The sequence below is a fragment of the Callospermophilus lateralis genome, chromosome 2 (genome assembly GCF_048772815.1).
Source record: "Callospermophilus lateralis isolate mCalLat2 chromosome 2, mCalLat2.hap1, whole genome shotgun sequence".
Classification (NCBI taxonomy): Eukaryota; Metazoa; Chordata; class Mammalia; order Rodentia; family Sciuridae; genus Callospermophilus; species Callospermophilus lateralis.
Genome location: NC_135306.1, coordinates 138,607,506 through 138,734,127, shown reverse-complemented (window position 1 = coordinate 138,734,127; position 126,622 = coordinate 138,607,506). Strand labels below are relative to the sequence as shown.

At 36.0% G+C, this 126,622-nt stretch overlaps 2 protein-coding genes and 1 pseudogene across 4 annotated transcripts; all 3 read left to right on the top strand.

The window, feature by feature from the left end:
- Positions 1-9,548: 9,548 nt before the first annotated feature.
- Hikeshi (heat shock protein nuclear import factor hikeshi) lies at positions 9,549-36,038 on the top strand. 2 transcript variants are annotated; one of them, XM_076846553.2, is made up of 6 exons: positions 9,549-9,756; positions 12,398-12,443; positions 13,665-13,902; positions 28,680-28,831; positions 34,897-35,015; positions 35,959-36,038. In XM_076846553.2, exons 3-6 carry the CDS (start codon positions 13,752-13,754, stop codon positions 36,011-36,013), a joined length of 477 nt encoding a protein of 158 aa, XP_076702668.1. In that variant the 5' UTR covers positions 9,549-9,756; positions 12,398-12,443; positions 13,665-13,751; the 3' UTR covers positions 36,014-36,038. The 2 variants fall into 2 exon arrangements, with proteins under 2 accessions (XP_076702668.1, XP_076702667.1); XM_076846552.1 differs by lacking the exon at positions 12,398-12,443.
- A 30,892-nt stretch (positions 36,039-66,930) lies between these two features.
- Ccdc81 (coiled-coil domain containing 81) lies at positions 66,931-113,603 on the top strand. 2 transcript variants are annotated; one of them, XM_076843902.2, is made up of 15 exons: positions 66,931-67,009; positions 73,485-73,546; positions 74,923-75,076; positions 78,862-79,118; positions 81,416-81,495; positions 83,616-83,734; positions 85,078-85,195; positions 99,983-100,076; positions 100,477-100,623; positions 101,296-101,400; positions 104,071-104,243; positions 105,419-105,497; positions 105,710-105,930; positions 111,017-111,142; positions 113,462-113,603. In XM_076843902.2, exons 1-15 carry the CDS (start codon positions 66,931-66,933, stop codon positions 113,601-113,603), a joined length of 1,956 nt encoding a protein of 651 aa, XP_076700017.2. The 2 variants fall into 2 exon arrangements, with proteins under 2 accessions (XP_076700017.2, XP_076700018.2); XM_076843903.2 differs by lacking the exon at positions 78,862-79,118 and having other exon boundaries at positions 74,923-75,063.
- Positions 113,604-122,120: 8,517 nt separating this feature from the next.
- LOC143391255 (protein tyrosine phosphatase type IVA 1 pseudogene) lies at positions 122,121-123,048 on the top strand (annotated as a pseudogene).
- The last annotated feature ends 3,574 nt before the right edge of the window (positions 123,049-126,622 follow it).

Genomic DNA, 126,622 nt, shown 5'->3' with positions numbered 1-126,622 from the left:
AAGGAATTGTCAACTTGTCCCAGGAACTGCTGAGTTATTTCTTGCAGCTGACACTATCATATTATGAAAATATCCTGGCCTTGAGGCTCCATCTGGACCTTATGATAGGTGAAGAACTTTGGGTGCTTGGGCTGCTCTAGCTAAGGAAATAACACAAGCGATCAGTAGAAGAAAGCACATACTGTGCAAAGTAGAATTTGATCCCAAATTAAGGTAACAAAGGGGACAAATATAATGAAGACAGAGCTGCCACACTTTGGATCTCATCAAACTCATCCATCAATATCTGCAAGTTCAAGTAAAAAGTCAGTGTTTTCAGCAAAAGTAGCCCTCAAATCCCTGAAAAGAAAGCTAGTCCACCCTTACTATCATAACCCACATGTCAGGGGCATTATTTACAGTAAAGCTAGTGGGAGGCTAATAATATCCAGTTGTGTGACTTCCAAAATTAGTGAGTTTTAAGTTGACTAAGAACAAGTAAAGCTAGAGATTTTGTTTTTTTCACCAGTAATGATTTTATTTTGTGCAATTCTGTTTCTGTGATTTTATCTAGTTCTTATGACAGGTCCTGTTGAAAAGAGCACAAGGGTAGCAAAGCAACATGACAACATTACAAGAGTAATAGTTTATTGTGCCCAGGAGTTTTTTTCCCCTCTATTGTCCCAACCTTTTATTCCATTATGCTAGTTCTTGTCTCAATAGTAGAAACTTTCCATATAGTCGGATTGCTTGCTTGAATGACATTCATGGGACTTAGTTAATAAATACATGTTTGTCCTCTGGAAAGGGCTCTGTTTTTCTGAATTATTGTCTTTCTTTTATTTTCCATTAAGCCATATCCCTGATTGAACTTGCTCATTTTAGCATATCACTGAAATGGATGTACCTTGTGGTTTCCTGTGCTCTAAAATCAGTGCAGACAGCTCTAGAAACAGGTACCTTTCCTTAGTTTTTGAATCCCCAATGCTTAGCATACATGGTAGGCATTCAAGGAAATGTTAGATGAATGAAAAATGACTAAGAAATCTTTGTTTAAAGAGATTTCTAATGAGTTTCAGGCAGTATGGAATAGAATCTAGAGAGGTGAAGGCATGCTAGAACACAGCTAGACCTATTCTCTTATGAAAAGGTATCATGGGAAAAGGGAGGATTCATGCCATATTGGCTCCAAAATATTCTTAGCCCTAGCAACAGAGCCTTGCTTCTTATATTTTGTTTAGCAATGTTTTTCAAATTTTAGCATGCATTAGAATCACCTGTTGAATTACAGATTGTTCTGTCCTGTTTCAGAGTTTTTGATTGAATAAGTTGGGGTGGAGCCAGCAATTTTCATTTTAAATAACTTCCTACATCTATTGATGCTGCTGGCCAGGGACCACACTGTGAGGACTACTGTATTTTCAAAGGAAAATATACGCAAAGAATAGGCTGAAGGAAGGTTAGATGAGAGGAGGCAGGAAAAGGGTCCAAGAGACCAGAACATTTGATTTTGGGCACCCTCTACTGGAGAGATGGCAAAATTCTGTGACACAGGACATTTAGTTAAATGTGTAGAGAAGTTTTACTGTATAACAGGCAAAGTTGAAGTCCTGTTCTTAAAGGGCTTACAGTCAAGAGTAGTCAGGCTGTCTAGTTATATTTTTATGCTGTCTGGTCACATATCAATGGCAGATGTATTTGAAATGATTGCAAATGGGATAATTCATTCCGTAAATAACCATTAAATGCTTACTAGGGGGTAGATGCTGGAGATACAGTGGTAAACAAAATGACACATTCTCTGCTCCCTTGGGGGTTGTGTTTATTATAACATCATTTGGAAGTAGCAACAAACCAACTAAAATCCCCCTAAGCAATAAAAAATATATTATTTCACATAATCATTAGTACAGAGGTAGGATAAGCTCTAGGGCTGATTGAATCAACTGCACAAGGCATTAATAAGACCAAGTTATTTTCATCTTCTTTCTCTGCCTTCCTGATTGTACTGGCTTTCTTCTCAGGGTGTTCCCTTTGACGTTTCAAGATGGTTGCTACAACTTCATTTGTCACCTCCAGGTATTGATAAGTATGGAAGGAGAAAATGATCATCTCTCCTCTCTTTTTGGGGAGGGAAAGTGCTGACATTTGAACCCAGGACCTAATACAAGCTAGGCAAGTACTCCACCATTAAGCTACACCTCTGGCTCTTCCATGTGACTTTTTTCAGAACAAGAAAATTTCAAGAAACTCTCAGCTAGCTTCCTCTCAGGTTATGGGACTGATCTCAAACTAATCACTGCAAAAGGATAGAAAACTGCTAATTAAACAGGGTCTTCCCCTGGGGCTCCCTGTCACATAGAGGAGGAGTGGTTTCCTGATCAAAATTTGGCTTCTGTTAAAAAACAAGAATGGGGCTGGGGATGTGGCTCAAGTGGTAGCGCGCTCGCCTGGCATGTGTGCGGCCCGGATTTGATCCTCAGCACCACATACCACAAAGATGTTGTATCCGCCGATAACTAAAAAATAAATATTAAAAATTCTCTCTCTCTCTCTCTCTCTCTCTCTCTCTCTCCTCTCTCACTCTCTCTTTAAAAAAAAAACAAGAATGGAGAAATGGATGCCAAATAGATGATTATCAGTATTTGGTATAGGGGAGAAAAATTAATAAAATTACAAATTGTGAAGGAACTATGTAGAAGTTAGCTCTTTCGCTTAACAAAACACATCAAAACTTAATACAACTATTTAACTCGTGATTCTATTTGGGCTGAGCTCAGTTAGGTGGCTCTTCTGGTCTTGATTGGGCTCACTCAGGTGTCTATGATTAGCTGCAAGTCAGATCTCAGATTTGACTGGTTGTTGGCTGAGGAATGGGACCAGCTGTCTTCCATTTTCCAGCAGGCTCTCCTTGTCTTATTATTATAGTAGACTGGTAAAGTTCCAAAAATTAGAGCAGAAGCTTGCCAACAGTTTTCAGGCTGAAGCTTGGAGCTGGTACAGCATCACTTCTGGTTAAATCAAACAAAGCCAAGAGGCTGATGAAATAGAATCTGTCTTTTGATGTGAGCTACTAAGTCACATTGTATGGGCAAGGATGTGAGGAAGAATTTATGACATTTTTGCAATCTACTACTGGTGGCAAGATACAGGAACAGAAGTAGCCACTTGGATCTGCTTTCAAAAGAGAACTGGCATTTTAAAGTTTCAAATCTACCCAGTGTGACTAAACTGAAATTTGTTTACTAGTATGCTTGTTATTATTTCATGACATGCTTATTCTAGGCAGAAAAAGTTCAGAAGTTGTAATTCTATGATTTAAAACAATAATATTAAAGAAACATAAATATGGAATATTTATTGCAGGGAAATATAGTCAAATACTGTAAGAAATGTAGTCAAATTTCTTCATTTTCAAACTTTTATAAAATTAAAATTTATTATTAACACAGTTACAGAGTTTAAAAAGCCAAATAGTGCAAAACAAACAAACAAACAAAAAGAAAGGAGTTTTCTGTTCATGTTGTATTCCTTGGAAGCAACTTTTAAGAATTTTAGTTATCTCTTTTGTTTACCTCATAATTCTAAGTACTTCACAAGTAACATATAATTGCTGCTCTTTTTTTTTTTGCTGCTCTTTTTAATTCATTAGTTTCAACACATATTGACTATGTTCAAAGATTTTAACTATTTACACCTCCTCTTATTCTATCTTTTTAAAAAATATTTATTTTTTAGTTTTAGGTGGACACAACATCTTTATTATATTTTTATATGGTGCTGAGAATCGAACCCAATGCCTCACGCATGTTAGGCAAGCGCGCTACCACTTGAGTCACATCCTCAGCCCCTTACTCTATCTTCTTAAAGTAGCTAAATAATAATTTTTACTTATTTCACATTTGAAATTTTTTTAAATGGCCATTCTATTTTTTAAATATATATATATATATATATATTAGTTGTAGTTGGACACAATACCTTTATTTTATTTATTCATTTTTATGTGGTCCCAAGGATCGAACTGAGCACCCCACATGTGCCAGGCAAGTGCTCTACCACTGAGCCCCAGACTGAGCCCTGACATTTGGAATTTTTATTAAGATTGTTGTGGTAAACTGAATAATGGCTCCCCCTGCCCTGTAAATGGTCATGTGCTAATCTTCGTAACCTTTGAATATTACTTTACATGGCAAAGAGAATGTGCAGATGTGATTAAGGACCTCAAGATTGTTTTTATTCAGAATTATCTTAATTTTTTTTAAATGGATAAAATACCTTTATTTTATTTATTTTTATGTGATGCTGAGGATCAAACCCAATGCCTCATACATGTTAGGCAAGTGCTCTACCGCTGAGCCACAACCCCAACCCATTCTGGATTTCTTGATGGTGCCTAAATGCAATTACAAATATCTTTATAAGAGAATGGCAGAAGCTAGGCATAGTGTTGGACACCTGCAATCTCCGCTACTCTGGAAGCTGAGGCAGGAGGATCACAAATTTGAGGTCAACCTGGACAGGTTAGCTAGATCCTGTCTCAAAATAAAATGTTGAGAGCCACAGCCGAAGGGGCCCCAGCAAACTTTCAGACTGCCAGCTGATGATTGGCTCACAGCGGCCCCAGCAACATCTAGCTGATTGGCTCCTCTGAGGTGATGCTCATTGGGCTGTTTCCCTGCCCTTTCAGGCCACGGAGCTGCTCATTGGGGGACTTTTTGGCTCCGCCCACGTGACCCAGCCAATCGGCCTCAAGAGCAGGAGGATTGTGGGAGGTGGAGAGGCTGGTGGTGGGGAGAGTGGCTTGTGGGAAGCCGGTGGTGGCAGTTGGGCTCTGAGGGTTTTTCCTGAGGAGCTGTTTTGTTTGGCGTGTGTGATTCTAAAAATAAAGTTAGTTTCTTTTGACAAGTGGCTCCTGAATTGTGCCCAGCCAGACTGCGGCAATAAAAAATAAAAAGACCTGGGGATGTAACTCAGTCATAGAATATCCTATGGTTCAATTCCTAGTACCAGGAGAAAAAAAAAAAAAGCAAGGTGGGGGGAGGCAGAGGGATGTTTGAAAAAGAAAAGGAGGCATTGTGAGGACTGAAGCAAGATGCTACACCATTGACTATGAAGATGGTAGAAAGGGCCATTTATAGGATACCATGTGATGTTTCAATACATGAATATGTTGTGTAATGTTCAGGTCAGGGTAAACTTATCTGTTTCTTCAAACATTTACCCTTCATGGTAAAAACATTCAAAATTATTTCTTCTAGCTTTTATTTTTATTTTTAACATTCAGCACATCATAATTATCTGTAGTCATCCTTCTGTGCAACAGAACATCAGAACTTATCTCTCTTATTTAATGATAGCTTAATTCCCATTGTCCAACCTTTCCCCATCTTAAGTTAAACTTTACATATAGTCTGAGGTAAGGGTCCAAGTTCATTCTTTTGCTTGTGACTATCCAGCTGTCTCAACATCATTTCTAGAAGAGAATATTTTTTATTCTTTTCTGCATTGAATGATCTTGGCACTCTTGTTAGAAATCAGTTGACCATAGAAACATGATTTTATTCCTGGACTCTCAATTCTATTCCATTTATTTATATGTCTACACTTATGCTAATACCATACTGGCATGATTACTGTTGCTTTCTTTGTTTTGAAATTGGGAAGTGTGAAACTTACTTTTTTTTTTTTTCAAAATGGTTTTGACTATTCTTTCAATTGCTTATAAATTTTAGAATCAGGTTTTCAATTTGTTCCTTCCTTCCTTTTTTTTTTTTTCTTTTCTTGCAGTATTGGGGATTAAGCCCAGAGCAAATGCTCTACCATTGAACTACAGCCCTTTTTATTTTATTTTGAGACAAGGTCTTGGTAAATTTCCCTTACTGATCTTGAACTTGCAATCCTCCTGCTTCACCCTCCTGAGAAGCTGAGATGACAGGTGAATACCACTGTTACCCCTGTCCTTGCTTCCCCGAATGCTGAAGTATAACACCAGAGAAGCACACGGAGGCTAGTGGAGAGTGGAAAGTGGAAGGCTTTATTAAAGGACAGCAGAAAAGACTTCTCCCGGAGGAAGAAGGGGACCCGAAAGGCGGAATCCGTGAAAGGGGGAGTGTAATGCCAGATTCCAGACCTCCAGGAGCCGAATTCGATGCAATCACACAATAGTCTTTATTGCAAGCTGGACCTGGACTCACAACCATTTCCGATGTGGCAGTCCTGAGGAGTGAGTCCCGGTCCTTTTTTCAGTGAGATTTTATAATTTTTTTTTTTTTTTTTTTGGATACAACAACTCTTAACATTGATTAGCACATTCACTGGCGGGAACAAGTTGGGTGGGAGTGGGTGGTTAGTACAAGAGGGGGGTTCCTTTGAACTGATTGGTTTAAGTCACGAGGGATGTATGTGCTAAACTGCATGGTTTCCCAACTTGTTATCAACCACCCTAAACTACTGGAGGGGGTTGTCTGGCATCCCAGGTATTTTCCCTGTCTCATGCTGATTGGTGGTTTGCTAGGGGGTTGCTATGGGTCCTCACCTAGCCTAACGGAGTCAGGGACACCTGGCACCGCAGATCTCTCCCGTTACTTGCAGACAAACAACTCAGGAGGGTGGGTATGTGCCTAGGAGTGCTCTGTGGATTTCTCCAAGGACAAAGGTTACCCCCCTTCCTTGGACAGGCTTTGCTCTCAGGTAGAGGCTGGTTTCTCAAAAATGGAGTCACATCAGTTTCTCTGGAGGTCTTCCCTTTTTTATAGCTAAGGTCTTCTTTTAGTCTTCCCACATTCCTGTCCTTTGTTTCCCTTTACCCTGCAGTGATAGAATGCAGATGGGAAGGCCAAAAGGTGAGAGATAGGTGGACTGAAGGAGTAATCTGGGCTGGAAGGGCCTGGGGTGGTTGATTAATACTTCATTGTTTCCTGGGAGCTGTTTCATTAACAGTTCCTTAGGAAGGGTTCTGGCCTTGGGGACATTAACATTTCAATTTCCCCAAGCTCTGGCTTCCTGGACTCCATTCTCATAATGGTCTCCATTTTCTTTATCATACTTAAATCTGGCTTCACCACCACAAAATCTGGCAGTTTGTAAATTTCTATAAAGAAGTATTGTAGGAAAACAAAAGAAGTTAGGTGGGATTCTGATAGAGATTGCATTGAATCTGTAAACCAATAGAGAGAGTATTGCCATCTTAATATTGTCTCCTGCTCATGAACATGAGGTGTTTTCCCATTTATTTAGATCTTTTATAATTTCTTATGTGGGCGGGGGGCAGGGGGAGGCAGAGAAAGAGAAAGATAGAAACAACTGATTGGGGTTTAAACCCAGGTTTAAACAATTTTTTTGTAGTTTTCAGAGTATGTATTTTACACTTTTTTGTTGCTGTTGTTGTAAAATTTAGTCTTAACTTTATGATAACTACCATAAGTGGAATCATTTTCATTATTTTTTTCAGGAGGGGGGGTACTCCATTTTTGAGAGACCAGCTTCTACCTCAAGACCTGTCCAGAGGGAGGGGGAGTGACCCTTGTCCTTGGAAAAACCCACAGAGCACTCCTAAGCACACACCCACCCTGCTGAGTTGTTTGTAAATAACAGGAGAAATTTGCAGGGCTTGGTGTTCCTGACTCACTTATGCTAGGTGAGCAACCCCCTAGCAACCACCAATCAGCATGACACAGGGATAATATCTGAAATGCCAAGTGACCCTCCCAGTAGTTTCCGTGATTGATAACAGTTAGGAAACCTAGTAGCTTAGCGCTTACACCCCTGGCAGCCTAATTTATCCACCTCTTGAACTCACCAATTACCCTTACTCAACTTGTTCCTGCTGACTAATGTGCTAATCAATGTTAAGAGCTGTTGTTTGAATTTCCTGAGGTGTGAAATGATTTGCTGTGTGATGTTGTGATGCATAGAGTACCCCCCCCCCCAAACTTATAAATCCTCACTGAACTAAGAGCCAGGACTCACTCCTCGGGACCTCTGCCTCTGAAGTGGTTATGAGTCCAGGTTCGAGTTTACATTGGATTCGGCTCCTGGAGGTCTATTGGGGTCCCACGAATCTGGAATTACAAACCCAGGGCTACGTTACTACTGCGATACACTGCAGCCCTTTTCATTTTGAGACAAGTTTTTACTAAGTTGCTTAGGGTCTACCTAAGTTGCTGAGGCTGACCTCAAACTTGTGATCCTTCTGCCTCATCCTTCAGAATCACTGGGATTACTGATATATGCCACTGCACCAGCATGGAATGGTTTTCTTAATTTCATTTTTTGATCATTTATACAAGTCCATAAAAATATTAGACTTTTGTATACTGATCTCATATTCTGAAACTTTGCTGAAATTACTAGTTTTTCTTGCCTAATTACCTTGGTTAGAACTTTCAATACAGTATTTAGTAGCAGTGACTGGAGAAGATATTTTTGTCTTCTTCCTGATCTTGGGAAGAAAGAATCCCATCGTTCATGCTTAAGTGTATGGTAACTGTAGGTTTCTGTGGATGCCATTTATTAGGTTGAAGAAGTTCTTATTGATCTTCTTTTCCTTATTTATTTATTACATCACTGGGGATTGAGACCCAGGCCGTGCATTTGCAGGGTGAACATTCTAGTACTAAGCTACATCCCCAGCCACTGCTGACAATTTTTATTATGAAAGGGTACCAGATTTTCACATTAATCCTTAAAAAATGATCCTTCTTCTCTATAGATGAAGGATGTAAACAGATCTCTTCATGGATGATATAGAAAAAGGTATCCCCAGGCTGGAGTTGTGGCTCAGTTGAAGAGTGTTCGCCTAGAAAGCATGAGGCACTGGGTTTCATCCTCAGCACCACATAAAAATATTGTGTCCACCTAAAACTAAAACATAAATATTAAAAAAAAAAGAAAAAAAAAAGGTATCCCCATGTTCCAGTCGGATATTTTACAATAAAACAAAGTACTGCAAGGATCTATTTTAAGTATTTTGTATATATTAATCAATCCTCACAGCAACCCCAGGAGAAAGATACAATCATTTTGCGACTGGACCATTGAACTTATATGACTTGCCCAGTTTTACAAGTATTAGTGGGAATTTGAAAAGATCTAAAATAAAATTGTAAATAAGCACAAACAACTTCTTAAAAATTATTTCCGAACTCCGTGTAGCTGTAAGAATTCCTGATTTAGATCAGAACTCCAGTTCAGGCTCCAATATTTACTGCTGTGTAAATACTTGGGGCTGGCCACTTTGAACCTCTTCCTCATGAGTTAGTGATACTTATAGAACTTAGCTAAGAATGTAGTGAAGCGATTATTGTAGAACCACACTGTTCGCTCTAAACTGTTACAAAAACGTTTTAAACGTTTCCTCCCGGGACCTTACTTTGGAAAGTTGGATCCAGAGTGCGTGAGGACCCAAAATGCGACCAACCCCAACCTTCCAGTCTACCTGGCTCTCTGTTCCCGGAAGCGGCTCACGGCCCTATGGGACTTGTAGTTTTAGACTGACGCTGGCACGCCCTTCTCTTTTAGTAGCAGGAAGTGGACACAAGACCCGGAAGTGCTTTTCGCGCTGGAAAGTAGGGTCAAAGGTCGTGGGGACAGAAGGCGTTCTTGCCGCTGGTCCTGCAGCTATGTAGTGGAGGGACAAGTTCCCTTCCGTAAAGTCTGGAAGGTTCTTGGGCTCCTCTAGGGCGCTAGCCACAGGACTGCTAGTCGCCAGCTTCGGGTCCCTGCTGGCTGAGCGGAGCCGCCGCCATGTTTGGCTGCTTGGTGGCGGGGAGGCTGGTGAGGATGGGGCCGGGTGGTATCAGGAAGGGATCTGGATGCAGAAAGCGAACCTGTCTGAGCAGGGTGGGACCTCCGTGCTGGAGACGCTGTGAAACCGCCTCTATAAAATTTTTGGCTGGATGTGTGGGTTGGGGATTGGGACGCTGGGGTGCTCTCTGTTCAGGTTTACTTGTAGGTTAGTCACAATATTAGCTGTCATTTATTGAGGGTGCAATTTGTACCAAGTATTGGGCCTAGTGCTATGCACCCTTTTTGTCAGTTTCTTTTTGCGTAACGTTTATTTGGTATTTCAGATTTAACCTTCATAATCCGTAAAATGGTCATTACTCCCATTTTGCAGTTGAGAAACTTAAGCTCTGTTGGCAGTATAAATGCTTGCCTAAACTCATAAATTTGAGATTTTAATTCAGCTTGTCACCGGACTGTCAGAGATTAAGGCATTGTATAGCTGTTAGGTCTCTTTGGAAGGTCCCTAGTAAAAATGTGTTTATTGGAAATTGGCTGATAAAAACGCCTGAAATTTATGTGTGAGCCATATCTTAGATAATCAGAGAAAGATGCGAACAAAATGTTTCCTTTATTGGTCAGAAGAAACTGCTTTGCCAGATCATAAAATTTAATGAGATCGGCGTCTAGAATTGTTTAAGAATAATTTGGAGAATGAATTTTGTTTGCTTCTGTAGAAACCATCCATATATCCTTTTCAGATGGACACATTTTACTTAGAGTTCTTTTTCTTTTTTTCTTTCTTTTAACCCCCCTCCTTCCCTGCCTTGTTAAATATTGCAGCCCCTTTGATTTTTAAGTCAACTCTTGGTGTTACATTTGTATTCTATGCGTTATTCTAAGAAACTACGAAGACTACTGGCCTCAGAAAGTTTGTCCCTCCAATGACTTGGAGTCCCTGTGGGATGGTGGTAGTTGGTCATCCTGGTGAGATAATTTTGGTTTTACCCTGCTCTTGATAGGGAAATTGGTTCAGTTTGGGAGGAGTGTGGCACTCAGATGAGTGAGTTTCATTAACGAATGACATTTAAAATGTGTTTTTAAAGAATAAAAGAGCTATACGGAATCCCACGTATCATGTTGTCAACTAATTTGGAAGGAAATTAATTATAGTAATATTTGTGTCTATTTACCCAATACCTAATCTCTATTGTGGATATTCAGTAGGGATTTCTTCACAACCACTGGGGGCTTTTTTGGGGGGTAGGGTGGGGAGGTGGATGGGTACTGAGGATTGAATCCAGGGGTGTTTTACCTCTGAGCTACATCCCCAGTCCTTTTTGGTTTTTGTTTAGGGTCTTGCTAAGTTGCTGAGAACAAACTGGAACTTGCCATCCTCCTGCCCGATCTTCCAGGAGTTCCTGGGATGACAGGCATGCACCACCACTCCTGGTCAAGACAAGATTTTTTTTTGGTGGGAGAGGGGTGTTTGGGAGTGGATGTTTGGCTTTTAAATTCTATATTATATTGAATGTAATTATATAATATATAATAGAATATATATGTAGACTATATATTCTAAATATATGTATTAAAATATATAAGTAAAATGAAGGTCATACAGACCTTGCAACAAACCAAAATTTACCTATATTATTCTATTACCAGAAAAAGGAAACCACTCATCTCAAGTTATGAACCTAATTTTCATTCCTTGAATGTTTTTTCTTGGAAGAGAGGTACCTTTTTTCTTAAAGTCAGTGATTTAGAGTGTCAGTGCAAATTTCTAGAATGTCTGGTGTCTTGTACAGGGTTGACACTTAAAAAGTATTTATTTTTCCTGATAGTTATTCAAGACTAAAACCACAGTTTTCCATGCTCCCTAATGTTATATGTATGCTATAAATCGGTGAAACTGAATTTAATACTCATGCTGGCAGTTTGGTTTATATTTTTGTTCTTCCTTTGTTTCTTTCTTTATGTTTAAAGTAGAGAATTTAAATTGAGTCAGAAAATTTCAGAAGAGTGAATCAGAATTTGAGTTTAAAAACACAGCTTTGTGGGGGAGGTGGGGGCTGGGATTGTGGCTCAGTGGTAGAATGCTTTCCTCAGGTGTGAGGCACTGGGTTTTATCTTCAGCACCACATAAAAAATAACAAATGAAATAAAGTCATTGTATCCATCTATAGCTAAAAAAAAGTAATTAAAGAAACACAGCTTTGACATCTTGGGAATTTAATTTTAGAGCAATTTATATTACTTTGTAACTAATAGATGATTTTATATAGCAATATATTTTTGATTCTTTTTTGTTATTAGATAGGATACTATAGAGGGGGAAATATTTTGGTAACAATTAGCAAATACTGTTAACAGAAAATAAATTGTATATAGTTAAATAATAATTGACCATTTAGTCTTCAGAGGTAATAGTAATAATTCAGATTTGGTGTTTTGGTATATAATAATTGTCAAGCAAAAACCAGACAAACTGTATTTAAATTCTTGACAGCCTGTCTATCTTGAGTGCTCTCAAAATTAATGTTTCTCTTTGCTAATGGATATAAAATAGCATTATCAGTACTTTTATTCTAAAAGTATAACATTTTTTTTTTCTCTCACAGTGCTGTCTTTCACTGGATAATCATTGCAGATCTTATGCCAGTTTTTTTTTTTTTTTTCCAAAATATAGGGTTGTGACCACTGTGTGAAGCATTTTCCTTTTCAAATTTGTGCAGGTATTACTTAAAAATCATTTATTACTAAACTGTCTTTGCTGCAAGATTAGGATTCACTGAATTGTGAACATAAATGCGGTGGCAATGATTATGTAGTGAAATATGAATAGATTTCTCAAATTTTAATATATTAGTTTATAAATTAATGTTCAGTTCTAAAACAATTAGATTATGAATTGACTGAAGAGGAAACTTTTATAAGTTCCCACATACTGAATTTAAGGAAGAATTTTTATATTTTGTATACAAGTCTGCATGACCATTGAAATGAAAAAATACTGGATTCTTGCTCCTAGTGGAACTATAGGGGTACATTCCTGAGAGCCTCTAGTTTCAGCCTTTATTATCAACTATCACAATTTTTTTGTTTCTTTTTATAAACATCAAAAAGACATTTAATATGCATTGCTGATTCATTAATATTCAATTCATGGTCTAACAGCATAACTCATGCCTGAATAAAACTTAATCTAACACATGGGTTTTCTCCGTAAGATATTTCGTAGTTCTGATATAGTTAGAAACACTAACCAGCACTTTATAAATCTTGGCCATTTAAAATAGCAAAATCACTGACAAAAAGTACAAAAATGCAAACAAACATGGCACCAAATAGACTATGAAAAATATTTGTTTACAGTATGCAGGCTGAAATGTGGTACTGCATAGCCTAGTTTTACCTCAGCTGGGAATATGTAAGTCAGGCAACTCAAATTTTTGTTTTACCGATGACAGTGTCCATGAATGACTGCAGAAGTAATAGTAAGCAATGATTTTTGGGTTATATCTGAGTTTGCAAATACAGAATCTTCAAATAATTGCTACTTCTAGATTGCTTAACCACTTTATGATTTGAAGTTCTATACTCTCAAGTTGGGTGATATGAACTTGATAATGTTACTTGAAGAACCTTTCATTTTTACAACATTGTGAAGTTGTAGTTATTAAAATCCTTTCAGGGAACTTCTGAAAGAATATAGTTGTATTTTGAAAAGATTACATACATATTAAGGCTAAATATGTATTTTTGGACTCTATTATATAATAAAGTTAACACTTTCTGGCATATTTGTAGTTTCATAATTAAGAGTACCAGATTAGTCAAACACACTTCATATAATCATGATAATTGACTATGCTGATGTCATAATTTATAGCGATAGCATAAGTATCACAGAAACTCATCAAACATTGAACTAAGAGGAGTTTCTTATTTTCTAGGTACAGACAGCTGCACAGCAAGTGGCAGAGGATAAATTTGTTTTTGACTTGCCTGATTATGAAAATATCAACCATGTTGTGGTTTTTATGCTCGGAACGATTCCATTTCCTGAGGGAATGGGAGGATCTGTCTACTTTTCCTATCCTGATTCAAATGGAATGCCAGTATGGCAACTCCTAGGATTTGTCACGAATGGTAAACCAAGTGCCATCTTCAAAATTTCAGGTCTTAAATCTGGTAAGAATAATATTAAAATAGTTCTGTAATTAAACTTTTTCTTAACTATTCTAACATGAGATGATAGCTTTTTAAACTGTTACTTTTTTTTTCCTTTTGGTTGCTAGTAATATGTACCATTTTTTTTTTTTTAAAGCAGATGATACAGAAACATTTGAAATAAGTAAAAGCCTTTCTTGATCCTTACTCCTATTCTCTGCCCCTTGAGAGAACTACTGAAAGTAACTCTCTTTGGATTTTTCTGTGTGGGTGTTTTATTAAGGAGAGGGGTCTTAGGATTTGTAATAAACTAAGATTATAGGAAATAGAATGGGAGTGTCTCTTTTCTTCCATTAAGATTTTTGAACTCTTAGATTTGATTTCCAAATTGTTCTTATTTTGGTTCTTTTGATAGTGCAAGGAAGTAATCCTCACTTTTACACTTTGAGGTATTTTGTGAAGAAATTTGAGACTGGAACTAGATTAGCTATCACTTCCATTGAATCTTGGGTTCCCTTAAGTCTGGATGAACATATTTGAAAACTCTTAAAATATAAGTATAAACTTTTGTACACACTGTCAATGGAGTCCAAGGAAAAACTATATTTAGGGAACGTGTAGATAACACGTTTATATGTTTAACAAAAACCTTTGAGTATCTACCGTAGGAATTAAAATATAGTGATTATGTTTTTGCCTGAAATATATTCTTATAGAAGACATTTCTATAGTCCAGTAATTGGAAGAATGAAAACTAATAGTGCTGAGGAAGAATAGAGAAGGAAGTGTGCAGTTAACTCAAATAGGTTTGGGCAGGTTTCTTGGAGGAAGTGATACTGGAGCTTTTAAACAAGTAGGAATTTTTCAGACCTGTGAGAGATTTATTGGGCATTGTTTTCTAGCTGTGGGTAATAATCAGCATGACAAAAGTTGGAAAGCACGGTGTGCTCAGAATGGTACAAGGTAGAGTCTGCCTGGGAAAAATTGGTATGAATTATGAAAAGTTGTGTGTTACACGAACTGATTTGAAATTACATGGGTCAGCAATTTTTTATATGCCTAGGTCACAGACCTGTTTGAATGCTATAATGTAAAAACTTGAAGTTACCAAAAAAAAAAAAAAAGAGACATAGTATCAATAAAGAAATTTAAAGTGGTAATTAAATCTTTATATCTATGTACAGAAAGTAGTTACAAAGTAAATTTAACTGAGAAGTTTAAAAAACTTCATTGTAGAAAATTCAAGCATATGCAGAATCAGATCAAACAGAATATTATATCCATCACTTGGCTTCAGAAATGACCAACTCATGGATAATGTTATTTCATATTGTTTGGAAGCAGATTCTTAAATCACAGCACGCAACCTATAAATAAATTATGTGTATTTAAGAGATTAAAGTCTTAAAAAACTGTCATACATTGGTATTACAGTTAATATTAAACAATAATTCTTTAATATCAAATTAAATATCTGTGATCAGTGTTCAGGTTTCCAATGGTCTCAAAAGTTTTATGAGTATATAAAGTTTTAAAATAATTTCAATTAACATCCGTGAAAGATCCTCATAGTTCATTTGATTGTTAAGTCTCAAAAATCTTTTATGAAAATTAAAGGTTTAATGTGTTCTTTTGTCTTTGTTTCCAGTAAACTAGTTGGATTTAGAGGTTTTACCATATTTCATTTGAATTGATTTTTAACGTTTTTTGACAGAATTATTATTGGTGGTTACATGTTCTTTCATCGAATGTGGTCTATAGTCCACATTGGGTGTTTTTGAGTTTTGAGACAGGGTCTCACTAAATTACTTAGGGTCTCGCTTATTTTTTTTTTAGACTGGCTTTGAACTTGCTATGCTCTTACGTCAGCCTCACAAATTGCTGGGATTATAGCCATGAGCCACCATTCCTGGCTTTAGTTTTCTTTTTCAGCAGAGACTAATATCTCATGGCTTTTAATCTTTCATAAGAGATCTTCCAAAGAACAAAAAAAAGTTTGCCTTGTTAACAGATTTTAATAGGTTTATTGAGATTAGTTGATATACAATAAATTTCACATATTTAACGTATACAGTTTGATAACTTTTGACATATCATAATGCCCATGAAACTCTCATCACAGTCAAGATAATGAACTTATTACCTGCTGTAGGCAACTCCTGACCTATTTTCTGCCATTATAAAATAGTTTGTATTTTCTATAGTTTTATATAAATGAAATTATACAGTATATACTTTTTTTTACCTGACTTCTTTTATTCATTGTAATTATTTTCAGAGTGTCTTATGTTGCAAGGTGTATCAATAGCTCATTCTTCTTTATTGCTAGTAGTCTGCCATTGTATGTATATTGATACATTTGTTTATTCACTCACCTGTTAACAAGCATTTGGATTATTTCTAGATTTTGGCTCATAAAAATAAGTCACTTTGAATGTTTGTATAAAGATCTTTGCATGGAAATATGCCCTTGGGTTACTGAACAGTGGCTAGATCATATAGTACTTGGATATTTTGCTTTTTAGGAAACTATCAAACTATTTTCCAGTATAATTGTTCTGTTTTATGTTTTACCTAGCAGTGTATAAAACTGCCTGTTCCTCTACATTGTTGTTACAGCTTAAGCTGTTCTAGTGTTATTTTACTGTAGTGGTGTCTGATTGTGGTTTTAATCTCTAATGATAGTGACTATTTTTATGTGTTCTTTTTGCTGTCTATATATCTTTCTTGATGAATGTCTGTTCAAATTTTTTACCTCTTTTTAAAAATTGGGTGTTTTTGAGTTTTGAGATTATGTATATATGTATGTGTGTGTGTGTGTGTGTGTGTGTATAATATATATATATATATATATATATATATATATATATATATATATATATATAAAGTTCTTGATAAAAGTTCTTTATCAGATGTGTAATTTTGAAAATATTATTTTCCCAGTCATTGGCTGGTCTTTTCTCCTTATTGTGTCTTTTATAGAACAGAAATTTTTAAATTTTGAGATAGTCCAAGTTTTTAATTTGTTATTTTCTGGATTGTGCTCTTGCTATTGTGACTTAGGAAATCTTTGAGGAAATTTTATTGTAGATTTTGCTTTTATATCTGGGATTCAGTTTGAATTGAATTTTATATTTAGTGCAAGATATCTATTGAAATTCTTTTTCTCCCCTTGCCAAATGTATATACAGTGAGTCTAGATTGTTTGTTTAAAAGAAAGTCATGAATAATTTTTTGTGTATTCATCATTGAAAATTTCATTTGATGCTCACTTGAGTGCTCCCAAACTTCTTTTTAAAAAAGTGACATATAATATTTCTGAATATTTATGTATTGATTTAAAAAGGAAAGAAATAAACAGAAATAGATACTTTTCTAATTTTTTTAATAATAAAATACCAGTTAGGAAATGGTAGAAATATTGCATGGATACTGGTATATATTATAGTAATAAGCAGTACAGAAGAAGGAGCAACTAATTAGGAAAGAGAGAGAGACTGTTTGGTTTGACAAGCTTTTGAGACCTGATTATAGTGCCTTAAATATAAAATGATAGGTTTTGTTTGTATAACAATTGAAAGTAGAGAATTTTAGTGGTTTATTTAATCATATGCATTGATTAAGTTGAATTTGGAATCTTAGTCACTGGCTAGTAGACCAGGGCATATGATTGTTTTTAGAGACATACTTACTAACTTATTCATTTAACTGTCCAAACCTATTTTCTCTCCTCTTTCCCAAAGCTTTGTCAACATTTTGAGTTTGGAAGGGGGCCACAACATTCCTTTTTCATTTGTGATCAATATTCCCTGCAGGAGATGCTTTTTCATGCCATTTTTTTGCATTGCCTTTGGCTGCCTTTCTCTTGTTTCCCTTAGGAGGTTGGAGAGGCACTCTAGTGTCATATGAATCCTAACATTTCCTTATTGTGTTATCTCATTCAATCTGGAGAAAATTTTGGAGTAAAAAATAAATTAATCCTGCCAGGCATGGTGGCACATGTCTGTAATCCCAGCAATTCAGGAAGCTAAGGCAGGAGGATCACAAGTTCAAAGCCAGCCTCAGCAATTTAGTGAGGCCCTAAGTGACATTGGGAGACCCTGTCTCAAAAATAAAAATAAAAAGGGATGGGGATGTGTTTCAGTGGTTAAGCACCCCTGGGTTCAGTCCCTGGTACCAATAAGTGAATAAGTAAATAAATAAATAAATAAATTTAACCTAATTAATATTACTGAAATTTTAGGAATAATATCAAAGAGAGATTTGTGTGTGTGTATGTGTGTGTGTGTGTGTGTAGTTACATAACACAGTCTAAAACCCAATCTCAGAGTAATTCTTGATCCTTGATCCATTATGAGAAAATGGGTTTACATGATAATGATATATATTTATTTATTTTATGGTCCTGGGGATTAAACCCAAAGCTTCTGACAAGTTCTTTTATTCTGATTTTAAAAAAATAGTTTCATTTTATTTTAAAAAATCATTTCCATTAGAAAATGGCTATTGATAGTTTATGAAAATAACTTTTTTTTTTTTTTGACACTGGGACTTGAACCTAGGAGTGCTTTACTACTGACCCACATCCCCAATCTTTTTTTTTTTTTTTTTTTTAACTTTGTTTATTTATTTACTATGTGGTGCTAAGCATCCAGTCCAGTGCCTCACAAATGGGAGGCGCTCTACCACGGAGCTACAACCCCAGTCCCCCACTTCCTTTGTCCTTTTTAAAATTCTAATTAGTTATACATGATGGCAGAATGCATTTTGATTCATTGTACACAAATGGAGCACAACTTTCATTTCCCTGATTGTACACAATGTAGAGTCGCACCAATCATGCAATCATAGACGTACTTAGGGTAATGATGTCCATCCATCACCAATTCCTTTTTGAGACAGGTCTTGGTAAGTTGTTCAAGGTATTGCTGAGTTGCTGAGGCCATCCTGGAGCTTGAGATTCTCTTGCCTCATCCTCCTTAGTTGCAGTTTTTAGAGGTGTGTGCCACTGTTTCTTAATGAAAAAAATTTTCAAGCAATATTTATCATGCTAAAGCACAGTGTTTTATAGAGAATATTAAATCAGCATAAATTAGAGACTCAGTACACATCAACATTAAATGGTAAAATGCTGTTAAAGAAAAAGTTTTTTTCACTTAGCATTATCTTCTCTAACTCCATCCATTTACCTGAAAATACCATGATTTTATTCTCTCTTTTGCTGAGTAATATTCCATTGTGTATATATGCCACATTTTTTTAATCCATTCATCTACTGAGGGCATCTAGGTTTGTTCCATAGTTTAGCTATTGTGAATTGTGCTGCTATAAACATCGATGTGGCTGTGTCCCTGTAGTATGCTGTTTTTAAGTCCTTTGGGTATAGGCCCAGGAGTGGGATAAATGGTGGTTCCCTTCCAAGTTTTTGGGTCAAATGGTGATTCCCTTCCAAGTTTTTCAAGAAATCTCCATACTGCTTTCCATATTGGCTGCACCAATTTGCAATCCCACCAGCAGTGTATGAGTGTACCTTTTCCCCCATGTCCTCGCCAACACTTATTGTTGTTTGACTTCATAATAGCTGCCATTCTGACTAGAGTGAGATGAAATCTTAGAGCGGTTAAAAAAACTTTTTTTGTGTGATCCTCCTACCTGGGTTAAAAAAAAAAAACCCAATAAGTTGTTCTGAAAAGAGCCTTTTGAATGTTGAAAGTATGAGAATTCTTAATTTATATATATAAAATTAAAGTATTCTTACTAGGAAAAGGTATTTTTAAAATAACAAAATTAGATGAACTTGTAATAGATTCCTCAACTTTTGAGGTACCCTTTCAAGCCTGGGGGTTTGAGTATTTTGAGTAAACCTAGCTAACTAGCACATCAGGGTAGGGAAGAGTCTTGCTGAAATAGCTTCAGGCAATTGTGATTGAACCAATTCTTATAACCCCCATTTTTCAAAAGAGGTATTTAGTCCATCATCCCCATCCAGTACTGGAGATTGAACCCAGGGCCTTACACATGCTGGGCATGTACTCCACATTCAGCTGTAAACCAAACCCAGCTTTGGTTAACATTTTTATTTTGCTGTTTATTTTCTTTCTTTTTTCCTCTTCCCCTTTTTTGGGCATTCATTTGGATTGTGTGTTTTTTCTTTTTTTTAGGATTGTGTATTTTTTATTCTATATAGCTTCTAATTTTTAGCTATATTCCTTTGTGTTAGTATTTTTGTGTGTGTGTGTGTGTGTGTGTGTGTGTGTGTCTGTCTGTGTGTGTGTGTAAAGGCACACATGCGCTGCGCCAGGGATTGAATACAGGAGCACTTAACCACTGAGCCACATCTCCAGCCCTTTTTCTATTTTTTTTTTTTTTTTTTTTAATTTTGAAATAGTGTCTTGCTAAGTTGCTTAGGTCCTTGCTGAGTTGCTGAGGCTGGCCTCGGACTTGTGATCCTCCTGCCTCAGCTTCCTGAGCTGCTAGGCTTATAGGTGATGCCACCACAGCTGACTGCCTTAGTTTTTTTAAATGTTCCTCTAGAGATTGTAATATTCATTGTTAACTTTTTACAGTGTTCCATGAGTTAATGTTACAGAAGTAATGTAATAATAATAATAATAATAATAATAGAATAATAAATAATAGAAATAAATAATCTATAATAAGTAATCTGTATTTTCAACAATGAAACTGAATTTGGTTTATTTTTATAGGGTCTTACCTTCAGTTTTCCTTGCTTATTGGTTCATGTAGTGAAATTCTGAATATAATGACAAAAATTTTTATATTTTATTTTGAGACAGGGTCTTGTCAAGTTGCATAGGGCCTTGCTAGGTTTCTGAGGCTAGCTTTGAGTTGTAATCCTTTTGCCTCAGCTTCCCAAGCCTCTGGTGTTACAGGTGTGTGCCATTGTACCGGCTTCACTTTTGTTTTGATTTCATTAGGTCCACAGAAACACGTAAACATGTGCAGGTTGTCCTGAGAATTTACTCAATAGATACATCTTTAATTTTCTCAATGAAATATGCCTGGTGATAGCCTGCATATCTCAACTTATGTAAAGGGTACCCTTAATTAGAATTAGAAATTCATTTTCTGCATATACGTAAATATTTTTGTCTAGTTTTATACTGAGATTGTTCCAGTGCTTTTTGAAGTTTTTCCTTAAAATGTCTTACCTGTATACTGAAAGTGGTATCTAGCCTTAGTAACATTAAATTATAAAAATCTTAAGAAAGCTTAACATTGTTTTCAGCACTCAGATACAGGATCTACTAATTTCTGGTTATTATAACTTATACATCTGTTAAAAGCTGTAACTTTTAAGAATAAGAAAATGCCATGTAATGTTAACTTTAAGAAGTTTTGGTTCGTGATATATCAGGAACACGAGTACAGTGTCTGTTAAATTGTGGTTTAAAACTTTGATCTGAATTTGAAAGGAGAAAATAGTTTCTCTTACCGAAAACAAGTAACTGAAAATACTTATATTATGTATCTTTATGCATATTTATATGCATTTGTTTGTCAAAGATAAATATTTGTTGAGTTCATATACTATTTGAAGAGTTTATTTAAGCCCCATGCACATACATCATACACACAAAGTTCAACTTAAAACCTTCCTTTTCTCTGTAGGTTAACTATTTGTAAAGTGTTTCAAGAGACAAGGAGGATATGGCTCAATGCCTCAGTCAGGGAGAATTCCAGTGACATCTACAGTGGAGAATTATATGGAGAATGGGAAACAGAAGAGTCCAAGATTGGAAGAGCAGGTGGGGGAGTAGGACATTAGGTCAGATATAAAAACACTTATGTAGAGCTTTACAAATATATTTTATTATGTCTGTAGCACTTTAATATGTAATTATACTTAGCAGAATAAGAAGAAATAGTTTCTCAATTCACCTGTGGTATAAGAAAGAGAGAATTATGTGTGTTTATATGAATGAGTACTGTTAGAGTTTTGTAGAATATTCTTATTATGAGAAAAGGCTAATGTTTTATGTTTTAGGCCTTTAGAGTAAATTGGGCACCATATAGTGAGTTTTACCTTATTTTATTTTGGTTACATCCCTATTGTGAGGTACTGTTAATTTGGTATCAAAATTTAAAAATATCAATTCTGGTCTTTTTTTTTTGCATTGGGGATTAAAGAAAACTTTATTTTGAAAAATTTTAAATTAGAGGAGAATTTTAAGTATTGCACAAAGAATTTTTTACACTTTCTTCACATATGTTTTTGCTGTATTTTATTTATCTTTGTATTTATGTATTTTTTCTTCTGAAACTTTGGCAAATATGTCTTAGACATCATTTCCCTTTTTCTAAGTATATTTATAGATATTTCCTAGATCAACAGTGTTCTCTTTCTTATATAAGCATAGTATAGTGATTACATTCAGAAAATTTAATGTGAATTATACTACTATTATCTAATATACAGTTCACTTTAAAGGCTTGCAGTTGTCCCAATAATATCTTTTAGTAAATCACTCTACCCTGCACTTCCATCTAGGATCCAGTCAAGAACATGCAGTTGCTCTTGTTACACCTTAATCTTTGATCTGGCATAATTGCTTAGCTTTGTTTTTCGTAACAGTGACATTAAAAAGAAGATTTTTTTTTTTTTGCAAATGTTAAAATTAGAGTTGTAAGTCATTGTCTGAATTTCTTCTTCATGATTCTTCTCTTTTTGGTCTTGATGCCATATTTTAATGTCATTGCTTTTAGCTTTCTCTACATTAGGCATTTATGATCTTTCACTTCTTCAGCTCAGTTACTAGAAAGAAACAGTTAAGCTAATTCAGTTTTTGTTTTAAAATAGAGTTGAGGTTGTCAAGGGGATTAGAAAGAACAACAAAAGCTCCAAGATGCTTTAATGTATTTATATGAAGTGGAATTAGTGAGTCAGAGTGGGAACCTCTTACTTTGTGACATTTCTTGACTGGCTTCATTGTAAAGTAAATAATGAATAAAAATTCAGACTTTAGAATTTAATATAAAAAGAATAATGAACTGAACTATTAATAAATAATAATAAAATAATATTTAATAAGTTTTGACTCTGGAGTTTGACAAATCTGTTTTGAACCTTGGAGATACTCATTATTGGTGGTATACTCTTTTTTTCTTTTTCTTCTTTTTGAGATGGTGTTTTCCTTTGTTTCCAGGTTGGTCTTAAATTCCTAGCTCAATTGATCCTTCTGCCTTAGCCTCCCAGAGTAGCTGGTACTATTAAGTGTGTACCACCACACCCAGTTAGGGGTGTGTACTTGACCAAGATCTTTAACCTTAAAGGAAAATTCAGTAAAATGTAGTTAATAAAAGTATTTATGTATGCAGAATGAAAAATAGTGCTTGGCACACAGTTGATGTTTAATAGGTGTTTTTTAAAAAAATATTTTTAGTTGTAGATGGACACAATACCTTTGTTTTTAAATTTATTTTATGTGGTGCTAAGCATTGAACCCAGTGCCTTCATGTGCTAGGCAAGCACTCTACCACTGAGCTACAACCCCAGCCCTGATAATAAGTGGTTCTTTTTATGTTTATAAAAAATCATATAATGTCAGTGCTCTTAGAAATCATCCAGATAACAAAACCAGTTCAGAACAATTAAGTGACTCTTACTCCTTCTTGTTAGAGTGTAAGCTCCTTGAAAATAGGTATTGTTTATGGCTTTGACTTTGTGCTCTGTATGATACAGTGATGGATGCTCCTTTAATAACACTTCAGACATCCAAAATGGACAAATTTTTTTTATCCATTTTTTTATCTGACTGAGATATTTATTGGTAACAAAGTTTTGAGAGTCACACAGTGCTTAGAATATGCATTAGTGAAAAATGAATTTCAGTCTTGTCAAGCTGTCAATAAAAATGAAGCCAAGAGATTTTAGAAATATATGATTTCTAGATTTTTACATTCAGTACACTGTTAAGCAGACATAATTAAGATGTTTTTATATTACTTATAGCATATGTCAATCATATTGAAATGCTACTGTTTATTAAATTACCTTCCTTTGCCATAACTGTCTTTAGCCTTTATTTTTTTGCTGTTACTTTATCTCTTTTATCTCTGCCAGTGAATTTTTAGTTCCTCTTTGGAGCACTTTAACCATCAGAAGGATTGTTATTTCTTGAATTTTATTCTTTTGTAGAGTTCTTCCAAAGAATACAGAGAACATTAATTTATATTTTTTTAATAGGAAAAAACCTCATTTTATCTTGCAGTTACTCTGTAGGTCCACTGGATCATTTTATAAACCTAAGATGCAATTGGAAATATTAGTGATCTTATTTCTTCTTTATCTTGAAGTACTTTGTTTCAACCAGGAAATTATTTCATCATTACTCACCAATTCTCAACTATACTAAAAGGAAAAGGGCTAAAATTAAAAAAAAAAAAAAAATGGAAGAATGATGGAACTGTCTTAGAGCAGAGGTTGTCAGACTTTTTTGTAAAGAATCAGATAGTAAGCATTTTAGGTTTTACAGCCCCTGAATTATCTCAGTGGCTTATGATTCCACTTTAAACAACTCTTTAAAAATTTAAGAACCACTCTTAGCTTCAAGGTCATTCACAAAAATTGGTTGTGGGCCAGATTTGGTCTGTGCATCTTTATTATTCATTTCATTAACTATAATTTCATATTGCATTGGTCAAAAGATTATGTTAACATTAAAGAAATGTAAAATGAGACAAGGCCATCATTATGGTCAGGTTTTAACTTTTATTAAATAGAATATGAAGTTAATACTGTTTGTATTTCATTCACAATGGCAAAGAGAAAAAACTGACAGAATACATTTTACATTTATTAGACAAATTAGAAAACAAATCCAAAGAGCTAAATGCAGTCTAGACTAATGATGGTAAAGTTATTCATATATACAAAATTTCAGATTATGAATCTTCAGAGAATGATCTCATCTGAATTTACTCAAATAATTCATTATTGAACAAAGGACCAAAAGAAAAGATGGGTACTTAGGCATTTAAGAGGAAGAAATTATCATGCAGTATTTTCTAACAATATCTTGAACATGTATTAAAAGATGTATGTTGATATTCTTTCATCTTGTATATTTGTCTTATAAATTTGACTGGATAGGGTTTGTAAGTAGAAAAATGCTAAAAGTGGGTGTATATACAAAGGTGATTGAAAGGAAATAATGTTTATAAACTAAAAATAAGAGTATTTTGTAAATTATGATCAGAGATTGGTCGTCCTTACTTGAACAAATTATGAGCCATTACAGTTTTAAAAATTTCAGTCTTTTAAGTATTTCATTTTGACAGTGTATAGGCCATACAATGAACAAGATGTAACCATAAGTTAGAACTTATTAGAGGTCTAACTTATAAGATGGATATTTCATGTTCATTTCTGATGGCCAATGAGTACTAGTATTTAGAAGACATGCCCATTTCACCTATATAAATTAAAAATAAGGAAAAAAATGAAATGGATATCTAGTTTTGCTGTATTTAAATACTTAATAAAATTCAAATAAAGTTTTTTTCCAACATGTATTCTGAACATTATTTTTTTGTGGGGGAGGGGTGGTTGGGGATTGAACCCAAGAGTCCTTGCTTTACCACTGATTTATACACTTACTCTCTTTCTAACCATTCTTTGTTAAAAGGTTCCATTAGACCCAAATAGCAAATGATGATGACTACTTTTCTTTGTATACTGAGATTAAAAAACTAGCTTTCTGTAAGATTTCTTCTCTTGCATTATGTTTTGCATTAGGCTGTTACAAGAAGGAGGGATACCCTGAGAAACAGTCTTTAAAAATTAGCTGCTGCAGCTGGGTGTGATAGCACTTGCCTGTAATCCCTGCAGCTTGATACACTGAAGCAAAAGGATCACAAGTTCATAGCCAGTCCTGGTAACTCTATGAGTCCCCAAGCAACTTAGTGAGACCCTGTTTCAAAATAAAAAATAAAAAGGGCCCGGGACATGGCACAATGATTATGTGCCCCTGGGTTCAATCGCCAACACAAAAAAAGAAGAAAGCTGCTGCATTTACTCTTAGAATGTTGTTGAGAACTTGATATAATGTGTGTTTTATTTTCTAACAATATGCTGAATGTTTTACTTGCTCTGCTGTTTTTATTGTTGTTGTTCTTATCCTCTTTTTTTTTGGCGGGGGTGCGGGGGTTCTGGGGATTTAACCCAGGGATACTTAACTACTGAGCAATATTGTAGTCCTTTTTATTTTTATTTTTGAGACAGGGTCTTGCTGAGTTGCTTAGGGCCTGGCTAAATTGCTGAAGCTGGCCTTGAACTTGTGATCTTCCTACTGTAGTCTCCCAAGTTGCTTAGGTTTAATTTTTTGACAGTAATTCTTAATGTAATTTATCGTCTTTGCTCTGGCTATTCTGGTTTAAGATCCAGTTGTAAGTTGGATGATACTAACTGAAAGTCTGTAAATTGTTTCATAATATTTCTTCCTAGTATTTTACTTCATAATTTGTAAATAGGGACCTTTCTGCTTGGAGTGTATTAACTACTGTGTCAAGCCCATTTAAGAGTAAGATTGACTAAGGAATAATTTTATCACATAGTGGATATCTTTGAAAATGTAGATTAAAGATCATCAAAGATCTTTGAGTGTAGTAGGTATCTTTGAAAATGTAAAGATCATTGAAGACCCTTGAGTCTTTTTTCCTCTGTAAGTGGTTCTAGTGCCAGAAAGCTTTAAAGAGGAAGAAAAAGGATGTTTCCTTAATCCCATCTCTATAATGGGTCTTGGCCCTTTTTACTTGTGTGTGATAAAAGATGCAGTCACAGATGACACACCTTTCTGCCTAGCGGGTCACTTCCTACATGGTGATAATGAAGGCAACAGAAGTTTGCGTTGAACTTCTTTGATTAATTGGGATCATTGGAGTCTGTTAGATAGATAAATAGGAGTTTTCTGTACTTAACATAATTCTAGGTTTAAAGCAAAGAAGTGGGAGAGTAAGGGATCCAAAATCCTTCCATAAAATCAACAGAATAACTGCTAAAATCTGTGAGAATTGGCTTTTTCAGAATTCTAGCAATTAACCAAAAGCTTGTAGCAATAAGGGGTGCTGAAGTTAAAGTAAAACAACTTGCAGTTGAAACAGTGACTTTTAACTTTTTGGCATTTTAACTTACCCTGGTTCCATACCCTGGTCCTCAACTTATGGGTAACCTTAAAAATAAGCCTCCATTTTTGGTATGGGTACAGGGAGCAAATGGACCTCATTTACAAAGAATTGTAATCAATTTTTTTTTTTTTTTTTGTATCTGGTGGTTCTCTGCCTTTAACTTACCTAGGAGGAATTTTTCCAGTGCTAAGGTGACCATCCTGGGATGTTTGCCAAAAAACATTTACAGACATAAATCAATCACTGCTGCTCGAGGCATGGGACAGGAGTTGGAGTAAGCTTGGGATGAAAGCCAGAATGAGAAGCAATTGGAGAATAAGGGCTTTGAAATTTTTTGATACACGCTTGGGAATCTGGAAGGGCACATACATGCCCTGACCTATATACATACTCCATACAAAACCGGAAGATTCAAAGCTTGCACCTCAGCCTGGTTTTTAGGCTCTGCACAGCTGGAAGTGGAGACTAGGGCAGAGTTGTAGACTGCTTGGATGAGTATTGAGTCTTGATGAAAATCACACGAAGACACAATTAAACCATTATAGTAAAGAGAGAATCTTGAAAGTAGTAACTCATCACATACAAGGATCCTTTTAGCTGTTTTGAGGTGATAAATAAAGTCTAGACAGTAATAAAATGACAAAATTTTGAAAGGAAAAGAGTTGTCAACCATGAATTCTGTGTCCAGCAAAACTATCAGAAATGTAAGGAGAGCTGGGCACGGTGGCACACACCTGTAATCCCAGTGGCTTTGGAGGCTGAGGCAGGAGAATTGTGAGTTCAAAGCCAGCCTTAGACTTAGTGAGGCATTTAGCAACTCAGAAAGACCCTGTCTCTAAATAAAATATAAAAAAAAGGGCTGGGGGATATGGCTCAGTGGTTGAGCACCCCTGTATTCAGTCCTCAGTACCAAAAAAAAAAAAAAAAAAAAAAAATGTAAGGAGAAATGGAGACATTCCCAGATAAACAAAAACTGAGTAGTTGCTTGCATACCAGCCATATAAAAATGGTTTTAAGTTCTTAAAGCTGAAATGAGAGGACATAAGATAGTAATATAAAATCACTTAAAGAGATTGGCTGGCACTTGGAGATGGTGTCTTAGGTGTATACTTAATGATATAGTTTTGAACAAAGGGGAAAAGTTATTAAATATTTTTCATGAGTAAACTGCAAATTTCACTATTGTCTATTTGATAGCAGCATCAGCTTTTGAATGAGTAGATCCATGGCAGTTAGTAAAACATGCTATATTATTTATTGGTGGTTAATGGCAATCCAAAGATCTTTCTGTAATAGAATAATCAGAATGCTAAAATTAGTTCTAAAGATGTTTAAAAGCATACTTTCTACATAATTATACAGAATTGAGTCTTTAATCCTCATTTTTCTCATTCTGTTATTGTGTGTAGCTGTAATAGTTTGGGCAAGTTTTAGAAAAGAAATATTTTTCTGGGGCAAAACTTTTATCTTTTATACTTTATTAGTATGCTAAAAAAAAATTAAGTAGCCCTTGGCATTTATAGTAAAAGAGACAAACTTGGATATAAGAGAACTTTTTGCTTTGTACAGACCAGAGATTTTTCAAATTATTTCCAGAGGAATTTGAATATAAGTTAAATTTGGAATATGTGGCACACATTAATTTCTTTCAGGAGAAGGAAGCCAACATCCGTTTGGAGCCATGAATATTGTCCGAACTCCAACTGTTGCTCAGATAGGAATTTCAGTGGAATCACTGGACAGTATGGCTCAGCAGACTCCTGTAGGCAATGCTGCTGTATCGTCAGTTGACTCTTTCACTCAGGTAATACACATTTCATCCTTTTCCCCACTTTATTAAGGTTATAATTGACATTAAGGTTATATGATGTACAAGATGATGTTTTGATGTATGTTTACATTGTAAAATGATTAAATCTAGCTAGGTTAATCTGCCTAGTTAACATGTCTATTAGCCCACATACTTACCAAGTTTTTTTGTGGTGACATTTAAGATCTAACCACTTAATAATTTTCAAGTATAGAGTACATTATTAAGTATAGTCTCTGTGCTGTACATAAACTTTGTACCCTTTGAACAATGTATCCCTGTTTCCCTTCCTCTACAACTTAACTCCTGACAACCATCATTCTACTCTCTGCTTCCACAATTTCAGTTATTTTAGATTTCACATATAAGTGGGATCATACAGTAGTTCTTTCAGTGTGCCTGGTTTATTTCAGCTTAATGTCTAGAGGGGAAAATCTGAGATTTAGGAGAGAGTGGAGAATTGCAAAGAGTGGAGTATCTTTTTTTTTTTTTTTTTCTGGTAGAGTTGCTTGGGATGGAACCAGGGTCTTGTGCATGCTAGGCAAGCACTTTACAACTAAGGTGCATTCCCAGCCCATGAAGTTCTTACTTGAGTAGAAAAAGGAGCACAGGTGGAGGTGTTCACCTTAGCAAGGGAAATGGATTATGGGAACAGGTGCAGGAGATTGGTGGATGTGGTGATGATAACTTGTGCAGGTTCTCTCCTGATTCCTTCTCTTTTCCTCAGTGATATAAGAAGGAAGATCACTAGCTAAAATTGAGAGAAAGGAAGAGATACTGGAAATTTAAATTAAAAGGGCTTTAAGTCCTTTAGGAAAGAAAGAGGATGAATGGACTAGGGAAAGTTTTAGGGTCTATTGTATAGAACCAAAGGCACATTTTTGACAATTGTGGTCATCATGAATTTAAAGGCAAATTTGTCACATAATCTTTTGAGAATGGACTGAATTAAGAATGACAGAATCTTTGTCTCAAAAGAACTTTTTTTTTTTTTTTAAAGGAGCCAGCAGTATAGCTTAGTGTCAAAGTGTCTGCTTAGAATGCGTGAGGTCCTAGGTTCAATCTTCACGAAAATAATTTTTTCTAGTAAATTATTTAAAAAATAAACTACCATGCCAAAGAAAGCAAGCTCTAAAACAATACTTATAGTATCCCACATAGATGGTATTTAGAAAAACGTCTGAAAAATACACCCCCAAAGTGTTAAGTTTCCCTGGAGAAAAGTAAACTTTTTGCTGTATTTAAATTATTTAAGCTTTTTTATAAAGCATATTTATTTCTGGTAAACATTTTATTATGAAGAATTTTAAATACACAAAGTACAGAGAACAACTTACGTGTTCCACCAATATTTATTGTGTACTGGCACTGTGTGCCAGGCATTTTCTGAAAGAGTTACAAAGAGATAGATGAAATAAAGTAGCCCCTGTTTTTATAGATTCTTTTTATAGTGGATTGTATTTTCCCCTTAAATTTAACTTACATTCTGTCATTCTTACTACTGATTTTTTTTTAAATGCTGGAAATTGAACCCAGAGCTTTGTGCATGCTAAGCAGGCATTGTGTTATTCAGTCATACCTCCAGTACCTGCTACTCATTTTTTAAAAATTGGTTCTTTTTAGTTATACATGACAGTAGAATTCATTTTGATATAATTGTACAAGCATGGAATGTATCTTATTCTAGTGAGGACCCCATGCTTAATGGATTTACATGATGGTGGGATTCACTGTGTATATTCTTGTAAGTACATAGGAAAATTATTTTTGATTATTCCACTGTCTTTCCTTCTATTCATCCCCTTCTCTTCATTCCCCCTTGTCTAATCTACTGAATATCTATTCTTCCCATGTGCTGCCCCCTCGTGGTGGATTAGCTTTTACGTATCAGCAAAAACCTTCAATGTCTGGTTTTTTGGGGACTGGCTTATTTCACTTCGCATGATAGTCTCCAGATTCATCCATTTACTTGCAAATGTCATAAAGTCATTTTTCATTATGGCTGAATAATACTCTATTGTGTATATATACCATAATTTCCTTTTCCATTCATCTCTTGAAGGGCATCTAGGTTGGCTGTCTAGCTTAGCTATTATTGTGTATTGAGCTGCTATAAACATTGATGTGGCTGCATTTTAAATCCTTTGGGTATAAACTGAGGAGTGGGATAACTGGGTCAAATGGTGGTTCTATTCCAAGTTTTTTAAGGAATTTCCATAGTGGTTGTACCAGTTTGCAGTTCCACCAGCAATATATGAGTGAACCTTTTCCCCTACTTCCTTGCCACCATTTATTGTTACTTGTATTCTTGGTAATTGCCATTCTGACTGGAGAGAGACGGAATCTCAGTGCACCTTTAAAATTTGCATTTCTCTCACTGCTAGAGATGTTGAACATTTTTTCATATATTTGTTGGCCATTTTTATTTCTTCTGTGAAGTGTTTGTTCAGTTCCTTTGCCCATTTATTGATTGGGTTATTTGATTTTTTTTGGTGCTGAGTTTTTTGAGTTGTTTATATATCCTGGAAATTAATGATCTGTCTGAGGTGCAGGTAACAATGTTTTTCTCCCATTTGTAGGCTTTCTCTTCACATTATTGATTATTTCCTTTCCTGTGAAGAAGCTTTTTTAGTTTGATGTCATCCCATTTATTGATTATTGATTTTACTTCTTGTGCTTTAGGAGTCTTGTTAAGGAACTAAGTTTCTGAGCCAATATGATAGAGTGTTAGGCCTACATTTCCTTCTAGTATGTGCAGAGTTTCTGGTCTAATTTCTTGGTCTTTGATCCACTTTGGGATGAGTTTTTTTGCAGGGATAAGGATTAAATTTCATCCTACTACATATGGATTTTCAGTTTTCCCACCTGCTACTAATTTTTTTTTTTTAAAAAGAAATAAAGCATTTAAAGGTGCAGCCCCTACTCCCTGATTCTCTTCTTTCAACCTTCCAGGTATCTCTCTATTCTTCTAACCTCGTAGTTATCCATTTTTTAGTACCTGTATAGTACCATTTAAGTGTGTGCTTAAATATGTTCCTAGTTTAATTACTTTTACTCTCATTTCATTTAAATTTTTATTAGAGTGGCACTGTATTTGGTTTGGAAAGTCAATAGTTTTATATGAAAAACAGCTGTTCTTTATATCTTCTATTCTGTTCCTCAGAAGCAATCACTTTCAACACCCTCCTTTTTTATCTATCTCTTCTGGTGTTTATTACTTCCATTTATCAGATTAAACTTGCTAATCTGTTATTGATTAATTTTTTTTGTTACAGATATTTTTCCATTGCCTTACCAGTATGAAACATGTTTATTTTACTTTCCTCACTTTTGTGCCTCTGTATGCAAATATGAGTGTGCATGCGTATAAAGACAGACACACACACACACACACACTTTCATCCTACCTTCCCAGTATAGATTTTTGTTAAAGTTCAAAGTTTTCAGTATTATAACAGGTAAATATTTTTCAGAACTAAACCATGTGTAGAATGATAATTACATTTGTTTTCTTACATGATTTTTAATTTTTCTTTTTTTTAAAATCTTTTTTTTATTGATTTTATGTTTTTAAATATACGACAACGGAATGCATTACAATTGATTTTTCATTTTTCTATATTGTCAGATACCTCTTTTTCTTTTGCATAGATTTCTGTGTTCCTAGTTCTAACTAGGAACACTTTATATATATATATTTAAGCATATCAGTTTCAAATTTGTCTTGGAATCATCCATCTTAGAATGTTCCCCCTTTTTTGTTTACTTGTTTTTATTGTATGGATTGATTGTTTTTTGGGGGCCTGTTGTAGAGTTGTATTTAGTATTATCTTCTTTCACCATTACTATAGAAATTATAGAGTATTGTACTCTACCATTTGCTTTTGCTTACCTAAAATTATTTTTAGCGTTTGTTTATGTTGATGCCTGGAATAGATCTAATTTAATTGTTGTATAGTATACTGTTGTATGACTGAACCATTTAAAAAAAATTTCCATATTGATTAATGTTTATACATTTTCACTAATACTTATCAAACTTCCAAAATTTGATAAGTGGGTGAAAATATTAAATCATATTTGTATTTGATAAGTTGTTGGGAATAAGATGTGCATTGCTGTATCCAGCTGCTTTTGGTACTTTTTAATTTTGTTTTTTGGAATAAGACTTTTATGTGTACATACATTTTATGTGAACATACATTGCAATTTTTTTCCTAGCATGTTACTTGTATTTTACTATTGCTCATGGTATCTTTTGCATACAGATATATTTTCATGTAGAAAAGTTTAGTAGTTATTTTCTTTATGAATTATGGGGTTTTCTCCCTATTCTGATATGTGAAGATATCTTTTAATAGTTTAAAGCTTTAGGTTTTACTTTTTGAATTGTGTTTATCTATGTGTTTATCTATTGGAGGGATTAAGTTCATTTTTTTGTCCTATGGAGAACTAATTAGCCCAGCCACCACCACCCTCCACCCCCAGTGAATAATAATAGCACCTTAATATATTCATGTTGTCATGTTTGTTTAGGTTTTTTTCTGGGCTTTCTCTTCTATTATTCCAGTTTGATTATTTGCCAGTAAGTCTTAATATCTGGTAGGCCAAGTTCTTCCTCCTACTCCTCAAAATAAGATTAGGTATTCTATGTAATAATTCAAAAAGCTTTGAGTTCATCAAATAGTATCACCTTGTCAAGTTCCATGAAAAACCTTGTTGGAATTATTGTTGAATGATTGGTTTGATTTGGGGAGAATTGGCTACCTTTCTTTACACATTAACTCTTCCCATCTGTGACATATGGTGTATCTTTCCATTGAACATAGTACATAAGTTCTTTTGTTTTCTTTTCTGCCTTATATTATAGTCTCATATTTTCCACAAAGGTTTACCAGCTTTACTATTTTTTGTAGATATTGGACAGACTTTGTTTATATTCTAAAGTGAATCTTTTAAAATTACATTTTAAAATCTTTGTCACTGGTGTGGTGGTGTGCTGTTTTTTTTTTTTTTTTTTCCTGATAGTGACCTTTTCACTAGAGCTTACTGAACTCTAATATTAATTCAAGTACCTTAATAGTAGAGTCCTTAGTATTACCTTCATATTCAACAAATTTTAAAGCCCTAGTAAGACAATTCTTGTGTAGAGAAGAGATAGAAGCAGGAGCTCTCATAGCTGGTTTTGTGTATTTGAGAAAGTGATGCAGGGAAGATTATTTTGGAGTGAATAGAAAGTGGTACTATTTTTAGTTCTTTACTGTTAGGTTTAGTGCTTAAGCCCATTTGATTCTCAGAAAATATGAATGAATTTACTTCTATCTTTTACTAAGGAGTCTTGGAGATATTAGTAGATTTGGCCATTTAGGGGACAGTTAAAAAAACAAGGGAAGCTGGGCACAGTGGCACATGGCTTTAATCCCAGAAGCTTGGGAGGCTGAGGCAGGAGGATCATGAGTTCAAAACCAGCCTCAGCAACTTAGGCCCTAAGCAACTCAGTGAGACCCTGTCTGTAAAGAAAATATTAAAAACGGCTGGGGATATGGCTCAGTGGTTCAGAGCCTCTGAGTTCAGTCTCTGGTATCTGCCCCTCTGCCTGCCCCACCCCCCCAAAAAAAAACCCCAGGGGAAATAGAATAATGCTACCACTCTTTTCTTTATGATAATGGTAACCTGTAGCTCCTTTATTAATATTTAAGTTCTTTCTGTCAAAAAAAAAAAAAGAACTTCTTAAGAGATGGTTAGTATTTTATGAGAAATAAATGTAGCTACCTGACTTTGAGCACATTTTTGATTTAGGAGAATAATGTTTGGGGAACAGGATGCAGTTGTGGAGATAAGAAATTTTGAAGGAAAAATTTTTCCTTTTTTCTTTCAAAATGAATAACATATGCCCCGGGGTGTCATTTTGTGACTACATATAATTTTCAGCATTTGACTGTCTTAAAACTTGCAGTTTTTAAAGGCAAGTTAATATAGAAATATTTTAATTTAAATTCTTGAGGGCTGAATAGAATATTTAATATAACCCATTAATCTATTAATGATTAACTTTTCAGTTCACACAAAAGATGTTGGACAACTTCTACAATTTTGCTTCATCATTTGCTGTCTCTCAGGCCCAGATGACACCGAGTCCATCTGAAATGTTCATTCCAGCAAATGTGGTTCTGAAATGGTATGAGGCATTTTGATCCCTAATATTAAAGCTTTGGTAACTATATATTGTTTGCCTGTGAGTGTATTTGTTCTTTAATATTTTAAAAGTGCTTTCTCTTGTGGACATCAACATACATTAATGTTTTTGTATGCTAATAATGTATGTACTGTAGCATTCAGATCAGGATGGTCTGTACCCTCAATATTCTGTTGTATATTGGCCATTAGGAATTTGTAAAGGTAAGAAGATATAATTGCCTATGTTTTAGGGAGGTCCTAAAACATACATATATATATTTGTGTATTTTGCATTTGCATTTGAATTTTGAATTTAAAGTACCCTATACGAGGTTTGAAATATCAATCAAAACTTTTTCCCCTTTGTTTAGAAAGTCTTCATGTGTAGGGCATCAGGGTAGTTTATTGCATTCTGAGTATGAATGACTAATAAATCTGTTTCCCCCTTTTCCCCATGTTTTTGTTTTGTAGGTATTTCTTTTCACTTTTAATATCCGAATAGTGGGGGGATGTTTAGGAAGTTTTTTGTTGAGAAGTGGTACCTGGTGTGGCATGGAGAGCACTGGAATATACTAGGTTTGAGTTTTGTCACAATGTAGCTATGTGACTCTGAGCACATTATTCTCATCTGTTCTTGAAATGAGGGAGGAGTTGTCTTGATTTATTTTTTTCCTTAGGTGCTTTCTAGCACTTGAATTTGTAGAAGATGAATAGTTATTAAATCTATATGATTTGGGCTCTGATAAAAGCTAATCATAACTGTTCTTATTCTTTAATCATTGCTTGCTCTCTCTTTGCAAGAATAATAAATTTCTAGATTAGCTTATTTCTTAGCTTTTTAGAAATGACATAAAATTGTTTCTGATAAGTTATTTTGTAGATTATGAAAGATCCTAGTTCAGTTTTTTTTTAATTATAAAAATATTATATTTTTTCTTTTCTAGGTATGAAAACTTTCAAAGACGACTAGCACAGAACCCTCTCTTTTGGAAAACATAATTTGAATAAAATGATTTTTAATGGATTTTGAAATTTGTCATGATTTGAAGATACACAACAATAGACAATTTAAAAGCATGAAGTCAAAAGGATCATGGAGCCTAAGTTTAAAAACTGCTTAGTAACTGTGAATCTAATTAAAATCTTCATAAAAAAATTTAAAACAATGAAAAATGGAAATGTTTATTATTAGTGACTTTCTCCCTTTTAAAAGCATAAAATACTACTCAGGCAAACATTTTGTTTTGGCTATTATTCATTTTTTTTCCTTAAAGCCTATTCACAATAGTAGTGTGCCAGATGATATTGCATGTGTAATCTTTCATTTGTTTTCACAGTGGTTTGCTAGAGTAATTAACTTTAAATTAACTATCTCAAAATTGGGGAACTTTTGAAAACAGCAGATATATGCATTTTTAGATATGGAAAATTATTTTCAGGCAGTATTTCTATGATTAACAAAATTTTTCAAGTAAGGTTGGCTGTCAGTTTTTATATATGCAGATTCACACAATGTTATTTGCTTAATAAAATTGCCATGATTAATACTGATTAATATTGGTAATGTTACTAGGCAATGTGTATAGAATATAGGATTCGTTACATATGAATGTAGAGCTTTTGTGTCTAGAATATAGGATTCATTATCTTTGCATATGAATGCAGAGCTTTTGTGTCTTGTTTAGAAAGGAACCCTCTGGCCAAAGACCACCAAGATCTCACCTATAATCAAAATTAGATTTATTAGCTTGCTGTACCTTGAGAGTATGTATACTAGAGGAACCCTGGGGTATTCCAGAAGTGGGAAACATAGAGGAGTTTGGAGCCTGGAGTTAGCAAGTAATGCTGAAAATTTGGAAACTAGGGAGTTGCTGGTACAATGTTTTTAGAATGTGTCAGTCTGCATAGCTATTTGTTAAAAATCTGTTGATCTGACATTAAGAGTTTGAGCTTGGATACTTTCCTGCGTTGTCAAAGTTTGGTAGACTTACGTGTTTTCCAGGTTGTACTTTTTTTTTTTTTTTTTTTTTTTAAGTTGTTCTCAGTTCTCCTTTTACAAGCCAGAATTGAAGGTTAGACCATTATCTTCTGAAGTTTTGATCAATTGTGTATTGCTATTTACTGAGTTATAATTGTGTATCAGGTTTTTCAATGGTAGTGAATACCCTCAGATCTTCTTGTTAATGAGTGATCATTGTTGAATCATGTGACTTGACTCTGCACAGAAGGCATCAGCCAATTACAATACAATTAGAAGAAGCAAAATGATTATTGTCCTATAAGCTTGGATTATAAAACTTAAGCTACAAAAACATCCCAAGTGCACCTAGGCCTATTCCAGAGTCAGGTAGAGATCAGGATGGTAGAGATCAGCCACTTATTTTAACTTAGTCAAAATCTAGGTATTTGCTGTCCAGTGATTTTTATAGAGGTACAACAGGAAGCATTAATTAAACACAACTGTAACTTGACTGGCTCAGAGTAAATTAAAGACTATGTGATTATTCATGACAATTTAGGGTAGTGAATTTAAACCAGTTTGTTGATCTTCTAGAGAAGATGATGAGGGTGAAATATTTGATCACCTTTTGTAGTTGTATTATTTTTCCTCTTAGAGTAGTATTTTGCACAGAATAAATAAGAGGTACTACTTCTGGAAGCTCTTTTAAGTAGTATATATACTTGCCTTATTTTGGAAATGTCTGGTTATCTTTCTGAAGGAAACATGGTATACTGGAGAGAAGGAAGTTTTAAATATGTGAAAATCCTCTTAACAAGTATTCTATATATACAAGATAGGTTTTTGTATAGGATGTAAGTGAAAGCCTGGTGTTAAGATAAGTAATTCCTAGTGGGTTACAGGAAATATAAATATTGTTTATCTTTGGTACTCTAATCCATGTACTTTGATAGTAGCCCAAACTGATTAAGGTAATAGGAGAAATGCAAACAATCATACAAAAACTGGTACATGAATGTTAATAGCATTATTCATAGTAGCCCACAAGTGGAAACAGTTCAGGAGACCATCAATTTGGTATGTAAATAAACTGGTATATTTGCATAATATTAATAGCATGACAAGGAATAGAATACTAAACATACTGTGACATGGGAGAATCTTGAAAACATGCAAAGTGAAGGAAGCCGGTTGTGAGAAACCACTAACACTGATTCTGTTTATAAAATATCCAGAAAAGGCAAATCTAGAGACAAGATTAGTGATTGCTTTAGGGATGTTGAGGTTTTGGATAGGGAATTAACTACTAATGAGTACAGTGCAGCTTATACGAGGGATGAAGATGTTCTAAAATTAGATTGTGAGTGTGTACTTTAAATGGGTGAATTGTATGTGAATTATCTTAAAGCTTTTTTAAAAGTTAAAAGCAAATGCCGAAAGCAGGTATGTATAAGTGATGGGCAAATATAGAAGATGCAGAAATTGATTATTTGTGGTTATAAATCTAAAATGAAAATGCTTTATAACTAAGGATATAAGAAGATAGCTCTACTCTCTTCAACAAAATTCTGTGTGGTCAGTCTTCAATTCCTAATGTATTGCATTTTGATGGTGCTAGTATGAGATAAACCAGTAAATAATGATAAAGTAGAATCTATTAGAGATGTTGAAATCTAGAACCAGCATTTCCAAGATTTATATTATTATGGTTTGCATCTTAACTGTCTCCTAAGGGCCCATGTGCTGAATGAAGGCTTGGTCACCAGCTTGCAGCACTGTTGGAAGAAAGAAGGTGGAGAGATAGGGCCTAGTGAAAGGAAGTTGAGTCATTGAGATCATTTTCCTGAGGAGGTGTTTGGACTCTGGCCCATTCTTCTCTTTTCTTTCCAGCCACCAAGAGGTGAACATACTTCCTCTGCCACTTGTTCCACTAAAATGTACTGCACCATGATGGGCTGAAACCTCTGAAACTGTTAGCTTAAATATGCTTTTCCTTCTTTAAAGCTGATTACTTCAGGTATTTTGTCCCAGTAACAAGGTAACTAACAGATATGTTCTAGGTTCTGTATGATAGTTGATGAGTAGTTACAATAAGACATTGTCAGCCAGGTGCAGTGGCACATGCATGTGATTTCAATGACTAAGGAGGCTGAGTCATGGAGAATCAAAAGTTCAGGGCCTGCCTCAGTAACTTAGCCCGTGTCTCCAAAAACAAAAAGGGTGTGTGTGGGGGGGGGGCGGTGCTGAGGCTATAACTCCATAGAGCTTCTGCCTTGCACGTGGGAGGCACTGGGTTTGATCCTCAGCACCACATAAAAATAGATATTGTGTCCATCTACAACTAAAAACATTAAAAAAAAAAAAGAAGAAGAAAAGAAATGCCAATGTTGGGTACATACATCATCAAAGCTGTGAAATATCTGATTCTCGTTACTTAAAATTGCTAATAAAATTTCTTAATTCACTTTATTTCTTCAGCAAATGATTTAAAAGGTGGCTTAGAACCATTTAAAAATGGATATATTGGACATAGATGGTAAATGGATAGTGATTATGTTTTCTCAGATAGTGAATGCAGATATATTCTGTTTCTTACCTTTGGATATTTTTACTTATGTTCATGTTTTCTCAGACAGTTCTTTATAAATTTGCCTTTCCCAGATATAATAAAACTGTAAAGATGTCTTAACTGTGTGAACTTTCAGATTTCTTTCATTTATGGAAAAAAGAAAAGATAATAGGAAAAAAACAAGGTTTTTTGGCATTCTTTAGATTTTAGGCATCTAAACAATTTTAAGAGGGTTTTTTGTTTTTAATCCAACCTTAAAGGAAGAAATCTGGTTAATCAAAGTTCAGCCTTCTTAGGGTAAATTATACATAAGTAAAATTTTAATAAAAATATTTTAGTGACTACATTTCAGGAAAAAAAGAAACATACTCGTGTTCATCCAAAGAATGGCACAGTAACTGTAAGAAGATAAACTTTATGGGAATAAATTACAGGCCTAGCAAATGTCACTGTCCATAAGTTGTACTCAATCAGTGACTAAGGTTTTTTTGTTTTGTTTTTTTAAAGCTGTGGATTTAACCCAGGGGTACTTTACCACTGAGCCACATCCCCAGCCTTTTTTATGTTTTATTTTGAAACAGGTCTTGCTAAGTTGTGTAGGGCCTTGCTATGTTGCTGAGGCTGGCTTTGAACTTGCAATCCTCCTGCCTCAGCCTCCCAAGTATTATTATAGGCATGCACCACTGTGCCTAGCTAGTGACTAAATTCTTATATTCTGTTGTACATCCGTAGTGGATTCTGCTTTGCTGCAAAAACATTATTGTCTATAAAATCCTCAATCATCATTATGTTTAGTCTTCTGGATGAGACATCAGAGAAAAACTGCCCTCTATGAAAATCAGTTTAGCAGATAATGTTCAACAACTAGTATGGTAATAAAGTTCCAAGATGATGATTAGTAGACTTAAAACTAATAATTCTTAGGAATCTTCCAGAAGGCAGCTTCTTTGGAAGAAGACTAATTAAGACCCTCAAATTAAACAAATGGCAGCAAAAAGTGGACAGCTTCTTCCATCTTTAAAAAGTGCAAAACATTTTGAGCCATTTTCTCAGAACATAGCTGCTTTCTGAATCTTCCAAATTCCATTGCCAAAAACAAAACAAAACCTTAATGGCTGTTAAATTCATGGGGAAGTCAGTTTCCTTCCATTAATCCCTTTTGATATTTGATTTTTCTTTTCATTAACCTCAATTTTCATTTCATTCTTATAAAAACAATCTTTCATCCAACAAAATAGTTCTGCTACAATCATTATAGCACTCTTAGCAGAACCAAGATCACCAGGGAAGGGGAAAATGTTGGAGTTAAGTCTCACTGCAGTAGTCATCTTTCTTCAAAGATATACCAGACTTATCTGCAGAAACTTTAATATTTAATATTCTCCCCTGAGTATATGCCCATATCAAGGAAATATTGACTCACTCCAGCTGTGACAAATGATTTTTATATTTCTCATCTTTTCTGTAATGCACTAGGGATTACATTTATTCTGAAATTTCTTGGATTCTATTTTTAAATTTATGTGAGTATTTAACATAAACCAATTAGCACTAGAACTGTAGGGTTTTTTAATGTTTATTTTTTAGTTGTAGTTGGACACAAAACCTTTATTTCACTTATTTATTTTTATGTGGTGCTGAGGCCTTAACCCAGGGTCTCAACACGTGCGAGGCAAGCGCTGTACCACTGAGCCACAACCCCAGCCCCAAGAACTGTAGGTTTTAAGAACCCTTATCTGACTAATTTTGACTTAAGGTATCTTTAGGACAATTTTGTTCATGTCCCAGGTTTCCTTAATGGTCACTTATAATTCCAGGTTACTTTTGGTAAAGGGAAAGGTAATGCTAGGATGAGAAAACAAGTCAGAGTCCCGTCTTAAGATAGCCCAAGTTCATTTGCAGGTGAACTCATGAGAGAAACAGGCTGGCTCAGCACCACATACAAATAAAGATGTCTGCCGAAAACTAAAAAATAAATATTAAAAATTCTCTCTCTCTCTCTCTTTGAAAAAAAAAAAGGAAAATATTGCTTGTGTGAATCTGATCATGAATTTGCAGATTCCTGGCATGTGGATATAAAGACTACTATTTCTCACAGATAAGACAGGGAAATTTTTATATGGTCTCAAAAAAAGGTGGCGGAAAGCAAAGTGCCCAAATCAGATTGTGAGACTTTCTGTGAACTTGTTAATTCTTAGCAACTTGGAGGACAGATTCAATAGGTCTATAACTATCTTCTGTCCTATAAACTTTTTTCTGCATGCAGCAGTACCATAGGCATGGGGCAGGATTGCTAATGGTAAATCAAATATTTGGCAGACTCTTTACCAAGGAAAATGAGTAGCTGTCTGGTCAGATACCGAAACTCCCAGGGATCTTTATTCCTAGGACAAAAAAATAAGCCCAATCCTGAAGGACATGTTGAAATAATTGGCTTTGAGCAGATGAAAACTAAAGGAATTACACATATGCACACAATTATTGAGTTGAGGGTCCATACTGGGGTAGCAAGGATCTAGCTAAATCTAGCAGACCTAAACCTTTTAAGGTCTGCGATATAAGACCTCCAGGAACACCTCCATTCAAAGTTAGCTTTATTGGAGTGCTGCAACAAGTGAGAATGCACACTAAGGACTTGTCATATGGGAGGAGTTGGGGAGAGGTTTAGGGGGCTGGAGTTAGTCTTGGATCATTTTAGCAGGGGTTAGGATGTGTAAACAATGATTGTTGAAACATCTTTGGAACACATGTACCTCGGTACACTTCACTTTTTACCAGTTTGGGGGTCTATATATGGGTCTGTTATTAGTTGGTGTTCAACCTTTGAACTTAGATGGTTCTTCTTGATGTTAAGGTGGTACGCTTTGTGTCTTTTTTGAGTTTTGTATGTGTATTTTGCAAGTTAGAACTTGTTTCATTCCTCAGTACTTTAATGTCAACTATTCTACCATCTCTGTCTCTCTTCTAGGACTTGTTTACCCATGGAATGTTGTCCAAGTTCTTCTATATGTTTCTCACTATGTACTTCCAAAACAGTACTTTCTAATATAAATAGAATGTGAGCCATGCAGGTGAACTCACGGGAGAAACAGGTTGGCTGTATGTTAAAAGGGAAAGTATTGCTTGTGTGAATCTGGACAATGTTTAGCAAGGATCTCAGCTAAATCTCAGCAGACCTAAACCTTTTAAGGTCTGCAACATAAGACTCTGGGAAAACACCTCCATTCAAAGTTAGCTTTATTGGGGTGCTACAACAAGGGAGAATGCACACTAAGGGAGAAGTAGGACTTATCATAAGGGAGAAGTTGGGGAGAGGTTTAGGGGGCTGTGATATGGGTCTCAGTACATAGTTAATGTACTGTTTAGAAGTACATAGTTAATGTAAATTAACATTCTCTAGTGGCTGTATTAAAAAAGTAAAATAGGTGAAGTTAATTTTAATAATGTATTTCAATCTAACATGTAAAATATTATTGCAACAAGTAATCAATAAAAAATTAATGAAACATACTTTTGCATAAAAAGTCTTCAAAATCTGGTGTATATTTTATAGTGTATCTCAAATTTAGATGCCAGGTTTTCAAAAGTTAAAGTAATGTAGTACTACCAAGACAAGTTGTGCTTATTGGGAAAATAAATTAGTTAAAATGAAATAAAACAAGAAATTCCACTCTTTAGTCTTACTAGTCCTATTCATGTGCTCAATAGTCACATGAGAACAGAGGCTTCCATACTGGGAAGTGCAGTTCTAGAGTGCTGTAATCTATCCTTGCATTTTGAGGACTCCAGATTCTTCTTGCATTCTCCTTGCATTCTTTACTCCAGAATCTCATTTCTGTTTCCTGAAATGCCTCATAATCTATAGGAACTTCAAAATCAATATGTACAAAGTGGAACTCATCTCTGAAATCTGCATTCCTGTTACCTATCTTCCTTATCTTAGGAAATTGCACTAATTTCTGTCAGGTTAGTATCCAAAATTTGAATACTGTTATTGATTTTTCCTTCCTTCTCAGCCTTACCCAATCAATGATTATGCTAAGTACTATCAGATCTTCAAATATTTAAAAATCCATTCACTTCTTTATTTCTGCATTTACTATGAAGTTGAGGCTAATGTTTCTCAAACTCTGATGTAGTAATATATCCTCTGGGGACCTTGTAAATAAAGATTCTGATTCAGTTGGTCTGGAGAGGAGCCTAAGTCTGCATTTCCAACAAGCTTCTAGGTGCTGCTGCTGTTCTGTCAACCACACTTGGAATAGAAAGGAATTAGGTCCATCCTTACCAAGGTCTCTTAAAGGGCCTCTCTGCTATTTTACCCCTTCCTCTAATCCATTTGTTACACTGCAACAAGAGTGATTTTTATAATACATTAATTGGATCATCTCAATATCTTGCTTAATATCCTTTGGTAATTTCTCAAGTGAGAATGAAGCAGGAAATCATTACAGATTCTTCTTTGCTCTCAAACTTTTATCTCCTACACTCATTTCCCCTACCTCAACTTGTTCATATTCTACCATGTGTGTATGACTTGAAGGGCTTTTGTATATATTTTTCTGCTGAACTCAGCATCATCTTCCATTTCCTTGACTTTGTTAATTCTCTTTTATGTCTCAGCTTAGATTTCACTTCCTGTGCAGAGTTTATTCAGATTCCCCCGCAAAAGGATAGTCTCCTGGTCCTGCCTCTCATCCTGAAGCATTGTGCAGCACTCAATCAACTGTATATTATTGCCTTTTTATTTGTCTGCTTTTCCCCTGAGATTAGGAGCTCTCTTTTTAATTGTGGCAAATAGTGGATGTGCAAAAGATATTTTTGAAAAACTGAACAAGATGTGAGAATACAATGCTTTACCAAGAAGTCAGTGCTTTCCTGATTAAAATGCCTAATATCACTGTTTGCTTTCAATATGTGACTTTCAGAAGGATCTACGAAAGAATAAGTTGAAGTAGAGAGGTGTTTGAGGTTTTGTTTTTCATTAGGGAATCATATTTTCTAGGACTCCTTTTATTTTCAATTTCTCAAATATCAATGTATATCCATAAAATACATAGTATATTTTTTGAAACATATTTTATAAAACATTAGTTCTGCTAGACATTTTGTGAAGAAATCTTCCATGTTATTTAAGAAACAGCACAATATTCTTTTTACTAAAATTTATGTTTCAAATCTATACAATATTCTTGCAAACTCAAGATAGCAAAATCCTCAGTAATATCTTTAAGCATGTTTAACTTGTTATCCTAGCTTATTTGACTTTAGAACTCATTTTAATTTCCCTTTTTTAAAATTTTTATTGTTGGTTGTTCAAAACATTACATAGTTCTTGATATATCATATTTCACACTTTGACTCAAGTGGGTTATGAACTCCCATTTTTACCCCGTATACAGATTGCACAATCACATCGGTTACACATCCATTGATTTACCTATTGCCATACTAGTGTCTGTTGTATTCTGCTGCCTTTCCTATCCTCTACTATCCCCCCTCCCCTCCCCTCCCCTCCCTTCTTCTCTCTCTACCCCATCTACTGTAATTCATTTCTGCCCCTTGTTTTTTTTTCCCCCTTTTCCCCTCACTTCCTCTTGTATGTAATTTTGTAAAACCCTGAGGGTCTCCTTCCATTTCCATGCAATTTCCCTTCTCTCTCCCTTTCCCTCCCACCTCTCATCCCTGTTTAATGTTAATCTTCTTCTCATGCTCTTCGTCCCTACTCTGTTCTTAGTTACTCTCCTTATATCAAAGAAGACATTTGGCATTTGTTTTTTAGGGATTGACTAGCTTCACTTAGCATAATCTGCTCTAATGCCATCCATTTCCCTGCAAACTCTATGATTTTGTCATTTTTTAATGCAGAGTAATACTCCATTGTGTATAAATGCCACATTTTTTTTTATCCATTCATCTATTGAAGGGCATCTAGGTTGGTTCCATAGTCATGCTATTGTGAATTGTGCTGCTATGAACATCTATGTAGCAGTGTCCTTGTAGTATGCTCTTTTTAGGTCTTTAGGGAAGAGACCGAGAAGGGGAATAGCTGGGTCAAATGGTGGTTCCATTCCCAGCTTTCCAAGAAATCTCCATACTGCTTTCCAAATTGGCCGCACCAATTTGCAGTCCCACCAGCAATGTACAAGTGTACCCTTTTCCCCATATCCTCGCCAGCACTTGTTGTTGTTTGACTTCCTAATGGCTGCCAATCTTACTGGAGTGAGATGGTATCTTAGGGTGCTTTTGATTTGCATTTCTCTGACTGCTAGAGATGGGGAGCATTTTTTCATGTACTTGTTGATTGATTGTATGTCCTCTTCTGAGAAGTGTCTGTTCAGGTCCATGGCCAATTTGTTGATTGGGTTATTTGTTTTCTTATTGTTTAATTTTTTGAGTTCTTTGTATACTCTGGATATTAGGGCTCTATCTGAAGTGTGAGGAGTAAAGATTTGTTCCCAGGATGTAGGCTCCCTATTTACCTCTCTTATTGTTTCTTTTGCTGAGAAAAAACTTTTTAGTTTGAGTAAGTCCCATTTGTTGATTCCAGTTATTAACTCTTGTGCTATGGGTGTCCTATTGAGGAATTTGGAGCCCGACCCCACAGTATGTAGATCGTAGCCAACTTTTTATTCTATCAGACGCCATGTCTCTGATTTGATATCAAGCTCCTTGATCCATTTTGAGTTAACTTTTGTGCATGGCGAGAGAAAGGGATTCAGTTTCATTTTGTTGCATATGGATTTCCAGTTTTCCCAGCACCATTTGTTGAAGATGCTATCCTTCCTCCATTGCATGCTTTTAGCCCCTTTATCAAATATAAGAAAGTTGTAATTTTGTGGATTGGTTTCTGTGTCCTCTATTCTGTACCATTGGTCCACCCGCCTGTTTTGGTATCAGTACCATGCTGTTTTTGTTACTATTGCTCTGTAGTATAGTTTGAAGTCTGGTATCGCTATACTGCCTGATTCACACTTCCTGCTTAGAGTTGTTTTTGCTATTCTGGGTCTTTTACTTTTCCATATGAATTTCATGATTGCTTTGTCTATTTCTACAAGAAATGCCGTTGGGATTTTGATTGGCATTGCATTAAACCTATAGAAAACTTTTGGTAATATCGCCATTTTGATGAAGTTAGTTTTGCCTATCCATGAACAGGGTATATTTTTCCATCTTCTAAGATCTTCTATTTCTCTCTTTAGGGTTCTGTAGTTTTCATTGTATAAGTCTTTCACCTCTTTTGTTAGGTTGATTCCCAAGTTTTTTTTTTTTTTTTTTTAAGGATATTGTGAATGGAGTGGTTGTCCTCATTTCCATTTCAGAGGATTTGTCGCTGATATACAGGAATGCCTTTGATTTATGCGTGTTGATTTTATATCCTGCCACTTTGCTGAATTCATTTATTAGCTCTAATAGTTTCTTTGTAGACCCTTTTGGGTCTGCTAGGTAGAGAATCATGTCATCTTCAAATAGTGATAATTTAAGTTCTTCTTTTCCTATTTTTATGCCTTTAATTTCTTTCGTCTGTCTAATTGCTCTGGCCAGTGTTTCGAGAACTACGTTGAAAAGAAGTGGTGAGAGAGGGCATCCCTGTCTTCTTCCAGATTTTAGAGGGAATGCCTTCAATTTTTCTCCGTTCAGAGTGATGCTAGCCTGAGGCTTAGCATATATAGCTTTTACAATATTGAGGTATGTTCCTGTTATCCCTAGTTTTTCTAGAGTTTTGAACATAAAGGGATGCTGTACTTTGTTGAATATTTTTTCTGCTTCTATCAAGATGATCATATGGTTCTTATCTTTAAGTCTATTGATGTGGTGAATAACATTTATTGATTTCCGTATATTGAACCAGCCTTGCATCCCAGGGATGAATCCTACTTGATCGTGGTGCACAATTTTTTTGATATGTTTTTGTATCCGATTTGCCAGAATTTTATTGAGAATTTTTGCATCTAGATTCATTAGAGATATTGGTCTGTAGTTTTCTTTCTTTGAATTGTCTTTGTCTGGTTTAGGAATCAGGGTGATGTTGGCCTCGTAGAATGAATTTGGAAGTTCTCCCTCTTTTTCTATTTCCTGGAATAGCTTGAAAAGTATTGGTATTAGTTCTTCTTTAAAGGTTTTGTAAAACTCTGCTGTATACCCATCCGGCTTGTCTTAGTTGGTAGTCTTTTGATGGTTTCTTCTATTTCCTCAATTGATATTGGTCTGTTTAGGTTGTCTATATCCTTCTCACTCAATCTGGGTAGATCTATGACTTTAAGAAATTTATTGATGCCTTCACTATCTTCTATTTTATTGGAGTATAAGGATTCAAAATAATTTCTAATTATCTTCTGTATTTCTGAAGTGTCTGTTGTTATATTGCCTTTTTCATCACGTATGCTAGTAATTTGAGTTCTCTCTCTTTTTCTCTTCGTTAGCATGGCTAAGGGTCTGTCTATCTTATTTATTTTTTCAAAGAACCAACTTTTAGTTTTGTCAATTTTTTCAATTGTTTCTTTTGTTTTGATTTCATTAATTTCAGCTCTGATTTTAATTATTTCTTGCCTTCTACTTCTTTTGCTGTTGTTTTGCTCTTCTTTTTCTAGGATTTTGAGATGAAGTGTGAGATCATTTATTTGTTGGTTTTTTCTTTTTTTAAGGAATGAACTCCAAGCAATGAATTTTCCTCTTAGCACTGCTTTCACTGTGTCCCATAGATTCTGATATGTTGTGTCTGTGTTTTCATTTATCTCTAAGAATTTTTTAATTTCCTCCTTGATGTCTTCTATAACCCATTGATCATTCAGCAACCTATTGTTCATTCTCCAAGTGATGCATGATTTTTCCTTCCTTCTTTTATTGTTGATTTCCAGTTTCATTCCATTATAATCAGATAAGATGCATGGTATTATCTCTACTCCTTTATAATGTCTTAAAAGTTGCCCTGTGACATAATATATGATCTATTTTTGAGAAGGATCCATGTGCTGCTGAGAAAAAAGTGTAACTGCTTGATGTTGGGTGGTATATTCTATATATGTCAGTTAAGTCTAGGTTGTTAATTGTATTATTGAGTTCTATAGTTTCTTTATTCAACTTTTGTTTGGAAGATCTGTCCAGTGGTGAGAGAGGTGTGTTGAAGTCTCCCATAATTATTGTATGGTGATCTATTAGATTCTGGAACTTGAGAAGAGTTTGTTTGATGAACATAGCTGCACCATTGTTTGGATCATATATATTTATGATTGTTATGTCTTGTTGGTGTATGGTTCCCTTGAGCAGTATGTAGTGTCCCTCTTTATCCCTTTTGATTAACTTTGGCTTGAAATCTATTTTATTTAATATGAGTATGGACACTCCTGCTTGTTTCCGAAGTCCATATGAGTGATATGATTTTTCCCAACATTTCACCTTCAGTCTATGTATGTCTTTTCCTATCAAATGCGTCTCCTGTAGGCAGCATATTGTTGGATCTTTTTTTTTGATCCATTCTACTAGCCTGTGTCTCTTAATTGGTGAGTTTAAGCCATTAACATTTAGGGTTATTATTGAGATATGGATTGTTCTTCCAGCCATATTTGTTTATTTATGTTACTTAACATGGTTTGTTTTTCCTCTTTGATTATTTTTTCCCTTTACTGTACTACCTCCTACTGTTGATTTTTATTGGTATTTTTCATTTCCTCTTCCTGTAATGTTTTCCCAAGGATGTTTTGAAGAGATGGTTTTCTAACTGTATATTCTTTTAGCTTTTGTTTATCGTGGAAGGTTTTAATTTCATTTTCCATCCTGAAGCTTAATTTCGCTGGATACACAATTCTTGGTTGGAACCCATTTTCTTTCAGCGTTTGAAATATGTTGTTCCAGGATCTTCTAGCTTTCAGAGTCTGTGTTGAAAGATCAGCTGTTATCCTGATTGGTTTACCCCTAAATGTAATCTGCTTCCTTTCTCTTGAAGCTTTTAAAATTCTCTCCTTATTCTGTATGTTGGGCATCTTCATTATAATGTGTCTAGTTGTGGGTCTCTTATGATTTTGCACGCTTGGCGTCCTGTAGGCTTCTAGGATTTGGGATTCTGTCTCATTCTTCAAGTCTGGGAAGTTTTCTGGTATTATTTCGTTGAACAGTTTGTTCATTCCTTTGGTTTGGACCTCTATACCTTCCTGTATTCCAATGACTCTTCAGTTTGGTCTCTTTATGTTATCCCATATTTCTTGGATGTTCTGCTCATGGTTTCTTTAGAGTCTCGCTGAGCTGTCTATGTTCTTTTCAAGTTGAAATACTTTGTCTTCATTGTCTGATATTCTATCTTCTAAGTGTTCTACTCTTCTGGTAGTATTCTCATTTGTGTTTTTAAATTGGTTTCTTGCTTCCTGCATTTCTAGGATTTCTGTTTGTTTGTTTTTTATAACCTCTATCTCCCTGTTTAGTTGATCTTTTGCTTCTTGGATTTGTTTATGTAATTCATTGTCGACGTGATCTTTCATTGTCTGATTTTGCTGTCTAATGTCTTCCTTGAGACTCCAGATCATCTGAAGCATGTAAATCCTGAATTCTTTATCTGACATTCCATCTACTGCAGCTATTACCTCTTCTAAAGTTGAGTTGAACTTCATTGCTTGTGGTCCTTTCTTTCCTTGTCTTTTCATACTGATCGCGTTTCTTTCTGCTTGGTGAAACTGTTGTGTTATTGAATTTTCCCCCTATATATTTATATTTCTCTTGTATAGTTGCAAAGTCTCCCTTGCAGGGGCAGGCAGCGGCTGTGCTCCTCCTCCAATTGGGGTGATCTGATTATCATGCCGGCGGGCCGGTGGGCCCCTTCTGCAGGTCACGTGGTCTGCCTACCTTGCGGGAAATGGCTGGGCCCCTCCTCCAATAGGGGTGATCTGTCTACCACGCTGGCAGGCCACTGGGCCTGTTCTCCAGGTTGCAGGTTTGCCTACCTTGCAGGCGCGGGCGGCGGCTGTGCCCCTCCTCCAATTGGGGTGATTTTTCAACTAGGCCGGCAGGCCGCTGGGCCCCTTCTCTGGGACTCACGGTCTGCCTACCTTGCGGGCGGCAGCTGGGCCCTTCCTCCAATTGGGGTGATGTGTCTACCATGCTGGTGGGCCGCTGGGTCTGTTCTCCCTGTTGGTTGCAAGTCTGCCTAACTTGCAGGCACGGGCGGCGGCTCTGCTCTGCCCCTCCTCCAATTGGGGTGACGTGTCTACCCTGGCGGTGGGCAGCTGGGCCTGTTCTGCAGGTTGATCGCAGGTCTGCCTACCTTGCAGGTGCGGGCGGCGGCTCTGCTCTGCCCCTCCTCCAATTGGGGTGTCGTGTCTACCCTGCTGGCGGGCCGCTGGGCCTGTTCTGGGCACGGGCTGCGGCTCTGCTCTGCCCCTCCTCCAATTGGGGTGACGTGTCTACCACACCAGCGGGTTGGTCGCAGGTCTGCCTACCTTGCGGGCGTGGGCAGCGGCTCTGCTCTGCCTCTCCTCCAGTTGGGGTGACGTGTCTACCATGCCGGTGGGTTAATTTCCCTTTAAAAAATGCAGTGAAATAAGAGAAAACTAATTGCCCTTTGTATGACAAAAGTCTAAATATGGAATAAAAGTCATTTGTATACATGATCTGGCTTCAACATCCATTGAGACTGTTTCATGACCTGCTATTTCTTTTTCTTTTTTCATTTAAAATGTACTAATATTTATCAGATATGAGGCATCACTACATAATAAATTTTTTAAAAAAATTAATTGCTAAACTTAGCATTTTTGAATCCAGAACCACAGAGTTTTATTTAGATATGAACTCACTAGCATTTGGCTTTATTTTTCCAAAAGAGAAAAAATGTAAAACTCTGTAAGTTGTTGTCTTTTGCAGTGATGGATAGAGAACAATAAAGCTGTGGTACAATAGTTAAGATTATAAGCTCTAGAGTCATGGGCCTTGGATTTTAAACCTGCCTCTACCATTTATTTACTGCTGCAATCTTATTTAATTACTTTGTCTCTCTGTCCTGTTTTGCTCATCTGTAAAATGAAATGACCACAGTATCTGCCATAGAGGCTTATTATCAAGTATAAACTTATATGACGTTTTAGCCTGAGGCATCCCATGTGCTAAGTTTAGACATTTAATTTTAAAATTGATCAAGGGTAACTCATTGATCAAGTGCCCTATGGTTCTATCAGTTTCAAAGAACAATTCAAACTATTATATCATTGGAGATATATATATTTATATTCCTTCCTTCTCAGCCTTACCCAATCATTGATTATGTTAAGTTCTATCAGATCTTCAAATATTTAAAAATCCATTCACTTCTTTATTTCTGCATTTACTATGCAGTTGAGGCTAATGTTTCTCAAACTCTGATGTAGTAATATATCCTTTGGGGACCTTGTAAATAAAGATTCTGATTCAGTTGGTCTGGTGTGTATACACACACACACACACACACACACACACACACACATATATATATATATATATGAATAGACAATTTGAATAGATGTATATCTACTAAAAATTAAATTGATAATATATATGTATATATATTTTAATTTTAGGTCAACACAATATCTTTATATTTATGTGGTGCTAAGGATCGAACCCAGTGCCTCATGCATGCTAGGTGAGCACTCTACCACTGAGCCACAACCCCAGCCCCCTGGGCTTCCTTTTTAAAGATGAGATGACTGATAACTATTTGTATACTACCTGTATTTGTATGTGTGTGTTGGTACTGGGGATCAAACCCAAGGGGCACTTCATCACTGTGCTACATCTCCAGCTCTTTTTAAAAGTGTAGGGAGAACTATAGAAATAATATTGTTATTTTGGATAACGAAAACATGTTTCTTGCTTGTAATTTTATTTTCTTACTTTGGTTTGATTACTCGAGGCTTGGAAAAAATGGAAGAGACAGTGATAAGTAAAAGTCCTTCAAAGGTTGGTAGTCAGCTGGGTAGTCAGCCTTTAATCCCAGTGGCTTGGGAGGCTGAGGCAGGATCTCGAGTTCAAAGCCCGCCTCAGTAACAGAGAGGCACTAAGCAACTCAGTGAAACCCCTTTCTCTAAATAAAATAAAATGTGGCTCAGTGCTCAAGTGCCCCTGAGTTCAATCCCTGGTACCCAACCTCCAAAAAAAAAAAAAGGTTGGTGGTCACAAGGGAGAAAAATAAAAATAGGACTAGACAATTTGAATAGGTTTATATCTACTAAACATATTAAATTGATAATTTAATATATGATTTTCCAAACAGCAGATGGGTTCACTGGTGAATTTAAAGAAGTTATACCAATTCTTTGCAATATCTTAAGAAAATAAGGAAAGGAGTACTTCCTAACTCATTTTATGAGGCCAACATTGCTCTCACACCTTAATCAGTAAGGGAAATATGTTCAATGTTCAAGGAGAGGAAGACTCAGTATTGTCAAGCTATCAGTTCTTCCCAACTTGTCTAGAGATTCATTGTGATTCCAGTTAAAATCCCAGCAAGCTGTGTGATGGATACAAACAAACCGATTCTATAGTTTTATGACCAGGCAGAATAGCCAATTCAATATTGAAGGAAAATAAGAAAGTTGGAAGATTGACACTACTCAACTAAACAATTACTATTAAACTATACTGGTCAAGACAATGTAGTATTGTCCACAGAATAGTAAAATTAATGGAACAAGTCAGAGAGTCCAAAAATAGACCACATATATATGGTCAACAGGTCTTTGATAACAGAACAAAGGCAAAGCAATGGAGCAAAGATAGTCCTTTAACAAATCATGCTGTCAACTGAACAGCTACATGCAAAAAAGGTCAATGCAGACACAGGTCTTATACCCTTAACAAAAATGAACTAACATGTATCATAGACCTAAATGCAAAACACAAAACTATGAAACTCCTAGAAGATAACATATGTGAAAACCTGGACTACCTTTGGAATGCTAAAGATTTTTAGATACAAAACCAAAGTTACAATCCATGAAAGGAAAAATTGAAAAAAAAAAAAAGAACCAAAATTAAGAACTTTGTTCTATGAAAAACAACATGAAGGGAATGAGAGGACAAGCCACAGACTGGGAAAAAATATTTGCAAAAGGGACATCTAATAAAGGACTGCTTTATAAAATATACAAAAAAACTTTTATAACTCAATGCAAAGGAAAAGAAAAACAATTAAAGACACACCTCTCCAAAAGATACATGAATGCAAAATAAGCATATGAAAATGTGCTTCATATCATATAGAATAGGAAAAACTAAAATGAGATACCACTACACACAGCTATAAGAATTGCTAAGATCTAGAATACTGACACTACCCAAGCTGATGATGTGTAATTGCTGATGGGAATGCAGAACAGTACACATCTTTTGGAAGACAATTTGGCATTTTCTCACAAAATTAAACATTTATTTATTGCAGTGCTGGGAATTGAACCCAAACGTGCTCTACCATCAAGCTACACCTCCCAGCCCTTTTTTATGTTTTGTTTTGAGACAGAGTCTTACTAAAAGATTGACCTTGAACTTGTAATCTTCCTGCTTCAGCCTGCTGAGTAGCTGGTATTATAAGCATGGTCACCATGCTTGGCCCCAAACATAGTTATAACAGAATGTTATTCAGCACTAGAAAGAAAAAAAGCTATAAAGCCATGAAAAGACAGAAAAGAACTATCAATATATGTTAGTAAGTGGGAAAAGCCAATCTGAAAAGGCTACATACTAGATGACATTCTGGAAAGAGAAAAACTATAAACTGAATAAAAGATTAATGATTTCTGGGAATTGAGAGGAGGACAAATAGGCAAAGAACAGAATTTTTACAGCAGCAAAATTCTTCTATATATTCTTGCAGGTTGAATACTCCTTATCTGAAATTCTTGGGGTCAGAGTGTTTTAGATTTTGAATTTTTTCAGATTTTTGAATTTTTGACAACATGGTACAACATGTGTAAATTTTGAGCACATTATGCTAAATAAAATAAGTGAGTTACAAAAGACTAATACTATAAGATTCCACTTATGTGAGTGAGGTGTTCAGAGTAGCCCAACTCACAGAAAGTAGAATAGTGGTTATTATGGTTTTGGGGGGTGAGGAGAAGAGCAAATGGGGAGTTGTTTAATGGGTATAGAGTCTCAATATTGTAATATAAAAAGTTCTAGAGATTGACTGCACAATAATGAGAATATAATTAACACTATTGAATTGTAGCCTTAAAGATGAATAATAAAGCTAAATTTTATATTGTGTATTTGCTGATTAAAAAATTTAAAAAATAGTTTGCAACAAAAAATTACATGTTTTCAAAAGCTTAGTTTTTATTCTTGCCTTATCTGTTGTTGACCTTGTATTAGTTTTCCCCCAACATTGGATTCATTCTTTTGATTTTAACAGTGACAGAGGACAGTAAGTGGCTGTTCATAGTTAGGTTGTACTTGGAGACCTCTGATAATTGGGAAAGAGGCCAAGTTGGAAATAATACTAGCTCCTTCAAATGGTAGCTTTTCCATATGTAGTATGAAAGGGCCTGATGATAAAATTTTGGTGAGGAGCGTGCCAACCGCAGGAGTGATGACCTTCTTCATGAATGGAAAATCAGTGATCCTTATTTATACCTCTGCATAGTAGGACATATCATGCAAATCTGTTCTTACAACTTATGAAGAGAGAGGGAAAGGATGGGGGAGAAAGAGAGAGACAGAGACATAGACACATCAGTTCTGGAAAGGGACAGAATTCCTAATGCAAAATTTTCCTTTAGAGAAAGTCAGATATAGAGAATCATTTTAAAGAAATCCTGTCAATATTGTAAATAAGACATTGAATTTGTGGTAGCAGTAAAAGAGATATTTATAAATGATCTAAGAAGAAAGTTACCATTTAAATTGCATGTTGATGGCTCTAAAATAAACCCTGCAAATTAGATTAGTAACCTCCAATGATAGAACTTTTGATAGGATAATAGCCAAGATTTTAGATCTGTAGGTGGTACTTACATTTATATAACATGAAAGAACTTCTGTCAAATTTCATTAAGGAAAGTTCTGTAAGCCAACAAACATTTGATTATGTTTTATATACCAGACACTGTGGTAAGGGGATGCGGATACAAAGATGAAGAGATGAAGAAGACACAGTTTCCTTCAAGAAGCTTTTAGTCTGGTGTGGAAAGCAGCTGCAATGAGAATAATGTGGTAAGAATAGTGAAGGAGGTATGAACAGGTCCTTTGGGATCACAGGAAACCATTATTCAAAACCAAGACCTGGCATTTAGTAATCTCACCAGAGCAGACATTATTTTTTGAAGTGTTTTTCTAGAGACTGTCAAAAACATGTTACACAAGGTAATATTTGACCTGATCTAGGAGGATGGTCGAAGTTTCACTAGATAAGGAAAAAAGATATTCAGAAGAGTCAGCAGAAATAGGAACTTAATTTGAGAAGATATTGAATTCAATTTTAAGTACGTTGAATTTTGGGGTTCATATGTACCAATCTTATAATATTTTACATGTGAAATTTGAAAAAAATCATTGTTTTATGTAGTAAGATACACAGATGAAATTAAAAGAATGACTTTACATAGGGTATTAAACTATTTTTCAGTTTATGTTTTTCCTAGAGAACTTGGAAGGCTTTCATTTTTATTGGCTTTTATGTTAAATTCACAAAAGTTCAATATTCTTTGTAGCATTTGCATTGTGAAGTACAATTGTGTGTATATTTAAAAGTAAAATAGGATTTTATACTTTTATAATATTACTTTACTTTATACCTGTTCTTTTTTCACTTTCTGGAGTGGTTTGCTTATCTGATGATGTTTACTATTAATAATGACATATTTAAGCACAACTGAACAGGTGGTCATAACTGGTCATTTTGTCAGAGCCTAACCTAGAGAATCTACAAGTTTCAGGGGTTTTTTTCCTTTTCTTTTTGGTAGTTGTTGTTATTTTTACTTCCTGTCTTCATGAACTTTATCACATACCTAAGTGAGCAATGAAGTTCATTCGGATAAAAAATTTGATGCCTTCAAGACTCAGATAACAAGAGCATTTGGATAAAGCTTAAGACAGAGAATGAGTGGTGGCAGGCCCTTGGGTATGCTCTGCTTATTTTCTAGTGTCACCTTTCTCATGGGCAGTGTCTCTTCTGAGAAACGGATTGCCCAGGGAATCAGAAAGGAATCAGCTGCACAATCCCTCCTCAAGTGCTCTACAGTGAAGGGAGGCCAGCCAGCAACCAAGGAGTGGAGTTTTGCCTCCCTTTTCCAGGTAGATTCTTTCCTCTGAGTACAGCCAGACTTTACTAGAACCTCAAGCTATTCTCTAATAATGGCTCAAGCAAGTGCTTCCAATTCATTTGGAGACCACAGATGAAGCAGGTACTTGGCTTTTGGTCTGGTTTCTCCCTTGTCATATGTGAGAGCTGAGGACCTCACTGCATAAGCCACCAAATGACAGGGTACCTCAGAAGTGATTCTCAATGCCTTCTTCTCTTTTAAGCAAGTCACCCTCAGCCCCAGCATGATGTTTCAGCCCCTACTTTCTTGTGTTTCTCATAAACTCTCCTGCCTGATATACCCACTGGGTGTAGACATTTGTTCCCTCTGCTTCATTTCCATTTGTCTCTGCAGGGAGAGCTTCTCCAAAGTGGAGGGAGAGCAGGCTTGTCTGTGAGTGCTTCCCAGCTGCAGCTGCTCTCCTAACAGAACCAATTCAGTGTGCCATTATGAGGATTAATTTCCATTCCAGGACTACGTGAGCTTATCTACATTAGAAATGTCTAATCTTCCTGTTAACATTTGTTCTTTTTCTGGTTTTCATTTCAAAGTATCCTCACATTAACTGCTTGAGTCCACTGATAACTAAAGCTAGGATTTAAATGTTTCTTTTTCATCCTTATTTTTTGATAATGATTATAGGAAGTTATGATAGTCTCCTTTTATTCGATTACACTAGTCTGAAGTTCAGTTTTTTTGTAAACATATAAGCAGGCAAGAACATAGATGCTGACTTGGTCTAAATTAAGCAGAAGGGAGTTATCAGAAGATTATTGGGAAACCCAGAGAGTGATGGGGGCCGGGAAAATCAGACTTGGAAATGGGCAGGAATCAAGGGGGCTGATGAGGGCCAGACATTAAGAACCTTGGCAATCTCTTGGGCTGGGGATGTGGCTCCAGCGGTAGCGTGCTCGCCTGGCATGCGTGCAGCCCGGGTTCGATCCTCAGCACCACATACAAAGATGTTGTGTCTGCCAAAAACTAAAAAATAAATATTAAAAAATTCTCTCTCACTCTCTCTTTAAAAAAAAAAAAAAGGAACCTTGGCAATTTCTTTTTTTTTTTTTTTCTCCTGTTGTAGTGGCACACACCTATAATTCTAGCGACTTGGGAGGCTGAGGCAGGAGGATTGCAAATTCAAAGCCGGTCTCAGCAATACCTGTCTCAAAATGGAAGGAAGGAAGGAAGGGAGGGAGGGAGGAAGGGAGGGAGGAAGAAAGGGAGGAAGAAAGGAGACAAAACAGCAAAACAGGCTGGGGGTGTGGCTCAGTTAAGTGCCCCCGGGTTCAATCCCTGTACCAAACAAACAAACAAATCATCTTGGTTATTTTCTTCTTTAATATATATATTAAAGATGGGAAGCCTTTTAAAAAATGCCTTTATCTTTTATTTATTTATTTTATGTGGTGCTGAGGATTGAACCCAGTGTTTCACACATGCTAGACAAGTACTTTTACCACTGTGCTACAACTCCAGCCCCAATTTTCTTAAAATGGGGTTGTGAGGAGTGCCTGCCATCCTTCATCCTTGCATGAATATCTTCCAGATTTTCTTGTTGTCTGTATGTCACCAATTCAATGGCCTGAGTCCCAGAATGAGCTTCTGACAACTGAGCTTGGATTGCATGCCTGGTACCTAGTCGGGCTAAGTCAAGAAGGGCAAGGATCTGTTTCCTTCACCTTTGGGAATGGCATGTGGTCATCAGGAATAACTGTCCTGTCTAGATCACACAGAACGTGGATGTGTGAATTCCAAAAGGAAATCTGGATGCTGTTAGGGCAGCAAAACAGAATGAACACCAGCCACAACTGTGTTTTCAAAAGCACTGTTGAAATGCAGGAGAAAGGGATTGAGAAATAAGGAAAGAGTGAATGTGGGTGGGTAAAAAAAAGTGGGAGTGAGTAAAAGCAGGAAGCATTCTCTCAATAAGAGTTACTTTTAACTGGATGTATAACTGTGTATAAGTCGTCACAGTTTCTTTCTCTAACAATCTCATCATAATCTTTTTGCTCTAACACAGTCTTAAAAGCTCTCTGAAGGCTCAGCACATCTTGGGGATCTAGAACAGCCACCCTCTTTACCACCAGATGGTGCTTTCCATTAGATAGGGTGGCATGGATCCTGGGGAATTTCCAAACACTGCATGTCCACAAAGCTTGGTTAACTATCATCTGAGAAATAATAAGAAATGTGAGCCCAGATGAAGGTCACCTAAATTAGCTATACAGATAAGCAGAAGAAGGTTTCCTAATAACAGCTGAGGCTTGGGCACAAGGACGGGTTAGAGATTGGGAGGGGAATTCAAGTTTAAGAAAGAATCACTACAGGCTTGGGAAAGCATGGTGCCTTGCAAGTAGTGAATTGGGAATGGAGAGAAGGAGAGTATTCCATGTGGAGGAAAGAGTATTAAAAAGGCATGAAATGTATATTTATAGATTTAAACTATGATTATTTGTTTTATTATTTACTTTGTTATTGGAATCATCTCAATTCTGCATCTATGACTTGACCTTGGAAGCCTGGGCCCTCTGTTTGGAATAAGTACTTTGGTTATATCTCTAGAAATTCTCACTACTTTCCTTAACCAATCCTTGTTCTCTAAGTTTCCCATTTTTTTCCTGTATATCTGGTTTTTTAATTCCCTTTGTTCTTTTCTGCCTTATTTTGGATTTTTAAAAATAACTTTTTATCTTCTTTGTTGGCTTATTTGCCATAAGTATTGAGACAAAAAGCTTATATGTTCTGGATGTATGTTTGCATCCTTTACAACAAACCAGTAATATAGAAAAAGATGAAAAATTGAGGCCCAGAAATATTAATATTTCATTTATCCATATACACTTATTTATGTTAATTTTAGGCTTAAATCAAGTTTTTAAAAATTTTTTAGTTGTAACTAGACACAACATCTTTATTTTATTTATTTTTATGTGGTGATGAGGATCGAACCCAGGCCCTCGCATGAGCTAAGTGAGCATTCTACTTCTGAGCTACAGCCTCAGCCCCAAATTCAAGTTTTTTTAATACCAAATTCCTCACTTCAGCTTGTGTGAAATGGACGAATTGTGCAAAATGTCAGAGGGGCAGGTCAGGTGAACATGACTTAAATATCAACTTTGCCTTCTATTCCTAGATGCCTAATGTTTTATATATGGGTATCCATATCACATGTATTATTCATTGAGACCACATCTATTAAACATGGGAAAGTTCCATTGCATGACTTTTATCCTGCAGAGTCCAGGCAGAATGGTGACAGTGTGCTATCTCTTACTTGACATGACCTCTTTTTAAATAGTCTAACTTCAAGAGTATTCTTTTATTTCTTCTTTGGGAGATAATTCCACAGCTTAGTTTCAATGTCATTTTATTTGTCACATTAGTTACATTTACCTTTCTTTAATGTATTGCAAGGAAAACAAATGTAGTTTTGTAGTTTCATTTGTCAAAAGTTTTTGAACAGCTATCACTCAACTACATTAATCATATTGTGATATTCAAACTCTTTAATATAAGACTAGAGAATAAAATGATGATTAGGAGAGCCTCTTATTCAAGGCCTTCGGGAATTATTCCACACTTTCCAAATAAAGTCCAAACTCCTTTGTTTAGCATTCAAATCAATCATCCCAGTCAGAAGTCATTTCCCTCCTCTGGGACCCTTCTTGAGACACTGTTTTCTTATCTTGAACATAACACTTAACACATATTTACCATAAGGTTGCAGTGCATAGCAGTTACTTATGCTGATTCAAGTCCAAATAAAATCAAAAGAGAATAATTTAAATACTTTAATTTTAACCACCAGTCCTGTATAAGAGCTCAGTCAAAGAAGCAGGTCCTATATGAGTGATAGAAAACATGAAATTTATTACTGGTATTAGCTCCTTACACAGCTATAGAAGCTGGTTAAGTCATTTGTGTCTTGTGTTGGCCCTTGTGTCTGATTTGGGGCCATAAGTCAGCAGAACCAACATCCAGGAAGAAAGATGGTTGTAGTATGGGAGAGAGCAAGGAAAGATCAGAATTGGTGAGAATAACCTAGAACTGACAAGGGAAATAAGATCTTGTGAGGATAAATTGCAACCTGTCTCTGTTTCTCTGTACATCCAAACTTAGTGATATGAGTGACCTGCAGGATAAGGCAGTATCCTTGGCAACACTGCTGCTCACCTATCTGATCCAGGAATTAGAGAATCAGATTGAGATCAGGCCAGGCTGTAGGCCCATGCCCATACAGCAAGCCAGCAGGTCAGTGACTACTCAGGGATTTTCAGAGCACAAGAATGTCTGCTGCTTTACTTCTGCCTTCCAAATGTCACACATTTCTCTTTGCCTAGAATGATACAGGGAAGGGAAATGCAGTTCCCTTACACCTTATTTTACAGCACAAAGCCACCACAAGTCCATTTCTGCATGCGTCCTTGAATAAGGAAGGGACTAAGGATATGCATCAGTTTTATTTTCAATCTGCCTCAGTTCCCAAGTATAAGCCATCTCACAGTGCTGAGTGCAAATCTACCATTTGAATTTTTCAAACAAGATTGCTTTCCTAAATACAACTCAACTGCTTCACTGAGTTTGACCTGAAAAAAGTGATCTTCTCCAATATTGGAAAGAAAGGCTGATTGTATTGAATTTATGAATGGAGAGATGTTATATATGGGTATTCAACATTGCACGTTCCTGAGAAGAGTTTTTAGAGTAGTTTTGTTTTTCACCAATTTTTAATATGTATTTTGATTTTGGAACCCAAGCTTAATTTTAGAAACTTATAAATATTTGTCAAGTGGTGAAAAGTGAACTGTGTACTTTTCATGTGTAAGAATTAAGTATATGTCTATATTCCTTTTAGCAACTAGCAAAGTAGTTCAGATTAGGAACTCAATGGATATGTGTTAAATTGTTTATTGCAAAATTTTAGTTTGGTGCTGTGTAATGAATGTTATAATTTAAAAAAAAATAATTAATTAATTTGCAGTACTAGGGGTTGAACCCAGGTGTGATTTTCCTCTGAGCTATGTCCCTATCCCTTTTTATTTATTTTAAGGCAGAGTCTTGCTAAATTTGCCAAGGTTGACTTCAAAATTGTGGGCCTCCTACCTTATCTTCCCTAAGTTGGGGAAGGCGTGAGCCATGGCACCCGGGTTAAATGTTTATTTTCAGTCAGTTTCCAACTTTCTTTAAATATAAATCACTAAATATTGTGTGCACCTTGGGGCTTGGGTAAAAGTGACTACCCATTCGTTGTGGGTTTGCAAGGAAAGTTGAAGCTTTCAGAAAAGTACAAGTACAGTACTTTGGAAAACTTTGGCCTTGTTTGCTTCCTTCAGTACTGCCATAAATTCCTGCACTCTGCCTGTACCTCTCTCTCTCACTCTCTTTAGCAAATTATCTTAAATATTATTAAAGTAATTAATGTTCTTGATAAATAATAAATAAAGGAGAAAAGTGAAAATCAAAATTCTTGGATCTCCTTTCCCTCTGTCCACAATTTCTCATTATTTTAAAATACCATGGTTAACATTTTTTTGGTGTATCTTTCCTCAAATAGTCCATGTATTCACAAGTATATATGACTATGTGTACATATTATATGTATTCTTTATTTGAAGTAAATCAAATACATATATGAATACTATTCTGCAACTGGTTTTTACTTAGCACATCTTGAAACTTTTTCAATATCACCAGGTAAATGTACAGCTTTCTTTTGAGCAGACTTTTTTTTTTTTTTTTGGTACTGGGATTGAACCCAAGGATGCTTATCAACTGAGCCACATCCTCAACCCTTTTTTAGTATTTATTTAGATACAGGGTTTCACCGAGTCCCTCAAGACCTTACTAAGTTGCTGAGGCTGGCTTTGAACTTGGAATCCTCCTGTCTTAGCCTCCTAAGCTGCTGGGAGTATAGGCGTTTGCCACCATGCCAGGTTTGAGCAAACTTTTAACCTTTAATTGACTTATTTTTGGATTGGAGAGTGATAATTCAACACAAGTATATAATGTGTAATGATTAATTCAGGGTAATTAGCATTTCCATTTCTTCAAACATTTATCATTTCTTTGTATTGGGAGACTCTGAACTCCTGTCTTCCAGTTCTTTATATGGTATATGATAAAATGTTAACTTGTCATTCTACTATGCTCTAGACCACTGAAACTTATTCAGTGTGTTTTCGTAGTCATTATCCAACCTCCTTCTAGCCTCCTTTGTTCTCTCCTTCTTTCCTCTGAAACCACTATTCTATTCTCTACTTCAATGAAATCAACTTTTTTAAGCTTCCAAATATAAATGAGGAAAAGTGGTTTTCTCTTTCTGTGCCTGGCTTATTTTTTTGTTCTCCAGTTCCATCCATGTTGTTGTAAATTATAGGATTTCATTGTTTTTTAAGGTTGAATTTTGTTCCATTGTGTATATACACCACATTTTCTTTGTCTATTCATCCATTCATGGATACCTCAGCTAGCTCCATATCTTGGCTATTGTAAATAGTGTTGCACTATACATGAATGCAGGCATCTACTTGTTATACTGATTTATTTTTTAGTTATATACCCAGTAGTGAGTAAGCTAACTATATGGCAGTTCTAATTTTAGTTTTTAAAGGAATCTGTACACTATTTTCCCTAAGCCTGTATTAATTTACACTCTCATCAATAGTGTGTAAAATTTCTCCCTTTCTCTGAATCCTCATCAGTGTTCGTTATTTTTTTTCTTTTTGATTATAGTCATTCTGTCTTGGGTGAGATGATGGTTCACTGTGGTTTTGATTTGCATTTCCCTGATGATTAGTGATATTGAGTATTTTTTTTTGCACCTAAAGATCATGAGACAAAGCAAATCTTTCCTCCTTTTAAGTTGTGTATCTCAGGTAGTTTGTCACAATGACAGAAAGCTAACTAACATCTCTGTGATAGATTAATTCTAAGATTTTACATGCCAAATAATATTGCATATACATATATCTTTGTATGAATTGTGCAAGTATATTCAAAGAGAAAATTCTTCTCCATGAAATTGCACAGTTCATTTTAGCTTTTTTTTTTTTAACCACTGAAAGGTATGTATTTTCAGGATATGTAAGATTTACAGATTCTTGGAAGTTGCTAGTAAACATGATCTATATGTCTCCATAGCCTCTATTATCAAGAGACAATTAAGGAAAAAAAAAAGGATCTTGGAAGAAAAGTCTTTATCTTTACTTTTTTAGAGCCTCCTTTGCCATCTATAATTCATTAATAATTAGCATTAATAGCTGTCTTCTGAAACTGAAGACAACATTTCTAGAGACTAAAAGTGCTATCACCATATTTAATTCACAATATAATTTAATAAACTAACATAGTGTTATATTTCCATTATTATCTTAATATAGAACAATAAGGCTTATATTGACACTCAAAATTAGATGGTTGCTGTGTGTATAGTGGTGCATGACTGTAATCCCAGTGACTCAGGAGGTTGAGGCAGGTGGATTGCAAGTTCAAGGCCAGTCTCAGCAATTTATCAAGGCTGTAAGCAATTTAGTGAGACACTGTCTCAAAATAAAACATAAAGAGGGCTGGGGATGTCGCTCAGTGATAAAGGACCTCTGGGTTCAATCCCCTGTATATAATAAATATATAGATTAAAAAAATAAAATAAAAAAACTAGCTGGCTTGGTAATTGCTCTCAAGACAATAATCAGAAAAGATTTTGTCCACTGCTTTGCTGCTGATTCTTTGGACAATATTCTCTGCTTATTTCCTTAAAGGATTTGAGAAAGTTTACTCTGAAAACATGTGAAGACCAAACGTCATCAACATACTATAGGACAAAAGTTAGGTTTTAAAAGGGAAAGTGGGAGGAAATTAGATTATCAAGAAACTAATTTGAGTAAAACTCAAAAACTTAGTTCTGATCTTCTTAACCAAGTTAGAGAAAGTGGCTGAGTTATAGTTTGCATTTTCTATTACAGAAGTTCTCAGTCCTATTAGACCCAGTGACTATTTTTTATAAAAACCATCTTAAGGCTGGGTTTGTGACTCAGTGGTACAGTGCTCACCTAGCACATGTGAGGCACTGGGTTCGATCCTCAGCACAACATAAAATAAATAAATAAAGGTATTGTGTCCATCTACAACTAAAAAATATTAAAAAAAATTTTAATGCCTTTTTATTATCCTGAAATGAGGTTTATGAGCGATACAGTTTATCCATACTATTTAAAATGAACATAAAACCATAACTCTAGCACAATAGAAAAATTAAAGGATATATATTAAATGATGATTATATACATACATATATATACATACATATATATATATATATATATATATATATATATATATATATATATATATCGTGTTTGTCCAAGCATGAATATACTGGGAGGTATAATTACGTCCCCCAAGCTTATATCTACAGAAGAATCCTTATGAGTACAACAGCTACAAATGCAGCCTGGTTTGCAGCCTGAGCTACTGAGCCACCATCAGCCTCATTGAAGGTGATGATACAATTTTCCTAAATAGTGGAGAACTTTGATTTTGAATTCCTAGAAAATTAAATAATATTGAAATTGAGCAAAACCCTTGTATTTACATGAAAACCTGATTGTTTCCTAGGCTCTAAAGCAGCCTTTTTTTTGTTTGTTTTTCCTTACATGGAAGTGTGATGAAAATTTTAAAATGGTGGCGAATGTTGGACAATTTTTATTTTGTGAGGCTTTCTTGCCCATTGCAGGTTATCCGCCATTCCTGGTCTCTGTCCGCACTGTGTTCCAGCAGTTCTTCCTCCTGCCTTCATAACAATTAATTTGGAAATTTGCTTGGCATTATCTTTTAAAATTGGCCACATGCATTTTCTTTGACCCACCAATCTACTAGGTGTATACACATCCAAGATGAGTACATATATTCATCAAAAGATTTATTGCAGCTGCATTATTGTTAATAGCCCCAGATGGAAACAACTCAGGTGCCTCTCACAGTGGAATAAGTAAATTGTGTCTATTCACACAAAGAAATAATACGAAAAGTGAAAATGAACAAATTACTCTTACAACAAAACATAACAACAACAACAACAAAACCCAAACTATGGATGAGTGTCACAATGTAAGCGACAGAGTCCCTGCTATGTGATTTCCAGAGTTCAAATGCTGGCAAAGCCAATCTATAGTATTTGTTGGGATAATGATTGGATGGGAAAATGGAGCTGCATTTCTGTGGTACTGATAGTGCTCTATCTCTTCACTTGGATGGGGTTCACTTGGGTAGGTTCACTCTGTGATACCAGCAGAGCCAAGAGCATAAACATAATTCTCTAGGAAGAGATCTGTGACATGTACAGGGAAGGGGGAAAAAAAAAAAGAAAAAAGAAAAAAGAAAAAAGCTAACTCCTTTCTCCTCAGTTCTCCAACTTTCTATTTCCTAAGAGGGGAGCCCAGCAAAAAATAAAACCAAGAAACAAATTCTCATTGCAGATCTGGCGACTCGAATGCACATCGCTCTTGACCAGAGGCATTCCCAGATTTGTCCACGTTGGTTAAGAAAGTGACCACCTTAACCCCGAAGGCTCTTCGCTGCCGTGGTAAGAAAAGGAGGATAAAAAACAAAGTTAAAAATTAAGTTTCTTTCCGTTCTCGCTTAATCGAGCTCCGGAATTACCCGGCAACCTAGAGGCCGGCTCATTAGGGGGCGGGGCCGAGTCCGGCGTGGAGGCCCGGGCTGGGGCAAGCCTTTGTCGTGTCCTAGCAACGCGCTCTTCCCTTAGCTCAGCAGGGCCTCTCCTGCTCCAGGCTCCCGCCCACCCTCTCACGGTGTCCGTCACGGTTCGGGTGGGCGCGGAGTCCCACACCCTTGGCTCAGCGCCGGGCTGCCTTTCGGCTTTTTGTGGTGGGAGCAGCCTGAGAGTCAGATTAGGGGCAGAGACAGCGAGAAGCAACGTTTAAGTTGACACAAAGAAAAAGAATCAACGGAGTTCAAGATTTTGGAAATTTTTAGTTTTAAAGCATATCCTAAGCTCCGGGGAGAAAGGGCTGAAGGGTGGGAAAATCATTTTGGTACGAACTCCATATAACGAAGGAAGAAAAGAGACCAATCAGGGACCCAGTATCGAGTTGATTGGGTACTGAGGATGTTGGACACTATCATTCCTGCTCTTCAGGACCTGAGCAGGCAGGTGCTGCCCACGCTGCCCTTGCTGAGCCAGGAGGGTAAGAGGCTTGGGGTGGGGGCTCTGGAGACTGGACCTTCACCTGCTTTTGGGCGTGGGGTGGTGGTGAGGTGGAATACTTATTTTTCTATTCCCTGGCTCCAGCCTGACATGGAGTGGCTAGGTTACTTTGTCAACTAGTTAGGTATCACATTAGCCAAGGCTGGATGTCCAGAGGCAGATTTTTTGTTTTTTTTTTAATTGGCTGTTGTAAGCAGGGAATGGAGGCAGATGCGGGTTTTGATTAAACGAGATAATACATATTAATATGTATTTTACACACACACACACACAGTATTTAGCTAGAGTACTACCACAAATAAATGCTACCTAAAAACAACCATCCCATTTCATCTACTGGGACAGATGGAAACCCTGTGGATACCTAGAGAAAAATTGTTGCACAGGAACTTTTAGATGGCTACTTTTCAGAGTTCATGCAAAGGCACCGTTGCTTTTGCTATCCTTGACATCTTGCAGTTTTGTTAAGAAAATCAAATGATCATAAAAAATATTTGATAACTGTTTGCAAGGGGACGTGGGCAGCTTTTCATAGAAGACTCACCAAGCTTGGTTAGTAGCAACACAATATGTTTTTACTGTAGTTTCTTAGTTGCCTCAAAATAGACTTTGAGATCTGTCTTTGGAAGAAAGGTGCTCCAGAAGTGGAAGCTATTATTATTATCAAGCCAGTGTAACTTAGACATATTGTCTAGATTTTAACTAAATAATTTTAGGGGACAAAATAGATGGTCATGAATGTGTCTTCTTTTTCTTCTCCTGAATCACTCCTAATTTTTTCCCATCAAAATAATTCTAAGAGAAGTATTAAATATGTATTTGGATTTAAAATATGTGTCATATTTATAAACTATAAATATATATGTGTGTATACTTTTTTTTGAAATCCTATCTAGAGTATTGATGTTGTCTAAAAACCTTGAAATTTACAATCTAGTGAGGAAGATACACATTAATTAAATAATCATACTAATAAATGTATATTTACATTTGAGGGAAGTGCTATGAAGAGAAAAATGGTACAATAAGAAGTCCCCTGCCCCCCCAGTTCACCTCAGTTCTGGGGATTGAACTCAGAGCCTAACAGACAAGTATTGTACCACTGGACCACTAGTCTACTCCTCCAGCTCTAAATTTTTTATTTTTTAGTCTGTTTTTAAAAACAGCTTTAACTTTGCAGCAAAATTTGCAAAATTTAGAGGAAGGTACAGAAATTTCTCCCACCCCTCTATCCCCATACATGTATAGCTTCCTGGGTTATCATCATGCCCCACAGGAGTGGTGCAGTTGTTAAAACTGATGAGCCTACATTGATACATCATAGTCAGGTTCAGTCTTGTACATTCTATGGGTTTGGACAAATGTAAGATGACTTGTATCCATCATTAGAGTGTCATACAGAGGCTTTCCACTGACCTCAAAGTCCTTTGTGTTCCACCTATTCATCCCTACCCCAGCCTCCAATTTCTGGATCCCACTGATCTTTCTACTGTCTCCATAGTTTGTCCTTTTCAGAAAGTTATATAGTTGGAATCATATAGTATGTAGCCTTTTAAAACTGGCTTCTTTTATTTAGCAATATACATTTAAATTCCCTTCATGTCTTTTCATAGCTTACTAGCCCATTTATTTTTAGTATTGAATAATATTTGGTTACCCAAATGCAGTACAGTTTTATCCATTTGCCAGTTTAAAGGCATCTTGGTTGCTTCCAAGTTTTGGCAACCATAAACATCTGTGTGTAGGATTTTGTGTAGATATACATTTTCAGTTCATTTAGGTAAATACCAAGAAGGATGATTGCTAGAATGTTGGTAAGAGAATAAAAAATTGCCAGACTGAATTCCAAAGGGTTTGTACCATGTTGCACTCCAGCAGCAATCAGTTAAAATTTCTGTTGTTCCACATCAGTACCAGAATTTACTATCACAGCATTCTAGATTTAGGTTATTCTATTCGGTGTATGTAGTGGTAGCTCATTTTTTTTTATTTCCTTGTACTGGGGATTTAATCCAGCAGCACTTTACCACTGAATTACATCTCCAGCCCTTTTTGTTTTTTATTTTATTATTTATTTATTTTAAAAATTAATTTTTAAAAAAAATCTGGAAAGCAGTATGGAGATTCCTTAGAAAACTTGAAATGGAACCACCATTTGACCAGCTGTCCCACTCTTTGGTCTATACCCAAAGGACTTAAAATCAGCATACTACAGAGACACAGCTACACCAATGTTTATAGCAGCTCAATTCACAATGCTAAACCGTGGAAGCAACCTGGATGCCCTTCAATAGATGAATGGATAAAGGAACTGTAGCATATATACACAATGGAATATTACTCAGAATTAAAATACAATAAAATCATGGCATTTGCAGGTAAATGGATGGAATTGGAGAATATCATGCTAAGTGAAGTAAGCCAATCCCAAAAACCCAAATGCAGAATGTTCTCTTTGATAAATGGATGCTGATCCATAATTGTGGGGGACAAGGGAAAAATGGAGGAACTTTGACTGGGCAAAGGGAAAGGCCAGGTGGGAAGGGGGCCTGGGGGTAGGAAAGATGCTGCAATGAGATGGACATTATTACCCTAGATTCATGTATGACTGCACATATAGTGTGATGCTACATTGTGTACAACCGTAGAAATGTAAAGTTGTGCTGCAATTTTGTACAATGAACCAAAATGCATTCTGCTGTCATATATACCTAATTAAAATCTAAAAAAGATACAGTTGTCAATAGACCTTTACTTTATTTATTTGTGGTGCTGAGAATCGAACCCAGGGCTCACACATGCTAGGCAAGTGCACCACCACCAAGCCACAAACCCAGCCATTGTTTTTAATTTTGAAACAGGGTCTCACTGTTGTTTATAGCCTCACTCAATTGCTGAGGGTCTTGCTAATTTGCTGGGGCTGGCCTTGCTAAATTTGCCATCTTCTTGTTCCAGCCTTCCAAGTAACTGGGATTATAGGTGTGTGCTACCTCACCCAGCTGGTTCTGTCCATTTCTGATAGAAGAGATTCAAAATCTCCAAGCACGAAAGTGGATTAATCTTTTGCTTTTTACAGTACTTTTAGGTTTTGCCTTATATAATTTGATGTTCTGTTTTTAGGCAAATGCATATTAAGGGTTATTATATCTTCTTGAATGATTGATCTTGTTATATAATGCTTTTCTTTATCCCCTATAGCTTTCTTAGATTTGAAGTCTTCTCCATCTGAAATTAATAGTTACTTGTTTTCTTTTGATTAGTGTTAGCATGATCTATTTTTCTCTATCCATTTACTTCTTTTTTGATTTAGTGCTATTTACTTTTATTCTTTCTTTTTAGATATACATGAAAGTAGAGTGTATTTTGACATATTATACATACAATACATTTACTTTTAATCTATATCTTTAAAGTGGGTTTCTTATAGACAAAGATCCTGATTTTGGACAAGTTGAAGGGCCTTTGTGGGCTTCCCAAGAAGGTAGTTGGATCAAATACACAAGTTCATAACCTTAGAGAGGGGTTTGAGGAATCTGGACTTATAAATAAACATTTGGGAATCATACTGGGCATGGATGTGAATGCTTAAGCAGAGTATCTAAAGGGGAAGCAGCCTAGGGTCCTAGTTTGAAAAAACTCATCATTTAATGGATCATCCTTGAGGAGGATAAGCCTGCAAAGTAGACTGAGAAGAAACAGCCAGAGAGGTAAGAGGAAACCCAGGAGACAGTGTGTCATGACAGTCAAAAGGAGGTTTGCTTAAAGGAGGGGAGTGATCAATAGTGTCAGACCTGATGGAGGGAATCAGAAGAAATGAACAATCAACATGCTCATTGAATTCATTGACCAGTGGTGATTTTAGCAAGGGCTTTATTGGATGTATGACAGAGCTGAAATCAAAATAACTGTGTATTAATATTCCACAAATTGTAAAGAGAGGAAGATAAACTCTAAACCTCAGCAAAATAGGAATGAACTTCATCAATGCATTTGTTCTTCACTGTGTATTCCAACTGCTTCTGTGTTTCACCAAAGTTCAATATTATGTAATTATAGTGCTTAAAAGGTCCTGTCATGATTTACAAATGTAAACTGAGTGTAACCATTAATTCCACAGAGGCAGGAAGGCTTAGGCCTAACATGCAGCATATGGTTCTTTCTTTTGCACTATGCTCTGTGACATAGTATTTAATATTATTGAATATTTTGTTCTGTTTTTACATGAATATTTTAATTTTAGAAGATTATATTTTAATTTTTGATATTTAAAAATTTTTGATATTAATATCTATTCTGGCATATGTTATTTTTCAACTTACATAATGTATGCTTAGTCTGTTTTTATAATGATAAGATACTTGTCATTGTGATTGAAAATATGGATTGAGTGTATAAACTATTTAGAATTTGAAGTGAAATGAAGGTTGAATTGAATGCAGAAGGTATATGTAAGAAATAGTTCTCTATAATGGTGATTTTTGGTATTTCAGTGATTAAAACAAATAAGAAATCCAGCTTTCCTTAAAATATAAAAGAGTAGTATATTATTTAATTTGCTTTTTAGACTGGAATGAGATTCTTTTCATTTTGAGATTTAGTAATGTCGTCTCTGAAAATTTGGAGTATAAGAATAAATCACCATCTATATAATTTACAAATCTATCACAATTGAATTACAGGGGTCAAAAACTTCCTAAGGAGAGTATGGATACACGTTTTCCTTTTTTGTTCAGTGAAAAAATAACTAATTCCAGTTAAAACAATTAACTCTGCTTTTGTATAACTTTGCCTTTTATATTTCATGGAGTAAAACATTAAGGGAGAACTTAAACAAATCATACGAATGAAAAGCTTAGTTAATTCTTTTCATTAGGGTTTGATTGCAAACTATACAGTTTCTCCTGGCCTTAATAAGTCATTTCTTCTGTTGTTAGCTTCCTGAAATCTGAGCTGCATGTCTAGGTGAAAGACTTTTAGTCATAAACTTTAAGTTTTGACTTAATAACTTTGAAAATTATCTGAGTAAATCTGGATTCTGAGATTTTTATTAGTGAATTAATGACATTTTTGATTAGAATAAAAATTATAACCCAGTATACAGTTTGGCCTGGTTGAAAGACCTTCTTAGTTCTTAGCAGCCAGCAGGAGAATTCTTTTGGCTATATGGGCAGGCAGGAGTGGGGAAAGCAGTCGGGTGGACAGAGTGTGGGAAACACCTAGTTATAGAAACTACATATCCAAGATTTAGAGGAAGGGCAGAACCTTTGCCCTTGTGCTCGCTGGGGTTTCATTGGCGGGTGATTAAATTTCCAACATCAAACTTATTCCCATGAGAGTAACTGCTACTTCTCATCCAGTTAACCTGCCCCTTCCCTAGCATAATAATGAAAATATTTATTATCTTTATTTGCTAGGATTAAAAGTTGCAATTTCCCTGCTTTACTTAGTGGTTTAAACCAGTAAGAAAAAAAAATGATACCAATAAATCAAGCAGTTGTCAAAGTGAGGAAAGAATTGGCTTTTGTCACCAACTTCATGTATGTCCCAAAGTGGCAGTCTGGTGAATGTCACCTTTCTTGATCTTCTACTCTGAGGATTAAAACGTAATAGTCTTGATTTGCATAGGGTTCATCATTGGAAAGTGTCATAAAGTGCTTATTGTCATAAGCACAAGTTTATATTTGGAAATGGAGATGTCAACATAGACATAATTTTCCATGTTTTTAAACATATCCAGAGCATATATTTGTATTGCACATTAACATTATAGTTTTTGGTAACTACCTATTTTGTACCAGTTTTTTTTATACCACAACTTGAGACAAGAAAATAAACATAGAAGGTGTCTTTCTGATCACAGTAGATAGTGCAAAATCTACCCATTAACTTAAAACAAAACCCTTGGGCCCTTCTCCAAGGTCTGTTTTTAAAAAGTATTATTCTAGACATAATATTAGTATATTTGTTGTTTTCAGAACACAGCAGACTAGAAGCAGTGAATCAGAACTTGGCAGGGGGTCTGCAGAGCACTAGCAGTAGAGAAAAGTGAGAGCTGGCAATTTTACAGTGAAAAATGAGAATGAACAGTAGACTGGAGAACCTAACAAAAGTAAAAGTGTAGGCACGGTTAATACACAGATGACAGCCATTCCTGACTAAGTGGCCCTTGGCCTAATTCCCATGTTATAGAATGGTATGAGAATAACTTTTCATATTAATTAGATAACAGAGTAGACATATAATGAGCGTTTTTTTGAATGAGAAATTGAGAAAAAACTAGATTATGGTTGGTTAACTTCATTTTTAGGATAAAAGGAAATGTGTGACTGGGTTTCCTTTATTCCAGAAAAAAATTCTTTAAAAAAATCTATATTATTATTATTATTGTTGTTATTAGCACTAAGATCCTATCACATAGGTGCTCACAAAGTATTTTGGTTTCTTTTGAATTTCAGAAGTCTCTACTATTTGGGGGAATGTTTCAGAGTTTGTGGAGCGGCAGCTAGCCCTGCACAAGGTAGGAATTATACTTTTAATGTCAGGATTTGAAGGCTCTTCCTTACATAGTCTTGTATAATTTTTTGGAAGTGGTATAAAAGTAGGCTTCAGAGCCACCCAGTTTAACTGTCATTGCTGTGATTCTGTGATGTTAACACTTAGGGCTTGTGGAGAGAAGGTTTAACAAATGTGGATTTTTTCCCTAGGTAATGATTTTTTAAGTTCTGCTTTCTAGCGATACAACGTGTAATGCCAGTCAGCCTGGGTTTGTGTAAAACTAGACCTGTTCTATTTGTGACCTGATAGTTCCCATACAGCTGTGGAATAATATAATGTTTCTTGTCTTGCTTCCTTACAGGGAATGGATTTTAATTGAAATACATGAAGACATTCAGGAACAAAACTTGCCAAAAATAAGAAACTTTGCCCAGGGCTAGACTATTTCCTCCTGTCGGGTCGGGTTTGGAAGCCATGGAACTGGACAAAAGTTTTGGGAGGAAGCTGTGGAACTTTATTAGAGCCATTGGATGAATTGCCCTTCAAATTTATTGTTATTATTATTTGGTTTAAGAATTTGAATTACTTATCATCATTTAAAATTGGGAGAGTTTATATAAATTGTTGAATTCTCCCCTCCCTTTTCTTGAAAATCAGTAGATTTAACAGCAGCAGTCTTCCATTCCTGCAGATGACACTTGGCTGGAGCCCAAGATGGACTCTCCCCTTCAGATAAGGCCTACACTCCACACCTCCAGTCCCTTGGCTGGCTAGTTAGACTCCTTTGCATTCTTTTATGACTCCTGCAGGCAGTAGAGTTTGTAATGCAGGCAGTAGAGTTTATAATCCTAGATGTATATTATCTCCCTAGAGACAGAAAACCTAGTTTGAGGGCCAAAAACATTTGCTACTATCTGTCAGCCAAGACCACACTACATTGTAGCATATGCCTTGAATGCTGGGTTGTCTGCTTTTAAGTGGGAGACATAAAATCTGAAAGAATGAGAAGCAGAGATTCTCATGCCCCCTTAAATGGCAAGTGATTAAAATTTAAAAGTCATACCAATTTAGGACAAGAGTAATTTTAGATATAGATTTCAAAAAGCTATGGCTTTATGCAATTTTTCATAATCTTCACAGCCTTTTCATGATATGGAGATGAGACATCTGATGTCCGAAACATTATGGATCAATATAGTTACACTTTAGACTAAATTTATTTGGAAATTTAGAATCTTAAAATGCTACAGCTGCTATAAGGGTTGTAGAGATTATTGGATTTTTAAGGCCTAAGCTTAAATTCTCTTCATGAGTTTGGAATACAGTAGGACTATTTTTCTTTACTCCTTCAATTAATTATGTTTGTTGCTTTTTTTCCCTCTTTTTTCTTTCTTTCAGGGGGTTCATATTTCAGGATTTGGAACTTTCACTTTCACGAGACAAAAGCTTGAAATGGGAAACAAGTTTATTCTAATTCAGAGGCCTGTGTTTATCATGACAGAGAAGTTATTGCAGACTCATGGGCTCAGTCAAAACAAAGTTTATTCGCCTGGTAAATCATATTAATATTTAAGACTTTCCCAGAATGTTATTGGCCTGGGATAAAAATGAAAGAGCAAAGCTTGGCCAGTGCTGCTTCATTGGTTTCTAGTTTGAGGGACTCACATTTCACATGGTACCTTTGGTAGTGACTGGGATGGGAATATGATAGTGTCTTTCTGCAGGTCATTTTAAACCCCAGTAACTTAAGAGTCAGGTATGAGAATAGGTGATGGGATATGAAGGCAGATTTACCTGAAAACCATGCCACAGAGTTGTATAGACTCTTATTTGTATTTCAGATCCAAAGAAATGTAGAGTGGTATAATAAATAGAAATTTAATTAGGGTCTCCAGTTGGCAGAATTAGAGTCAGTATTAGCTGTGAAAAAGTTAAATAAATGTGATTCTATAATATATAACTTAAATTATTGTTATACAAATTTAGAAGTTGAATAATTCCATATTTTATGCATATCTTCTGTACCTTTTTCATATCCTGAAATCCAACCTTCTAGGGGCTAGGACTGTAACTCAGTGGGAGAGCACTTTCCTGGCATGTATGAAGTCCTGGGTTCAATCCCTAGGACTGCAAACAACAAAAACTAAAACAAAACCAAAACTAACCAAACAAACAAAAAAAAACCAGTCTTCCTTCTGCAAACATTTACTGAGCGCCAACTATGTGTCAAGCCTTGTTGCAGGTGCTTGAGCTATAATGGTAAACAAAAAAGACATAATCCCTGCCACAGGATACGTATCCAGCTGTAGCATGTGGGTGTCATGCCATGATTGGTTAGCAAACTTTGGGGCTTACTTCTTGATTCCTGGCTGTGTTCCTTTTGACCTCATTTATTATCTCCTCCTGCATCAGACTCAGAGATGGATAAACGGAGATGTATTCTATCCCCTGTGGCAGAGGTGAAAAACTATAACTTTCTGAAAATTATAATTTTCAATATATGGCTTTCCTGATGGAAAAACAAATACCAACACACTATACTTAGAATATATTCACTACAGTGGGCTTGATAAACTTTAAAGCCATTTTGCCTGAAATTTATAATAGAAGAAATATATTTCATCAAAAACCTACCAAAGGAATTGAAGATAGTCATTTTTTCCTTTTCTTCTTCTTCTTCTTCTTTTTTTTTTTTTTCAAAAACATAGTGCCTTAGATTTAGAACTTATTTTCCATCTTTGATATTTTAGTATAGTGAAAAAATAACTTTTTTAGAATTAACTTTTTTAGAGGGTGAAGAATTTTGGAATTAACGAAATGTAATGAACTGAAGTCATTCAAAAGAATATTTCTGTCTACAGTTTAGCTTTGGTGTTATGATTCCTTAGCCTTCATTAATCAGATAACTAATCAAACATCTACTCGTTTTTAATGATTTGTAAGATGTAGTTTTTGCTTTGAAGCACTCAAGATCTTATCATAGCTAATAAGTATATACTAGCAAATGATGCAGCATGATTGAATGCTATAAAAGCAACACTGGACTAGGGATGTAGCTCAGTGGTAGAATGCTGAGTTCAATCCCCAGCACCAGGATCAGGGAATCACTGATCAGAAAGGGATTGGACACTATGGGAGCCCAGAAGAGATCATACCCAGCTTTGCTTGGGGAAGCGTGGTTTCAGATGACATGTGAGGAGGCTTAAAAGATGGTGGGGTGTGGTGGTCCATACTTGTAATCCCAGTGACTCATGAGGCTGAGGCAAGAGGACCACAAGTTCAAGTAAAGCCTCAGAAACTTATCAAGACCCTGTCCCAAAATAAATACCAAAAATGTCTGGGGATGTAACTCAGTGGCAAAGTGTCCCTGTATTCAATCCCCAGTACTAAAAAAAAAAAAAAAAAAAAAAAAGCTTTTGCTGGCAGAGAAGCTATGGGAAGATATTCTAGTTCCAGGACTGGTGTGAACAAGTCAAGAATATGGGAAAGAGTAAAGCCCACTAAAGAAGTAATGGGCATATCTGAGTAGGAGCAGGAGGAGAGAAGTAAGATAAAAATGGCAGATAGGGGTTAGTTGTGTGATTATAAGGATTTAAGAATCGATCCTTTAGGTACTGAAAGCCATTGAAAGTTTTTGAGCAGAGAATTTTCAGTTTTGTTCCAGTTTTTAGATTGGGAAGGTAGCTCTTTTGATTATGGTGAAATAAGGTAAAAGCTTGAATGGAGGGAGTGACGTCAGGAGGGAAATGAGGGGTTCTATTCCTGAGACATTTCAGATGTAGAACTGACAGGGCTGATTGAGAGAAATGGATAGCAAGAGGTGGAGTGGTATTTACGACGACTGATTTTTTGTTGGAGAACAGATGGATGCTAATGCTGTTAATCACCATGGGAAATGAAGAAGAAAGGCAGGTGGTAGTGGTGATGGTGGATAAAACAATGTGTTTGCTTTGGGACATGCTAAGTTTTGATTCTTGTTAGGGATATTTAGGTAGAGATAATTCCAGAACTTAGGAGAAAGGTGAAGACCAGAGATCAAGATTTGAATAAGTTTACCTAGGAGAAAGGATATAAAAGTAAGACGACACAGATAAGAACAAAATACTGTAAAATAAATTAATAAACCAAACCCCAAACCCTCAGTATAATAAGGAGTAGAAGAGGAGAGAAGCCAGCAAAGGAGACCAAGGAGAAGGAAACCAGAGAAGCAAGAGTGATGTCATAGGTATGAGAAAAAAGAGTGCAGGCATCAGGAGTTACAGAGAGGACAGGAGAAACGAGATTTGCAAGTATCCCTTGGCTTGACCTTCATGAAAGATAGTGTCTTTACTGAGATCAGAGCACTGGAAGACAGATTGCAGAGAGGTGAGGGGAGTGGAGGGAGAATCCAGAGGCAGGAAATCTGACTTTTGCTTAAGAAATTTATATTTAAAACCAGAAATAAATGGAGGGAGGTAGAGTAGAATTATTAAATTGTGAGGGAGACACAATATAGTCACTAGTATAGTGAAGCTTATGTCTTATAGAGCTTTAACCCTTGTCACTCAGCAATACTAGACATTTGAAAGTCTAATTCATGCTTTTACAGAATGACCATTTAGAATATTATTATCTTATTTCTGTCCTGTTCCTCCATCAATGGGCCTTGTTATTATCTCTCTTTGGCTTTATCATCTTGATGCTTTTTTGGTTTTACCCCCTTTCTTAACTGTGGGCCTTGCATCTCTTCAGGTCAAATAGATCCTGTGCTTCCTTTCAAACTAGATATAAACTTATTCTTTTGCAATGCCAATTATAGGATCATTAGGGAAGAAAAGCTTTCTTCGAGTCACCCAGTTGGAGATTATCTCTCAGTTTTATATATATAAGACCCAGTTTCATTTGTGTGATAACTTTTATTGAATCTATCTTTTCAAAATAGACTTTGTAGGTATAATAATCATTTAAAAATGGTATGATAATTGAAGGAGATATGCAAATATTACTGTAGCATGGCCTGGGAGATAAGGGGAAAACTTGAGAAAACTCTGATAAAGCTGAGCAATTATTGCTGTCTTCTAGAAAGAAACCAAAAGCTTGTCTAGAGTGATGTTTAGAAAGCTAATTATTCTTCTTTTGAAGATAAAACAGTATACTTTGGGGGAAAATTGTACTGATTAATATGTGTTAACCTGTTGTGTTAGTTGTCTGCATAATAATATCACATTGGGTACAAATAAATATTTTACATGGACAATTCTATTATTGAATACTAAGAGAGAATCAGATAATTATTTGTGAGTATCTATGGTATGTTTGTAACCTCCACTTCCTTTCTCCTGTCTTTTTCTCCTCTAGGTGATATCCCAGTTGTTCCACTTAATTTTATCATGATATCCCTGGAGAGCCCATTTAACAGGGACACAGTGGAAGGATGTGTTAAGGAGACAATACTTTTTTTATCACGATCCATTTCTATCAAAAAAAATGTGGAGTTTACATTCAAAGGAATTGGGGTCCTCGTGATCAAAGATGGCAAAGTGAAGATGAAATTTTATAAGGACTTCCTTTGTAACATGGATGGAAGTGGGACTTTGATCAAAGCCCTAGCAAACGTAAATTAATGGTTTTCTTCTACTAACCCCTCTCCCAACAGTAGGTCTGAATCATCTAGGTGTCACATCATTAAGAAAAACATATTAACATATTTTAAGTGTAAGTTTCTCCAAGTTCATGGACATGCCTGTCAATAGATGATTAACTCTGTGAGAAAAATATAAGAAGGGCAAGGAAGATTTAAACTAAATTTGAGTCAGTGCCAAATGAGAAATATAAACAGTAATAGAAACTTATAATTCTGGATATTTTATAGCACCTTATAGTTCAAAAGTTCTTCCACATATTTTATTTCATTTGTCTCAAAACATTATAAAACCTGCATCATAGCATGATCATCCTGATTTACAAGAGAAAAGTGGGAGCCAGAGGTTGTGTGGGGGCCCTGAGGTCAGGGTTTAGGTGGTGTAGTCCCTGGGACTTGAGCTCAGACTTCCTCATTACCTGGTTTTTGCTACATATATTCTTTTAGTTTAAAGAAAGTCTATGACAAAATTGAATTCAAGTCATAGGATTGTGTCTTTAGCTTTTAATTTGCCATACATAGAAGAAATTTTGTAACTGGCATCATCATTGTTAACAATTAAGTATCTGGCATGATCTTTATGCCAAGTTGGACATAGCAGTAAAAGTTTAAAGTTAATCCACAGGATTTGTGCCTTATGTACTTCTTAGAGAACTAACAGAGTTGACATGATTCATTGAATTACCACAGAATAGCATATAGCAAAAGTCTGATTTTTTTAAAAGAAAGTTTAGGGGGTTGGGGTTGTAGCTCAGTGGTAGCACACTTGTCTGGCATGTGTGAGGTACTGAATTTAATTCTCAGCACCACATATAAATAAATAAAAATAAAGCTCCATCAACAACTAAAAGAAATTTATATTTTTTAAAAAAAGAGTCTATGAAAATGGCTAAGTTCTACTCATTTCTCACTTCATATAGTTCTGGGATGGAGATTTGGGAGATGGGGTTGTATATAGCCTCTTGGTGTTTTTTACACTACTTGGGTTTTTTACAGGATTGCTAAGAGTGTAGAAAGTTGAAACACACATGAAAAAAAAAAAAAAAACCTGTCATTTCCACAAAAACATAAGGCAAGATTTGCAAATCTGTAAGCAAGGCCAAAGTGGCTAGCTCATCTCTCACCTTGAGGCATTCTACTGAACTTTAGAGCTTCACTATATGTTTACAAGACAGAAGATAAAATCTTACTTGGCTTGTTGAATTCTAAAGCATAACTTTTAAGGAACATTTTCTGAAAGGACTAGTCCTGAGAAGATATTATTTGATAAAAGGGTTTGGAGGCCAAAAGAGATTGAGAACTTCTGATTATATCAATCACTGTCTTAGACACAGAGTGGTGAGGCCCAGAGCCCATCAGCACATTAAAGGAGCTGAGAAGTCTGGCTGTAAAGCAGCCAGTTTGACTGTAGCCATGTAACCAGAGAACTTGTAAGTAGTTCATTAACTCTATGAATGCTGGTTGTTTTATTCTCAATTGTTCTGTAACTTAAACCTGAGGATTGTCCTGGAATAGTCCTCTAGGGAGCTTTTATATTTATTTCAGTGATGCTCCTTTTGATTATTTTAAAACCTCTTTATGGGAACTCCCTTTGAAGTCTTTTAAAGGCTGTAGCATTCATTCAAAAATGATGATAATTTTTGGATCTAGGGATGTTGCAAATGGTAAAGCATTCGCCTGGCATGAGTGATGCCCTAAGTTTGATCCCAAGTACTGAAAAAAAAATCATGAATCATTCTATCCCGATGATGTAATAAAGTGGTTATTTTACAGTGTAATAATTACGACTGCTGCTTGTTGAGTGCTTATTATAAACTCACGTGGAGCACATCATGAAAATCCTATGAATTTGACCCTATTATTATCCCCACAAACCTAGTGTCCAAGGTCACACAGCAGTTAGCCCTGGGATTTGAACATAAGCCCACTTGACTCCAAAACCCTTTTCTAAACTGTATATTTTAGAGTTTTTTGGATCAAGGGTAGAATTAGCCAGCTGGCTCAAAAATTCCTCGATAAATTTAGGAAGTCTAGTCTCCCTTCAAGGATGTCTAAAGGAAGGTGTCAGTTGTCAAAGCAATTTCCAAAGAGGAGATGGTTTGAGAAAATGCAGCATCATTGAAATAACCCTGGGTGACTACTCCAAAGAATAAAATTATTCCACACCAGATTTTGAGCTCTGGACTTTAAAATGGTAAACAAAACAACCAAAGAGTATCATGGTAGCCTCATCTTTGAGAGCTCGGGTATAACTTTCTCTCTGTTCTGCAGAGGCCCAACACTGTGGACTCGGTGTTGTCAAGCAGAGAGGCCTTGAAGAGGCGGCCTGGTAGTGTCCTTTTGTTTCCAAGGTGAGTACTTTGCTCTGAGGGTTTCTCTAGGTACCAACTCTCCTTGCTCATCTGTTGATCTGATTGGGCAGCATTTCTCAACCTATACAACTCATACTCCTTTTAATGTACATATATGTGTATATATATATATATATATATATATATATATATATATATATGTACATATATATATATATGTACATATTACAGAATAAAATACAATTATTATTTTTGAATAAATGCTATAGCCTACAAAAAGTTTTGAAGGGAATTCCCATAAAGAGGTTTTTTAAAAAATAAGGAAGTAGCATACTAAAATAAGTACAATAAATTCCCAAGAGAATCAGCAGAGTTTCTTGTATACACTTTTGTAGTTAACAGTGGTCTTTAGAATTTCTAAAATTTGAAATTTCTAAATTTCAAGTTATTTCTTTTATAAACTACTCTCAAATCCCTGGAGATTCTGACCCCACAAACCTTAGACCCTGCTGGGTTTCCCTCTATTTCCCCTACTTCCTCTTCGTTTGCTTTTCTCTTCCCTCATCTTAGCCCATCTCCCATCTGAGCTCTTCTTCTTACCGCTAAACAGGTTGAAAAGATAAGGTAGAATAGGGAACAGCTTTACCCAAGGGGTATGGTGGGTGTTGCTGAAGTCTGCTGCTGACAATGTTTATAATAGTGATGATGATAATAATGATGACAGTAGTAATAACAGTTACTATATAGCACCTACTGGATGCCATTTACTGTTAAAGCACTTTCTCAATATTCTCGAATTTACTCTTCACTGCAACTGTTATAATTTCCTCCATTTTATAGAGATACTAAATTGATTTAATTAAAAATATATAAACAGCAGAAGCAACATGGTGCACTACTCAGAACATTAGAATGGGAGTCAGGAGGCTTTGGTTTTATTTTTCAGTATGATTATCACCCATTTATTATGTGCCCTTAATTATTTTCTTAATCTTAATTGCTATAACATTAACTACTGTGCATTTCTGGTAGATAATAACAGCTTTCCAGAGTTAGTGTTTTCTCATAGATTTGGAGTCTGTGACCTCTTCTTGATTTGTTGGTTTGGAACAACCCCATCCTGGAAGAGCCTTGTGACACATATCTCGTTAATTTTTTTTTAAAAATTATACATGGACGCAATATCTTTATTTTGTCTATTTTTATGTGGTACTAAGGATTGAACCCAGTGCTCCACATGTGCAAGGCAAGTGCCCTGCCACTGAGCCACAACCTCAGTCCGACATATACCTCTTAAGAACTGTGATGAGGGTCAGAATATGCCTTAGAGAATAGTCAGTCCAGCCCCCTCATCATCTTGTAGGTGAAATGTCCACCCAAGTAATGAATAGTCATGCTAGGAATAAATGAAAATAAGTCCATGAATTCAAAATCATTTTATTTTAATTCATTTGGAAGGAAAATCTGGCTTTGCCATATTTTTGGCTTATTCACTCCAGGAGGAAAATAATTCCAGAGGGTAAAAACAAACCAACCAACAAACCAACAAAAAACAGAGATGGAGGTGCTTGCCAATTTGAGAGTCTAAAAGTGGACATGAGAACTCAAACACTCAAAATGCTTGCCGGTATTTATGTATGTGAAGTTTGGCCCCTGAATGTAGCCCTAATTCTAGTCCATCCCTAATTCTTTGGTCTTTGAGACCAAAGAACCTACAACTACACCACAAACTGAACACCATCTCCCCTCCCAGTGTACCTTTTCAGGTCCTTCGCATAAGGCATGCTGTCTACCTGTTGTGATTTCTTGCCTTCAAGTTATCTAACAACTGCCAACAACTCTATCACCCTGATAATATCTAGTTACAGAACTAAAAAGGACATTGACAAATTCAAACTAAAACCAAAACCAAAAACTTAACCTGAGGCTTTCAAGGAAATTTCTTTATATACAAGCTGTTTTGAGCCCACAGTATAGTGGGTCCAGGTCTTGGTTGGCTCTCAGAATGAGTCTCAAAGAGAGTGAGTCCATGACATGTATTCAGCAAATCAGAACACTCACTCACTTGAAGGAGGAAGAGGGCTCTTTTCAGATTCAGCAAGCGAGTGTTTGAGAGTCCAGGTCCAGTGTAATGGACAAGCATCTTGACTTTTTCCTAGGATTGAGCACAAAGAGACGGAGAACAAACCACCTATGGAGATCATTGCAGAAGAAGGTAGAGAGAATAGACAAAGAAAGAGCAAGCTGAAAGACCAGCCAGAAAAAGGAGATGTCAAGGGTAGGCCATGATTTGTGGGATTATTTGTCACTTTTTACTGCTTGTGTGCCCAGCCATATTTCTTAGCAACTCATATGCCCAATGTAAATAGGTAGATTCATGAATAATCAATGTGTTCTTTTCTCTAACAAACCTCTATTTCTGGAATCCTATATCTCACCTTAACCATTTTATGTGTCTTAGATCCCATGACTCTCAGACTTCTAGACTATTATCTCTTTGTAGCTCTGTAGGCATAAAAACTCAGATGCCTGCCAGGGACAAGGCAAGTAACAAATGCATGAAGTGGGCTGTATAGAAGGCAGGGAAACACATTAGCTTAAATAACACTTTTTATGGGAAAAAAGTAGCAGTTTTATCTCTTTAATGTTGGTAGAAGATAGCTGGATTCTCCTATCTGTGTATGCATTTAATTTGTTGTAAAAAGTTGTTTTGGTTGAAGCTTTTGAAGACAATTTGAGGACTTTGAAGACATTTCAAAAGGGTCCTAGAGACCATGCCCTGTGGACTGTTCCTCTAATATATTAGTACTTAGTAAAAATGTGGTTCAAGTAGTATCAAATCTTCTGATTTTTCAAGAAAAGCAAACATTCTGACTTTGATACAAAATTGCTGAATGTTGACAACTAATTGATATTGAAACAAAAAATGCCTGATTGGGTCCAACAAAACATATTAATGGGTAAACTTTGGCTTGTGGGTGTCAATTTTCAAAGTGTGGCTTACAGAATCACATGTAAACTTTTGGCCTGATATTTGTGATTTCATTTTCCTACCCCACCCCTCTGTTCCCTCTATACACTTCTTTGGGCAGAATTGCCTATGTATGTTCTCCTAGTATGCCCTAAATGTATCCTGTTCACTCTTTTCCTCCCAGCTGGAATGCCTTTCCTTTTCTTGAGCTCATCTCAGTCCTTGTCACCTTTTGGCACCGTCTTCACAGTCACATATCACTTCTTATATAAAACTACTCTTATCACGGATTCTGAAGTGGCTTCTCTCTTCTCTGAACATATCAGAACCTTAAACTAAGTTGCTGTTTACACAATGATGTAAGGGGCTCATCACTGTCAGTGTGTAATAAAGAAGCTGTCACTTTCTTTGCTTATATATTACTTTTCTGTACAATTGTTAGCTATTGTGATATTTAAGAGCAAAGACTAGCCTCTTTGTAGTCTTTAAATGCCTCTTTTTGCATATATGCAGTGAAAGCATTTTTTAAAAATACCACAACAGGGCAAGGGACAATCATTTTTAATGATAACAGAATAGATATCTTATGGAAATTTGTCTTGGTAAAAAGTTGAAAGAAAACTCACTTCCATTTGTTTTTTATTCTACAGAAACCTTGACACCCAAGAAAATTCGAGATAAACAAATTATGTTCCCAACTAAATCAACAAGCTTGACAGACCAGTTTGACCATGGTGGGAATGGTGGGACAAATGTAATATCTAGAAGGTAATGCACTGATATTTTTGTTTTTTGGTACTGGGGATTGAAACCAGGGGCACTTAACTACTGAGTCACATCCGCAGTCCTCCCTCCACTTCTTAAAAATTTTGAGACAGGTTCTTACTAAGTTGCTTAGGGCCTTGCTAAATTGCTGAGACTGGCTTTGAATTTGCAATCCTCCTGCCTCAGCCTGCTGGGACTACAGCAGCAGTTACCACCGCCCCTGGCAACATTCTTTTTCTGTGGCTTTTAAGTAAATGTAATTTTGAGGTATTTCTTGGTGCAAGGAATTTTAATAATTGCTCATTTATTCTTTTATCCACTATTGAGAACATTCTGTGTGTTAGGTGATGAGGATAATAGAGATGACCAAGGGTCACAATCTAGTGGGAAAGCCAAACATACCTAGAATGAGAGATGACAGTTCAGTGGGAAAAATCTTGTGATAGAGGAAGAAACAAAGTAGCATGGAGGAGGGAACATGTGGCTTTCCTTATGGATCTGGGAAGCTATTTTCCAGCTCTACAATAAACTTCCCTTGCTGCTTTCTGAATGCTTAGATATTCTGATCTGACAGTTTCTTATTTTTGCCAAACATAAAGTAAGTTTGTCAAACACCTTTAGTTCTCAGTATCCATTTTTTGAACGAATGAATATATTACAATTTATCATGGCTTTGTCTTCTTCCTGTGGTATTATGTCAAAAGATGTCTATTTTATCCTTTTCTCTTCAAGTAGGCTACTTTTCAAGACTTCAAATCAGTCAACTATACTCAAGTATTTATTAAACACCTATTACCTTGCATTGTTATCACTTTTCAATTAATTAATGTATTATAATTTACCAGCTATCATAAGTGCAATTTATGTACATTGTGGGATCCTAAAGTCAATTCAAAATTCTAGGCATTTAAAAAAATAATTTCATGTTATGAAAGATAATTGAGAATTAAATGTCTAGTGGGAATTTAGTTCAATCCAACAAACATAAAGCACTACTGTGTGCTAGGTACTACTCTATGTACTGAAAATACACACCAAAAGATATATAAAGCCACTTTTATAATACTAATAGTTTTGTAGGAAAAACTGACACTAGGGGAATAACACATGTGGAGAAGACTACAAAAGTAAGTTTGGAGTTGTTAGTCAAAGTTTCCTGTAGAAGTTAACCAAAAAATATTTTGTGATAATTGCTAAGATAATGCATGTTTATCACAAAAATTTTGAGAAGATGAGAAAAGCAAAATTTACACAAAATATCACTCCTAATCCCTCTACATCAAGGAAAATTGTTAACATTTTAGTATATATGCTTCATTTCAATGCATACTATATATGTGTGTGTGTATGTGTGTGTGTGTGTGTGTGTGTGTGTGTGTATGAAACATATACATTTTAAATAAAATTGAGATCATATTATGTGAAACTTTGTTACACTTAACAATAAGTGGTAAAGTCTTCCCCATGGCTTTATATATATTATAACATTAACAAATGATTGTTTATCATCCTAATAAAAGATTAACCTTTTGTGTAATCAATCTCTTGCTGGATATTTGATGTATTTCTAGTTTTTAAATATTATAAATAAAGTGACAGTTATAATTATACATCATCCCTTGCACACATCTGAGTATTCCATAGGATAGAAACTTTAAAGTTAAATCTGAGGGAGAAGGGCAAGCCCATTTTGCATGCCTTTGATACAGGTTGCCATTATTCTCAAGAAGCTTGTACCAAATTGTCCTCTGAGCAGCAGTAATGAGAGATTGTCTACAGATTGCTCACATTGAACCTATTGTCTTAAATTCTGTTCTAATTAACAATGCACATTTGTTTAGTATTTATCTAGAATACCCTTTTTATGCCAATCTTTTTCATCTTTGTTAATGTGTGTTTTATTATTTTATGTGTTAATCTTGTAAAAAAATTTGGATTTTTTTTTGCTAGTTTCTTTTTTTTTATTGGTTGTTCAAAACATTACAAAGCTCTTGACATATCATATTTCATACATTAGATTCAAGTGGGTTATGAACTCCCGTTTTTACCCCAAATACAATTTGGAGAATCATATCGGTTACACATCCACATTTTTACATAATGCCATATTAGTAACTGTTGTATTCTGCTACCTTTCCTATTCCCCCTCCCATCCCCTCCCATCTTCTCTCTCTACCCCATCTACTGTAATTTAATTTTCTCCCTTGTTTTTTATCCCTTTCCCCTCACAACCTCTTATATGTAATTTTGTATAACAATGAGGGCCTCCTTCCATTTCCATGCAATTTCCCTTTTCTCTCCCTTTCCCTCCCACCTCATGTCTCTGTTTAATGTTAATCTTTTCCTCCTGCTCTTCCTGCCTGCTCTGTTCTTAGTTGCTCTCATTATATCAAAGAAGACATTTGGCATTTGTTTTTTAGGGATTGGCTACCTTCACTTAGCATAATCTGCTCTAATGCCATCCATTTCCCTGCAAATTACATGATTTTGTCATTTTTTAGTGCTGTGTAATACTCCATTGTGTATAAATGCCACATTTTTTTTATCCATTCATCTATTGAAGGGCATCTAGGTTGGTTCCACAGTCTAGCTATTGTGAATTGTGCTGCTATGAACATCGATGTGGCAGTATCCCTGTAGTACACTCTTTTAAGGTCTTCAGGGAATAGTCCGAGAAGGGGAATAGCTGGGTCAAATGGTGGTTCCATTCCCAGCTTTCCCAGGAATCTCCATACTGCTTTCCAAATTGGCCGCACCAATTTGCAGTCCCACCAGCAATGTACAAGTGTACCCTTTTCCCCACATCCTTGCCAGCACTTGTTGTTGTTTGACTTCCTAATGGCTGCCAATCTTACTGGAGTGAGATGGTATCTTAGGGTGGTTTTGATTTGCATTTCTCTGACTGCTAGAGATGGTGAGCATTTTTTCATGTACTTGTTGATTGATTGTATGTCCTCTTCTGAGAAGTGTCTGTTCAGGTCTTTGGCCCATTTGTTGTTTGGGTTATTTGTTATCTTATTGTTTAATTTTTTGAGTTCTTTGTATACTCTGGATATTAGGACTCTATCTGAAGTGTGAGGAGTAAAGATTTGTTTCCAGGATGTAGACTCCCTATTTACCTCTCTTATTGTTTCTCTTGCTGAGAAAAAACTTTTTATTTTGAGTAAGTCCCATTTGTTGATTCTAGTTATTAACTCTTGCGCTGTGGGCGTCCTATTAAGGAATTTGGAGCCTGACCCCACAATATGTAGATTGGAGCCAACTTTTTCTTCTATCAGGCGCAGAGTCTCTGATTTGATACCAAGCTCTTTGATCCATTTTGAGTTAACTTTTGTGCATGGCAAGAGAAAGTGATTCAGTTTCATTTTGTTGCATATGGATTTCCAGTTTTCCCAGCACCGTTTGTTGAAGATGCTATCCTTCCTCCATTGCATGCTTTTAGCCCCTTTATCAAATATAAGAAAGTTGTAATTTTGTGGATTGGTCTCTGTGTCCTCTATTCTGTACCATTGGTCCAACCACCTGTTTTGGTACCAGTACCATGCTGTTTTTGTTACTATTGCTCTGTAGTATAGTTTGAAATCTGGTATCGCTATACCTCCTGATTCACACTTCCTGCTTAAAATTGCTTTTGCTATTCTGGGTCTTTTATTTTTCTGTATGAATTTCATGATTGCTTTATCTATTTCTACAAGAAATGCCATTGGGATTTTGATTGGCATTGCATTAAACTTTGGGTAATATCGCAATTTTGATGATGTTAGTTCTTCCTATCCATGAACAGGGTATATTTTTCCATCTTCTAAGGTCTTCTTCTATTTCTCTCTTTAGGGTTCTGTAGTTTTCATTGTATAAATCTTTCACCTCTTTTGTTAGGTTGATTCCCAAGTATTTTATTTTTTTTGAGCATATTGTGAATGGGGTGGTTGTCCTCATTTCCATTTCAGAAGATTTGTCGCTGATATAAAGGAATGCCTTTGATTTATGTGTGTTGATTTTATATCTTGCCACTTTGCTGAATTCATTTATTAGTTCTATTAGTTTCTTTGTAGACCCTTTTGGGTCTTCTAGGTATAGAATCATGTCATCTTCAAATAGTGATAATTTAAGTTCTTCTTTTCCTATTTTTATGTCTTTAATTTCTTTTGTCTGTCTAATTGCTCTGGCTAGTATTTCGAAAACTAAATTGAATAGAAGTGGTGAGAGAGGGCATCCCTGTCTTCTTCCAGATTTTAGAGGGAATGCCTTCAATTTTTCTCCATTCAGAATGATGCTAGCCTGAGGCTTAGCATATGTAGCTTTTACAGTGTTGAGGTAAGTTCCTGTTATCCCTAGTTTTTCTAGAGTTTTGAACATAAAGGGATGCTGTACTTTGTCGAATGCTTTTTCTGCATCTATTGAGATGATCATGTGGTTCTTATTGTTAAGTCTATTGATGTGGTGAAAAACATTTATTGATTTCCATATATTGAACCATCCTTGCATCCCAGGGATGAATCCTACTTGATCATGGTGCACAATTTTTTTTGATATGCTTTTGTATTTGATTCGCCAGGAGTTTATTGAGGATTTTTGCATCTAAGTTCATTAGAGATATTGGTCTATAGTTTTCTTTCTTTGAATTGTCTTTGTCTGGTTTCGGGATCAGAGTGATGTTGGCCTCATAGAATGAATTTGGAAGAGCTCCTTCTTTTTCTATTTCTTGAAATAACTTGAAAAGTATTGGTATTAATTCTTCTTTGAAGGTTTTGTAAAACTCCACTGTATATCCATGCGGTCCAGGGCTTTTCTTGGTTGGTAGTCTTTTGATTGCTTCTTCTATTTCCTCCTTTGTTATTGGTCTGTTTAAATTGTGTGTATCTTCCTGACTCAATCTGGGCAAATCATATGACTTAAGAAATTTATCGATATCTTCGCTATCTTCTATTTATTGGAATATAGGGTTTCAAAATAATTTCTAATTATCTTCTGTATTTCTGTAGTGTCCATTGTGATATTGCCTTTTTCATCCTGTATGTTAGTAATTTGTGCTCTCTCTCTTCTTCTCTTCATTAGCATGGCTAAGGGTCTGTTGATCTTATTTATTTTTTCAAAGAACCAACTTTTAGTTTTATCAATTTTTTCAATGTTTTTTTGTTTCAATTTCATTGATTTCCTCTCTGATTTTAATTATTTCTTGCCTTCTACTACATTTGATGTTGTTTTGCTCTTCCTTTTCTAGGGTTTTGAGATGAAGTGTGAGTTCATTTATTTGTTGGTTTTTTCTTTTTTGAGGAATGAACTCCAGGAAATGAATTTTCCTCTTAAAACTGCTTTCATTGTGTCCCATAGATTCCGATATGTTGTGTCTGTATTTTCATTTATCTCCAAGAATTTTTTGATTTCTTCCTTTATGTCTTCTGTAACCCATTGATCATATTGTTCATTTTCCAGGTGATGCAGGATTTTTCCTTCCTTCTTTTATCATTGATTTCCAGTTTTATTCCATTATGGTCAGATAAGATGCATGGTATTATCTCCACACCTTTATATTTACTAAGAGTTGCCCTATGGCATAATATATGGTCTATCTTTGAGAAGGATCCATGTGCTGCTGAGAAGAACGTGTATCCACTTGATGATGGTTGATATATTCTATATATGTTGGTTAAGTCTAGGTTATTGATTGTATTATTGAGTTCTATAGTTTCTTTATTCAGCTTTTGTCTGGAGGATCTGTCTAATGGAGAGAGCAGTGTGTTGAAGTCACCCATAATTATTGTGTTGTGGTCTACATGACTCTTGAACTTGAGGAGAGTTTGGTTTATGAATGTTGTAGCACCATTGTTTGGTGCATACATATTGATAATTGTTATGTCTTGTTGGTGGATGGTTCCTTTTAACAGTATATAGTGTCCTTCTTTATCCCTTTTGATTAACTCAGGTTTGAAGTTGATTTTATTTGATATGAGTATGGCCACTCCTGCTTGCTTCCAAGGACCATGTGAGTGGTATGATTTTTCCCAACCTTTCACCTTCAGCCTGTGTATGTCTTTTCCTATCATATGAGTCTCCTGAAGGCAGCATATTGTTGGATTTGTTTTTTTAATCCAGGTTACTAGCCTATGTCTCTTGATTGGTGAATTTAAGCCATTAACGTTTAAGGTTACTATTGATATATGGTTTGTACTTCCAGTCATGCTTATTTATTTATTTATTTATTTATTTATTTATTTTAATATGGCTAGTTTTTCCTTTTTGGTTATTTTTTTTCTTCCCTTTACTGAGTTACCTCTCACTTTTAGTTTTGGGTGCTATTTTTCAATTCCTCTTCTTGTAGTGTTTTGCTCAAAATGCCTTGCAGTGCTGGTTTTCTGGCTGCGAATTCTTTTAACTTTTGTTTATCATGAAATATTTTAATTTCATTGTAAAATCTGAAGCTTAATTTTGCTGGATACAGTATTCTTGGTTGGAATCCATTATTTTTCAACGTTTGAAATATGTTGTTCCAGGATCTTCTTGCTTTCAACGTCTCTGATGAAAAATCAGCCGTTAACCTAATTGGTTTAACCCTGAAGGTAATCTGCCTCCTTTCTCTTGTAGCTTTTAATATTCTCTCCTTGTTCTGTATGTTGGATATCTTGATAATAATGTGTCTTGAAGTTGGTCTATTACGGTTTTGTATGTTTGGGGTCCTGTAGGCTTCCAGGATTTGGCAATCTGTTCCATCTTTCATGTCTGGAAAGTTCTCTAAAATTATTTCATTCAACAAATTGCTCATTACTTTGGTTTGGACCTCTATACCGTCCTCTATTCCAGTGATTCTTAAGTTTGTTTTTTTTATGACATCCCATATCTCTTGGATGTTTTGCTTGTGGTTTCTTACCAGCCTTTCTGCATTGACTATACTCTTTTCGAGCTGATATACTTTTTCTTCATTATCTGATGTTCTGACTTCTACTTGATGTAGTCTATTTGTAATATTCTCATTTGAGTTTTTGATTTGGTTTATGGTTTCCTGCATTTCTAGGATTACTGTTTGATTTTTTTAAAATCTCTATCTCCTGGTAGAGCTCATTTGAATTTGCTTATGTAATTCATTTTCAAAGTATACTTTCATTGTTTGGACTTGCTGTCTAATGTCTTCTCTAAGATTCCATTCCATCTGAGTTTGGTATGCCTTGAGTTCTTTCTCTGTCCATTTTTCTGATGCCTCTAGGTTCTCCTGTGAATTTAAGTTGTCCTACATTGTTTGTAATCCTTTTTTCCCTTGTTTTTTCATGGTACTCACATTACTTTCCAACTCTGTTTGACTGCTGTGTTTCTGTTTTCTCCTTTAAATTTGTTTTGTTTTTTATAGTTCCAATATCTCTCCTTTGTTTTGGGAGACAATGTTTAGAGATGTTGGATTTAATTGTGATTTAAGGTAAATTCATTAGTTTCATTAAGGCCTACAGATTGATGGCATTTAGAGAGTTGAGTTTTGAATTTAGGATTTTATGTTAAGTTCGGGCACTTTGATGGTATGGAGGTTAGTATATGTTACCTTCTTTGGGGGGTTGCTCAAATGCAGGCAGATATTAACAAGAGAATAGATAGGAGTATTTGGGTGTAGTTAAGGGCCTAGGTGAACTATAGACTGATTTGTAGTATTCATCTGTTTGCATTTAGTAAGTTATATGTAATCTGGGTGGTCATGCTTAAGAGGAAAGATGGGGAAAAGGTAAGGAAGCAAACCAAGAAAGAGAGAGGGAGAGAAGAAAGAAATAGAAAAGAAAAAGAAATGATAAACTATAATAAAATGCAGTAAAATAAAAATACAATTAAAACATAATTAAAAAAATTAAAATTAAAAAATTAAAAAATTAAAAAAAGAAAGAAAAAAAAAGGCACTGTTAGGCTTCTATTTTCTTCGCTTCCAGTAGGTGGTGCTGTGCCTTCCAGGCCAAGATTTTGCCCTCTGGCTGTAGGAAACAATCCATGTGAGGCCGCTCCCCCCCCCACCCCGTGACTCTCAAAACCCATTAGCTTAGGTTTATTCCTGGCCTCTAGTCTCCTCGCTTCTCCTGTCAGCCAGGCCTTCCCCAGTGTGATACCTTTCAGCAGTTCAAGCTACGCTCTGGGCCTGCAGTTTCCTGGATGTGGAGCGAGGCTATTGGAAATCGGCCCCCTGTCTTTTTGATTCCCTCCGATAGCCACTCCTCTGAGAGCTGGCGTGACAGGTTTCATTTTCGATGCTGGTGGGAGGGGGGAGTTGGAGGTCAGGTGGCTTTACCTTTCCCCTCGCGTCTATTCACGCTCACTCTGTTAATCATGCCCCCGGAAAGCCGAGGAGAGATTTTATGCGATTTCCCCACTATATGGGAGATGGACTAAATGACACACACCTGTTTTATTGCTGAACTAGCTGCCATCTGTCGGAAACTGGCGATGGTGACGTCAGCTCTCCAAGATGGTGGCCGCTGGCTTCCTCAGCGGGCTGTCCAGTGTAGAGGACAGAACTGGACCGCTTCCTTCCCTGTCTCAAACCCAGAATTCAGGCCGGAGCACAGTGAGGGCACAGCCGGCAGGACCCCACAGAATCTGCAGCACCGTTCCTCTGCATTGCTGGCACGCAATTTCTCGGCAAACCGCAGTCTCTAGCAGCGGGGCAGGCTGCCGATCAATCAGCCTGAATCTCCGGGCACACGGTTCACTCATGATTAACCCCTAGTAACCGATCCTCGGGTGATGGAAATCCTTCCTTTAGGTTTCGGTGCACCCCAATTTTGCTGGAAATTCCTAACAAGATAGCTTTTGGCCGTTCTAACTCGTTATTCACCTGCGCAGTGATGCGGTACACGGGGGTGATGCACTCTATTCGCCGCCATCTTCTGGAGTCCAAAAATTTGGATTTTTAAAAACTCAATACAGACTTGAATTTTCAGTTGTATACTAGTATACTTAGCCCTATTTTTATCATATTATTTTGTGTTGAGAGCCACAGCTGAAGGGGCCCCAGCAAACTTTCAGACTGCCAGCTGATGATTGGCTCACAGCAGCCCCAGCAACATCTAGCTGATTGGCTCCTCTGCGGTGATGCTCATTGGGCTGTTTCCCTGCCCTTTCAGACCACGGAGCTGCTCATTGGGGGACTTTTTTGGCTCCGCCCATGCGACCCAGCCAATCGGCCTCAAGAGCAGGAGGATTGTGGGAGGAGGAGGCTGGGTTGGGGTGTGTGGCTTGTGGGAAGCCAGTGGTGGCAGTTGGGCTCTAAGGGTTTTTTCCTGAGGAGCTGTTTTGTTTGGCGTGTGTAGTTCTAAAAATAAAGTTAGTTTCTTTTGACAAGTGGCTCCTGAATTGTGCCCAGCCAGTCTGCGGCATTATCTGTTTTTAACTGTTTTGGAATGCCCACAGTGGCAAAATTTTGTAAGCAATGAGCTATAACATCTTTAGTTTTTTCTCTGGCATGAAGGGAGCCCATCAAAAATGCAGAAGAAGTATCAACTGTAACATGCAAATATTTTAATTTTCCAAATTCTGGCAAGTGTGTGACGTCCATCTGCCAAATATGGTTAGGTATCAATCCTTTAGGATTGACTCCAAGATTAACTTGTGGTAAAAAGGTCACACAATTTTGACATTGTTTTATTATTTGTCTAGCTTGTTCCTTAGTTATTTTAAAACGCTTTTGTAAAGTATTAGCATTGACATGGAAGTTTTTATGAAAATTTATAGCTTCTTCTAGTGTAGAGAAAATATGTATGTCATGTGTAGTTTTATCTGCTAAATCATTGCCCAAACTAAGGGCTCCAAGCAATCCTGTATGTGCCCTGATATGTCCTATAAAGAATGGATCTTTTCTGTCCCAGATTAGACTTTGTATAGTGGAAAGCAAAAAGAAAACAGTAGAGGAAGGGGAAATCCTACCAGCATCTTCAAGGGATACTATAGCATTAACTATATACTGACTATCAGAAAATAAATTAAATACAGAATTTTTAAACATCACAAAAGCCTGTAATACTGCCTTAAGCTCTACCTTTTGAGCTGATTGTTTGGGTACTAAAAATGTAAAAGTTTGATCAGGTGTAACTATTGCTGCTGTACCATTATTTGATCCATCAGTGAATATATTTGGAGCATTCCCGATAGGTGTTTTTCTTGTCATTTTTGGAAAAATTACAGGATGCGATGATCAAAAAGACAATAAAGGATTAGATGGTAAGTGGTTATCAAATGAAACATTAGATTTGCACATGATTATTGCCCAAGTATTTAACTCATTAGCTAACTCATCAATTTGATTCATAGTATATGGAGTAATAATTTTATTGGGAGAAATTCCAAACACTCCCTTTGCTGCTTTTATTCCTTTGAGTATTAATTGTCCTACAGCCTCAGGATACCTAGTAAGAATAGTGTTAGGAGAATAAGATAAATGTATCCACAATAATGGACCTTCTTGCCAAAATACTCCTGTAGAAATATTTTTTGTTGGTAGTACAATAAATATTTCAGTTGTATACTAGTATACTTAGACCTATTTTTATCATATTATTTTGTTTTTTATTTGCCACACATTTAACTTTCTTCTTCTTCTTTTTCTGTTTTCTCTTGATCACATTTCCTTAGCATGCTTTGAATTTTTTCCAAACTTCACCCTCTTCCAAACCTGTATTTTTCTTGTCTAGAACTTTTATTTCAATTTGCTTTCAAGTGTGTATCTTTAAAAAATATTTTATGGCCAATGTGCATTTAGAAATGCCACATGTTTTAATCAATGTCTTTGCTCACCATTGTTTATTATATCCCTGCTCTTTCCCCAGGGTTCACTTTTCTTCTTATTAAGGTGTGTCTTGTAATGGTTCTTTTGGCAAGGTTCTCTTTTTAATACACTTAGTCTTCATATTGTTTATAAAAGTTCTTAGTATGTCGTCACTCTTGAATGCCGATTCGTAGTTATTTTCCCTCTGCACTTTAATGATATTGCTCCATTTTCTTCTGGCAGTTGTCCTCATGAGAAGTCTGAGTCAGTCTGGTTGTCATTCTCTGTTGTAGCTTTTCAGAATCTTCTTTTGTAATGTTTTGCATTTTTACTCTTTGTGTAGGAATCATGACTTTCTGGAAAATTCTTAGCCATTATCTTCTAGTATAGCATTCTTTAACATGTCCTTTCTTTCCTAACTCAGCACTCCTAATTAAATGTATATTTGAGTTTCTGAGTTGGTTCTTTATTTCTAAACTTATTTTAAAAATATTTTCTTTATTCTCTGTGCTATTTTGTTTTAAACCTTTACTTTATTTTTATGTGATGCTGAGGATCAAGTGCCTCACGCATGCTAGGCAAGTGCTCTGGGTCTGAGTCACAACCCCAGCCCCTCTCTGTGCTATTTTTTAGGTGATGTTCTCAGTTGTATTTTCAAGTGAAGTAATATAGAATTAGATGGGCCAGTTTACTTATTTATATTCCATTCATTGAGTTAAAAATGTATAAAATACATTATTTTATATATTATATATTTTACCATAATATTTTAATAATAATTATAAACAATTATTTATAATAATTAATAATTATTTATAATAATTTATACATATACACTTATTTTATACATAATAAATTTTACATGTACAAATGTATGATATATAATTATATATAAAGATGTATGATATATTATTTTTATGCATCATATATTTTATTACTATATGTTGTGTATTTTTTTAAATACTATTGTTTTTTATTATTATAAGTAATAATTTGGCTTTTACAAGTCATTACTGTTTCAATTACATTTTGCACAGACAGAATAAAAAATTACTATACTGTTTCTTTGACAATGTTGGAAACTGTTTACATATATATTACTTGAAACAATAATACATTCTACTTCAAATAATATATGAACATATCTTCAAATTAATTTGGATATTTGCAAAGTGTTTATTACATGCAACATTTGGAAAGATAAAAAATTTTCATAAGATATAGACCTCTAGAATTTACAGATGTGGTAAGAGGAAAGACTTAAAAAGAATTTATATAATATATTACCTTATATTTTATTTTAGTGAAATTAATATAAAATACAATGTTTCCTCTATTTAAAATTTTTTTCCTAATCGGTTATACATGACAGTAGAATGTATTTTGACACATCATACGTAAGTGGAGTGTAACTTCTCATTCTTCTGGTTGTACTTGATTTAGGATCACACTGGTCATATATGCACATAGGGTATTAATGTTCGATTCATTCTACTATTCTTTCCACTACCAGACACCCTCCCCTTTTTTCTCTCCCCTCTGCCTAATCTAAAGGACCTCTATTTTTTCCAACCCCCACCCCATTCCCCATATTTGTGAATTAGCATCTGCATATCAGAGAAAACAATTTGGCCTTTGGTTTTTGGGGATTGGCTGACTTTGCTTAGCATGATATTCTCCAACTCCATCTATTTACCTGTAAATGCCATAATTTCATTCTTCTTTAAGGTTGAGTAATATTCCATTGTGTATATATACCACAGTTTCTTTATCCATTCATCTACTGCAGGGCATTCATAGTTTAGCTATTGTGAATTGAGCTGCTATAACCATTGAGGTGGCTGTGTCACTGTAGTATGCTGATTTTAAGTCCTTTGGGTATAAACTGAGGAGTGAGATAGCTGGATCAAATGTGGTTCCATTCTAAGTTTTCTGAGGAATCTCTATACTGCTTTCCAGAGTGGTTACACCAATTTGCAGTCCCACTAACAATGTATAAGTGAACATTTTTCCCCACATCTTCGCCAACATTTATTGTTGCTTGTATTCTTGATAATTGTCATTCTAACTGGAGTGAGAGGAAATCTCAGTGTAGTTTTGATTTGCATTTCTCTAATTGATAGAGATGTTGAACATTTTTTCATATATTTGTTGATTAACCATATTTCTTCTTCTGAAAAGTATCTGTTCAGTTCTTTAGCCCATTTATTGATTGGGTTTTTTTGGGGGGGGGTTGAGTCTTTTGAGCTATTTATATACCTATCTGAAGTGCAGGTGGTAAAGATTTTCTCCCATTCTTTAGGCTCTCTCCTCATATTATTGATTGTTTCCTTTGCTGAGAAGAAGCTTTTTAATTTGAATCTATCGCATTTATTGATTCTTGATTTTACTTCTTGTGTTTTAGGAGTCTTGTTAAGGAAGTCAATTCCTTAGCTGACATGGTGAAGATTTGGGCCTACTTTTTCTTTTATTAGGCACAGGGTCTCTGTTTTAGTGACTAATTGGTTTTCTTTTTATTATTGGTCTGCTCTTTCCAGTTTCTCTAATATTTCTGTATTTTAAACATGCTTGTTGAAAATTCTTATTTGTCATCAGTTGCTTCATTATTTCCTTGGGTATAAATGACTTCATTTGTTGGGTCTGCCGACAGAGGTGCTATCTTGGCTCTGGAGGACTTTAAATGCTTGACAGTTTTACTTTGAGAATTCCTATATGTGCCTTGCTGTTAGGTGGTTGTCATAACATTCAGGATGTACAGTTACAAATCCTAGGCAAATATTTGTATTAATATTTAAAGCCCTTGCTCCAGGCCACCTGGACCATGCTAGACACCATATCCTTGTCTGGTGTGGGTTTAGTTCTTGGTTTCTGAGGAGGTTTCTGGCATCTGTGGGATAAAACACAGAATAAAACTGTTTCTGACCCTTGGTCAGGAGATTGTAGCAGGAATTGTTCTTTGCCAGTGGCATGGGAAGGAAGCAAAAGCACTTGTATTCAGTTAGAAAATTTAGTCAACTCCACCTTCAACACAGCCAGAATGCATCCACTTCTTATCATTTCTGCTGCTACCACCATAGTCCCAGCTGGTCTCTCTTTCTCGTTTTATTGAAACAGTCTCCTAATGGCTCTCTCACTTCTGCCATTCCTCCTATTCAGTTTATTCTCAACAATAGCCAAAGAAATCCTGTGAAAGTTAGGTGGCTTCATCTACTTTCCCAAACCCTCCATGGCTTCCCTTTCTTACTCAAGCTAACCAGTCAGTATTCTTATCTGGACCTTCAACCTCCTATCAGGTCTCTGACTTCTCTCCTACTTCTGGCCCCTAAGTCATCTCCCTCCAGCCACACTGAGACAGGCACACTCCCACCTCCAGGACTTTCACTCATTTCTTTCTTTTGAAATTAGTTTTGTATCTGATATATCTACCTTGTTTCTCACTTCCTGCAAGAATTTATTCAAATATAGCCTTGGTGAGAACTTCCTAGGTCATTCAGTTTATGATTTCACACTCCATTTCTCCAGCATTGCATGGCATTTGTTGTCCTGGGACACACCACAGAGTTCAGTTATTTATCCTACTGCCTGAGTATCCCCATCAGGATGTTAATTCAGCAAGGACAGGGATTGTGTGTGTGTGTGTGTGAGTGTGTGTGTGCGTGTGTGTGTGTGTGTGAGAGAGAGAGAGAGAGAGAGAGAGAGAGAGTGTGTGTGTGTGTGTGTGTGTGTTTTGCTATTCCTGTACCTAGAATGGTGCACATTTGGTAAACAACTCAGTACATTTTTGTGGAATTGAATACATTTTATCCCTATTATGCAGAATTGATAACTGAGACTTTGCAAGATGACACAGCTTGTCCAATGTCAGTCACTTTGTAAACACAAAAGCTGGGATTCAAATCCAACTTCATCTGACAAAAAGTATAAGTTCTTAACCTTGATATATACAGTTATTCTAGAGAAAAACAGATACTTTTCTTTGTCTTATGTTTATACTTGCCTCTAAAGTTATTGCTCTGAGGCCAGAGTACATTAAGCATTAATTAATATTGCATTATTTTTTTTAGCTCATCATCTTTAGCTTTTCTGAAAAATGACAATGAAACAAAGCCCAGAACAGACCTAGCTCCTGATTGCCAGGATCATAAAAGGGCAGGACAGGTACAGTGCCTTCAAACAAACAAAGCCTAGAATCTCCCTCTGACTTCTGTTTCTTAAAGATGGTTCTGGGACTCTCTTTCCTAATTATAACATATGGGTGTGGCACAAGTACTCAGGACCCAAACCTGGACTGTGCTAAATCTATCACAGTCTACTATTTCACAGAAATAAGATCTGGAAATGTTTTCTATTTTCCAGTTGCGATAAACACTTCTGATTGAGAGTTCAGTAAATCCTTTTGATTATTTGTGGGTCTACTCATTTTCTAATTGTCACTAATATATTCTTTTGTAAAGTGTGTTTCTTGACACACCCAGCCTTTGGAAAACTTGTGAAGGGAATGTGAAGGCAAAAAAGTAAAATGCAAAAAATTAATTTGTCCTAAAATTTGGGATTGTAGGAAATGTGCTATGTATGTTTACAAAGAGCAAAACGGAATTTCCCGTTGTACTACAGTGAGGAGAGGAGAAGGGGAGCAATAGAAGAAGAGCAACTCATACAGCAACATCAAATAATGAAAGATCAGGAGGCTTTCTTCAAACACCAGGTAGTCCAACACCTCAGTGAAAGAACTGTTTTAAATGGGATAGTAGAACATGGTTATCAAACTCCATTTAAAATATTCCATCATTTTCTCCTGTTCTGTAACATATCTGATATGTTATATACTGCTGGACTAAAATTTAGGCAGTGTTCAAGATTTCAACTATAACAAATAAGACTAGGATGGATATCCATGTAGTGGAATACTTGCATGTATCATTAATTTTTTGCCCCCAAAGAACTGAATTTTAAAGGTGGAATTGCTAGGTTTTATTGCTTTATCTTTGATTTATGATAAAATATAATATCTAGTCAAAACTTTTACCTTTCAAATTCATAGTCTATTTTAAGCAAGCAAGGACAGAATGGCACCATTATATTTGCTCTATCCAGATTTCTGTGATCACTATAATTGATCCGATTGCCCTCTCCTGATTTGTGATGAATTCTTTCATTCCTTCTTAGGAGCCATGTAGTGATGGTGCCTAAAGTCCAAGAATAGGAAATAAAAAACCTCCCTAACCCACTTTCCTAAATCTCTGAAGACATCAGAAAATACCATTGCCTCTAAATAGGTTTCTTTCATGGTTGGATTAAATGAATATCATAATGTTAAAATTTTTAAAGGCTCTATTCCAATTTGTGATTAAAATGTAAAAAAAATGTTTTATGATAGATTAAAAGTCTGGCTGCTAGAGAACAGAATCAGAAAAATGCTGCCTATAATCTTGGAGTTGCTGAAGCTATAAGAAGTCACAAGAATGAGAAACCTGAATTTTATGTAAGAGTCCTTTTGAAATTTCTGTTGCTAACAGCAGCTACCCCAACTGTCTTCAGATCCACTCCCTGTATTGCAGGTTGTGCCTTTTAAAATATTTTTCAGTGCTGGGGATTGAACTCAGAGCCTCCCCACATGCTGGGCAAGTATTCTACCACTGAGCCACACCTTCAGGCCTGTTGTAACTTTTTTTTAAAGTGACAGAGTTGAAAAGTGGGCTCCATAGGCTTGAAACTTTCTTCTAGGACAGGTGCTTCCCAGTGTCTGTCTCCACATCATCCAGAGTCACAGTAGAGTAACTACTAGTAACTGCAGTTCTTGTTAATTATAGCCATTCTCAATCAGGTCCTAGGACAGGTGGTGGGGGGAGTACACTGAAGTCCAGCCCTGGAAGCTAAAGAGAAAACCAGCATCATGACAGGATTGCTAGAAATGCAAAATCTAGGGCCCTATACCAGACTTCCAGAATGGGGATCTATATTAGAATATCTGTATGTACATTAAAGTTTGAGAAGCCAGCTTCAGATGGAAGAAGCCACCTGCTTCACTGTTGATTTGCTTTTAATCATGTTGGCCTACTTTCATCTCTGCCTGATTTTTTCTCTTTTTATATCACTATCTAGGTAGTCTGACACTCTGCACACAAATCTAATCAGATATATTTTCTTTATCCAAGATGTATGGAACTCCTATAGGCCAGCCACTGTGCTGGCAGCTAGGAATACAAGTTCCCTTTTCTAAAGAGGTCTCAGTCTAGTAGGGGAGACAGGGACTAAAAGAGAAAAGAGTGTGATATAATAACTGCTGTAATACATCTTTGAAAATGGCCTTCTGTGAGTAACAGGTGAGTCACTTAGTGTAGCCCAGAGATCTGGGAAGACTCCTTGCATATAAGAGTTAGGTAAAGAAGTAAGTGGAGGAAGAACATTTCAGGCAGGGGCAGCAAAGAGGGAGGGAGAGAGCATGGGGCTTTTGACATTTAGCTATGATCTCTCTTGCTTCCTATATATAAATTCCAGATTACATTTATTACTGCCCACTTTGTAGCTCCTCTTTGGTATATCTTTAGATATCTTAAAAAGAACAGAACAGAACTATTGATCCCCTCCTCAACCTGTTCTTTGCTTCCCGAGTTGGTAAGTGGCATCCCTAGTCAGCCAGATGCTCAGGAGTGATCTCAGGTTCCCCTTTCTTTGTCTCCCACATCCGACCATCTTCAAGTCCAGCTGCTTTTACCTTTTAAATGTACCCAGTACCTGTTCAGATCTGTTCATCTTCCAGAAGAGCATTGGTTTGCATATCTATGGTTTGCATATATTTTTTTTTTTTTTTTGTGTATCCCTAAGAGATCAGGATTGGAAGCTCAGCATGGCAATGTTGAGAATTGGTAGGCCTGGTGGGTGGGAATTGGTCACTGGGACACTGTCCTTGAAAGGAATTAAGGTAGTACTCATGGGACCTTGAGTTAATTCTCATATGAACACGTTGTTATAAAAGAGTTAGGCTGATTTCTAAGTTTCTCTCTGGCTCCTGTCTTGTCATATGATTCCTCCCTCTTTCTGCTTGTACTCCTACTGTGAGGTGAAATAGCCAGGTAGGACATGCCAGAGCCAGAACCATGCCATTTGGACTTTCCACCTTCAAAACTGTGAGCTAAACAAATTTCTTTAAACAACCTACAAAACACAAATCTCTTCATCTTTTATGTTGCCACCCCAGTCAAAGACACATCATAAGGTTCAGCTTCTTCAGTTGGTCTCTCCTCGGATTCATGTCTTGCATCTTCTTCTCCTACCATCTGTTCTCCACACAGCAGCCAAAATGATCTTTTACAATTCTTAACCAAAACATACCACTCTCCTGTTTAATTCCTCTAGGAATCCTACTGAATTGAACTGAAAGCTGAACTTGCTTTACTCTATCAGACCCTGCCAGATGTCCCTGCCTTCCTCCAACTCTACTTGTTTACTTCTACTTCTTCCTCCCTGTGCCTCAGCCACATAGTCCTCCCTTCTGCTCATTGAACATGCCTCACTTGTTTCCATCTGATGTCTTCACACTTGCTGTTCCTTCTTTATGGGACACAGATCCCACTGGTATTTACAGTGGAGGCGATTCAGTCTTCTACAAGGAAAAGCCTTCGCTAGTAAACAACCGATCTAATCCTATTCCTACCTAGTCACTTGCTAGGATAAAGGATATATAGCACTTATTACTACCCTAAATTATTTGAAAAACTGTTTACTTGTTAATGTTTACTTGTCTCTGGCACCTGAATGCAGGCTGGATGAACCTGAGGATCTCTGAACTCTGTTATTGTTGGAAAGTCTAGAATGGCTGGGCCCATAGTAGATACTTGGTGCTCTCTTTACAACACCTCTGTCTGCTTGCTCATGCTTTTAAAGGTGTTCAGAATTCTTTCTTCCTTCTAAGAAACTAGCTCAGGAACCACTCCATGGTACTCTTTTTTATCCCTGTCTCAGAAATGGGGCTCTGAGCTCAATTAGCTCAGCTTGATTATCAAATGTGCTCATGTTGTTATGTGGGTTCCTTTCATGTTAGCTGGCATATTAGAAAGTAAGAAATACTTTCTCATTAATTTTTATTCTTCTGAAACATTAACTTTATTTTTCTGTGTTCTAGTATGAATAAATTGCTTTTCTTTCATTCTAGAAATCCTTCCTGTTTGATAAACGGCCACTTAGTCCTGAGATTAATGCTATTAAGCAAGAGGAATATTCCCAAAGTCTCTTGAGACAAATGGCTAACAGACGGGAAAAGGAAATAAAGCAAAGACAAAACAGAGAGTTGATGGACCACCTAGAACAAGTACAGCTCACAGAGGAGTGAGTCTAGCCAGAGGTCCTCTGTGAAATGGATTCAGAATTTCTGTGTGAATTTTTATGTAAGATTGAACCAGCATTGATAGTTTTATTAGCACCACTATAACCAATTGAGCAACAAACTAATCCAGTTAGCAGTCAATACCCTCATTAGAATTAGATGGTATTCTAATTAGAATAATGAAAGATCCATCATTATGATTATAATAATGATTGCCAATCTATAATTATTATAGAGTATCATTTTATATGTTTTTTTGCTCACCAATACTAGGGTGTCCCATGGAAACTGAGTGAAGAAATGTATGGGAACCCAGGAGGGAATGGAACCAGGGACTGAAAAGACCTGTACAGTGGCCTTCTGTCTGCTTACACACAGATACTTAGTTGACATACTCTTTTTTTTTTCCAGCTCAGACTTGGAGAATGTTAGTTTCAATTTCAAACTTCAGGAAAGAGATCTGATTGATCTTGATTAAATTACCTGAGGCCTTGGATAGGGTTAGGTATATGGAGTTCATATGTGCCTAAACAGGGGAGGGAGGCCCATATTTCTGTTACTAAAGTCAGGAGAGCAATTGACTGAAAAGTATATTCTATAAATGTTCTATAATAGTCCATTGTACTCACTTAATAGATCATATGTGTTTCCTGAAGTTATTATTTACAATAGGGATTACTTTCCTTAAAAAGGACTTTTACAATAAATCAGTTGATAGGTGAATAGTCCCTTACTGCTTTCATATCTAGATTTTTTTAAAGAATTGGCAGGGTAGTATAGAAGGGGGGCTGCTGTTTCAATAGTATTTGGACAATATGGTTCTATCCCCTGCTTATACCTATCCTATCTGTCCTGTGTTTACATGATGCCCACTCGCCTATGGATTTGAACTACTTTTTCTTTTTCTTTCTTTCTTTCTTTCTTTTTTTTTTTGCAGTTATAGACAGATGCCTTTATTTGTTCAGTTTTTTATATGGTGCTAAGGATTGAACCCAGCACCTCACACATGCTAGGCAAGCACTCTGTCACTGAGCTATGGCCCCAGCCCTACTTTTTCTTTCTTAAGATGAAATATCCCATAATGAAAGAACAATTTTTATTTATGATGTCTCAGTATTAATACTTGACTGAAAATGTTTCAAAACTTCTCCCACCTTATCCTGTTCTTAAATATCAGACTTGCTGCACAAAGAGCCAAATATTTAAAAGATAAAATGGAAGAAACACTGTGTTACAAGACAGCTTTGGATGCTCAGGTAAGGGCCAAGTATTATTATTTTAAAATTATACAGTTTTTCAATAGCATAAAATATATAAATACTCTAATATTATGGATACTCTTGGTGTTACACATTTGGTGAGTGTGAACCTTCCTATAAGGTATTGGTATTTTACCATATTACAGAGTTGTGCATAAAGTTTATTCCATAATAGCATTAAAATCTGCATATGTTTGTTCCCATTTCAGATGAAGAACAGACCCTCTCAGTTACCTGTGTTTGAACCGGACTCCTCTGAGCCTATCTTTGGTAAGAAAAAGACTGACTGGCTGGTGGAAAAGCGAAAGCGAGAACAGGATTACATGAAGCACCAGCTGGAAACAGCTGCTAACCAGAAGAGGGAAGCCATTCTGCACCAACTGGTGGATCAGAAGCGGGACTTGGAGATGCTTCAGAGGACAAGAAAAGAGTAAGGAGATCTTGAATCTTTTCTTCTCCTCCCTGGCTTCTTATTTTTCCTCCTCTTCCTCCCTCCTCTCTCAAACAACAGCAGAAAAGTAAGAATAATAGATAACACATTGAGGAGTTAATTGTGAAAGACACTTTTCCAAGTTAACCACATTCTTTATCTCATTTTATCTTTACAATCCATCCTATGAAGAAAACACAATTAAATAAATAACTTTAAAAGCCCTCTCTTGATTTCATTTCTCCCTTCAGTTCCCTCCTCATATTTTTCCTTCCTGTTACAGTTTAACTTCTTAAAAGGGTTGTCCCTTCCAGCAGTATCCATTGGAAGTAGGATGTGAGCCTCAAGTGTGGTGTTGTGCTCAAGTAAATCCAGACATGACAACTTGGAAGGGGTCTTGCTCAACTTCCACTAACCTTCCTCCATATGTGAGGGTGTGTGGAAGGTGTCAGGGTAGGCTGAGGAGGACTTATACTGTATCAGTGCACATACCTTTCAGTTCAAACATCAGACATCCCATTTCTTAAAATGCCCAATTGGTCACTGCACCAATGGGGAATTTTTAAAGGTCCTATTTGGCTCTCAGTCTTACAACATCTCCATGGTTCTTCCCTAGTCTTTCCATCATCCATAATCTCCTGCTTCTTATTCACCCAGATTGCTACAGGGAACTCTAGTTTTCTTTTTTGCAGATGTTCAGTAGGTCTTAGATTCTTATTCTTGTTCAGTTAAAAATGTCAAGGTACAAGGAGTTCCAAAAAGGCTCTGTCCAAAGGAATTCAATCTCAGAAGTCAGTTGTATTTATAAAAAATTATTTATTAAATTTTTGTGAACTTTATAAGTGGTCATAGAGATAGTGCATGTATCTGTTGTGGTCTATACCATGTAGGCCCAGATTTACAAACATGAGTAGATGGAGTTTATGGTGATAAGGGTGGGATCTGATTGTTGATAGAGAAGGGTGGAAGTGGTGAAACACATAATTTCTGAAGTCCACCATAGGATAGATATTGCATATTCTCAGCAGTGTATGTCTATATATTTGCTAAAATATTATATATTTTTATATTTATTTGATGGTGATTACCCCAAGCCCACAAGTATACCTATTCTGTCTATACTTCCCTCAACCCTCTGGTATCCCCAAACCATATCCCCATGATCTTTCACCTAAATGATGCATACTGGGAACTCCAGACCATTTCCAGTATCTGTTCTGAATGGTTGGTATGGTTCTACCATTTTATGAGTTGTGTGATATTAGACAGGTTACTTATCTCTGAAGATGTTGATTTCCTTATCAATTAGGAATAATACAAGTATCTTTAGGTGGTTGAAGGCTAAATTAAATAATCTTTGTAAATAACATAGTGTCTGACTCAGCCTAAGTGCTCCCTCAAGGGTAGTTATTACTATTACAAGAAAAAGAAAAGAAGAAAGAGCTTTTCTTTTTCTGGATTATAAATTGACATAATTATTCTCTATTACATCAGTTTAAATCAATGGAAATGGCCTTATTTGGGGTCTTCCCTAGATCTGGCTCCCCACTGATACTTAGTTACTCATTCTACTTATTTTAGAACATAAACTCTGAGTGATTCTGAATATATTTTAAAAGCTTTTCATGAGATAATGAATAAAAGTGGTTGTGGAAAATGTCACAGTAGGCTCTCAGTCCCTGTAGGGTGGTAATGTAATGGTGTGGCTGTAGGAGTTGACAGCAGGACAGAGTGCAGTGGGGTAAAGAACTGGCACTCTGCTTTCTATTACATAAGTAACTGGAAATGCCCATGGGGTGAGATTATGCCCATGATTTTGGCTCTACCTCCTGTGTCACAATTTGAAGAGTCTATAAAATTTACTCTGTTTTTTCCCCTGAGCATGCTATTTTATTTTCAACAGATTTCATGGTTTTGAAATCATAAATTACACTGCTTGCAGATTAAAGGATTATAATATAATAATCATAAAAGCTCTCTAGGCATTTTGGTTGTGGGGAGGAGTGATAGTTGCAGCCTAAGAAGATTTGTGAAACATGCCTGAGGGAAGGCACGGCTTTCCTGATGATTTTTTTTTTCCTTTTTTTAAAAAAAAACAACTTTATTGATGTACAATAAACTGTATGTGCTTAAAGTGTACAACTTGATAAGTTTTGATATAGTATGCACCCCCCATGAAAGGATCACTACAGTCAAGATAATGTACATATTCATCATCCTGGAAAGTTTCTTTGTGTCTTTTATAATTCCTCCCTCATCCCTCCCGCAAACCCTATGGTCAGGCAACCCCTAATCTGCCTTCTGTCACTATGGGTTAGTTTGCATTTCCTAGGGTTTCATACAAATGGAACCATGCAGTATACATTGTGAGTCAATATTTTGAAATTCACCCATGCTTTTGCATATAACAATATCTCAGTTCTTTTTTTTTTTTTTACTGGGGAGTATTCCATTGCACATACATAACATACTTTGTTTATTCATTCGTCTGTTGATGGACATTGTGTCATTTATAGTTTTTGGTGATTGTGAATAAAACTACTCTAAACATTTGAGTGTAAGTCTTTGTATGGACATATAGTGCCTTCTATCTTGGGTAAATGCCTAGGCATGGCATGACATGGCTGATATATCACAGATACATATTTAACTTTTAAAGAAATTCAAAGTGCTTTTCAGTTTGGTTGTACTATTTTCTAATCTCATCCAATAGTGTATGACAGTTCCTCTCCATCCTTGCCAACACTTGGTATGATCAATCTTTTTAATTTCAGCTGTTCTAATAGGTATATAGTGGTATCTCATGCTTTAATTTGCATTTCTCCAATGGATGTACTAAAAATAATATAATTTAACTTTTGCACTTTTGGTGAACATATTCACTTTGTTTCCTAGTATTTTGTTGTTATAACAATTCTGCATTAAATATTCCCTTTTACTCTAGTTTTCCCCTGGGCTTGCTATTTTATTTTCAACAGATTTTATGGTTTTGCAATCATAAGTTACATTGCTTACAGATTAAAGGATTGTAATATAGTAATCATAAAAGGCTCTGCAGGCATTTTGATGGTGGAGAGGAGAAATGGTTGCAGCCTAAGAAGATTAGTGAAAGCACAAACATGCCTGAGGGGAAGGCATAGTTTTCCTGATGAATTTTTCTTATTTTTTTCAAAAACTTTATTGAGATATAATTAAAAATTTTTAATTGACACATAAATTGTACATATTTATGGGATATAGTACAGTATTTCAATACATGTGTATAATGTAGAATGATCAAATCAGGATAATTAGTGTTTCTGTCTCCTCAAACATTTATCATTTGTATTAGTTGGAAGACTTAAAGTTATTTTGAAACATACCATAAATAATTGTATACTATAGTAACCTTGCTGTGCTGTAGAACAGCAGAACTATTTTTCCTTTTTATATATTTGTACATTTTTATAACTTCTCTTTGTCACCCCTTCCTCTCTACCCTTCTTAGGCTCTAATGGCCTCTACTCCAGTCTCTTCTATGCAATGTTCTCTAATTCCATCCTGTGGCAACAGCCACAAATGACAGGATTTCATTATTTTTTGATGGCAGATATTCCACTTTATGTACATATCATATTTTGCTTTTTCCTCTGTGACATTTACATTTACTTCTTGGGGGCTGTTGTGAATAGTGCTGCTATCAATATGGGTATGCAAATATCTCTTTAAGATTTTGCTTTCAGTTCTTTTGAATACAAATCTGAAAGGGGGAAATTCTGACAAATGTTACTGTGTGCATAAATTTTGAGAACATTACACTAAGTAAAATAAGCTGTCACAAAAGGACAAATATGTATTATTCCATTTATAGGAGGTATTTAGAAAAGTTGATTCTTAGAAACGGAGTGTAGAATGGTAGTTGCTAGGGACTAGAGGAATGACAAATGAATTGAATGGCATAGAGTTTCAGTTTTGCAGGATGAAAAGAATTCTGCAGCTTGGTTGCACAACAGTCTGGATATATTTATCACCTCTCCATCCTTGCCAACACTTAGAACTGGTTAAGATGGTGATTTTTTTTAAAACTATAATTAAAAAAGAACTATGAAAAGAAAAAGAAGGTTCCATTCATTCAGTGAACTCACACTATTAATGGGCATTAGCACTTTATATTTTTGCCATTTGATCTTTTGCCACATAATAGCTGTGCAGTTAATGCTGGTTAGATAAAAAGGTGGCTGTGCTGTTCTAGGAAAAAGTGAACCAGGGGACAGTGCTGATTTTCAGTGGAGGATTCTGACACCTAGTGGCTGTAGCCACCACAGCACAAGTCTCTTCAGTGTAGGCGGTCAGCAGTCACATTCAGTGATGCTTCTTCTAGACTTCAATGAAAACTGACAGTAAAAGTTTCCTTTTGGCAAGAAATAGACACACATAAATAGTTTGAACCAGGCTCACAACAGTAGTGTCAGTGTATTTGGAGACCAGTGGTGGAAACGCAACTCTGGGATTAGTGAGACTTTAAGAAAGATTTCAGGGCAGTCATTGCTTTAACCATGGTTCACCAAACATTTCTTTTCCTTCCCCTGACTTCTTCACAGCATAGCATTAGATATTTTCTAGATTTCCTTTTGTCCTTTTGTCCCTTGTGTTCCTTTAATCCCTTTCTAGACCTTGATTTGTATGCCTTTGCTTGCAGAATGCCTGTAGCAACCAGTAGGCTGATTACTGACAGCTGAGAAGTTGGAATAAAAGCAAAGAAACAGAGTATAAGAAATCAATTTGGAATGATTCTTCAGATGAGTTAAATTAGCTTCAAAGGAAATTAATGACTTTAAAGACCAAAGTTGTTAATTGGAAAAAGGTTTCAACCCTGCTAATTTAAATTACTATTGAAGATGAAAGGTCCTAGACTCATAATATTTGACAGCCAGAAGTTTCACTATGCTTTTACAGTGTCCATGCCTTTTAGTATATAGTTCAAAGAACAGTGAACAAAACCAGAAAGTTTTCTGTTTAATTTTACATGAAAGGAATGGGGTTCCCAAGATTAATGCATGTTCTTTTAAATATTAAGAATGGAGTCAGAATGCTCTTTTCTCTCCAGGTACTTGGCAGACAGAACTGCAGAGCTGGAGAGAGTGAACAAAATGAACCAATGCTTGCAGGAGGATTGGGAAAATAGCATTGCAATAAAGAAAGAGAAGGACCTGGAAGAAAAGTCTTTCGAGCGGTAACATCTGATTGGAACCAGAAGTTCTTTTTGAAGAAATTTCCCCTATTCCTTATTTACTTTCCTCTAATCCTAGGATGGCAGGTTTCAAGCACCAATTCTAGTTGATCAGTGGTGGTTGACTAGAAGATTTAATGGAGAAAGCAAGTCTGTGTTCAGTGGGAAATGCTGCTGTGATTGATTAGAAATGTTTGCCATGAACAAGGGACTAACGATTGCTGTGTTGTATGTCATGTGTTCACCAATTCTGCCCCAATCTGTGCCTCTGACTAGGGTGGCTTCATTTTCAATTTGTGGAAGGTAGTAGAAATTCTTTTTGGAAAAAACTAATTGAAAGTCAGGACAGTGAATATCTGACCTGAACACGTCCAATGCTTATGGAATAGTCATTTAGGAGCAGAGTCAAGGGATTGTGAGTAAGATTGATACTTGGAAAGATGAGATGCCCATTATGGAACTAATCCCCTCTCCAGTGGTGTATTTATAATTTAAGTTAGGGAATCTGGATTCTTGTCCTGGCTTTGATAATTATCACTTACTTCGAAGAGGCAGCTAATCTTTTTGTCTTATTTTTTCTTATGTGTAAAATGGGAAAGTAAATATTTGCCTGACCAAACTAACAGAGAAGTTTTAGAGATTGATTAAGGAGATGGGAAATGGTTACTCATAGAAATAAAATCCTTCAAAAATGTAAGGCAGGATTTAACAGAACGAGAATTTGATGAAACAGACCAAGTCTGCACAATCAACATATTAAAGTCAACCCCAGATATATCAAAATAATAGTTTCAATTGCTAACTCATTTTTATCATGGGTAAATTTTGTTACAATGATCTTGATTTGTAACTCCTTTTCTTTTAGATTTTCTTGTAAGTCATTTCTCACCTACTTTTCTTTTAAATTTTTTTCTTCTTTTTTAGTTGTGGATGGACACAATACCTTTTTATTTTGTTTGTTTATTTTTATGTGGTGCTGAGGATGGAACCCAGTGTTTCACATGTGTGAGGCGAGTGCTCTACCACTGAGCCACAACCCCAGCCCTCTCACCTGTTTTCCTAATGCGTGAAACATATTGTACGACTATGAAAGTATGAGGGATGATGTGGAAAATAGGTCCCAAAGAAGAAATGGAGTTGCTTGGCCTAGAGAAGAGGAAGGGAAGGGGAATGGGAGAGCTCAAGCCATTTTTTTCAGTGTTGTAGAAAGGCAAGTAAAAGGCAGTGAGACTAATGGTGGGGAAATTTTATTTGGATTTAGTAAAAATGCTTGGTCAACATAGTGATAAAGGATATACAGGAACTAATCTTGAGTGTAGGCTGGCAAACCTGCTCTGGGACATGGTGGAGCAGACTTGTTTTCTAAGGACCTAGGCTAGGCCAAGTTGTAGGTAGATACTGAAGCAGGCATCAGATAGGAAGAACGAAGTGGTTGATGTAAAATTCAAAAGTACAATGAACTGAAATCCATTCTTCTGTCATATGTAACTAATTAGAATAACAACAACAACAACAAAAATCATAGCAAATACTACAGTGTTGACAGGGTAAAAAAAAAAAAAAGCAAAGGCAAAAACACGATTCACATGCATGCAGTTAGCACATGCAATCTGTCCTGTTACAAGGCAAGCAAGGTGGGTCTCCCTTACCCACTTTCATGGCTGTTTACACTTTCTCCTTTTAGGGCTGCCTCTGATGCTCTGGGTTGTCCAGAATTCTACCCTTGTAGACACTGTTGATGGGGCAGGGGAACAACTAGGGACTGGCTTGCATAACTGGGAATTGTCAAGGTAGATCAGTCACTGCTGCCCCTTCCTCTCTGATGCCATCCAATTTTGTCCCTCTACTTATCTTCACTTTCTGTCCTGCCCTTAACTCTCCAGAAGCTCTGGCCTCTTGAGATATTTCATTGTAAGTGTACTCATAATGCTCCGTAGGTGCTGTTAACCAGCAGCTTAATGGCCTGATCTCTCTCTCAAATGCTGTCTCCTGTCTCCAGGAGCCCAGGAAAGAGAGGTGCATCCAAGTGACAAAACAGCAAACAAAGAGGCTTTGAAGCCATTCTTTGCTGACTGTGTGACTTTGGACACTGTGTTCTCAGTGGGTTTGGGTGGGCGTGACTGGAAAAGAGGGTCAGGCAGACTGTTGCTGTGAGGGTACCAAGTCAGAGGCTTAGATTTACTGAAGAGGAGACAGTGGCAATTTGCAAGCAGGGAGAGCCTGGACAGGGTTTGAGTTGCAGGCAGTAATGTGATGGGGGTCTCCAGAGTCTTGCATAACAACTGCTAACTGCTGCTTTCACTCTCCTCTCCTGTTCCTCAGGGCTTCCAACAAGCTATTCCTTTTGGACCAGTGCAAGAAGTATCAGCGTTGCAAACAGTGCCAGAGGCGCATGTCCAATACAGGCAAGAGCAACTTGTGGCACATGAACAAGTTCCTGCAAGGCTCCCGGTTGCTTGTATAAAACTCAGTTTGACTTTTGTTTCCTGGGGAACATTTAAATCTTTTACATGTTTGGAGTGATTTTGAAACTGCATATTTTTACCTCAGAGGAAAAAAAAATTACTCTCTAGGTTCTATGCTTTCATTAGATTATTTAGCCTCTCATTGAATTCAAGTTGACTGGTTCTTCCCTCCTGCCTTTCTCCCACCACTACTTATTCCTGAAATTTCTCTTCTATGGCAATGAAACTGAGTGGCTCTGAGGACTGGAACCCATCGCCATAGGCCCTGGGAACGGAACCCAACTTTGCTCTGGCTGCTGAGGGACTGCTGACACAACCCTGCCATAAATTTCATTTTTTTCATCCATAATGAATCAGTGTCATAATAAATATTTTCTAAGTGCTTGGCTGTGCATTATAATTCATAATTTTACCCCCAACCCTTTATTTTTCTAGAGGACTGTGTGTATAGTCATCACAGGTAGGTTAGACTGTTGGCCTTAAAAGCTCAGAACAATGTGACTAGAGTTTTATAATTGATGACAAACTGGGACTCTGTCAGGTCCCCAAGGAATATAATTCCCTTGGTGACCTCCAAGTCAAACATTCTGTTGTCCAGACATTTCTACACCATACATTTATTATGGCAATAAATGTGTATGTACCATGAGGAGAGTGCCTGGCCTGGCAGGTGTCACCTTCTCTCACTGCTTCACTTGTATCCATTCTTGACTCTTTATGAGCTACTAAAGAGGACTTACCTCCCTGGTAAGGTATGTTCAAAGAATTTATTCATTTATCTTTACCATTTTACCTCTTCTCCCTCTGCCCAGTGATTAGAGTGACATCTGAATTTCTGAAATGCAAATGCCAGGAAGAAAGTCTCTTATACTACTTGCTTTCTGCCTGCCACATCTGTCCCTTAGAAAATGAGGAGACATTTGTAAATGTTTAGAAACTTGCTTTTGCTTTTTTACAATGCAAAATAGGAATATATTGAATTCTGAATAGTTAAAGAGAAAATACTGATGCAAGCTGAACTTGTCAGTGCATATTGCTAATGTTACCTTTTTGGATGGAATCAAACATGCCTGCTGATGACTGGAATTCTCTTCCCCAACATTCCTACAGTGCCATCTCCTTGAATTTTTTCTGATGATCACTTCATGGAGGTCTAAGCATCATCAAGCTATATTTAAAACAATAGCCTTTTACCAAGATTGCTCCACCTGCCGTACCCAAACCTGTGTACTTGTGAAGCAAGTCTCTAGAATATAATAAATTATTATAATAATGCTGTTGTTTTAATATTAACTAAAATATAGACTGCTTAGTTAAGGAAAAATACAATTTTGATATGTCACAGTGAACTGACTGAACATCTATGACATTTTTACTGGAGGAACTGAACTTATAATTTGCTATAATTTGAGTAGCAGTACTCTTACTATATGCCAAGTACTAAGGTAATTTTTGGTGACTTGGAGATTAAGACCTTATCAACCACTTTGGAAAGCAGTATGGAGATTCCTCAGAAAACTTGGAATGGAGCCACAATTTGACCCAGTTATCCCACTCCTCGGTATATACCCAAAGGACTTAAAATCAGCATACTATAGTATGCCTTAGTCACATCAAGGTTTATAGCAGCTCAATTCACAATAGCTAAGCAATGGAACCAACCTAGGTGCTCTTCAAAAAATGGATAGAAAATATGTGGTATATATACATGATAGAATATTACTCAGCCATAAAGAAAAATGAAATATGGCATTTGCCAATACATGGATGGACATGGAGACTATCATGTTAAGTGAAATAAGCCAATTCCCCAAAACCAAAGGCTGAATGTTCTCTTTGATATGTGGATGCTAACACACAATAGATGGGGGAGGGAAGAATAGAAGTTCATTGGATTAGACAAAGGGGAATGAAGGGAAAGGAGGGGGGATGGGAATAGGAAAGACAGCAGAATCACCTGGACATAACTTTCCTATGACAAGACCAGTGTAACTCCAGGTACAACCACAAGAATGGGAAGTTGTGCTCCCTATAAAATGTATTAAAATACACCCTACTGTCATGTATATGTAAAAACAAAAAAATAGTGTAGAAAAAAACCCAGTTCATCAGTCCTTTCCTGCTTTCAGAGCTCTGTCTAGTGCAGAGGTGAGATGTGATAGAAGTTTTATATAACAAGGTAAAAACTTAGTAGCACTCTGCATTGATTGTTATAGACTAGCAAGGTGGAGTCCTCCTTGTTCCATAAAGCAAGCTAGGGCTATCTCAATTTTATTGATCTTTCAAAGAGTCAACTTTTGCTTCCATTTTTCTGATTTCCACACTTTCCTTTCTTCTGCTTGCTTTGGGTTAATTTGTTTATTTATTTTTTTATTTTTTGTATTTTATTTAGAAACGGTCTCACTGGATTGTTTAGTCCCTCGCTTTTGCTGAGGCTGGCTATGAACTTGCAATTCCTCTGCCTCAGCCTCCCATGCTGCTGGGATTACAGGTGTGTGCCACCACATCCAGCTTTTTCTGGCTTCATTAGGAGGCAACTCAGATTATTGATTTGAAATTTTTCCTAATATAAGGATTTAATGCTATAAATTTTCTTCCCTCTAAGCACTGCTTTAGCAGCAGCCTACAAATTTTGATGTAATTCATTTTCATTTTCTTTCAATTCAAAATATTTTCTAATTTTTGACTTGGGACTTTCTCTTTAATCCATAGCTTATTTAGAAGAACATTGCTGATTTCTAAATTTTTGGAGAACTTTTCAGAACTCTATTATTGATTTCTAATTTAATTTTATTGTCTTTAAAGAATAAATGTGTGATTTTTAAAAGCGTGTGATTTTAATTCTTTTAAATTTGTTAAGATTTGTTTAACCTAGGATACAGTACATCTTGCTGAACATTCCATGTGTACTTGAGAAGAATATGTATTGAGTGATGTGTTCTATAAATGTTAAGTCAGGTTGATTGATAGTGTTATATAGATCTTCTATATCATTGCTAAATTTCTAATTATTCTCTTAATTTCTGAGAGAGGAGTACTTGAATCTTCAAGTATGATTGTGGATTTGTTTATTTCTCCTTTCAGTGCTATCAGTTTTGATTCACATATTTTGACACTGTTGCTTGGTGCTCACCATTTAAGATTGGTATGTTTTCTTGGTGAATTGACTCTGTTGTTATGCAATGTTCTCCTTTATCCATGCCAGTATTCCTTATTCTGAAATCTACTTTGCCTTGTGTTAATACATAGCCACTCCAGCTGTATTATGATAAAGCTTTAATGGTATATTCCATTTTTTTGGGTACTGGGGAACAAACCAAGGGCCTCACATATGCTAGGCATGTGCTCTACTACTGAGCTACATCCCCAACCTTTTTATTTTATTTTGAGATAGGGTCTTGGTAGGTTGCCCAGGCTGGTCTTGAATTTATGATCTTCCTGTCTCAGCTTCCTGAATAGCTGGAATTATAGGTGTGTGCCAGTATGATTGGCTGATTCTTTTATTCTATCTATGGCATTATATTTTAAATGGATTTCTTATAGATAGCATACAAATCCAATTAAAAATCCAATATGACAACCATTTTTATTAAATTGTCATTTGTAATTATTGATAAATTTGGATTTTGAAAACTGTATTCTTTTGTTTGTCCCCTTTGTGTATTTTTTAGTATGCTATCTTAATTTATCTTTTGAATTCTTATGGGATAAATCTCTTGATTTTGTTTTTTAGTGGTTGTTTAAGGAATGAACCCTAATTTTTCACTGATTAAATTTGTTTATTTCTTCAAGTAAAATTTAGCAGTTTTATAATCACATAAATTACTTGACCATTTTATCCTTTCTTTGGGTTAAACACGACTTAATACAACTACGTACACTGAAGACCCCAAAAGGCAATGTTATAATTTTTGCTTTAAAACTCATGCAGTTAAAAAACCAAAAGGTGGGGGCTGGAGTTGTGGCTCAGTGGTAGAGTGCTTGCCTGGCATGTGCGACACCCTGGGCTTGATCCTCAGCACCACATATAAATAAAACAAAAATGATACATTGACAACTAAAAAAAAAAATTAAAAAAAGGAAAAAGGTAGTCTATTATTTTTGCTTAGATACTATTTCTTTTGCTCTTCCTTCACTCCTGAAGGTCCAGTTATTTTTCTGGTATGATTTCCTTTTCATCCTGAAGAACTTCCTTCAGCATTTCTTTTGAGTAGATTTGGTGGCTACAGGATCTGTTAGTTTTCATTCATCTGAGAATGTCTTCATTTTGACTTTATTACTGAAGGAGATTTTTACTGGATATATATGAGTCCTAGGTGGTCAGTTTTTATTTCCCTGTACTTTAAAATTGTTAGCCTACAGTTTCTGGTTCCATGATTTCTGATTAAAAAAAAAAAAGAATCCAGTTATTTAAATCATTGTTCTTTATTGGTAATGTAATGTTTTTCTGGCTGCTTTCATGTTTTTCTCCTTTTCTTGGTTTTCAGCAGTTTATGATGTATTTTTTTTTTCGGTGTGGCTTTTTATTTTTTTATTTTTAAAAATATTTATTTTTTTAGTTTTAAGTGAACACAATATCTTTATTTTACATTTATGTGATGCTTAGGATGGAATCCAGTGCCTCAAGCACTGGTGAGCCACAACCCTAGCCCCTGGTGTGGCTTTTTAAAAGTTTATTATGTTAGAGCACACTGAGTTTTTTTTAAATTAATTTGTCTTTCACTAAATTTTGGAATTAGTCCAGTATCTTTCTTCCCTCATTTAGGGACATTGATGAATTACAAAACTTTTTAATGTAGTCCAAAAGGTCTCTGAGGTTTTACTCATTATTTTCACCCCTTTTCTCTCTTTTTCAAATATGAATTTCTATTAATAAATGTTCAGACTTATTTTAAAAAAAACTTATTTTGGAGATGGTGTTTTGCTATGTTATTGACCATGACCTTGAACTACTGGGCTGAAGTGATTTCCTGCTGCAGCCTCCTTATGACCCAGCTTTAAATTTTTGATTAATATGTATTAATTGTACATACTAATAGATTTTGGTGTGACATTTTCATACATGCATCCAGCATGCACTGACCAGATCCTACCTCCTATTTTCCACCCTTTCCAATCTCTAGTAATTACTATTCTACATTTTTTAGCTTCTACAGTACATATGAGAGAGAACATATGCTATTTTCTTTCCATGTCTAGCTTATTTTAATGTAATTTCCTCTACTTCAATTCATCTTGCTGCAATTGACAGAACTTCATTCATTATGGAGAATAATACTCCATCATATATATATATATATATATATATATATATATATATATATATATATACCATATTTTCTGTGTCCATTTGTGTTTGATTTCTGTAACTGTGACAAAAGACTTGAGACAAGTAACTTAAAAGGAGGAAAGGTTTATTTTGGCTCAGTTTCCATGTTTAGTTGGTTCTATTGATTTCGGGGCCTTTGGTGAGGCAGTACATCATGGTGGGGCGTGCATGGTAGAACAAAGCTGCTCACCCCATGGCTGAAAGAAAGCAAAAGAGAGGCGGGGGCTAGAGAGCACGTGGGAGTTTCTTTTAGGGGTCTGATCTGGAAGGAATCCCCCTATTTCTTACTGTGTCTCTTTGGACAGAACTTAGTCACATGGGCACACCACACTTCAAAGGAAGTTTGGGAAATGAGTATTTAGCTTAATAGCCTGTGTCCAGTGGAATATTTAGGGAATTCAAGTCAAATTTAGGAAAAAAATAGCTTGTAGTGGCAACTGTCCATCCACCATAATCTGAAATTATGGGGAAAGGGAGCTACAAGATAGTTAATAATGTTGGCTAAAGTATTTTAAAAATGTAAAGCTTCAAGAAAAGTCTCCAGAAACAGGCAAAAAATGAGAGCAAGAGTCCAGAAAAGAGAGTATCAGCTGATTTCTTATGACCTAGATCTTTTAAAAAATTTGTTCTTTCTAGTTATACATGACAGTAGAATGTATTTTGACATATTATACATACATGGAGTATAACTTCCCATTCTTGTGGTAGTACATGATACGAGGTTACACTGGTTGTGGGATTCATATATGAAAGTAGGAATGTTATGTCCAGTTCATTTTACTGGACCTAGACATTTTTTAAAAAAATTAATGCTAAAAGATAAACTTTCATTTCATTTCAACCTTACAAAGAGTATTCAAAATAGTAAAAATAGCTTCTCCCTCAGAACTATATGGGAGCAGGTGTCTGATGCATCATTACTCCTGAGTACCTCAGGATACATGTCTTACAAATAAGGGCATTCTCCTCTGAACCATGATAGAATTAACATAGATTCATTAGTACTATATAATCCAGAGTCCACTGAAGTTTTGCTAATTTTCCCAATAACATCCTTTAAGCAAAAGGATCACATATTACATTTAGTAGTCATAGCTCTTTAATCTCTGTCAACCTGGAACAGTTCCTCAACTTTTCCTTGACTTTCATTGTTGACACTCTCAAAGATTACAGTTCAATTTGGATTTATCTGATTTTTTTTCTCATAAATTCCAGTAACATATTTTTGGGCAGGAATATCACAGATGTGATGCTATGTTCCTTGTACTCCATCCTCTCAGGTGGTACACAATTCAGTTTGTCTTGGTACTGGTTATCTTAACTTTGATCATTTAAGGCTTGTGTCTGTAACTTTTCCCACTGTTTTGGTTTTTTTCTTTGGTGACAAATTAGTTTTTTTGGTGGTAGGCATTTATGAAAATATCCAATTTCACATCAACTTTCACCCCCTAGTCTTACATAAGTGATGCTTCTGTGCTAAACAAATGATACTCTTAATGATTGCTAAATAAACATTTTTCTAATTCCACCATTTCTGCTATATTTATTTAGTTTACATTCTACTGTAAGGCAAAGCTTTTGTTTCTCTCACTTGTTTATATCAGTATGGATTCATGGATTTGTTTTTATTTTGATGAGATATAATCCATTCCTATCATTTTTAGATAGAGATCTGGCCAGTGGGAGCCCTTTAAGCTGGCTTTTATGATGTTTTAGATAAACAGAAATGTAGCAATGATATTAAGAGAGTTTCTTATATACTAATCCATTTTTCTCTATTGTTAACAGCTTACATTACTATGATACATTTGTCACAATTAAAGAAATTGAACTATTAACTAAATTTTACACTTCAGATTTCATTACTTTTCCCTAATGTCCTTGTACTGTTCTAAGATTGCATCCAGTATACCACATTACAGCTGTCGTGTCTCCATAGCCTCTTATGGTCTGTTTTGTATGTCTGTTTTTCATATTCCGTTCATTCTTGAATACTTCCTTACTTTCTGTCATAACAAGATTTTCAGGGCTACTCTTGTACTTTCCCTGCCCCGGCTCTGGACTCAACGATTTCTCCACAGAGACTTGTAATTTTTTTAATAGAAAGTGGTATTTAAAAATCACGATGGGGCAGTACTTGTGCTCATTGCTATGGAACGGTCATTGCTTCAGGCCCTCTTTATTCGCTGTAGATGAAGTTAAGGAATTCACAAACGTACACACACACACACACTATATATATATATATATTTCTATTCCCATCTCTAAAATGGTGAGTCCACACTGATACCACGAATTTCAATCTAAGATCAGAATTAATTCTACTCTTTTCCTTTTCCACGTCGTACTTGAAGAACTCGTAGGTAATCTCTGATCACTATTGCCGTCCCTACATGCACATACCCTGCCTACTCCTCGTGGGCTCTGATAACCTGCAGCCGTTACTACCATTACTAAACATTTGGGTCCCAAAGCACAAAACAATAGGGCAAAAATGATAGCTAAATATTTTAGTTTAAACACAAAGTTTGTCAGACTTAAAAAAAAAAAAAAAAAGCTAAACGTTCCCAAGAGGTAGTCAAAACACGAAGCTGACAGACTCCGTAGCTGGAACCTTCTCTTCCTCGTTCCTGTCCACCCACGTTTCTCTTCAGCCTCTCCCAAACTCGGCCCCACCTCCCTGCGTCCTTTCGTGCCACTCTCTCGGCAGGAGACAACGCAGGATCGGCGCTTTTCCTTCCGCACAGGTTCACCGAGCAGCGGCCGTGGTGACGTTTGCGGGGTGGGGGGTCTCGCTCATTGGCTCTCGACAGCGATTGGTGCGGGCGTTCGCACGTCGCGCCGGCTATAAAAAGGAGGGCTTGTGACGCAGGGCCGTCTGGGCGCGCGCGCACTGCCTCCCTCGAGGCTTTTCTTCCGAGCCGCTCGGCCACGGTAGAGCTAGGTGTCCCGCCGTCGCCGCCGCTGTCGCCGCCGCCCCGCGACGCCCATTACCGCTCCTGGGCCTGCAGCCGCCGCTGCCGCCTGTGTCGCCGCCACGGGACTGGCTGTATGATTAGGCCACAATTTTTCATGAGTAAACATATTCCTTTCTGTGGTGTTCTTGGTCACGCATTTATGGAGTTTCTGAAGGGCCCTGGAGATTACTGCCAGGCACAGCACGACCTTTATGAGGACAAGTGAACTGTAGGAAGACATTACCACTCCAGCAGGAAGCCCTAGTGGAAGCGAGTAACCTGGACACAGAAGTGCTGAAGTCATCTGAGCATTTTACAAGAGTTCTGACTGGATGGGGTAAACCTCCGTGCACTTCCTTTCTATTGACTCCGTTTTAAGGACTTGAAGAGCTGCTGCGGCTTGTTAGGAGGTTCCTTTCATTTCCTGTCACTCCCAACTTCATATTCTGAGCGCTGAGAATTTCATCTGGAGTACGTTGGAGTAGACTTCAGTTTCCTGACACCATTACTGTATTCAAAAAATTTTAATTTTTCCCGTGACTTTTGAAAAACTAGATTAACATGGCTCCAATGAATCGCCCAGCTCCTGTGGAAGTCACATACAGGAACATGAGATTTCTTATTACACACAACCCAACCAGTGCAACCTTAAATAGATTTATAGAGGAACTTAAGAAATACGGAGTTACAACAATAGTAAGAGTGTGTGAAGCAACTTATGACACTGCTCTTATGGAGAAAGAAGGCATCCAGGTTCTAGATTGGCCTTTTGATGATGGTTCCTCACCATCCAACCAGATTGTTGATGACTGGTTAAGTCTTGTAAACATTAAATTTCGTGAAGAACCTGGTTGTTGTATTGCCGTTCACTGTGTTGCAGGTCTTGGGCGAACTCCAGTGCTTGTTGCCTTAGCATTAATTGAAAGTGGAATGAAAAATGAAGATGCAGTACAGTTTATAAGACAAAAGCGGCGCGGAGCTTTTAACAGCAAGCAACTTTTATATTTGGAGAAATATCGTTCTAAAATGCGGCTGCGCTTCAAAGACTCCAATGGTCACAGAAACAACTGTTGCGTTCAATAAAACTTGGCTGGCTGATGCCATTGCCTTGAAAGTGGAGCTTGAGACAGGACTTAATTTATCGTACATGTTAGTCATCATATAGGCTTAGTGAATATAAGTCTAATGAAGCTTCCATAGGAAAATTGAAAAGCCACAAGCTTGACAAAATTGCAACCTCTGTTTTTCTTACTACTATCCCATGCCAGAAACAATATATAAGAAATTTAGTGAGATATGAGGTACCAAGATACCCAGCACAATACTTGTATATTTTTAGTTATACAGAATTAAAATCCCAGGAACTATAAGCACTCTAGACCTTATGTGATTTATTCCTTCAGTTATTTCAACATTGCAAGTAGGGTCTATATAGTTATTTGCTTGCTTCTTTATCCTTACCACCTCACTTGTGTATGGGTATACATCAGATTTGTGCAACAATTGATTTTGTTCAATTATTACCAAGTCTCATGGTGATTATTTTATGTCTCTGTAGATCTCATTTTATGTTATGAAAACCTCCATTTTGGAAAATCAACTTCTGGTTAAAAGTTCATGCAAAATCCACCTTGTACAGAAGCATATATGTTTAATGTCTTCAGATAAAGAAGTTTTATAGTAAATGTTTACATTTGGGATGCCTGTACTGGGGACCTGAAGACAGACAGAATGGGAGGAAAATATGAAATATTTCTAATAAAATGTTGCCTTTGTCTTGTATAGGAAGTAAACAGTAGGCTCTTTAGTTAAAAAGAAAAGGTAAACAATGCTTAATTATAAAATTTCTGAAAATCTTGTAATTCTTCCCCATACCCATTGGAAGTTACTTAACTATTATTTTAGTTTGAACTGTTGATATTTTTCCTTGTCTTCCCAACGAAAAGAGTAGATTTCTACTAATGAATTAATTAGAACTTTAAAATTTTATATGCTTTTTTGAACTATAATATTGGGATACTTGATAATTACTTTTATTATGAGATTGATATTTGGTGATATGTTTTAATGTTAATACAACCATATTTTCATACTGTCTTGGAATAAATGATAGAGTTCTGTGGGAGAAATAACTTGTCAGCTAGTACAAGAGCTTATATATCTAAATAAAGAATTGCAAGTGAAAGACTTTAAGATGATATAGGTATGTTAATAATGGTAAAAGTAGCAGCAAATGCATTTCTAGATATGAGGAAAATCATAACTGAAAGTTTCAAGAGTTTGAATTCATGAGAAATTACAACATTTCTAAACTTTATGCATCTAATAACATTAATCCAAATATATATAAAGCAAATATGGACAATACTATAGGGAAAATAGAAAAGTTTACCATAGCAGTGGGAAATTTTACTATAATTTCAGAAACAATAGACAAAAATCAGTAAGGATGTAGATTTGAACAAAATAAGTTTGATCCCATGAATATTGAAGGAGCATTGCATTCAACAGTATGAGAATGTGTTCTTTTTAAGAGTATATGAAATATTTTAAAAATTTATTAAATTTATAAGCAAATTTCAAAATATTTGAATGATTCAGAATAAACTTTTCAGACCATCAGTCAAATAAGGAAATAAAGGGCTGCAGATATAACTCAGTTGGTAGAGTGCTTGCCTCACATGCACAAGGCCCTAGGTTCAATCCTCAGCACCACCTCCAAAAAACAACAAAAACAAAAAACAAAAATCCATACATTTGTAATTTTGAAAAACTTTGTCTAGAGACTTTCACTTCTTGTCAGGCTTTATTACATTATGGAATCCCAAGTTGGTGCACACTGCAACAACCAGAAAAATGTGGAAAAATTACAAAACTCAGATTTAAAGATATGTGAGAGCTATGAAAGCAATTAGGACTAGGTGACTAGGAGTTCCAGAGAGGGAGGAACCCTCCTGGGGCAATCAACCTCAGGAAAAATTTCTTTTCTGCATTAATTACTGATTCTGGACATGGACTAAAAAGAATCAGGCTTGGTTTATGCAGGTCTCTCCTGGGGTAAAGAGAAACCCAGAAAAGCTTTTGGTCATGTGGGACTGGTGCAGAAAAATTGGAAATTTGAAAAGCCTGACTGGTTTCTTCCATTGTTTTAAGTTGAGTTCTCCAGGAAATAGACACTGAATCTGAGATTTGCATTCAGAGATTTATTGGGGAGTCTTTTCAGAGATAACACCTGTGAAGGGATTGAAAGAAGCAGAATGGGCTTAGGAAGTTGAATGGTTGATACATAGTTACAGTTCATTCCCTTTCATGGGGAGCTCTGCAAATGGGATGGCTACTTAGAGACATCTGCAACTGAGGTCCTTTGAATTTAGAATCAGCCCATCATTGGATGCAGGCCATAACTGGGAACCTTGGGTGAAGCATCTTCCTTTAGCTAGGTAAGAGCAGTTCCCAGAGAGGGTTGCAGCTATGAGCTCTCAGCTAGTAATTAAGTGGGGTTATGAGAATTTCAAACCTGAGTGGTGCCACCACAGCATCCATTATATTACATAACATTTGTTGAATTCTGGGGCTATGTATCAGAAGCTGAGGAGCTAGAATGAAAATTTCCTTAATTTCGTAGTGCTTAAGAGAGAACACTGGAAAAAATTCCAATTTCTCCACAATCTCAATACATTATTATTTCTTTTTAATGATAACCATTGTGGTGACTGTGGAATGGTATTCCATTTTGGTTTTAGTTTTCATTTGAGTAATGATCTTTTCATGTGCTTGTTATCCATACACACATATTTTGCCCATTTTAAAAAACCGGATTATCATTGAGTTGTAAGTGTTCTTTATAAATTATGGATCTAATGCCTATATTAGATACATGAATTGGAAATATTTTCTCCTACTCTGCTGTTTTTTTCTTAATTCTATGCTTCAAAGTACAGAAATTTTAAATTTTGATGACATATATCACTTTTCATTTTATGAATCATGCTTTTAAAATAACATCTAACAACTCTCCTCAACTCAAGTCCCAAGGATTTTCTACTTTATTTACTTCAAGAAATTTATAGTTTCAGCTTTTACATTTAGTTTACTATCCATTTCAAGTTAATTTTTGTGTGTGGTATGAGGTGTCAAAAGTTTTTCTTTCCTATTTTCATGTGGATATACAGTTGCTTCAGCATCATTTTTTCAAAGGCCTTTCCTTTTCCTATCAAATTATCTCAGTAGCTTTGATGAAAATCAATTTACCATAATTTTAAGGGCTATTTTCAAACTATCAGTTTTTTTTTCATTTATATGTCCACACAGTCTTGATCATTGTACAACTGTGTAAGTTTTGAAAGTGAATAGTGTACTTTGTTCTTTTTCTTTTTAAAATATGGCTATTCTTGGTTCTTTGCATTTCCATATATATTTTAGGATCATCTTGTCAATTTCTGCAAAACAGACAAAAACCTTGTGGGTGTTTGGGACATGATGGCAAAAAAGTGTAAATAGTTCTCTGAAGTTCAGATTTTGGTTTCATTCTTTAAACCCTCTTCTGAATAGTTTCTCATTCTGTGTGAGCTCAGGAATCATAGAGGAGGGATAATTTCTTAGGATATTCTTGGCTGAACACCGGAACCAAGGATGCAGATGTTAAGCAGAATAAAATTTGAGAAAGAGGTGATTGATAACTTTGCTAATTACCCTTCTAGAAGTGTAATAGTCCACCTTGCCTGTCACTGAG

Bases quoted from the DNA above. Each gene is read 5' to 3' on its own strand.
- Hikeshi (XM_076846552.1), top strand. From the start codon at position 9,727: ATGTTTGGCTGCTTGGTGGCGGGGAGGCTG. The intron at 13,903-28,679 runs GTAAGAATAATA...AATTTCTTTCAG, and splicing joins AATTTCAGGTCTTAAATCTG to GAGAAGGAAGCCAACATCCG. The intron at 28,832-34,896 runs GTAATACACATT...TTAACTTTTCAG, and splicing joins CAGTTGACTCTTTCACTCAG to TTCACACAAAAGATGTTGGA.
- Ccdc81 (XM_076843902.2), top strand. From the start codon at position 66,931: ATGTTGGACACTATCATTCCTGCTCTTCAGGACCTGAGCAGGCAGGTG. The intron at 83,735-85,077 runs GTAGGCCATGAT...TTTATTCTACAG, and splicing joins AGAAAAAGGAGATGTCAAGG to AAACCTTGACACCCAAGAAA. The intron at 101,401-104,070 runs GTAAGAGTCCTT...CTTTCATTCTAG, and splicing joins ATGAGAAACCTGAATTTTAT to AAATCCTTCCTGTTTGATAA.